The sequence below is a fragment of the Lathamus discolor genome, chromosome Z, assembly GCF_037157495.1.
Source record: "Lathamus discolor isolate bLatDis1 chromosome Z, bLatDis1.hap1, whole genome shotgun sequence".
NCBI classification, from domain to species: domain Eukaryota; kingdom Metazoa; phylum Chordata; class Aves; order Psittaciformes; family Psittacidae; genus Lathamus; species Lathamus discolor.
In genome coordinates, this window is record NC_088909.1 from 35076153 (window position 1) to 35218126 (window position 141974).

The 141974-nt window shown below is 43.9% G+C and overlaps 6 protein-coding genes across 11 annotated transcripts; 4 read left to right on the top strand and 2 right to left on the bottom strand.

Annotated features, from left to right (window-relative positions):
* Window positions 1-22638: 22638 nt before the first annotated feature.
* Window positions 22639-24438, top strand: ANKRD34B (ankyrin repeat domain 34B). The gene is given in 3 exon segments (XM_065663520.1): window positions 22639-23143; window positions 23146-23350; window positions 23352-24438. Coding segments are annotated over 3 exon segments (1548 nt in total). The 5' UTR covers window positions 22639-22677; the 3' UTR covers window positions 24229-24438.
* A 1010-nt stretch (window positions 24439-25448) lies between these two features.
* FAM151B (family with sequence similarity 151 member B) lies at window positions 25449-36487 on the bottom strand. The gene is made up of 6 exons (XM_065663521.1): window positions 36337-36487; window positions 36090-36215; window positions 34096-34261; window positions 30999-31216; window positions 30476-30611; window positions 25449-30041 (listed from the first exon to the last, which is right to left on the bottom strand). Exons 1-6 carry the CDS (start codon window positions 36353-36355, stop codon window positions 29894-29896), a joined length of 813 nt encoding a protein of 270 aa, XP_065519593.1. The 5' UTR covers window positions 36356-36487; the 3' UTR covers window positions 25449-29893.
* Window positions 36488-42134: 5647 nt separating this feature from the next.
* On the bottom strand, window positions 42135-58463 carry RAD17 (RAD17 checkpoint clamp loader component). 3 transcript variants are annotated; one of them, XM_065663523.1, is made up of 16 exons: window positions 58035-58462; window positions 55526-55804; window positions 54316-54399; window positions 53453-53609; window positions 52813-52949; window positions 51462-51514; window positions 51247-51372; window positions 51097-51166; window positions 50348-50459; window positions 49317-49514; window positions 48232-48311; window positions 47510-47656; window positions 46913-47059; window positions 46005-46125; window positions 44635-44692; window positions 42135-42522 (listed from the first exon to the last, which is right to left on the bottom strand). In XM_065663523.1, the coding sequence occupies exons 1-16, from the start codon at window positions 58074-58076 to the stop codon at window positions 42255-42257; spliced, it is 2079 nt and encodes a 692-aa protein (XP_065519595.1). In that variant the 5' UTR covers window positions 58077-58462; the 3' UTR covers window positions 42135-42254. The 3 variants fall into 3 exon arrangements, with proteins under 3 accessions (XP_065519595.1, XP_065519596.1, XP_065519597.1); XM_065663524.1 differs by lacking the exon at window positions 47510-47656 and having other exon boundaries at window positions 58035-58463; XM_065663525.1 differs by lacking the exons at window positions 54316-54399; window positions 55526-55804; window positions 58035-58462 and having other exon boundaries at window positions 52813-52962; window positions 53453-53540.
* On the top strand, window positions 58346-61465 carry AK6 (adenylate kinase 6). Its single transcript, XM_065663526.1, has 5 exons — window positions 58346-58449; window positions 59505-59597; window positions 59907-59965; window positions 60052-60197; window positions 60339-61465. Exons 1-5 carry the CDS (start codon window positions 58422-58424, stop codon window positions 60526-60528), a joined length of 516 nt encoding a protein of 171 aa, XP_065519598.1. The 5' UTR covers window positions 58346-58421; the 3' UTR covers window positions 60529-61465.
* Window positions 61466-63041: 1576 nt separating this feature from the next.
* CCDC125 (coiled-coil domain containing 125) lies at window positions 63042-76445 on the top strand. Its single transcript, XM_065662845.1, has 11 exons — window positions 63042-63638; window positions 65400-65458; window positions 66834-66920; window positions 67816-67893; window positions 68624-68709; window positions 71161-71243; window positions 71676-71791; window positions 72357-72464; window positions 73475-73640; window positions 75830-75963; window positions 76075-76445. Exons 1-11 carry the CDS (start codon window positions 63368-63370, stop codon window positions 76408-76410), a joined length of 1524 nt encoding a protein of 507 aa, XP_065518917.1. The 5' UTR covers window positions 63042-63367; the 3' UTR covers window positions 76411-76445.
* Window positions 76446-77153: 708 nt separating this feature from the next.
* ZFYVE16 (zinc finger FYVE-type containing 16) lies at window positions 77154-111223 on the top strand. Of its 4 annotated transcripts, none has more exons than XM_065662199.1 (18): window positions 77154-77216; window positions 87549-87657; window positions 87846-90031; window positions 94427-94523; window positions 95600-95773; window positions 96652-96803; window positions 98860-99235; window positions 99728-99850; window positions 99938-100093; window positions 100711-100935; window positions 102715-102797; window positions 104292-104396; window positions 105266-105416; window positions 106089-106169; window positions 106878-107040; window positions 107874-107979; window positions 108427-108591; window positions 109479-111223. In XM_065662199.1, the coding sequence occupies exons 2-18, from the start codon at window positions 87588-87590 to the stop codon at window positions 109638-109640; spliced, it is 4575 nt and encodes a 1524-aa protein (XP_065518271.1). In that variant the 5' UTR covers window positions 77154-77216; window positions 87549-87587; the 3' UTR covers window positions 109641-111223. The 4 variants fall into 4 exon arrangements, with proteins under 4 accessions (XP_065518271.1, XP_065518272.1, XP_065518274.1 ...); XM_065662200.1 differs by lacking the exon at window positions 77154-77216 and adding an exon at window positions 77282-77437; XM_065662202.1 differs by lacking the exon at window positions 77154-77216 and adding an exon at window positions 77428-77437 and having other exon boundaries at window positions 87559-87657.
* Window positions 111224-141974: the final 30751 nt, after the last annotated feature.

The following is a 141974-nucleotide window of genomic DNA, read 5'->3' on the forward strand; positions in this document are numbered from 1 at the left end:
TCTGAAAAGCTAGCTCCCAGAACAGAAGAGTGAAAACGGGGAAAGAGAGGTGAGAAGAGGAAACTGATGTTTCCTAGAAGGATCACACAGTTCTCTGTTAGTTTGCCCTGTAACTATAACCAAGGAAACACTTTCAAACTGCTGCATGGTGTAGCACTTGTAAGATGCCATGGCAAAGAAGTTCATTAGTGGAAGATTTTCAGGATTTGGGTGTCTGTGTGTCTGCCTTTATCAGCTACAGGAAATCCTCAGCTACACTTGCTATCCTGAAGTACCTGCACTGCATCTGAAAGCAAGAGTCCCCTCCCAGAGGATACAGGAGTCCAAGGGTCAGCATTGTGCCTCGGCTGATGACCTCCTGCATCCCATGGTGGACAGCATATGCTTCTGGGACTGCATATGGGAAATACAGAAACATGGAAAAGGGAAAACGTCACCTCCATTTTTAAAAAGGGAATGAGCTTCTGAAACACTAAACAGGGAAACGAGGAAGATCCAGGGAACTACAGTCCAGACAGCTTCACCTCTGCGCCCTGCAAGATCACGGATCAGATCCTCCTGTAAACTACGCTAAGGTACATGGACAATAAGAGGGTGATTGGTCACAGCCAAGACAGCTTCACTAAGGGCAAATTATGCCTGACAAATTTGGTGGCCTTCTAGGATGAGGCCACAGCATTGATGCATAAGGAAGGGGCAACTGACATCATTTACCTGGAACTGTGCAAGTCATTTGGCATTGTCTCACCTAACATCCTTGTCTCTAAATTGGAGAGACATGGATGGATTTGACAGATGGACCACTTGGTGGATAACGAACTGGCTGGACAGTTGCACTTAGAGAGTTGTGGCTCAGTGTCCAACTGGAGATGGGTAACATGTGGTGTCCCTCAGGGGTCGGTGTTAGAACCAATCCTGTTCAACATCTTTGTCAGTGACATGGACAGTAGGATTGATGCACCCTCAGCAAATTTGCTGACAACACTAAGCTGTCTCGTTCAGTTGATGGCCTGGAAGGAAGGGATGCCGTTCAAAGGGACCTTGACACACTTGAGAGGTGGGACTGTGTGAACCTCATGGAGTTCAACAAGGCCTAGTGCAAGGTCCTGCCCCTGGACTGTGGTTACAGCACTTGTGTATCACATTATAGTCCTCAAGCTGTATCACCCTCAGTTCTGTCCCTTGTCTTTTTAGCTGTCCTGCTGGATTGAAAACATACAGAAATTCAGAAGATTGTTCTGATGAAGAAAAGCAGGTATTTTAAATAGCAAGCTCTTCCACTATATGCTCATGTCTGAATAAGCCATAGTAAGTATTTTTCCTGAAATTGGGCCATATATTTGACTGATTAAGGAAAGCTTTAGGTATAAACTTAAATATTTTGCCAAATGCCTGCTATGAAACAAACAAACAAAAAACAGAGAAAAAAAATATACTTTAGCAGTTCAGTTTAATGAGCTTCTACAGAATCATTTTCAATAAACAAGCCATTATACAGAAGTCACTTTGGCTATAAATTGCGTCATTGATTTAATTGAGACGGACACTTGCACAAGTTTACTTCTTAGGAGTAACATGCTTTTAATGTGTATCTTTCCAATGAGCTCACAGTTTTCCACACAAACTCCTGCTGGGAAACACTCAAGCTGGTTTCAGACAGCTGTACCAGTTAATGAATTGCCAATCGTTTGCTGGACGGAGATGCTGATTCTATCTCTCAGCTGGCTGGAGGGATTATGCCTAATGCATTTCCAGCAGAGCCAGATGGGTTGTTTTAAATGTCTTGTGAAAAGTTATTTCAGCTGAACAAAGTGGATTTGCCTGAAAAGGAGAAATTCAGGTGATCCTTTCCTCTTATACAGCAGTGGGTCTAGTCACTTCTAGTGATGGACAGTGATGAGGAAGCATCAGAAATAACGTCACTCGCTTCAGATAGATTTAGGTGAGCAGCTTTAAAACCCAGAATTATTTCACATGAGCTGTCTGAGGATACACTCCATGGAGGAGCAGGCCCAGAACATGTGCTTGGAGGATGCTCACGTGAAATCATGAGGAGAACTTCTCACTGGGATGCTACATCCCATTCCCATTCTTGCAGTAATTATAAACAGAAAAGGGAAAAATATTGAATCATAGAATCATAGAATAGTTAGGGTTGGAAAGGACCTTAAGATCATTTAGTTTAATTCACTGCCACGGATGAAGCATTCACAACTTCCTTGGGCAACCTGTTCCAGTGCCTCACCACCCTCACGGTAAAGAACTCCTTCCTCCTATCTAACCTGAACTTCCTCTGTTTAAGTTTAAACCCGTCACCCTTTGTCCTATCACTACAGTACCTAATGAAGATTTCCTCTCCAGCACCCTTGTAGGCCCCCTTCAGATACTGGAAGGCTGCTCTGAGGTCTCCACACAGCCTTCTCTTCTCCAGGCTGAACAGCCCCAACTTCCTCAGCCTGTCTTTATACGGCAGGTGCTCCATCCCCCTCATTATCCTTGTGGCCCTCCTCTGGACTTGCTCCAACAGCTCCTTGCCCTTCTTATGTTGAGAACACCAGAACTGTATACAGTACTTCAAGAGAGGTCTCGTGAGAGCAAAGGAGAGGGGCAGGATCACATCTTTCAACCTGCTGGTCACGCTCCTTTTGATGCAGCCCAGCATATGGTTGGTTTCTGGGCTGCAAGTGCGCACTGAAGCCAGCTCATGTTCAGGTTCTCATCTGTCAAAAACCGCACATCCTTCTCCGTGGGGCTGCTCTGAATCACTCCTCTGCCAACCTGTAGCGTGAATACACTTCTCATGGTGAGAGTAAATAAAATAAGTTAGGCCACTGAATTCTGCTGAAGCCTGTGCATTTGCACTAAGGAGCACTTCAAAAGCTTTTGACCTTTTCACTGCTGTATCAGTATGTTACTAAACATTCTAGAAAGTTCCTGAAAACTATCCCTTAGGCAATCAGCTTGAAAGAGAGCTTTGTCTACACAGTGCTCAAGGGGGTTTTGATTGCTATACCTCATCTTGTTAGGTTTCGTTCTGAGAGGTTAACACTGAGATCTGTTCCCATCAAGAATCCCATTTGGAAAACCTTATCCATTTAACATACCTAAGTTTAAAAAGACTTAATTTTCTTAATTAATTTTAAATCATAATTTCCTCATGTTTATTCGGTCGTTAGTCACATACCAAGACAATCCATTCTTCTTTACTCACTAAGTACTTCTGCACATGCTCCTAGTTTAGTCAAAATTTATTTCTTCAGAGTATTGAGGTTCAGTGTCCACCACATTATGGTTATTTTTCAGAGGGAATCATACAGATTCTCTTCCTTTTGTCACACACCCGTTAACACCATTGTTTACTGCACAGTTCACTATATATTTTTTTTCCTAGCGTGTAATTCAGATTCCTTTAGAAATCACTACAGTACACAAAGGCACCCAACGTGGGGCACGAGAGGTTGAGATAATGACAGATCTGACCGGAGTGTGTCTAATCGTGTTTGTGATAAGCATTCATTGTTTTAGATTAATAGTCACTTGTCACAATGCCGATTTATTGGCTCTCAAAGTTGTTGCTGTTGATCTCACAGTCTCAGTATATCGTAGCTTACCTAGAGCTGGTATTTGCTGTGGTAATGTTTTTCAAGTGTGGGGCTTGGGCTAAGGTTCTTGTCTCATTGTACTTTATAGTAATGACTTGTAACACAATAGAATCAGTGATCATGAAACTGATCTGGCTTATGTTCCCAGTGTGGTCACCACCTTTATACTTTGGGGGGTATATAATAAAAGTGCTTAGCAATTACACATCTTTTTTCTCCTTCTTGGGTGGTCAACCTGTGAAGGAGACATTCTGAGACATTACCCTCCCAGCCCCCCTCTCAGACCAGCTACAGCATCATTTGAGAGTTTTGAAGTTCTTGAATGGCCTTTTAATACTGTTGAGACCTGTTTGCTGATTGTGATGGGGATCACCATGTTGGCACGCATACAGAGTGTGTTTTGCCCACGACCATTTCATCTGATTTCAAGAGTTAAGCAGAGTCAGGTTTGGGCCTTGTCTGGGCTTAAACAATGGTATAGGAGGACCAAGAGATTTCCCCGAGGCTGAACAGCCATGAGTGGTAGGGTGTGTGGGATGGGATGGGCAAGTATCTAGGCCAGTGGGCCCCTCCAATACTTTGGAATTCCACCACCAAACAAGTGCAAAATCTGAAGAATTAGTAAAACACTTAAATGAGGTGTGAGGTCAGTCTGGCCATACCAGAGACAGGCAAATCATGGCAACGTGCTGGGGCTTGGCCTATGCTTACAGGGCCTTGTTCAACATTATCCAGCACCTTCAAAAGGAAAAAAATGCCCCTGCATCTGAGGACAAAGCAACAGTCAGCGCAGCTACTCCAGCTCCAAGCACAGCAGCTACACTGCCCCCAGCGACAAGTACAGTCGCTACCCAAACTTTGGCTGTAATGGACAGCGCAGCTACCCCAGCAACAAGTACAGCAGCTACTCAAACTTCGACTGCAACAGACAGCACGGCTACCCCAGCTCCAAGCACAGCAGCTACACCACCCCCAGTGACAAGCATAGTCACTACTCAAACCACAGTGATAAACACTGCAGCTAAACCAGAGGACCAACTCGCACCAATATCGGTTGCCCTGTACGCAAGAGAAAAAGCAAAAAAGAGGCAAGAAGGGTGAAGCAAGATCAAGAAACAATGTACTCACCACCCGGTCCAGCATCTGATCAGGAGTCATCATCACATGACAAAGAAGAAGAAGAAGAAGAAGTGACTTCTCGACCTCGGACCTCAACCGAGCTATGGAATATGCGAAAAGATTTTACCCATCAATCAGGGGAGCACATCATCACCTGGTTGCTCTGATGCTGGGACAATGAGGCCGATGGTCATGAACTGGAAGGTAGGGAAGCCAAGCAGCTGGGATCACTTGCTAGGGAAGGGGGAATTGACAAAAAAATTGCAAGAGAGAAAAAGTCCCTCAGTCTTTGGAGGCGACTCTTGGCAGCTGTGAAAGAAAGGTTTCCATACAAGGACGATGTTATGAGTCGTTCGGCCAAGTGGACTACTTTAGACAAAGGCATCCAGTCTCTGAGGGAATCACACATTGTAGAGATGATCTATCACATCAAGCCAAATAACGGGGATATACCCATAGACCCAGATGAAATCAAATGTACACGACCCATGTGGCAAAAAAAACTTACACGGAATGCACCGTCATCATATGCCCATTCATTGGCAACAGTAACCTGGAATGACATAGTACCACTAACAGTGGATGAAATGATTCATAAACTCTGAGAGTTTGAAGACAACCTCACCCCTTCCATCATCTCAGCTGTGGAAAAATTGTCCCATGATCTCAAACAATTGAGGGACGATCTATCTGATTTATCCAGCTCCTCACGTGTACCAACACACGTCTCAGCTATTAACAAAAGGCGTCCTGTTGTTCAAGAGAGAAGATACAGGAGGTATATGCCACGGGCCACCCTATGGTTTTACCTGCGGGATCACGGAGAAGACATGATGAAGTGGGATGCAAAACCTACTTCAGCTTTGGAGGAACGGGTGAGCGAATTGAAGAGAGGAGCAAGGGTCAAGACTGATCATCCCATGAGAGCTGCAGCTTCAGCCTCTGGTGAGCAGGTTCCCAGATGGAGTGGAAGAGCTGATTTTACTCCAGCTCCTGTGATAACGAAGAATAATCCCTTTCCACATGACTTAAGTGTCCAGCATTGTGATGACTATTAGAGGGGCCCTGCCTCCAGCCAGGTGGAGGTAGGGGACAATCACATTTACTGGACTGTGTGGATCAGATGGCCTGGCACATCAGTCCCACAGAAGTATAAGGCTCTAGTAGATACCGGTGCACAGTGTACCCTGATGCCATCAGGATGTCAAGGGGTGGAACCCATCTGTATTTCTGGAGTGACAGGAGGATCCCAAGAGTTGACTGTACTGGAGGCTGAAATCAGCCTGACTGGGAGGAAATGGCAAAAGCACCCCATTGTGACTGGTCCAGAGGCTCCATGCATCCTCGGCATAGACTACCTCAGGAGAGGGTACTTCAAAGACCCAAAAGGGTACCGATGGGCTTTTGGTATTGCCGCTTTGGAGAGAGAGGAAATTGAGCAGCTGTCCACCTTGCCTGGTCTCTCAGAGGATCCTTCTGTTGTGGGATTGCTGAAAGTCGAAGAACAACAAGTGCCAATCGTGACCACAACAGTGCACCGGCGGCAATATCGCACCAACCAAGACTCCCTAATTCCTATCCACCAGCTGATCCGTAGACTGGAGAGTCAGGGAGTGATAAGCAGGACCTGCTCACCCTTTAATAGCCCCATATATCCAGTGCGAAAGTCTAACGGAGAGTGGAGACTAGCAGTAGACTATCATGGCCTGAATGAAGTCACACCGCCATTGAGTGCTGCTGTACCGGACATGCTAGAACTTCAGTATGAATTAGAGTCAAAGGCAGCCAAGTGGTATGCCACAATTGATATTGTCAATGCATTTTTCTCAATTCCTTTGGCAGCAGAGTGCAGGCCACAGTTTGCTTTTACTTGGAGGGGTGTCCAGTTCACTTGGAACCGACTGCCCCAGGGGTGGAAACACAGCCCTACCATCTGCCATGGACTGATCCAGACTGCACTGGAACATGGGCAAGCTCCAGAACACCTGCAATACATTGATGACATTATTGTGTGGGGTGATACAGCGGAAGAAGACTTTGAGAAAGGGAGGAAAATAATCCAAATCCTGCTGAAAGCCGGTTTTGCCATAAAACGGAGTAAGGTCAAGGGACCTGCACGGGAGATTCAATTTTTGGGAATAAAGTGCAAGATGGACGTAGACAGATCCCCACAGATGTGATCAACAAGATAACAGCAATGTCTCCATCAACTAATAAGAAAGAAACACAAGCTTTCTTGGGTGCAGTGGGGTTCTGGAGAATGCACATCCCAAATTTCAGTTCAATTGTAAGCCCTCTCAATCATCTGACCCGGAAGGGCACGGGCTGTCTTCGGGGGGTCGAACTCATTTCCGGTGGTATTGTATTCTCTTCCCTTGCTATTTCCTCTTATTATCATTGGTGGTATCAGTAGTGGTTTGTGTTATACCTTAGTTACTGGGCTGTTCTTATCTCAACCCGTGGGAGTTACATTCTCTCGATTATCCCCCCCATCCCTCTGGGAGTGGGGAGGGCTGGGGAAGGAAAGAAAGAAAAAGAAAAGGGGGGCAGAGTGAGTGAATGAGCTGTGTGGATCAGTTTAAACCACGACAAGGATGCAGACAACTTTCTGCTGTACTCTGAATAAGGACTGCTTTCATTCAGTGTACTGCTTATCCTCATAAGAACGAAATGCATATCCTTTAAGTTACAGCAGAATAAAGGCTTGGCCTGCTCAATAAATAAAAATACCTGTCAGAGCAGGAGGAGAGAGCTTTGTAACAAAACTGTGTGTGATTTTCTTCTAAGAAGCAAGAAAGATTCATCTGCTATTGACAATCACTAGTATATGAATTTCAAACAAGCAGAGAATGTAGCAGTTGATGTCTTGAACTATTATGTGATTTTTCATCCTAATTAGAAAACAAGTGCTGGGATCAGGAATCACTGTATTGATGTAAGTCCTTGTTGTATGGCAGGGAGCATGTTTTGCTACCCTCTTATCAATAACTCTATATTGTCTATTGTCATATACTAATGTGACTATATATACTACACATTTACATTAGCAATTATTAATTAAAATAATTTTAAAATAACTCCTTTCACAATCCACTTTCAATTTTTCTGAACACATTTATGAGAAAGAGTTGATTCTAAGGGTGTTCACATTCTGTGTTAGTAATACCTGATTTACACGACAGGAAATAAGAATTCTGGCAACAGAGTTATCCCATGAGCCTGCTGATTTACACCACTTAAGAAGCTAGCACTGGTGTTTTGAAGCACTGCAAATGCTTGTGTCCTTGGAAAGAGACATTTCAGGGCAATATATTTTCTAAAATTGTTTGAAGAACTCCTGTTCCTTCATCAATCATGACTGTTACTGCAAGTATCACAAGAGCAGTTCCTATGCACAATTGTTTAATTGAAGTAATTAGCAAAAAATACACCAAACACTTCAGAGAGCATGTTGTTCCAGAAAGAAGACTCCGTGTTATAACTACTTAGTTAAAACACGCTTGACAGAAAGCAGGAGAAAACTTGGCTTTGCCATTACTTTGCCAAAGCCAAACTGAACGTCAAATGAACCAGTCTCAATGTTCTCACCTGATGTGACTGACATTTATCAGTAAAGTTATCAGATATACCTCAACATAAAAATTATCTAAGTAATCAAACCAATAAAGTGTTGTTCTAGATTCTATACTGCATGCAGAGCTGTCACTCTTAATGGAGTCCTAATTTCTTCTATTTAGTTTTGTTGACAACTTTTTAAACAAAACATAGTGCTTCTCTGTACTCTGCCTGTGTCTCCTCTCTCTTAGACCTCTCTGGCGATGTCTCCAGATCACTAACATAATCTCACTTCATTATCTGAAACAAGCAAGCAGCTGTGCCTGTTACATTTAATAAAAATACTTTTCAGAAACAGTTGTTTGCTATGTGTTATTGCATTCCTCCCAACAAATGGCTCTAGCACAGTAAACACCTACCTCTGTACATAATGTTTTAAAACTTATTTTTAAGGTACCAATTTAATATATAATAACATTAATTTCAGGGTGTTTTTTCAGTCACAACAACTAAACCACGTTAACTATGCTTTTGCATTTTTCCATTTATTCACAGTTTTGAAAAAAATTCTGTGCACCAATACATAATCAAGTAATAGAATGTCTAGAACAACTTAAACAATGTTATGGCATGTTCAACAATTTACACACTAATGCATTAATATATAAATAACTATATATATTAAGCAATCATGGCTCGTTCTGCATTTGAATCAGTCTTTGCTAGGGTAGGCTAAGGCTGGTCAGTACAAAACAGACATGACAACAATAGTGTTTATGATTTCCCATAGAAAGCAAAATCCAAAACCAGCTTCATTTCAGATCAAATCAAAGTACCTCCATTCTTCTCTTTTCTACCTGTCCCCTTCCCTCTTCCCGCCCCCCTAAAAAAAAACAGAGCAGCTATAACTTGGTGGATTCCCAAGATCCCCAGGGGCCCAGGAAAGTCCCTTGCTTTCCAAACACTATCAGCTATGGCACTAACAGTTGGACTTGATGGACTTGGTTGATTAATGGTTGGACTTCATGATATTGATGGTCTTTTCCAACCTGCTTGATTCTATGATAGTGCTTGGAAACGCCAGCAGCACCAGGAAAGTCAGGGTTCCCAAGTATACCCAGACTCCCAGCTGCCAAGCCTGGAGTTTAAGCCCTGAAACCACCTTCCCAAAACAAGGCTCCTAGGATTGGGTTCTGCAGTCCAAGCTCTGGGCTTCCAGCAACTCCTTATGCTTTCTTTAATTTCTTTGTCTGCCTGCCTATATTTGGACAAAAGTTTATCGAGAATCAGTGCAATGAACATTTTAGTCAGTTAAAATGAACGCTAGTGTTCTGTGAACATAAAACTTTCCCCTTGTAGATATCTAGCTGGGCCAACCGTCAGGAAAATACAGAAGAGGACCATGTTGACCAAGATCCTAAGAGGGATACCAGGAAATATGATGAACCAATGTGTACACGTGCAGACATCTTCAGTGTTTCAGAATAAACTTTGCACCGCATTGATGTATTCCCTCTGGTTTTCCATCCTCCTTCACGCTCAACATCAACTTCTTGATACCAACAGTTGTTTTGCTATCAAAAGCAGCCAAAAGGGAAGATATTATGATATCTACAGAGATATAAAAAGAGCTAATTATCTTCATAGAAGTGCTCTTGTAAGAACTGGTGCAATACACAAAAATATTTATTTTGGCTATCATAAACACAACAGCACGATGCAGGCAGGCAAGGATGGAAGGCAGAATAAGAAATCATACATGAGAGCTGCAGAAACTGTAGAAGTAACAGAACTGATGAACCATATACAAGCATATGCCACCTCCATGTCTTTTGTAATTCACACAAGAACAGGTCTGAGAAGAGCAGTAACCTTCCTGAAGAGTGGATGTTCAATATACATGCCTTTCTGAGGCTATTTGGCAAAGACCAAGTATTAACACTGTGGGTGAGATGCACAAAGTAAAACAAACAGAAATAATTAGAATCACTCCTCAGGAAAAAAAAAAAAAAAAGAAAGAAAGAAAACTCAACCAAACAAAACAAAGAAGTCCGCAGACGTTCTCCTAACAAGGTTAAAGAGGAACTGAAGAACCTGCCCTTTGGATGTTTTTTGTCTTAGTGTCTTATTCACACAATTCGTTTGGCTCTTAGTCATGCCAGTTTCTAAAGGATCCTGTCACACACTTTTTAAAAGTAGAATGGCACAAGCCTCCTGCACATTCCTCCTGGAAACTTGTCTCCTAGGATGCCTAAAAAAGCCTTTCACAGCATCAAGGATGCTGGTGCCCTGTAACTGACAGTTATTATACCAAGCACGGTAGATTGGCTGGTTGTTACTTTGCCCTTACCTCCCCTATTTGTTTGTTTCATTCACCCTGTTGTCTTTTATTACATGCTGAAACAACAATGTCTTTAAGGCAAGAGATGCCTTTTTAAATAGATAAGTACGCGACTTTGCACATAGCAGCACTACAGCCCCTCAATTAGTGAGGGAGAGAGTTGCTGCAGGTCCCGTGTTTCTCTATTATATTGTCTGAGCGCCTTCACCACCACAAGTGAGCATGACAAAGGCAGTCAAAACTTGTGTAAAATATTTTGTAGAACTGTCTTCATGAGAATCAGCACTCCAAAAAAGTATCTTTGAAGTACTGGGAATGTCAGCAGGAAGTGCCGTCAGCCACAGGTGTGTTCAAGGGTGATCCATTAGCATTGTCAGAGGTACCAAGCAGCTAAACAAGACTACAGCGCAGAAAGGTCATCTTGGCTTCACCAAGGGGAAGTGGTGCTTGAGCAGCCTGGCAATCTTCTACAAAGAGATGACAGGCCTGCGAGGTGAGTGGAATGCTATGGGTATCGTCTGCCTGGACTTCAGCAGAACCTCAGAAGCTGTCTCCCAGAAAATCCTCATAGAGGAGCTGTTGACATATGGGCTGGAATATGGATTGAAAACTGGCTGTTTTCAGTCACTGGCTGTTTACAATCACCGATCACTGGCTAGTGATCAGTGGCACAAAGCCTAGCTAGTGGTCAGTAATGAGTGGTATACCCCAGAGGCCAATACAGGGTCCAGTCGTTTTTAACATCTCCATTAAGATCTTCATTTAACATCTTCATCTCTCAGGGGAGACCTTGTAACAGCCTTCCAGTACCTAAAGGGACCAACAAGAAACCTGGAAAGGGGATCTTGACAAGGGACAGGACAAGGAGGAACGGCTTTAACCAGACAGGAGAGACTGAGATCAGCCCTCAGGCAAAACTTCATCCCTGTGATGGGGGAGCGGCTGTGGTGCCTGCCGCCCAGACCCGCCAGCGGGGGGGCCCCGCCTCGGCTCAGCCTCAGGTAAGCTCCGTGAGGAGGCCGCTACTCACCACCCTTCAGCGCCGCTTGGGGCGGGCCGGAGCAGCCGAGGCGGACCGGCCGGCCTGCGCTGCGCCGTGCTAGGGGTCCTGAAGCGCCGTGTGTGCGGCGGGGCAGCCACAGCAGCCTCTTCCAGCCCGGCAGCCGAGACGCGGCGGAAGGAGACGTTGCTGGCGGCCTCAGGTAAAAGCGCTGCCTCGCCGCCCCCCGGCACCTCTGAGGTGGGACCCCGCGGGTCACTGTGGCGGTGTGTAGCACGTTTGGGTGGCCAGAGCGCTGAAGAAGGGTTCACGTCGGTTACTGGAGGTCTGTCTGCATGTGGGGTGTGTTTCATGTCGGTTGTCTCAGTTCAGACACTGCTCTCCTCCATCCTGTGGATTTTAAAGCGGGAAACCTGACTCTTCTGGCCTGAGTTTTACGTTTTTCATGTGTTTCCTCTGTAGAGAAGTTGCTGTCCCTGTTCTTTTTCCAGATCTCCCACAGGAGATCTCCCACCCTCACGTTGTAAGTCAGGATGCTGTGAAACAGGAGTGAGGGGGAACACTGGCACAAAGTAGAGCCTCAGAGAAAACTTTGCTCTGCCAGTGCTCTCCACCATGCTCCGCGCTGTTTCTGGCAGTAATTACTACCGAAAGAAACACCTCAAAGGAGAAAGAGTACTCAGAAAGAGGATGAATGCTGTGACAGGGGCTAAAGTACTTAAGGAGCTGGCTGGACCTCTCCAGACTTTGTTCAGAAGTACAAAACAAGATCCTAAGTGAGAAGGTGGTGCAAATCCTGACCATCCACCTTGGAAAACAGCAAGGCTGAACAGACAGATGCTTCACTATGGCAAGTTGTGCTTTACAGGCTAGGTTTCCAAAACTGGACTTAATTCTAGCAGCTTTAGCAAGAGGGGGAGTTCTGGCTGTGTGAGAGTGATGATTTTTTTTAACCAAAGTTACTTGCATGGTAAATTTCAGTGTGTTTATGACAGTGTAGGAAATCAGAGTTCTTCTTGTACTGACTAAGAGAATTTACAGGCTTAACATGGATATAAAGAATCACAAAAGTATTTGAAAGCTGATTCTCTGTAAGTGTATAAGCATGTCTGTTCTTTAGGGATGAGAATCAGCGAGTTAATTTTACTGGAGTGATTCTAAACACGGCTGTGAAAGCTTTCTTGTGTAACTCCCAAGAGTGCTGAGGCACAGAGGGCAGAAAATTTTTCACATTGAAAAAGCGGGGATTGCTTTGCAAATTCATAGCACTCCTTTACTTAGTGAAAATGTTGTGATTATGTTTGTTTATATAACATTGATGAACTTTTTCACCTACCATTTTGTGACTATGCAATTAGATGTGACAAAATACTGAGACTTCTTCCTAGGAATTAAATGGAATTGACAAAACAGGAAGCAAGGGTTGAAGGAAGAAGTACTTAAGCTTTTTAAGCTTAAGTGACTGTCTCACTATGGTGGTAGCAGGACCTGTATCAGAATCTGTGTTGCCACTCTGCATTTGCCACCTGACTTTAGGACCCAGGACAGGACAGGACCCAGCATAAACCAACAACAGCAGCTATGGGCTGCTGCTTGGAAACAAGTAATTGTTGGCTTCAGAAATTTTTTTTCATACTATGAGGTACGTTGTGCTACTTCATCTCAGAACACTCTCCAGAGCAATATTGCTTTTGAAAATAAAACAAAGCTGTGCCTAGACAGAGCATTCCAGAAGTATTATTTGCACCAGAAACTTGTGGGTGATCTGAAAGACCATTTCACAGTTCAGCTAGGTTGCATAGCTCCTCCTTCCTTAAACTTTTTGAACAAGTTCGCCTCTGCACCTGAAAAGTCAGTCCTGACATCTCACTACACTTTGGTGCTCTTGACATTGCAGTTAATAAGATTAAGGAATGTTTTACAATCCCAGTCTGTGGATTAGCAAATAAATTACTCTTGTAGGAAATCTGCCCGACCTATGGTCTTTCACTTCAAAATAGCTAGCTGTGTGGTTTTTAGGTGCAGATTTTACCCAGTCTGGGAGTGGCATGCGTGTCTTACCTGAGCCAGAGTTGGTATGGGTCTTACTGAAGCCCAGCTGCTTTGTTTTCACACTGGCAGTTTTAGATGAGGCAGCCCTAAGTGCATTCTCCTGTCATTAACAGATTCTTCAGATGAAATCATAGAATCATAGAATAGTTAAGGTTGGAAAGGACCTTAAAATCATCAAGTTCCAAACCCTGCCATGGGCAGGGACACCTCACACTAAACCATGTCACCAAAGATTCCAGCCAACCTGGCCCTTAACACTGCCAGGGAGGAAGAATTCACAACTTCCTTGGGCAACCCATTCCAGTGCCTCACCACCCTCACAGTAAAGAATTTCTTCCTTATATCCAATCTAAACTTTCCCTGTTTAAGTTTGAACCCATTACCCCTTGTCCTATCACTACAGTCCCTAATGAAGAGTCCCTCTCCCGCACCCTTGTTGGTCCCCTTCTGATACTGGAAGGCTGCTATGAGGTCTCCATGCAGCCTTCTCTTCTCCAGGCTGAACAGCCCCAACTTCCTCAGCCTGTCTTCATACGGGAGGTGCTCCAGTGCCCTGACCACCCTCATGGCCCTCTTCTGGACTTGCTCCAACAGCTCCATATCCTTCTTACGTTGAGGACACGTACGTTGGCAGTGACGAAATTATTACGAGGAACATAAGGGCAATGAAGAGAGACTTCAGGGCCCTGGGACGGCTGGTTAAAGGGTCTGGAGCGCAAGTGGTGTTTGCCTCCATACCTGTTGCAAGCGAGGGTGAAGGGATATATAAGAAGACTCTGCAGGTTAATGTATGGCTACGTGACTGGTGCCAAAGGCAGGGGTTTGGGTTTTTCAGTCACGGGCTGCTGTATGGGACACCTGGTTTGCTGGTGACAGGCGGGATACACCAGTCCCAGAGAAGAAAAAGGGTTTTGGGGCAGGAGTTAGCAGGGCTTATTGACAGGGCTTTAAACTAGTTATGAAGGGGGGAGGGGATTTAACTGGGCCTGTTGGGGACAAGCCCAAGAGGAACATGCTAGGGATTGAAGGATGGCGGGCTAAGGAGGACTATCAATCTCTTGTTTCACTTGTGGGAAAGGATAGCTTTTTAGACCCTGTCCCGCAGGGGAAAAAGGGTACTAGGAATGGCTCCCTGAAATGCCTGTACACCAATGCACGCAGCATGGGGAATAAACAGGAGGAGTTAGAAGTCTGTGTGCAGGCTAAAGGTTATGATCTAGTGGCGATTACAGAGACATGGTGGGACAGTTCACATGACTGGAATGTGGTCATGGATGGCTATGTCCTTTTTAGGAAAGATAGGTCAGCGAAGCGAGGTGGTAGAGTTGCTCTTTACGTGAGAGAGCAACTAGAATGTATTGAGTTCTGTCCGGGGTCGGATGAGGAGCAAGTGGAATGTCTGTGGGTACGAATCAAGGGGCAGACTGGCACGGGTGATGCAGTTGTGGGGGTCTATTACAGACCTCCTGATCAGGACGAAGGAGTTGATGAGGCTTTCTACAGGCAACTGGAAGTAGCCTCGCGACTACATGCCTTAGTCGTCGTGGGGGACTTTAACTACCCCGATATTTGCTGGAAGACTCACACAGCCAGTCATTCACAGTCTAGGAGGTTCCTCGAGTGCATTGATGATAATTTCTTAATGCAAATGGTGGACGTACCAACTAGGGGAGCAGCGCTGCTAGATTTAGTACTCGCCAACAAGGAGGGTTTGGTCGAAGTGGTGACGGTCAATGGCAGCCTTGGCTGCAATGACCATGAGATGGTGGAGTTTAGGATCCTGTGTGGGAGGAATAGAATACCTAGCAAAGCCACAGTTCTGGATTTCCGAAGGGCCAACTTTGGCCTCTTCAGTCAACTGCTAAGGGAAGTCTCATGGGAAAGTGTACTAGGCGGTAAAGGGGCTCAAGATAGTTGGTTAGCATTCAAGGACCGCTTCTTCCAAGCTCAGGATCGGAGCGTCCCAATGAGTAGGAAATCAAGTAAGGGATCTAGGAGACCGGCGTGGTTAAACAAGGAGCTGCTGGGCAAACTCAAGTGGAAAAGGAGAATCTATGGATTATGTAAGGAGGGGCTGGCCGCTTGGGAGGAATATAGGACAGTTGTTAGAGGATGTAGGGAGGCAATTAGGACAGCTAAGGCCTCCTTGGAACTCAATCTTGCTAGTCAGGTTAAAGACAATAGAAAGGGCTTCTTCAAATACATAGCAAATAAAACTAACACAAGAGGCAATATAGGCCCACTGCTGAACGAAGTGGGTGCCCTGGAGACAGAGGATATAAAGAAGGCAGAGGTGCTGAATGCCTTCTTTGCCTCTGTCTTTACTCCTGCAGACTCTCCCCGAGGGCCCCGGATTTCTATAGCCCCAGAAGGAGTCAGGACAAAGGAGGAGTTTGCTTTGGTAGATGAGGATTGGGTTAGGGATCAGCTATGCAATCTGGACATCTGTAAATCAATGGGTCCGGATGGAATGCACCCACGGGTGCTGAGGGAGCTGGCGGAGGTCATTGCTAGGCCACTTCCCATCATCTTTGGTAAGTCGTGGGAAACGGGCGAGGTGCCTGAGGATTGGCGGATGGCAAAGGTCACACCAATCTATAAGAAGGGCAAGAAGGAGGACCCGGGTAATTATAGACCGGTCAGCCTTACCTCCATCCCTGGAAAGGTGATGGAACAACTTATTCTTGACTCCATCACTAGGCATATCAAGGACGAGGGGGTCATTAAGAACAGCCAACATGGTTTTATGAGGGGGAAGTCATGTATGACCAACCTTATAGCCTTCTATGAGGAAGTGACTAGGTGGAGGGATGATGGTAGAGCGGTAGATGTAGTTTTTCTTGATTTCAGTAAGGCATTTGATACTGTCTCCCACAGCATCCTCATAGATAAGCTAAAGAAGTGTGGGCTTGACGATCAAGTAGTGAGGTGGATCGAGAACTGGTTGAAAGGAAGAAGGCAGAGAGTTGTGGTCAATGGCGCAGAATCTAGCTGGAGGTCTGTGACTAGTGGAGTTCCTCAGGGGTCGGTGCTGGGACCGGTGCTGTTTAATATTTTCATCAATGACCTGGATGAGGGAACTGAGTGCACCCTCAGCAAGTTTGCTGATGACACAAAACTGGGAGGAGTGGCTGACACACCAGAGGACTGTGCTGCCATTCAGCGAGACCTGGACAGGCTGGAGAGTTGGGTGGGGAGAAACTTGATGAAATTTAACAAGGGCAAGTGTAGAGTCTTGCATCTGGGGAAGAACAACCCCATGTACCAGTACAGGTTGGGGGTTGACCTGCTGGAAAGTAGTGAAGGGGAAAGGGACCTGGGGGTCCTGGTGGATAGGAGGATGACCATGAGCCAGCAATGTGCTCTTGTGGCCAAGAAGGCAAATGGCATCTTAGGGTGCATTAGAAAGGGAGTGATTAGTAGGTCAAGAGAGGTTCTCCTCCCCCTCTACTCAGCCTTGGTGAGGCCGCATCTGGAATATTGTATCCAGTTCTGGGCCCCTCTGTTCAAGAAGGACAGGGAATTGCTTGAAGGAGTCCAGCGCAGAGCCACAAAGATGATTAAGGGAGTGGAACATCTCCCTTATGAGGAGAGGCTGAGGGAGCTGGGTCTCTTTAGCTTGGAGAAGAGGAGACTGAGGGGTGACCTCATCAATGTTTACAAATATGTAAAGGGTAGGTGTCAGGATGATGGAGCTAGGCTTTTTTCAGTGATATCCAGTGATAGGACAAGGGGCAATGGGTGTAAACTGGAGCATAGGAAGTTCCACGTTAACATCAGGAAGAACTTCTTTACTGTAAGAGTGACAGAGCACTGGAACAGGTTGCCCAGGGGGGTTGTGGAGTCTTCTACACTGGAGATATTCAATGCCCGCCTGGACAAGTTCCTGTGTGATGTACTGTAGCTTACCCTGCTCTTGCAGGTGGGTTGGACTAGATGATCTTTTGAGGTCCCTTCCAACCCTTGGGATTCTGTGATTCTGTGATTCTGTGACACCAGAACTGTACACAATACTTCAAGAGAAGTCTCATGAGAGCAGAGTAGAGGGGCAGGATCACCTCCTTTGCCCTGCTGGTCACGCTCCTTTTGATGCAGCCCAGGATACGGTTGGCTTTCTGGGCTGCGAGTGTGCACTGAAGCCAGCTCATGTTCAGTTTCTCATCTATCAACACCCCTCAGTCCTCAGCAGGGCTGCTCTGAATCTCTTTCTCAACCAACCCATAGCTGTGCCTGGAATTGCCCCAACCCAGGTGTAGGACCTTGTACTTGGCCTTGTTGAACTTCATGAGGTTGGCATTGTCCCACCTGTCAAGCATGTCAGGGTCCCTCTGGATGGCATCCCTTCCCTCCAGAGGGACCTTGACGTGCTTGAAAAGCGGGCCAATGACAACCTCATGGAGTCATGGTTATATTCATTTACTATTCAGCAATCTATTCTGCATTGTATTTTACAGTTGCAAGTCTGTAACACTTCCCTTTAAAATTGTGCAGTATCTGATCCTGAAACATTTGTGGGATTTTATTCCTCATTCTGTGTTTCTTGCTCCACTTTCCTTTGCAGTGCCAAGTGTAGATCAATCTATAAATAATGTGGCTGGACCTTAGCAGCATTGGTGCCTGCGCTTCTTTCAGGGATGAGCAAGTTTGCAGACCTGACAGTCCCAGCCTGTGTGTATAATGATTAGTTGGGACTATGAAATGCAGTTTACTAGTACCAAGAAGCCCCTGTCAGATCTGAGGCACACTGGAACTGCTGACCTGCCTGCACGGAAAGATCTTGGGCTTTCTGAAGGCCAGGTTCACAGAACATCCTGGTAACAGTCTACTCCAAACTTTTAATTACTGGCTTTAGGCTTGCCTTCCTCTACCCTCACTCACCTTAACCATCCTGGTAAAATGTACATAGATGGTGAATTTAGCAAATTCTGAGGCATTAGATTGGATGTCAGAAAATGTCTTATTTTTAGCATTGACCTGCTGCATGACTTCAAGTAGCATTATTCTCTTTCTGTGCATGTTTAATATTCTTTTGGCCACAAAAGGTATTTCTACAGGTGAAAAGACCTGTGTCAGAAGTGCTGTCATCATTTAAGTAAAGCAAGCAGTTAAGCATCAGAAAAGCTTCAGGTAAAAACATGAAAGAAATGTGAAATTACTTTTATGACAGAGTTGATAATAATCTTGAATGTATTCACTAAGGGGAAATCCTGCCTGACCAGTTTGGTGGCCTTCTATGATGGGGCTACAGAACTGATGGACAGGGGTAGAGCAGTTGTCATCTATCTGGACTTGTGCAAAGCCTTCGACACTGTCCCAAATGATATATTTGTCTCTAAATTGGAGAGACATCTGTTTGATGGGTGGACCACTTGGTGGATGAAGAACTGGCTGGATGGCCGCAGGCAGTGTTGTGGTCAATGGCTCAATGTCTGGCTGGAGACCAGTAATGAGTGGTGTTCCGCAGGGATTGGTGTTGGCACCAGTCTTGTTCAACATCTTTGTTGCTGACATGGACAGTGGGATTGAGTGCGCCCTCAGCAAGTTTGCCGATGACACCAATCTGTGTGGTTCAGTTGATACGCTGGAGGGAAGGGATGCCATCCACGGGGACCTTGACACACTTGTAAGGTGGGCTGATGCCAGCCTCATGTTGTTCAACAAAGTGAAGTGCAGGGTCCTACACCTGGGTTGGAGCAATCCCAGGCACAGCTACAGGTTGGGCAGAGAAGAGATTCAGAGCAGCCCTGCAGAGAAGGACTTGGAGGTGTTGGTTGATGAGAAACTGAAGATGAGCTGGCTTCAGTGTACACTCGCAGCCCAGAAAGCCAACCGTATCCTGGGCTGCATCAAAAGGTGTGACCAGCAGGGCAAAGGAGATGATCCTGCCCCTCTGCTCTCGTGAGACCTCACTTGCAGTATTGTGTGCAATTCAGGTGTCCTCAACATCAGAAGGACATGGAACTGTTGGAACAAGTCCCGAGGAAGGCCATGAGGATGATCAGGGCACTGGAGCACCTCCTGTATGAAGACAGGCTGAGAAAGTGGGGCTGTTCAGCCTGGAGAAGAGAAGACTGCGTGGAGACCTCATAGCACCCTTCCAGATTCTGAAGGGGGCCTATAGGGATGCTGGGAATGCACTCTTCATTAGGGACTGTAGTGACAGGACAAGGGGTAACAGGTTAAAACTTAGACAGGGTAAGTTTAGATTGGATATAAGGAAGAAATTCTTTACTGTGAGGGTGGTGAGGCACTGGAATGGGTTGCCCAAGGAAGTTGTGAATTCTTCCTCCCTGGCAGTGTTAAGGGCCAGGTTGGCTGGAATCTTTGGTGACATGGTTTAGTGTGAGGTGTCCCTGCCCATGGCAGGGGGTTGGAACTTGATGATCTTAAGGTCCTTTGCCACCCTAAACTATTCTATGATTTTACGATTCTATGATTCCTTGTCCAAAATATGCATGTGATTTGCACATCAATGAAAACTGAGATAGACACCACTGAATCATGTACTTCAAGTATAATGGAATTAATCCTTCAAGTAACTTCAACACTATTACTTTTCAGAAAATTTTATCAAGAAAGAGTGGATAAAAAAACAGCGGGTCAGAAGAAGATGATAGTACCACAGTGGTGCCCCTCTTCTCAGCACTAATCAGTGGTGAGATGTTTACTGGCATGAGGATGGGCATAGGTTCTTCCACCATCCTTCATTGCTTCGAACAGGACTGTGGTCACTTGTACACAATAAACAGTCTCTGAGGGCCATAAGCACATACATAAATGTTACCAAAGGGGAACTGGTTCATCTCATGAGTTTGTCTCCTGGTTGGTTTTTTTTTTTTTTTTTGTTTGGTTTGGGTTTTTTTTTTTTTTTTGATCCTGGCATATCAAATATTGTTAGGCATCTTACTCAAACACATGCAAATTGTGATCATTATTACACCATGTCACCAAACAAAAACTATGTTGCGTTAACTTAGACATTACGAATTTCTTCCTTGTGAGGGTGGTAAGATCCTGACAGAGGTTGCCCAGAGAAGCTGTGGCTGCTCCATCCCTGGCAGCGCTCAAGGCCAGCTTGGATGGGACTTGGAGCAACCTGGTCTAGTGAAGGTGTCCCTGCCTGTGGCAGGGGGTTGGAACTGGATGAGCTTTAAGGTCACTTCCAACCCAAACCAGGCTGTGATTCTATTATTCTATAATTTAATTAACACAGTCCGAGTACAAAGCCTCCCCGGCTTTCTCGTGTCCCATAAGCCAGCAAACATGTCTGCTTAGCAAAAGCAGCTCTAGCTGCAGAGCATGATTCTATGGAGTGAAATGGCAGAAGGAAACCTGTAATAAAAATGTCATGTGTATTTTAGCTGACTTTGTTTGCTGGACTTCTGGAACAGACTACATTGATGCCATCCTTTGATTCTGGAATTCAGAGCAAAACCACAGTATCAAAGAAAATCAGAACTCAATTATTGTACTTCAGTTACTCACCAGAGCATTACTGGTGCTTTAAATGGCAAATAAAAATGAACTTCTGTTAATTTCCTTTGCAGTTAAGCTAATTAAACATTTTTATTTCTCTAGGAACATACAGTAAATAAACAAATGTAATTTACATATCCATGTCTAATCTTGTCTTGGAATTGTATCTCTGCCAACTGTTAAACATTTTTTTTTTTTTTTTACCTAAAGATTTTCCCTGCACATGGGTAAGCAAGCACAGAAAAGACAAATAAAAGTAGTCTAATTTTTTTAGTTGCAAGTATACATCCATACAAGACCTTTCATTATTTATACCACATTAATCTCTTGATTTTTTTTCTGTGTGTTTTTCTTTGATGGTATCCCATGTCTCTTCTGTTTTAGAGCTGGTGCTCTGTGCCCAGCCAGGTACAGGACTCCTCACAGCCCTCTGATCCCCATGATGAGTGGCACAGGCTGCACATCACCTCGTTGATGCTGTGTCACTCAGCCCAGCATGTTAGCACAGGAGCATAAGGAAGGGAGTGTACTTTCACAAATGTAATTACTTTTATAAAATACATCAGTATTTATTTTCCAGCCATTTAACTGTTTCTTTTTAAATAAAAAGTATTTTATTATGCTTGCTTTTCTTGTTTATTTGGACCTATGAACTTTATTTTTCTCAATCATTTCTCGATGTTTAGCATTGTCATTTTATGAGAAAGAATAAGTGAATGTGACACATCACTGAAAAATGCTGCAGAATGCTCCATCCCTGGTGGTGTTCAAGGCCAGGCTGGACAGAGCCTTGGGTGACATGGTTTAGTGGAAGTGTCCCTGCCCATGGCAGGGGGTTGGAACTTGATCTTAAGGTCCTTTCCAACCCTAACTATTCTATGATTCTATGAATTCAGTTCTTGCATCTTGCACTGGTGAGGATCAGCAGTGGTAGAGCTGTCCCACAGCCACTTGGGTGTGCTCAGTATAAAGTCATGGAAGTTTGGAGAATTTAACTTTTTTTTGCAGCTAATTTGGCAGAGTGTGACAAAAAGGAGCAAAATAACAACAACAACAACAACAAAGCATCTATAAATGTTACAGTTATATCCAAATTCTATTTAAGTTTTTAATGCATTTATTGAAGTCCAGGAGGTGGGAATACATTTGCTTTCTTGATACTTTTTTCAAAAAGTACAGGTGTGTTTACAGGCACAATTTGTACAGGTAAATCCTTTTTTTCTTGTCTTTTTTCATTCATTTTTTCCCTTTCTTTTCCTCTTTTCTTATTTTCCACTTTCCCCTTTGTTTTCTGATTTCTCATTTTTTCTTTTTTCCCTTTTTAATGCTTTCACCCTTTTATTCTTCTTTTTCCTCTCTCTTTTCCCCCCTCCTTACCCTCTCCCTTCTCTTTCCTTCTTTTTTCTCTCTTTTCTCCTTTTTTCTCTTTATGTCTTTTTTCCTCATTGTTGCTTTTTCTCTTTTCATTTTCTGGGGGCTGTTTTCCCAGTGCTCTTTCCAGGCATTAGGAAGTTGTGAGTGAGACAAGTGCCATGACTGAACTGGTGGACTTGCCAGTGGAGGGGAACTCCCTGATAAGAGCTGTCTACCAAAGACACCTCCGTCTCACCAGGCTGCTATTAGAGGGTGGTGCCTACATCAATGAGAGCAATGACAGAGGAGAAACCCCACTCATGATTGCTTGTAGGACAAAACATGTGGACAGCTAGAGCATTAGCAAGGCAAGGATGGTTAAATACCTGCTGGAAAACAAGGCTGATCCAAACATACAGGATAAATCTGGGAAGACAGCCTTGATGCACACTTGTTTGGAAACAGCAGGCCCTGAAGTGGTGTCTCTGCTACTGAAAAGTGGGGCTGACCCCAGCCTGCAAGATCACTCCAACTGCTCTGCGCTTGTGTATGTAATAAACTCTGAAGACAGAGAGACCCTGAAAGTTCTTCTTAATGCTTGCAGGGTGCAAGGAAAAGAAGTCATCATCATCACAATGGACAATCTGCATCAGGAAGGCAGAAAACAAAGCAGTACCTAAACATGCCTCCTGCACCCCTCGAGGAATGCCATTCCCCAGCTGCCTGCATTTCCCCATCAGAAATAGAACTGAAAACATTCCGGTCCTCGCTTTCAAGCTCAGATAAAACTGAAAAGGCGTTCTTTAGCTTTAAAGAGCTGGATCATCCACGAAGCATGGATAACTCAGATAGTTTCACTTATGAGAAAATCCAGCTTGACAAAAGCCAGGTCCAAGCTCTCACAAATGCAGCGGCTGCAGTCTGAGCCTTGGGTAAAGAGCTCTCCGTCACTGTTCCACCAGAATAAAATCACCTCTTTACACGAAAGACTTCAGGATATTACTCCACGAGGAGAGCTCTCTTCTAAAACCACTGGCCTTGCCCCATCAAACAGATTCATCACCAGGCACCAAAGTATTGACATAAAAGACACTTCTCATGTACTGAAAACCTTTGAACATAGTGGATCAAGGAAATTATTGTATGAAAAGATAAACTCTCAGATTCCTTGTGTGCAAGACAAATATAACCCCAGTGGGATTCCTGTGGGTAAGGATGCCAGTTTGGGACAAATCAGCTTTACTTCAAACCTTAACAGTGTTATCCAGAAAAGAAACTTGGGAGCAAATCACTGCAGCTCTGATTCTCAGTTAACTACAAGTATGAGGCCTTCTGCTGCAGAATACAGTAAGTCAGTGATAGGAAAGAAAAAGATCCTTTCTCCCTCTCACTCTTCGTTACAAAATCCTAGAGAAGTACTGCAGAACATGCGTCCTTTTACTCTGACAGGGAAAAACCAAGTTTCTCTAGAAAAGCAGGAATCGGGAGCCTTACTGTTGGATCACATTGCTCAGACAAGTCCAGGCTTTCTTCCACCACTGAATGTGAGTCCTCACTCCCCAGTTCCAGATATTACTTTGATAAACAGGGTTTCTGGGATGATTTGTTGTGGACAAAAGCATTTAGTTCCGGCAGCACCTGCCTTTCCTAGGAAGACCAACAACATGAAAATACTCCTAAGGAGGCAGTCACTACAGACTGAGCAGATCAAGCAATTAGTGAATTATTAACAGGGGTATTAATGGGTTAAAAATTCTTTACGATATGTAGATAGTCACTGCACTACCTGATTGTAATGGTATACATCACAGAATGTCTGTGATGTAAAGCCTTCTGCCTTGGAGTGAGTTAAATAGCCCAGAGACTACATGAAAAAATACACTTAACTGATCATACTGCTCTCTGCAAACTGAGGAATATCTATTACACTGTTTTCATAATGTTTTCAACTTAAGCACTGAAATCTCACCCATGACAGGCTGAACCTGCTATGGGTTGTAGTAGGCGCTATCATTCTCATTTTAGATTGGAAGTACTCTCTCTTCTGTTCCCCCAAATTCATACTTTCTCCACCCAGAAAGGTGGCATATGTGGGGTTTGGGAACCTGAAACACTGAACTGTGACTCTGGACACCAGACTGATGCTGTCCAAGTTGTGTAATATTCAGAAATCCCAGGCAGAACCAGTGTGTATCAAGGGTGGGCAGCAGCCAGCAGATATAGGCAGTATCTTCTGTGTTCAGTGGCTTTGCTGCACACGAACAGATGTCAATGAAATTTGACATTAAAAGTGTCAATTTCACTTGTCAATGAAATTCGTGTTGCAGAGCTGTGTTGCATGTAGAACTGGGAATTCCAGCTACAGCTCAGTTAAGCACACAATGCTTGGGAGCCAAGTCAAGAACCCAGTACCATGAGCCACAAATCCTGAATCATCATCTGGTGTGAAATGACCAAACCCTGCCTGCACTGTTAATCAGCCATGTAGTGTGTTCACTACATTTAAAAAACAAACTGCTGAGTTTGCACACTGAAGATCCAAAAATAAGAAGTCTTAAAATCCGCACTTTAAGGTATTTTAAAGTACATCTTAAAATATTTAATTTAAAAATATTTCCTAGCCACACATTTTCACCTTCAAGCATTACTGGCACTGCAAGGCTTTTGAGGAGATCAGGATACATCTTAAGAAAACTCAATTGTTCAAAATATACATTTTAAGAGCTGTTCAGTGGTGGTGGGAATATGGTGAAGGTGATGGAGCATTTGGTTCCACTCAGGTTCTGCGTCTTCAGGAGATACTGCTGGATCACCATCTGCATATACCAGGCAGAAACAAGAACTACATAGAAATCTTTTTATGGCAGAGAAATAATGTGGAAGAACATATGTATTATTATATTAATTGGGTATAAACTGGTCCGTGTAAACACCATGTACAGGCACAACAGATTTTTCAAATGTTTTTATGATACTATAGAAGGAAAGAGAAATTTGTCATCTGTTCATCTCATAATGAAGTTAAGTATTTGAAGTTAAAGACGTATCTTTAAAAAAACCCAAATTCTTTTTTAGAAAAAAAAATCATCTCACAGATCAAATGTTACCTGTGTCTTTGCTGGAGGTATGAAGCCAAATATCTGTTCTATTATTACATAGGATCTGCTCCCTCAACTGAAAAAGCATTTTTCTTACAAAATGCTCAGAAAATGGAGGAAAATGCAAATGTCTTGAAGAAGTGAAGCTCCTCTGTGGTGTTGCCAATATTCTACACTTCATTTTGATGCAGAAATAATGTGAAACTTTAATGTTACCGTTTACTGTTGCATTTCCTTCAGAGGAAAACCGATTCAGTTTTGCTCTCTTGATGTTGTTACGATGCATAAATAAAAGTTTTTTCCCTATTCAGGGGGCATGCAAATAGATACATCCGTTTATACACCACTTAGGAGACGCGGAGTCACTACCAAAGATACTTGCTCCTAAGTGTTTCTCAGGCTGTCTCTATACAAGAATATTGAAACAGTTGGTAAGATTTGTTCCAACATGCCTAAATTTGTACAAAGTATTGTGAGAGAGGCTCTTTCCCTCTCTCGGAGGCTGACTGTGCTTCCACTTCAGTGGAAATATACCCCTGTCATGTCTGAATTTGTAATCTTTGTCATTTTCCAGTTGTCTGAGCAAAGAATCAGAATCGACTAGGTTGGAAAAGACCTTTAAGATCATAAAGTCTAACCGTTCCCCAGCACTGCCAAGGCCACCAGTGAACCATGTCACCGGTCACCATGAACATGTCACCTTTTACACAGTTTGTGAACGCTTCTGGGGACAGTGATTCCACCACTGCCCTGGCCAGCCTGTTCCAATGCCTTTCAGGGAAGAAATTGTTCCTAATATCCAGTCTAAACCTCCCCTGGTGCAGCTTGAGGCTGTTTCCTCTTGTCCTGTCATTTGTTCCTTGGGAGCAGCGACCAGCCATCTCCTGGCTCCATCTTCCTTTCAGGTAGTTGTAGAGAGCAGTAAGGTCCAATCTATGCCTTCTCTTCTCCAGACTAAACACCCCAGTTCCCTCGCTGCTCCTCATGAGAGCTGCGCTCTAGTGGCAAGTAACACCTGAATTTCTAATGTTAAATACCTCCCTGAAACTTGCAAGTTTACAAACAAAACCAGGCGTTCTTTACGCATCTTGGTAAAAAAGTCGCAAGCTGAAACCTTTTCTCTTAAGAGGTGCTCTTAAGAACCTGGGCTTGTTCTCACACTTTACAGTGAAAAATTAAGTGTTAGTCATCCACTCTATCTCATAGAAAGATTGATACCATAAAGCCCTTAAACACTTAAAAACTATATGAAACAGCAGTGACATGTCTGTGAGCAAGCATTCCTGCCAAACCAGGTTACAGCTTTCAGTAAAACACACCACTGATGAGATGACTGATTTGGAATCAAAGTTTTAAAAGGTGAAAAACATTATGATTTTTTTTTACGTTTGGTTTTAATTTTCTCTACAAAATGCCATGTGAAACCATACAATGAAAGTAATTGCTACACAAGCAGTGGTTCCCTCACAAAAGGCAGTGATCATCTAAAAATCCTTCATATTTTGGTTTAAGAACTGTAAGGACAGCAAGTCACTACACAGGAATGCCGTAAAAAAGCAGTTTCCAGGGTTTAAGTAAGTTTCAATTGAACCCTCACTGCACTTTTTGTCTGTTTTTTACTTTAAGGAGAAAGGCATTTGGAGTTGCTCTGTTTTGATTTTTGTCTTTGACAATTATGCAGTGCTTCCAAAAGAATACTGCTGTATTTTTATGCAGCTATATAAGAATAGCAAATAAACCAGTCATTAAATCCCTGTTTTTTTTCTCCATCATGAATCCTTATTAAGACCCTTCATCTTTCTGCATCTATTATGCAGTACAAGTATTTAATTTTTCAGCTATAAGTAGGTATTTATACATAACTGGATTCTTACATTAGTGAACTATTATTCCACTGGCTGGCTATTTGGTTCATGTCACAAGAGCACGGATTGCTACAGAAAGGCCAACATTAGTCACAAATAACCATCCTAATAAGGACATTCACACTGTATTATTATTATTCTTCTAATTAACACTGAAATCCAGAATTAGAGGGAGGAATGCCTGTTGGAAAATATTTCCCAGCCACACATTTTCACCTGGCACTGTAATACCTTCAAGGAGACCAGGTTTGGCAAGGATAAATCTTAAGAAATCAGTTCTGCTTTTTTTTCAGAGTGAAAGGGATAAAATTTGAATACTAATGACTAATTGTTCTGATAAAATACCCAGCTACTAAAGCTTTTTAAAAGAGGCTCTATGCTCCTTTACATCAGTGAACCTTATTTTAAAAAAAAATAAAAATATATATATGCAAAATAAATCTTCTCTAAAGGACACCTATTAGTTGAGTCACCTCTCTCTGGCCAACAGTGCGTGTTGAAAGATGGCACAGACCTCATAGGAATGTCCTTGGCTTTGTCATTTTACACAGTTTAAACAAGCTTCTTTTTGCTGGCACAGAATGGGCAAAAGAACCCAGGGACTTCGATTAGGTTCTGAGGCTCCCTGGCGACAGCAGCCATCATGTTACACAAATTCTTTACTTAAACTCCTTGCAAGCATCTGCTAAAGCTCAACAAAGATGAAAGTAAGCTTATAGTAATCAAACAGAATTAAAGAATTACTTAAAACTCCTTCTGCATCTGAATGAATCCTCTATGGCAGTATGCCCTATGTAAGAGGTGAAATCTGTCATTAAATCATAACAAAAATAACCTCTGGAGGCCTTGTATAGCCTCCAGGTCAAAGCATGGCTCACCTCAGCCACCCTGCTCATCTGAACTGGGGTTCAGGAAGCCAATGTACCAACAGTTCAACTCCTGAGGCAGCACCAGTGGACTGAGACTTACCAACATGAAGTCAAACCCACTTATTTTAAACTTAAGCATAAAGATGGCACCTCCTGTGCACTGCAGATCTAATTCAGAGGTTGTGTCCCAAGCAAAAAAGAGTGAATTTATGTTCAGCCACTCAAAAACCATGCTAAGATTTTAAATTGAACAGTGAAGATATTGATTTAGAGTCATATAGTCCGGTTTATTCCCAAAATCCATGCATAGGCGCACACTGATGAACTCTAATTAATTCCTGTATGTTTGCCCTGAAGGCATCAGTAGTTTTGAACACTTCCATAAGCTGCCCCCCATAGCATGAGTTACAGTCTTCTCTTCCAAAAGCCAGCCCATTTTAAAATACAAACCTGACCTCAACAAACATTTTAAAAACACAGTAATGAGAACACCTTTTTAAAACACATTTTAATTCTGCTTCGACATATCCCCACTGAGACTATAAATTTGCATATGTAGTACTTTTTTCCTGCTACAGCAATGAGAGGACTCAAAACTGGTTAGTGAAAGCAGCAGTTATAATGACAGAAGGATCACGGAAAAATTCAAGGGAGCTAAGCCATAAGGATACAAAAAACAACATAAAACTGCCCCAAAAAAGTAAGATGTTCAAAATTCAGAACATGATAGGGTACGATACTTTGAATTACACTGGAAGCATAATCAATGCTGCTTTATTTGGGGTTTTAATGAATAAGCTCTGCTGTGGCAGTCTGAGACACTACTCCCAGCTGCTTATTGCACCCATTTGCCGGAGTTACCGCTCCTGAGTAAGGAACACAGACCTCAACACCTCATCTGGAGTAACTGATGTGTGGAGTGAGTATTTCCTGAGGGTCACCATACAATAATTACAGTAATTTGCAGCAGAGATGTCAGAAGTAATTGTAGCTAGAAGAAAGTACTAACACGCTACTTCACTGCAAACACAGGAGTGAGAACATTAATAAATTGCAATGGCATTAAAAATGCAGTGTATCATGATGAGCTACAAAATAACCCCTTTGGGAACAGCATAGTTCTGTAACTAACACAGCCCTGATTCTTGCCCTCCCCCATAAAAAGCAGAAACAGGCTTTAGTAGAGATTGAGGGTCCCAAAGACTTTGGCTTACATAAAAGCAGTTAGCAGCAAATCACCTTGGTCCACAAGTACAAGCCATTCTCCCCTTTATATGCTTCTAGGGAAGAAGTGATATTCAGGTAACGTGAGTAGCCTTTACTACATGCCACTGGATAAATGAGAAGGGACACGCAGACGATGAGTAAAGAACTATTAAGAAGGCACAGAATTTCTATTTGAGAAGCCTTTCCGTTGCGTGTTATGCAAAAACTCCTCCAATATGCAGAATGGTGTTCTATACAGTTCTTTTAGTAAGGAAAACACATTTCTTTGACCAAGAAATCTTCATGTTTAAAGAGACTAAGTATTATAAGGTCATTCATTGCCTCCTTCCCTGTTTACTATGCTACTATGGCTTTTCTGAATTCAGAATTTTGTGGCTCTAAAATGTCATAATAAACCCTACTTTTATCAAAGTTTTCTCGGATGTAAAGCAAATCTTCCACAGAGTACACATCTTGCTTTCCTGTCCAAACAGTGAGACTGTACCTATATTAAAAAAGAAAACAACACAGGGAAAAAAACAGAAAGAGAAAAAAGAATATATTAACATAAAAGCGTGTAAGTCAGAATCATTGCACAAAACATTTTAAGAACTGAAGGAATTAAAGAACTGAAAGATAAACTAAATGAAAAAAAATATTTTCAATGTAATTGGGATATGAATCACAGAATCCCAGACTGCTTTGGGTTGGAAGGGACCTTAAAGCTCATCCAGTTCCAACCCTCTTCCATGGGCAGGAACACCTTCCACCAGACCAGGTTGCTCCAAGCCCCATTCAGCCTGGCCCTGAACACTACCAGGGATCAGGCAGCCACAGCTTCTCTGGGCTACATATGTACACATAACTGAGCTGTATTTATATAAACAAATCTATGCCTGTATAATAAAGACATCTGAAAACAAAGGCCTTCAAACTTACCTATCTGACTGCTGGATTAACCAGCACAGCTCAGATACTGACTGTCGTACCAGTGCTGCTCTTACAGCGAAAGTTACAGGCTGGGGAAGTGTGTTGCATATCTGAGCCATTTCCTTCACCATCACCCAGTCATAGCCTGCAGTAAACACCATCTCATTAAAAAGAATTCTTCACAAATACAGTTTGTATCAAAATAAGGACACAAAATGGTTTGGTTGGAAGACAAAATAAAAGCAAATGAGGATTTTGTGAAAAATCACATAATTCTAAAATGAAATGGCTCAATGATTATGAGTAAGAACTGTCATTGTCTCAGTGAAGAACATCAGTACTGAAGTGGAAAACTAAACTTATTTGAAAATCTTTATTTCAAGAATACAGAATGTATAGAATGTGGGATCTTTTATAAGATACAATCTTATCATCTTTTATGACATGGCATATAGCTTATTTTGAATCACTTATGAAATTAATTTGGAGAAAACAGACTATGCAGTGTCAGCATTAAATTTGCTACCTTTACCTTTATTGTGCTTGTCAGGGTGCCAGCCAGTTGTCCACCCTAGTGATAAGGTCACATTTGGGAAATAGGAGGTGACGGTGCCAAGGAACCCTTTTGCATCCACTACAGAGCTACTGCCATTAGGTCCGGGTAGGATGTCTGCATTGATCCAAATGGGTCGCCTCAAGCGGTGTTTCACATGTTCAAGAAGTTCCAAGGAAGGACGTACGGCTTCTAGGCTGAACCAGTAACACATGGGTGAGACGAGACATTTCACTTGGACTGAGGATGGGAAATGTACAGCGTATACACCAGATGGACATGTCAATGAAGCTGTACCTGTCAGTCTGAGGGCTCTTTCTACCATCAGGTGACCACCACTGCTGGTAAAACGTACCGGAAGTTTCTCATCTCCCTGCCTCCCAGTATGAACTTTTACCTCATGGCTCTTCTAACTTGTTAATACTTAGATGATACTGAATGCTTGCAAAGGATTTAATCCAGGGAGCCACTGGATTTGTTTAGATGAGAGCACTCGGCTGAAGATAGTATTCGTAGTATTATGTGAAAACTAACATTTGTGGCTTTCTAAGCTGGAAAAATTAGAAATTAATGAATTTAAAGATATTTATTCTATTTATTATATATATATCAATGATGTTTATATGCTGTTCAAAGGGTAAACGTAATCGCTCCCAACCCTAACAGCACTTTAAGCGTTAAAGCTTTTATCAGTATTTCAAATCCAGTCAACAGACTGAAAGTTACCTTCACATGTGCACAAGATGACGCACCTATACCAGGAGAATAAAAGGTCAAAACCTCAACATTTTCTGATAATTTTATTATCAGGGCACTCACCTGAACATTTTGTCCCTGGCAGGGCTTGTTCCCACAGCTCAAAAGCCTGGCATATAATAGCTGCAGCATGAACAAGTCTGCCCATTAGCTGTTCATCCTAGAGGTAGTTACTAAGTATGAGATGTAGTCACTTGATCAACCAATACAGCACCACTCGGAAGCATTTAATAAGGTAACTTAAGTCATCTATTCTCACTCATCTCTCAAATCAAAAGAAAAAGCATAACTACAGGGCAAACAATAACCTTTCTCTGTCCTACTAAAACTTTCGAAACCAGCAGTACTGGGGAAGGAAAGGAAAAGTGGGAAAATGGGGAAAGGGTATGAATGCAAATAAAATACATATTTTTATCTCACAGCAAATTAATTAATGCTCTATATAACATTCATGAATTTAAAACCATTATGGCCAGAGTTTTGATTTCCTTACTAAAAGCTAAGACCTGTGTTTTCTCCCAAGAGCTGTGCAAACTCTGAATGAGCCATCTTCCAGCTTTTTCCTCAAGATCTTGCAGACCTGACAGAGAGCTGAGCCAACAGAAAGTTCTTCATCTTGCTCTGCAGAGTTAGTTAGTTCCACATCCTAAACTGGTCCCCCTGAGTGTCACAGGAGCACCAGGAAAAGGAAGGGGATGAGAAGGCACTGTGAAGAATGCCTGTTTGGACAACACAGATGATGGTTAACTGCTTCCCTATATTCCCAATTTCAAAGAAATGCCATCCAAAAGAACATCACTCATTTGGCTACGACTGCAGCGTGTACTTACATTTTTATATGCTTTTATATAATAGACTTCTATAATGCAACAGAATTTTAAAAGCTCTTTTAAAATCACTGCACTTGGCTGGAAATTCCTTGTGAAAAGAGGTAGGTAAGTTTAAAATCAATTTAAACAATAAGTAAAATGAAAAAAAAAACCCCAAAACAACAAAACCCCAACAAAAACCAACCGAACCCTAACAAATACTCCCAAATAAATGCCTACTTCTCCTGTCCTTTCTCTTCTCTGTCCTGGCAGATATTTACAGATTCTGTAACAATAAAAGGATTTAATCTGCCCACATCTTTTGGATTTTCTTGAACTTTTACGTGAAAACTGTAATTGCATTTTACAGAACAACAGGTAAAAATCACATTTTACAACTGTCTAGCATTTTGGTTTGCATTTCTATAACATACATAGGTACTGATGAAGCTGTTTTTAATGTGGAGGTTCTCCATCTGCTGCAAAAATGTATGTTGCACATGCCAATTCAGAGAAAGCTAAAGTCAGGGCTTTCAGGTGTCTGAAAATCTCAGCTCATTTTGAACCCCATTTCAAGCTTTTCAAGGAAGTATATGGGGTTTTTATGTGTATTTTCTGTTACATGCAATGAGACAGCTAATGGTTATAATTTTTAAATGAACCCCTGAAAATTTTAATTCATAAGTTAGGCCAAAGAAAGTGAATTTACTTCAATATACAGGCACCCTACCACACAAAAAAGCAAGAACAATTTTCTGTATTAGAAACCATGCCGAAGAAATCTAATACCATATTTTTATGTGTTACAAGATCAGATATTAAAAGGAGCATACCTAATTCTAGAATTGAAATTATTAGTATTGGAGTTAATCAGAAAACAGAATTCCTCTCCTTTGGGGAGGGAAAAATAAACAGCGCTGGGAAAATACAGATATTCATGCTAGTACGGGATGATGTTTCTAAATTATGATGGACTTGAGCACACCTGGAACAGATACGGCTTTTCAGCAAGCTTTTCAGAAGCTCCTTGAAAAACCTTGACACTTTCATTCCCCTTCCATGGCAGAGAATGGAAACCAATGAAAACACCAAGAAAGCAGAAGACATTTGCGTGCTGCCAAGCAGAGACACCATCTCAGCCCCATCCGCAGTCTGGGAGATGCTGCTGGACTTCCCGGTCAGAAGGCTGTCTCTCCCAGTTTCTTACCACAAGCTTTCCAGATAGGTACCATGATGGGAAAACTCGGCTCATTAGCAACTAAATAACTAATTCACTGAATATGAAATCATTGTTTATAGTTCAAAACACTTCTAAAGCTTTTATTTTTCTGATGCATTTAGTAATTCTAACTCTGTTTGATAATTTTCTGTTCAGGAAAAAAGTGCATTACACTAAACTTCACCGAAGAAAAACTCTGGTCTAACATCACCAAAAAGACAGCTAGCTCTGCTTGTAAAATTTTTATTAGCAAGAACATAAACAATAAAAACATCTTTTTCTCCTGAGATACCTCTTAAAATCCAGCTTGATGCCTTTATCCGTGTTGACAATCTCTTTCAGCCATTCCTGCAACGTGTTGTCACTGTCTGTTTCAGGTGGATGAGCCATGATAGGGTCTCCATTTCCTCCCTGGCCACCACGAAGAACAACATCTGCTTCTATCATGTGAACATCACCTGTTGATATAAAAAATGAATGATCTAGCAGAGGCAGAAACAGTAATTCCAACTTCTGCTTCAGAGTAACAACTAATTACAGGGCAAGTCTTTCTACACTGGGCTGTGTACCTAACTCCACAAAGGTCACCCAGTATAAGTTGCTGCCCGTGAAGCTACTTGCTCCTAAGTGTTTCTCAGGCTGTCTCTATACAAGAATATTGAAACAGTTGGTAAGATTTGTTCCATTTTTCTAGGTACTTCAGGCTTCTCTAGGTACTTTAGTCATTTAACTCTTCAGAAGTCTAGAATTACGTGAAAAATTATTTTTGTAGATATATTTGCCCAAGTAATCACCTTTCCCCCCCCCCCAGAGGAACACCAAAATGAGTATCCAATATGTGAATCCACTCTTGCTAATTTTCAATCTTTTCCTCTTAAAACAGGGCTCCAGAGAAAAGGTGACCAGAAGTTTTTAACACTTTCCTCACTTCATTCTCAAAATTGACCATCTCGGCCAAAACTTCTTAAAAAGGGTCAGCCAGGAAACAGCACCTACCAGGAAAATGGTAATTGAAACACAACTGAGTGGAAATCTTAGGAATGCTGCAAGCTCTTGAAAAAGGCTTTATATAATGATAAGTTTCTGAGAGTCTGGGAAGAGCCACTGGCTTTGTAAAGAATTCAAGATATGCAGTTACTTAGACTGAAATAGTAAGAATAAAAAAGATAATTAAGCGGTCAACAGAAAGCAAATTATGTATAAAATTACATAAATAACACATATTTTCCCAATATTCAGAGAGATTAAATTAAAATTCACTCAATTAAACTGCTTACATGAAACCTGGAATACATTATAATAATCGCAAACAAAATGGGGGGCGGGAGCAGTAATAAAAGTGTCCTGTTTGAACAACAGTGTATTACAACATCACACAATTTCAAACCATCCTAAAAAGCCCTAGAAGATAGATCCCTCTACACAGGGTCAAAACTACCTGGGAATGACAGGCTGGTTTGGAGCACTCAGCTCTTCACAGATGAATTAAACAGCATCCTGACCCTGTGTATGAGATTGGCTTGTTGCACACTAGTGGAACTAGCCCGCACGTAGAACAGGACTTTCAATCTCCTCATTTACATCTTCCCTCTGCCAGAGCAGATCCACAGAGTGTCACTGCAGTGGAGAGGGTGACCTACCATTGAGATCAAACTGGAAAGAATGAAGACACCATGAGCACTGCTGCCAAGGCTGCAGTGCTGAGGTGCTGTGCTCTAACCTCAGTATTAGAAAAACCAGCCCCACCTGCAGAAGCAGATTTTGTATTCCCTTATGCAAAAACATACTCTGAACACCTGATAGATTGAGATGAGCTCTCAGGCAGAAGTTCTTCCCTGCGAGGGTTGTGAGGCCCTGGCACAGGGTGCCCAGAGAAGCTGTGGCTGCCCCATCCCTGGCAGTGCTCAAGGCCAGGCTGGACAGGGCTTGGAGCAACCTGGTCTAGTGGAAGGTGTCCTTGGCCGTGGCAGGGCGTTGGAACTGGATGAGCCTTAAGGTCCCTTCCAACCCAAACCAGTCTGTGATTCTATGGACACCGCGGGTAAGTTTAGCACAAGTGAATGAAACCGGAAGGCTGTGCAGCCACGGCTTTGCTCGTTCAGATGAAGGTCTGACCCAAGAGAGGGGCTGCAAATCGCCACTCTCTTCACGACTAACGGAGTCTGTCTGACGGAGGGACCACCTCCGACCCCTGCCCTGCAGCCCAAACGGGCAGACAGCGACGCTGCAAGGGGCCTCGCAGGGCGCCGCGGGCCGGGGCGGGGCAGGAAAGCCCGTTGCACTTACTTCTCGCGGCCTCCCTGGCTCGGGCCTTGCTGTTGGCGGCGTGGAACCAGCGGACGGCGGCAGCGTCTCGGGCTTCGATGCGCTGCGACCTCAGGAAGTGATCCACCGCCTGTTCGCCCCAGGCACCTGCGGCACCGCCGAAGGCCGGAGAATTCCCTCAGCACCACCGGGGGAGCGAGACACCGGCCCCTCAGTACCGCCGATCGGGCAGCCCCCGCCGCGGCACCCCCGGCAACGCAGCTCTTACCCTGCGCCTCGTCCGCCATGGCCCCGCCGGGCCCACTCTGCGCGGGGGGACCGGCGCTGGCTGCGGACCGGGAGAACGCTTCCTCCGGAAACACGGGACCGGCGGAGCAGAGCGGGGCAGCGCCGTCTGGGAGGCACCACACAGGAGGGACGTGGAGCTGTTGGAGCGAGGCCAGAGGAAGCCGCGGAGATGCTGCGAGGGCTGGAGCAGCTCTGCTCTGGAGACAGGCTGAGAGAGCTGGGCTGGGTCAGCCTGGGGAAGAGAAGGCTCCTTAAGGGGAGACCTTAGAGCAGCTCCAGTGCCTGAAGGGGCTACAAGAAACCTGGAGAGGGGCTTTTGACAAGGGCCTGTAGGGACAGGACAAGGGGAATGGCTTTAACCTGGCAGAGGGGAGACTGAGATGAGCTCTTAGGCAGAAGTTCCCTGTGAGGGTGGTGAGGCCCTGGCACAGGGTGCCCAGAGAAGCTGTGGCTGCACCATGCTTGGAAGAGACTTTAACACTTTTCACACCCCCTGCCATGCGCATGGACAACTTAACTGGATCAGCCACAGCACCGCTGCCCTGTCTGTGCCCATGCCAGACCTGCCCTACCCCTGCTGCCTGGGGAATGCCCTTTTCCAGAGGGTGTGAACTGTTGAAGTATAAAATGCTTTTACTTCAACCAAGGGATGCTGGAGCCCTGCTACTGCTGCTGACAGCCTGGCCTCTTGCAGGGTGGGGGAAAGTCAGGTAGGCTGGAGGCCTTCGTCTTTCGGAGTGGCCAGCCAGAAGTTTAGGGGCGGTGGGTGCTGGCCTGCTGCTCCCACCTGCGCCAGCTCCTCCTGGGTCTGCTCCTGTCTCTCAGGGACAGGCGTAAGGGGTGGCAGCCAGGACCCCTGCGCAGGGCAGCCTCCGACGTGCAGAGTTCCTCCTCCTGGTCAGAGTCTGCAGGGCTGCTGGGGGAGGCTGGATTGGGGTCAGGAATCACCAGCCTGGAACGGTGGAGCTGGAACTGTTGCCGGGGTCACTGCTGGAGTCTGAGCTGGCTGCAAAGCTGTCGTTGGTCTGTGTTACTGCGCTAGAGTGCAGCAGCCTCCAGGCCTCCTCACTGAATCGGCACTCGATGATTCCGAGGACACCATTGACCAGAAGTGCTGTGTGCTCCCCAAGGACAGGCTGCAGCATCTGCACTAGTCTCCCGCTCTGGCCCATAGACACTCGGGGCGTGCAGGATGGTGCTCTCAGCTGTCTTTTCTATCCACCACTGTGCCCCGTGTACTGCGTGGAGCTGCTGGCACAGCCAGGGCAGCACAGGATCAAGGAGATGTTCCTCCCTTTGGAATAGCTCTGCCCACACTGCAGGCAGGAGGCCACCCACAGCCTGCTACCTCGCAGCCTCCTGCTCAGCTGAGGACAGTGTCCCTTGAACAAAGGACAGCAGAGATACCAGAGGGTAATGGGGGCAGTTTTCAGCCTGGTGGTGAGGTTCTCTTCCTTCCTGGCTGCTGGCATGTGGCAACTCTCTGGCGGACACTAGCACAGAAACATAGAATAGTTAGGGTTGGAAAAGACCTTAAGATCATGTAGTTCCAACCCCCCTGCCATGGGCAGGGACACCTCACACTAAACCATCCCACCCAAGGCTCTGTCCAACCTGACCTTGAACACTGCCAAGGATGCAGTGTTCACAGCTTCATTGGGCAACCCATTCCAGTGCCTCACCACCCTCATAGTAAAGAATTTCCCCCTTATATTCAATCTAAATTTCCTGGTTGAGTTTTAACCCGTTACCCCTTGTCCTATCACTACAGTCCCTAATCAAGAGTTCATCCCCAGTATTCATATAAGGCCCTCTTCAGATACTGGAAGGCTGCTATGAGGTCTCCACGCAGCCTTCTCTTCTCCAGCCTGAACAGCCCTAACCCTCTCAGCCTGTCTTCATACGAGAGGTGTTCCAGTCCCCTGATCATCCTCGTGGCCCTCCTCTGGACTTCTTCCAACAGTTCCATGTCCTTTTTATGTTGAGGACACCAGAAATGTACACAATACTTCCAGTGAAGTCTCATAAGAACAGAGTAGAGGGGCAGGATCACCTCCTTTCACCTGCTGGTCACGCTCCTTTTCATGCAGCCCAGGATACGGTTGGCTTTCTAGGATGTGAGTGCGCACTGAAGCCAGCTCATCTAAAATGGTCCCCTCTGCCAAAGAGCCGCCCTCTGCATCGTCCTGCTGACCCCAAAGAGAAGGCTCCAGCCCCCAGGGCTCTCCCAGCCCTACAACAGGCCGCATGCTAGAAGCACCAGCACTGCTCCATCGACTCTGGTGTGAAGGAGATGGACAAATTCCTCTTTCACTGACACAAAGTCTCCGGCTGCTGCTGGGGTAGAATCGGAGAAAGACAACAGCTTGAAGATCACGTAGGGTTCATTTCGTCAGGATAGGGGGACAAAAAGACCTACGCCTTAATGTAGAATTGAGTGTTCCTAAGAGGGGTAGGAGGAAAGGGAAAGGTACAGCACATCAGGGACAGGAAGAGGAGGTAATACCAGTAGAATCGATGATATGAACACTAATAATGGATCTTTCAGGGACATTTAAAATGAAGGAAGAAACAACAAACCAAATCAAAAGCAACCACTCAGACACCACCCGCCCCCAAATCCCAGAAAAAAGCAGGTATGTGGTGTTCTTCTGTAAAGTGTTTTCAGCCACATCCAGCCTGTTCTTGGGATGATCCTTTTGAGGAGCAGGAAGCAATTACTAAAGGCAGTCCAAGAAGGAAGGAGAAAGTAAAACCTTTTAGACATCACCTTTTTGTTTCTGATCTTCTCTGAAGTCCCTAGCACAGGATATTCCAAACAGGGAGAAGGCTGGGGCATGCATGCTCTGGGAAAGTTGTAGTTTTGTGAGCTGTTTGTAGCAGGCAGCAAGCACAGGAACTGAACAGGTTGGCACCGTCCACAATGTGCTCCTGGCACCTGGCGCTGTGTTGGCTTGTGTCGTTCGTGAGGGACAGCTGATGCTTCCACATGGCCTTACGGTGGCTCTTGCAGATGCAGTCGCTTCTGTCACCCCGAAGTTACTTAGTTCAGTACTTTTCAAAAAAGTTGTTAGAAATTATTCATTTTGAGATGAACATGCAATATTATTGTCGAAACCTTACAGAGATGCTATATAAACCATTCCAAATTTCTTAGGCTTCTGCTGCTTCTTCTGCTTCTATTTCTTCTGCTTCTTACTCTGTTTCTCCTGCTGCTGTGCTGATGCTTTTGCTGCTGCTTTTCCTGGTTTTCTCCCACTTCTGCTGCAACTTCTGTTTCTGCTTTACTTCTGTTCATTCTCCTTCTTCTCCTTCACCACCTCCTTTTGCTCCTCCTCCCACAACCGCCCCAGGTCCTGGTGGGGAAAGGGCCGGGATGCAAGATAACCCGTGAGCAAAGAGCCCTGCTGCCTTTCCCCTTCCCTATTTCCTTTTCCCTTACCTTTCCAGCTCCTCTCCCATTTTCTTGGGCAGCCTCACACAGGCGTTGGACTGCTCCTTCGCCCAGGAGTGGCCCCGGCCCCAGGCCCAGACCCGCCTTCCCACTCCCCACACACTCTCCTCACAACGCCCCCAGCAGTGGCATCCACAGCCTCCTGCAGGGCCAGGAGCAACGATTCCCTCAGGAAACCCCTCACCACCAGTCCCTGCGCTGGGTGCTCCCACAGCCTCCTGGAAACCTGGGAGGTGCATTTCCCTCAGGAACACACCTCGCCCCAACCCCTCTCTCTTCCCAGGACAGCCTTTCCCTTCTTCCAGCCTTCTTTCTGCACCTCAGCCCTGGGGCAGCCCTTCAGACCATTCCAGGGGTCAGAAAAATCATCTTGCCTTCAACTTTTTACATCTTGCTTAGGAGGCTCACTGCCTTCACGTTGCCCTTGAGTTTTGCTCTGGCTGGAACGAGACCACCTGTAAGTGGCCATAAAGTTGTCAGCGGGCTAGGACCAGCACCCCTCTGGCAACAAGACTGCCCTCCCTTTGGAGAGGCGTCCCCCTAGATATACCAGGGCCCGGGGCTGATGAGCACACAGCTGGTGGCAAGACATGATCTGCACTGAACACACCCCACATGACAATTACATGTAGAGACAGTGTGCTGGATGGGTTCAAATGTGAACCGTGGGTGTTTCGCAGCGGCCATCACTGAAATTCTTCCACTACACTACAAAAACCCACATCTCTTTCCTTCTTCAGGGTCTCCTAAACTGCAGGTGTTTGAAGGGCCATTTTTAATCCTGCCTTGGAATTCTGTTAACATTGCTGAGGGAGCCAAAATGGACCCAGAAGGAGGCATAGTGCTGACATTCATTCTTGTGCCTGCCTGCAGCTACACAAGGTTAACAGCTGCCAGCACTTCGCTGTAATAGGTTATTCTCCAGTCCTTCAACAGTCCGGGACTTTCATCCTGTTCACATATTGCATGCCACTGCAATTCAGAGGCAAGAGCATATACATTTAAACACAAAAGATTATTAAAGAGAATAATGCTTAATGTTGTTTTCCCATGAAAAGAGGCTTTACACAAATTACTCTGAACATGTAGCTGATAGTGACAAATCTCTACTACTACAATTTATAGCGAACCAGGTGAGTATTGAACATTGGCTTAGCAAAGGGAAGGCCAATAGCAGTGCAAAGTAGTTGATGTGAAAGTAGGTCTAGTTACTACTACTGCTACCCAGTCCTACTGTAAGAAAAGCTGAACAGATACAAAGAACCTTAGAGTTTTGATTGCAAATTAAAAACCAGTATTTTATACCTTACTGCTGTTTGCACTAGAGCGCTCCCTGCCCAGAGCACCCCACCTAAGGGCACCCTGGAGAGGTGGAAAGGTGCTGAGAGGCACCAACAGCCAAAACCATTTTACCTTAGCTGTAGTGAGAATAGCTGTAACAGAAGAATAAGGGGTAAATTCCCCTCCTCAAAATTAAACAGCTACAGATGGAAAGACTACAACTGTCCCTCAAGAGGGTACAAAGCTGGACTTTTTCTTAGCAGCATTAATTCAAACGTCATGGTGGATAAGTACATATTTTTTTCTGCTCAACTTTAAGCAATACAGAAACTCAAATCTACATTACACATTCAGAGATGGTCACTTTGATTATTTTTTCTTACTCCTGTGGTATCATTAACCACCACAACATATTAGATTGTCCTGCACAGAGCAATCCCAGTTACAGATAAATGTTGACATGTTGAACAGTCTACCACAATGGGATTCTTCTTTTCCCTGACACAATGGCAATTTCAGGACAAAAACTGCACACTGCACCATTAACTTCCAACAGAATACAAAGGATGAGAAGGACTTATGCTTGACTGTTATACTTTCCCCTCCACAAGTTATGAAAATGTCTTTCAAAAAGGAATCTAGAATAATCTGGTGACTGTACACTTCAGTCTCTTTTTCTGAAGGGCCGAACTTCCAAACCACAATTTTTTTTTTTTTTTTTTTGTTTTGAAGGTATGAATTTTAATAAAACCTTCAAATGCTGACAAATTTTCAAACATGTACTCAGGAAACACACTGTACAATTGCAAAGCAAACTAAAAACATGTAAAAAATAAAAATAATTTCAGTGTGACACTGCTTATCTACAGTCTCAAAGTAATTTCAGTCATCAATCATTATTCTCTTTTTCAGTATAGGTTATTTCATGGCTCAGTAGAGGCAATGAGTAGCCTGTAATTCAGTACTCAGCTCAGGACTGATACTGCAAGGTTAAGAGGACACTGAAGAGAGCTGTCTCGATGCCGACACAGCACATTCAGGTAGGCTGGGAGGCCAAGCCTAGGTACCTAAAGCAGTATTGGGCAGACCATACTCTCTTTAGCAAAAGCCTCTCCAGCGTAGGAATTCATTCAAGGAAGTTAGTGGTCAGTACGGTGTTGTACTCAGTCACTATCGTATTCCTCTATTTGTAATTCGTCTTCCTCCATGACTGCTTGAGCTGCAACAGGCTGGGGCTGACTGCAAGGTAGTTCACTTCCACTGCACTGGCTAGAAGAGAGAGGGAATCCACCTGATTCATTCTCATCTATCGTGGTTTTCTCCACCTCTGCAGCCGCTTCCACAGCATGAGCATCAGCACCATCCCCCTCGGAGCTAACAAATAAGTCTGGTATCCCAGGATCTTTATCAGTAAGTGTTTCAAGCTTTAACCTGTAAAATTATCATTGCAATAGTCAGTTACCATGAGACAAAATGCCTGCACCTTCACACAGAAACTGCAAGAGAAAAGAGTGCCTGTGTACCACATGGGCCACCCCTTCTTCACTGGTGCTTAATAGCTTTCTCATTTTTCACCAGTAACACCCTCCATCAGTAATGTTAATTCTGCCCTACATAGCGACAGCAAAACACCAGATCCTGTTTGTGCTCCTTGGCTTCCCTAATACGTGTTGTTCCTTGAAACTGAACTTTTTGGTGACAGTGGTCTTCCTCAGCTTTCTTCACGAACCATGACCAATTAAGTTCCTGACAACAGCCCACAGTGTGTTAGACCCTTTCCAAGCAGAACTGAAATACTTCAGGACAGAATGCAACTTAACATGGAACAGGCAAATCAAAAATAAATATTAATAGAACAGAAAGGAAATCTCTTTGACTTCTCAATCTTTCTACCATCTCTGTATCAGCATGTTACCAATGTTCCTTTATTGTCTTTTCCACTCTACCCTGGAATAACAAAAACTTACACAGTTACTGACAAAAACTCATCCTGACACCAATCCCAGCTGATCAAACACTGTGCTCTCTCCTCAGTGCCAGCTTTCTCATTACAGTACCATTCCCAGTCCTACGAATGGGTATATAAATAATATTGCTAAATATAATAATATAGTAATATTATTACCATAGCATGATTACAGTGATATATAACTGTATTATAATATTAATAAATGAAAGATTCTTATTTCCATTGAAACAGCTGCACACAAGCTATTTTAATGACTGCTTAATAACACAAAAGAAATTATTTTCAATGAGGATTCCTGAAGGAAGCAAATGCTTACTAAAATACCTACATCTCTCTGTATTTCATTTCCAAAATAGTGGAGAGGTAAAAAAGGATCACCATGTTTTCAGGAGAAAATTACCTGTCAGATAAAACCTTAAGTGACACAAATCCAACTTATTAATACAGATACGAAGCACTGATCAATATTTAAAGGTGTGCTGCAGACAAAATGAATGGCAATTAATACAATTAATTTCTAAAGTTACAAACATTCTGGCTCAGACAAGGGAGACTGCAAATAGATACACCTGTTAGGGACACTGCTTTCTTCCCACCTAGCAACCAAAAGGCCTTTTAACACAACAGGGTGGTTCTTGGGTAATACAGCCTTCAGTTTACACACCAGTATTCCTTAGTTAAACTCAGACAGCCATTCCACAGTGACCAATATGGGATGTTTTGTCAGATGCTCTAACAAACTCCCATGATTCAGGGATGAAAGAGTTACTCTCATCCCAGCTGTGATCTCGATCCTTTACTAGAAACAGGCCAACACAACTAAAAGTGTTGATGAAGTGCAAAGATATCAAAGTGATAGAAATGTAACTCAGTTATTTAACATCTGGGACAGAGGAACTTCAGTGGCTAGTTTTATTAAAAATATGCATTCTAAAAGAAGGTTTAATCTTAATTAAGTCGTCCAGTAGGCAACATGAAAACCAGTGCTGCTATCTCAGAGGAAGCACTCATTAAAATATTTTGTAGTTCCATAGATATACAACAGTAAATATTCTCAAAGAAGTAAGAGTGACTCCCCGTTACGCTTTTCTTCTCATACCCCTAACACACATGTGAACACAGGATTTTCTGTGAAACGTCCAGATTAATGATTTATGTCACAATAAACAATAGGCAGAGCACCCTATACTCTGCATTAATTCAGTTTTATTCTCACATGAATGTTTTTGATTATTAAAATATATTTATTCAGATAATGCACTAGATTTGTCTAGACAGAGCTAGTATCTCATGCAACAGCAAAGAAAGCTAATGAAGGATTACAAGCAAGACTATAGTGAAAATGTGGCTATCAACACTGTAAGGATAAATAGATTTGAAGTGAAAAGGAGTTTAAACAAGCAAAATAAATTACCATCCTGCCAGTGAGGGATAATATCACATCACAGATGTGCATGGAAGATGTTTCTCTATGAAAGGGTTCTTTCCCTCAATATAGAGGGAAGGTGAGGAGAAAGGAAAAGGAGGAGGAGACAGTCTTACTTTCTTTAAGAAAAGACAGAGCTTCAGTTTACCTCCCAAGATGTCTTTTCAGTGGTAGCCTCCCAACATCCTGGATAAAAGCAATCTGAGCTAAAAAATAAAGAATCACCAGTATCACATTGGGTAGATAATAACACACATACAATCAAAACTACCAGAAAGTAAATAATGTGTAACTTCAATCCAGTATTCCGTATATACTTGCATTATTTTTGATACCAAAACACTGCACATGTGTTTATTTCTTGTCTCCAAATTCCTTATTCCCATAAAATAAAAACAAAATCCATTATGTTAATCAACTGTATTTATGATGCAGAGTTATTATTCCACAGGCCACAAAATTAATTCATCTCAGTGTTAAGGCCTTACCTAAGGTATGAAGCCTTTTAGTAGAAGTAATTAACATAGCATAAGCAACCCAGATGTCTAAACAGCAATTTTATGATTGTGTACCACAGAAAGTACATTTTTCCACATGAACTGTCTGCTACTGGATTACCTCAGGTTATACATTGTTTTAATGCACTGCAAACTTGGATTTTGTTCACTTTTTCTAGGAAAGGCTTTTGAAAGCCTTTTAAGTCTGCTGATGACACAGGAAAAGGATCAGTAAGCAGTGCAGATCTAGTTAAAATTGCCTACTAGGTTTCCAAAAGTCTTCTCACCAAATCTTCTATTGGATTTAAAAGAAGCCTTAAGCCTAAGAGAACCCCTTCATTAATAAAGTTTGAGAAGCAATTAATTAATACAAAGTGGGGAGAGGGTACAGGGTTAACACTTAACGCCTGCAATGGAAAAAAAGTGCCAATACAGTTCCGCAAAGATCTGTACTAGGACCTTGGCTATTCAATACATTCTTAAATAGAACCCTGTGAAAAAAAAGGATGAAGAGCAAGATTAGCAGTCTTCTGATTTCACCCAAGTTAGACAAGCTAGTAAGCATCTGGGCAGACAGAAAAGCTGTGCAACAATCTGAAGAGACTGAGTGAGAAGGCAACAGCGTGAAATTCAAAACTACAAATACCAGAAATCCATGCAGAAAAAGTGAAAAATTGTTTCAAATACTGCAACATGAGGACCTCATCTTACACATTTAAAAAGCCTCATACAGGTCTCACTTCTGCCAAGAGAGATACTTATTTGAATTATTTCGGTTACATTAAGCTTTTACAATGTTCTTCATACTGTTTCAAACCCAGCAGGGTAGCTTGAATTTTGGCTGTGCTACCGGAAACCTTTTGGGGTATCACTTACACGCATTTACCATAAGTATTTTCTTAACTGAGGCAAAAGCACAGATAGTATTGACATATGGAGTTACAAAATTGCACCATATGCTTCAGTTACCAAAAAGAAGTAAAAAAGAAGAGTCCAAGATTAAAAGTTACACTCAATTTACCTTGATTTCTCATTGGATTTGCTAACATAGCAAGATAAGGCAATAGCTCAGTCTGAAGACACTCGGGTGGTAAACAGAAGCTTGAAAAGAGAGATTTTGCAGCAAGGCAATTTTCGTGATACTGTAAGAATTAGGAGGAAAAGAAACACAAGTAAAAAACTGGTACATAATCATTAATGTAAATATTCTCTACCACAAAAGGCAGACTTGCTCCTTGCCTGCTGGATGACTACACACAGGCTACTGAAAAATAAGATGACAGAAAAAGGATAAGCCATTAGAGTTAACATACACAGATCCTAAAAAATGGTGACATCCTTCACTGTTGCCTTTTAAAATTAAATTCTGGAAATTAAAATTTCCAGAAAATATTTCTCTTTTGATTAGAGAATCCTCCACCCACCCAGGCCAATATTTCTTGCCAGATACAGCAAGCATCACTTGAAATGTAAAAAATTGTCAAGAGCTTTGGCATCTCATGAACAGTCTATTTCTGATAAACGCGAGCCAGCAGCAATTTCTGAAACTTACACAACAGTTTAATACGATTTAAACTGCACAAAACCTTTAAACCAACTTCTAGGAATATTTAGGATTAAGATTAGTAATTAAGATTAGTAACTAAGATTAATAATTAATTTAGGATTAAGACTCTCCCAGCAGTGAGCCAACTTGGACACTTGAATCAGACTTTGTCAGAGGCGTCCAACTGATTTATCCATTAAAGGAGTAATAAAAATGTAACTCTTCAACCAAGAGCTTTTTAGAAGTGGCTCATCTCAAAACAGCATTTTTGAGCAAATACCATCAACATCACTCAACTGTCATCCCCTTCAAAAAATAAAACTAAACAATAATTAAAAACACCCCCACCCCCCCCCGAAAAAACCAAAAAACTAATAATTTACCTTTTTATTGATAAGGAACCACTGGGGTTTATGTAAAGGCCGGAACCCCATCCCTCCTTGGTGATGGGCAAAGGCTCTGGACATATTTGAATGTATCACCCCTCGGGTGGCCACAGATGCACTGTATTTTTCCATCACAAGCCGTGTCTATGACGGAAATCAGGCATAATGTGAACAGTGTTTCTCATGTGAATCACAACACACTCTGTAATTGCAGGGACACAACAGGCACAGAATTTGTTGAGATTACTGTGAAATTTTACTCAAAGCAGCTGACCGAAAAAGCAGTTCAGTTCCATCAAGGAAAAGACATATATGCTGCAGAACATTTTTACAGCAAATATATTCTAATAAAAATACTTTGTGGAGTATTTTGCAAACACTGTAGCCTGCCATAATAAAATACTGACAGATGCTGGACAAAAAGTTGGACCTGCATCTCTTCTATAGTTGATTTACTTCAGCATTCATTAACAACTCACTGTAATCTATGCTGCAAGCGGGAAACAAACATTCATAAACACTTAGAGAAAAGTCTAGGAAATCAATGTTAAGAGTATTAAAAAAAACATGTGTGTATAAAAAGGTGACACTTACACTCCAGTTACTACAAAGGACATCAGCGGTGCTTAAGTATTCACTGGCTCTCACTACATCATCTATATCAGAAAAAAAGTCTACATAGTTCTGGTGAAGGTATAAATTAAACATGCTTCCTGACATGTGTGATTTTTCCACAATATCCTATTAGGAAACAAAAAACAAAAGAAAAAGTTCCAAGTTTTACGTGCGCATCCAGTAAGAGATACAACGCATTCGGATGGTTCAGGAGCTGGCATACATGGTCTACAAAGTGATGCTTATATAGAAAAGGAAGGCTGGCTTGCTCCCAGAGAGAACTAAAGGAGGGACACAGGGGCAGAAGCCATTACTGTGTTCAACTCTCTTAATGGGTGGTAATAGAAAGGTGCACTCCTATTGACAAAGCACGGTGAAAAAATGCGAGCTAAATCACAGGCTGCAGCAAGCACAAGTCCACTTTCCACCTCAAGTTCATCAGTGAAGTGAGAGTCTCCATTCTTAGAGATCCTCAAAACTCAACAATCCAAGTTCCTGGGAATCTACTCTTTATTTGAATTTAGCCTCCAGAGGTCTCTTCCACATTAATTATTCTGTAACTTGGACAGACTGAATACACATATACTGAAATCAGTGACAAAACCCCTGCGCTTAAGAATTTGCATCAACTGCTTAAGAGTTTATTTTGTTTGGGTTTTTTTTCAAACCAAAGCGGAATCAAGTAGCTATTACAGACGTACCTCAGGCTGAATAAGCAAGGTGTCCCGACGGTATTCTGATAAGTGAGAAGGCAGCTGAGGGAATTCTGACACCGGTTCTCCTGCAAAGGATTTTACAATCTTTTTAGTCTTTCAGTATCAGAAATGTTGCTACATTTCCGCACATAATCAAAAAAGCCAGAAGACACACATTTCAAGTTAAATATTCAAAGTTAGAATAAAAGTTAAACAGGAGCAAGAACAGACTACTGAACAGCAGTTTTCACATAAATGAGCATCACTTTCAGCTACTGTCAATTCTACCAGCTGATTTTAGAACTAACACTGTGAATCATCACTGAAATGTGGAGAACCAGTGGTTTTAGGGATCCTGATTTAGCCAAGTGCAGATAGTACTAGTTTAATACATAGCAAATACTTATGATTTATAGTTTTAATGTTAAAAAACCAGTACTGAACCACGCAGAGGGAGCAGGTTGTTTCTGTAAATTTACAGAACCTGGTGTAGAAAAAGTAGAACTTTCAGTAGTAGTAAGGTGGAATGTAGTTTGGAGAGGTGGAAAGGGAGATACAGTACCACAAGGTGGAAGAGGTTTTCAGGTCAGAATGCACAGAGCATGAATGTCTGTTAACGGGAAATAAAGAGCCAAGATAAAAAGTACGGAGAACAAGAGAGCAGATGCACAAATAGTGGAGGCAGTAGCCATGAGACTGCAGGGCTGATCTGTGTTTAGGAATACAGACAAGTACAGAATGTAGCAGTACATGTATTTCTGCACAAAGGCAAAAACTGCTTTTGTACAAAGCAACAAATGTACTGGCTATGTATCCGGCTTTGCATGCATGACAGCACATGGAACTAATGCGACTAGAGCTATGCAATTTTATTACACACGTCATACAACTTAATGAAACATTCATTTACCTAATAAATACAGACAGGTGCAATCTCAGTGACCACAAACTGTTATTCCTGGTGGTATACTGTTATTAATGACCAAAGACAGAAACTGGAGGTCACTGTAAGCCTTACTTTAGCAAAGGTAGTTCCTAGCACCCGACATGCTTTGCCCAAGGAAAGGAAGAGCAAGTCAAAGTTTTCTTACTTTTGCAGTAAATTATCTTCCCCAGAGCATGGAAAAGAAAAATAGAAGCATCTTTGCCACCAATAGCTTGTATCTCCTGGTCTTCTGAAGTATCAGCTTTACTTTTCTTTCTTACTTTAGATACCGCTGGCGCTGCTTCACATTTTACCATGGAGCTCCTTTCCTTCTTCAACCAAAACTCTTTCTCCAGTGAGTAGTCTACCAATAAAAACAAAAATACAATCAGGATAAAGTATACAATCCAAACATAATTCCTATTCTTAAACTACATCAATACACACGTAGCTGTTGTGGTTTAGCCCCAGATGGCAACTAAGCACCATAGAGCACCTCACTCACTCCCCCACCAGTTTCATAATTGAAATAACATAGTAACAATACTATAAGAAATTGTAATTAAAAAAATAACGAAAGAGAGAGAAATAAAACCTGAGAAAAACAAGAGATGCAAATTAAAAGCAACTGCTCACCACCAACTCACTTATGCTCAGCCTGCTCCTGAGCAGCAGCCCCCAGCCAGCTTTCCTCCTGAGTTTTATGCTGAGCATGAGCATGCTATTGTCTAGAATATCCCTTGGGCCACTTGGGGTCAACTGTCCTGACTGTGTCCAGCTTCTTGTGCCCTTACTGGCAGGGCAGCATGAGAAGCTGAAAAGCCCTTGACTTAGTGTAAGCCCTGCTCAGCATCATTGTGTTATCAGCATTGTTCTCAGACTAAAGCCAAAACACAGCACTGCACCAGCTACTAGGAAGACAATTAACTACATCCCAGCCAAAACCAGGACAGCAGCAGATGGCCCTCAGCTTTTAGACAACATGCAACAGTCATGATACGGAATGCTTTCAGCTTAATAAAATAACCCTCTCCCACACACACACAGAAGTACAAAACCTTTGTGTATTTTATTCCTGCTCCACAGCAGCATATAAAAAATATTTTACATAGCTCACCTAGCTGTGCTGCAACAGTGAACAGAATGCCTTTACAGCAGAAGTGGTCAGAATGTCTTAAGAAAATCACAGGCATTTACCTTTCATAGAAGAAAACTGAAGACTGTTTATTGCACTTCTTATATCACCTGAACAACCTCTGCAAAGCAACTCCAGAGAAGTTCTGTCAAGAGCAAAATTCTTTTCTCTCTTCTACAAATAAGAAGCAACATTCAAAGTAGTAAGATAAAGTAGGACAAGGAGCATTTGAATATTACCCTGGCTGTGGGGATCTAGCTCTGATAGACACCATAAATAGACTACATGAGCATCCACCATGTGCTCAAAACACATACTACTGTTAACTTTAAAACTTTCAGTCCGTTTAAGCACATCTCCACATTTTATACAGCATACTGCAGAGAATAAAGCACACAATTCTTTGCAAGGTGTCACTCAATATTAGACTTGGTTGCAATGACAACAGGTCGGGAATAATACAGGACTTGTGCTCATGACCTCTTCTCGCCTTGCTGGATACAATAAAATTACTTCTGCTCCTATTATTTGTTTCATATATATACAGCTTCTGTAAAAGACAGGAGACTCTTCAGCAGTAACTTCGAAGACTTAGACCACAGATCAAGTGGAACTGATCTCAAAACCAAGACATCTTTCAGTTTGTTCCCTGTTTTCTGTTGGGGAGACTGGTGAGGGTTTTTTGGGGGTGTGGGGCTCTGCTATCAAAGATCAAACAAATATACCAACAAAGATAAATAACATTTCAGATGTAAAAGCCTGAAATCTTCTAGCGCAAGCACTGCACAAGTTATCAGTTTTGATGACTTACCAAGCTGGCTTCTGTTGCAGCAATTCGATTAAGAACTTTCATCATATTTGTTGTTGCAACAGGCTTGAAACTGTTGGATTTCATTAAAAAAACTTAGTTTCTGACTTCTCATTAATTTCAATCAAGTTTTAATGAGAAAAAAGATCTTACCTAATAGTGGATATACACAACTCCTCTAGAATGTCCACTGGGAATAGTAACCTCTGCTTGCTGTCTCCACTGAAGTTGTCTGATATAATAAATATGAGTGGACATCTACTCATACGAACAAATCTCCTAAAATGAGAGATAAGTATGGTTAGAATCAAACTCCAGTTTACTGTGAGTGGGTGAAGCTAATCCTTAAAACCTCATTTGCAACTGACCTGAGAATTTCATGTAGGCTGCTAGGCTCTCGATAGAATTGGTTAGGTAGGTCCTATTCAAAACAAAAGAACTGCTGTCATTACATTAGATGTAAATATTCTCTCCCATAGACTGTTACGGCACGTCACTTGCTACATGTATTTTATTCCTAGTTAGCTACTTCACAACTAAATTTGCATGTGACTAACACTGAAGATAACCAGGTAAAAAAATAAGGAAAAAAAAACCCTATAGTATAGCATTTCCTTCTTTTGTTATGGAAAAGAATTATTTAAAGAATCATATCACAGACCAGTTTGGCCTGGAAGCTCATACAGTTCCAATCCCCTGCCACAGGCAGGGACATCTTCTACTAGACCAGGTTGCTCCAAGCCCCATACAACCTGGCCTTGAGCACTGCCAGGGATGAGGCAGCCACAGCTTCTCTGGGCAAGCTGTGCCAGGGCCTCACCGCCCTCACAGGAAAAACAAACGAAACAAAAAACCCCACCAAACTATAAAAAGGTAAACATTTTCTTTCTGTCCTTGTTTCTTAAGAAACAGCCTTGGGTGTCTATGTAGCCTGCTAGACTGAGTTTTACACAGAAAATAAACATCCAGGTTAGCATGTCCACCAATGAAGAGTGCAGGATATGATATTGATACATGAAAGTGACTTTATGCTGTCACAGAAAAACATGCCTCCTAAATTCTACAGTGTGTCACATCACTCAGCTAGAATTTTTTCCTCCTCTATTCTTTCTCTTGAAATTTTACAGACTTGGCTATCATAAAATTCCTTTATCAAAAAAAAAAAAAAAAAAAAGCCATTGAAACACACTTGTGAACAAGTAAAAGTCACATCTTCTCCTTTATCTCGCATTATGGCTTACGAACCCCCAGACTTCATATCTCTGCCCTAAATAATGTCCCCTATACAAGGCCAGGAAGGCTGAATTTAAAATGCTTTCTATTGTGTTAATTCTTGCACATCTTCTGTACTCTCCTGGATCCTTAAATAACAGGAATAGTGAGAGGTTTTTTCCCCTTCTTCCTGTCTATACACATACATATTCCTAGAAGGCTAATCATACAGAAACATGGGTATGACTTCTGAAAATTGTTTTGGTCTACGTTTTGATATAATCTTATTTCTGTGTAGAAACTAGTCTCCAGTTTCTGCCTATTAGTTTATACTTAGGCTTGGTTCTAGACTGCTGTAGAAACTTAAGAAGTAATAAAAAAGCTCATCTGCAGTAACAGCAGACTAACTTCTGACAACCCCAACCCACCAACTGAAGCTAGTTAGCATGTCAATGTTACAATAAAAGCTACTGTTTTCAAAATAAGATTTCACAAGTTTTCACTTACTTCAATGAGAATAAGCTTTTTATCATTTTCTGAGGACTCCCCAAGCATCTGCAGTTTGTTATACTTATTTGCTCTTAATAGAAAATCTTGAAAGACATCTGCCTGTGCCTGACTCGGAAACGTATGAAAATTTGAGTCTGAAAAAGAAAACTAATTAAAAATATGTATTCTGTATTATACCAAGTAGAATATAAATACCCACAAGAACTGATACCACTCATGGTATTTTCTGACAGCAGCCACTGAATACCAGCAGGCAAGCCCTTTGGCAAACACATGGCAAAACCAGAAGTTTTAAAGAGTAGAATTCAGTTGAGGGCACGCATGAAGCCAGACTTAGCTGTTGTGGCTCAAATGATATCCAGGCTACTACATAGCTCTCTATACTGATCTGAACTGCAAACTGTTTTGGAGTAAACATTGTAAAAAAAAACCAAAACAACTAAATCGCTTTTCAGCTAAGAGCAGAAAAAAGATTCTTATTAAACATTAAGGATATGGCTCACATGGCTGTGACCTTATTGGTGACAGACACAAAAGAATAAAAAAAAAAAAAAACAAAAACAAAAAAACCCACACAATACAAAAATAACTGGAAGGGCAAAGAAAAAAAGGGCAAAGAAAAAAGCAAAATACATACCATGGCCGAACATATTTCTTAAGTCTTCTTTTGTGAAGTCTGAAGATATTGGATTGATCCATTCTTGCACCTGAACACCAAGATCTTTTGCTAATATTTGTATTGTTGCAGTCTTTCCACAACCAGGAGGACCAGTCAGCAGTAAAACAGAGCCACCCTGTCACGGGGAGGGGGAAGGAGTGGGGAAAAAAAATCCAAAACACGATATATAAAGACTGAAAATTGGCTGAAGATAAATATTAGTTGGATTTCTTCTTTAATTTCTGTAGTAACGATTCTCTTTTCCCAATAAAAACAGAGCTAAATATTTTGTATTATTAATTTACCTGTTGGGTTTTCAGAGCTAGACTCAAACTCTGAAAGCCTTGCTCTTAGTTTTTAATGCATCTGTTTAGTTAACTGCACACCATGTAGACTAAAAACATTATACACCAAACTGCAGAATCAGGTCTGAAACACACTAGGCAAGACTGGCAAATTATGCTTGTGTATAGGAATGCCTCTTATCAATCACAAGGTTAAAAACTTTCTATTATATCATGTCTGTGCAACTGGGAATTTCTCAAGATACTTAAAATTAATCTGTGGAAGACAAAACACAATTACAAGCACAAACAGCAAAGGTGTGAACTGACTTGATCCTAGAAAACTATTTCTGAGCAAAACCAGAATCCACCTGTTGGCAGCATAAGCCCAAAACAAATCTACAAGCTCTAATCTATGTCCTTACCAGATTTCTTACAGGTAGTGATTATGTACGTATTGCATTGTAAGGTGAGTTTTTCCTCTGAAATTAAAATAAAATTGAATCCAGCTCATTTGTATGGGTTTATAACCCTAGATGCTAGTTTCAGCAGTATTACCTGCTTTGGCTGCCTCTGTAATACGTGTATTTTCAACCAGGCTTCAACTTCTTCAATCTTCTTTTTTTGCACAGCAAGGTCATTCTAAAACAAGATTAAAATATACTGAGTGCATATACACACCTGCTGGTTTCCAAGACTGTAAAAATGAGGTTCAAAAACAGAATATATGCTGACTGGAATATTAACAGACATGCATAAGCATAAGCATATGAAACTGGAACATACTACATAGAAATAAGTGGAACAGTTAAGAATAATCATTTCAGCCTGTTTCATCCAACAACCAATTTTCTATCTGTTGGGAAATAATTAATTATTTATTATTCCTAAAGTAACATTACGATCTTGGCTGTTTGTGCCAGTATGCCTTATACCTATTTGCTGGAAGTGGTACTTTTTAGGTTCTACCGACTCCAATACTACATAGCTTTTCTGAACTTCTGCAGATCTCATGCAACTTACTCATCTTCTAGCCTTGCAACTCAATTCCTCTCCAGAAATGAGATATTAAATATCTAAATATACAATAGAAGTACTATACTAACTTATTTACATCAACCAGAACTCAAAACTAAGACACATTTATCTTACATGCTAACATCTTCGAAACACACTGTGAAAAAGCTGTTTCAAGAGCAGAACCAGTGAAGACAGGTTTACTACAGGTTTGAGTCTTTTCTCCTTGAAGTCCTAAGGTACCACAGTGCCCACACCCTCTAAGTTATGTACAAGATGCATCAAGCAAACAGTAGATAGCAGAAACTACAGTCAGTCAAGTACTCTGAACATACTAATGGACTGGCTACCTGCTGCCCAGTAACACTCAAGATGATTTCTGTTATCTCTCCCATAATGAGTGCACTGACTCAGTTATCTCCTCTTTCTTTAGCTGCTGATTTCCCTAGTACTTGGAGCTGTGACATTCAGCTGAAATTCAGAAACAGGTTCAGAAGTTCAAGAACAGATTGACAGGAAACACCTCATCAGTAGCTTTATATCCTCAGGAAGCCTGAGAAAAATGCATTTCCTATAGCTAAATACCTCACTAAAATCTTACCTACAGGCAGTAAATAAATCAAACTAGTACTTCGCTGCTCTAGTAAAACAGGATATACCTAGCACCTGCCCAACACAGATGATGAGCAGAAGCACAACAGGTCACACTGTAATGTTACTACTACATCAGCATTTAGATTAACTCTCACACCTGAGTTTCAGGTTTGTATCTATCTACCCATGGTTCATCTTGAGATTGGCTCCGGTTTTGTCTGGACTTGTTACGATGTAGATCTACTGAAGATGACTTTGCTCTTTTTCTGGGCAGAACTTTGCTTCTTCTGCTTTCTGTCACAGAAGACACGTCTTTCTGCTGTGGCTGCTGGTTTCTACTGGAGTTGTCTTCTAGTGGCTTCACAGGAACGGTACTGGGGGAAATACTTGTGTTTCCTAAGAAGTCACCAAATGAATGCGCCAACCAATCTGACACCTGGTAAAATACAAATGTTTTGCTTCAATGTAGCACTCTCCTTAATTTGGTACAGCTGTCTCTACAAAATTGGAGATTTTTATCAAGCATATATAAGAATACGTCATACATGTAAAGAACTTCATTAAAATTGGAGGCTGGAACTGGATGACCTTTAAGGTCCCTTCCAACCCAAACCATTCTATGATTCTATGGCTAACTCCTAGTTAGCCACAAACCTGGGCAGTTAAGCTTTTTGAATGTGCCAATTACACACTTCTTTAATATTAAAAACCTTACACACTGGTATTTTGCAGCAAATCAACAAATCTGAACAAGCTGAAAATTCTGAAAACACGAGTTCAAACTAAACAATTAAAACTCTCATAAGAATGAAAAAGTAGTATAGGCTTATTTATATCCTTTTTATATTAAGGTCATATTCACGTTGTATATCCTCTGCCCCTCATGCTTTTGCATGTGGCATTTACTTTTTTCTTTTTATAACATTGACAATGCAGACATTAGTGTTTAGATGTTAGAAATAGACAGCAGAAAGCCATTAGCTGGGCAGCGCAGTAAAATCAAACATTTCATTTGCTTATGAGGAAATGGTATGAGGAATCCCGAATCAGACTGCCACTCAGAAGTCTGTCTGATGGTGACAAGAAACAAAACTGCTAGCAGCACCAATGTTTAATTTAAGATTTAGAAATACCCTGTCAGGATGGGTGTACAAACTTAAACCCAGAGCTACTTTTCAGCCTATCTATGGTCCCAAAAATATTATCACAATGATCACAGGCTCTCTGCTGCTAACAACCATTTAGCATAGAACCTGTAAAAGATGACATGCCAAAACCAAGCTCTGTGAAAACAAGAGCAAGAGAACAGAGATGCTGTCTCCAAAAACGTCTATGAATGTTCTGCAATTTACATGTAAGAATTAATCAAACAGTCCATTACCAGACAATGGAGTATTTGAGGGCAAGAATCACAAAATCAGCTACGTTGGAAAATACCTTTAAGATCATCAAGTCCAACTATTGCCTCAACACTACCAAGGCCACCACTAAACCATGCTCTTAAGGGCCTCATCTACAGAGTTTTTGAACACTTCCACTACTGCCCTAGGCAGCCTGTTTCAATGCCTGACCCCTTCTGGGGAAGAAACTAAACCTAATATCCTGTCTAAAAATCCCCTGGGGCAGCTTGAGCCCGTTTCCTCTTGTCCTATCCCTTGTTCCTTGGGAGAAGAAACCAGCAACCTCCTGGCTCCATCCGCCTTTCAGGCGGTTGTAGAGAGCAATAAGGTCCCCCCTGAGCCTTCTTTTCTCCAGACTAAACCCAAGTTCCTTCAGCCATTCCCCATCACACTTGTGCTCCAGGCCCCTCACCAGCTCCATTGCCCTTCTCTGGACCCACTCCAGCACCTCAATGTCTCTCTCATAGTGAGGAGCTCAGAACTGACCACAGGATTCAAGGTGCAGCCTCACCAGTACCCAGTACCGGGTGATGATCACTGCCCTGCGTCCTGCTGACCACACTATTGCTGATACAGGCCAGGATGCGTTGGTCTTCTTGGCTACCTGGGCACAAGCTGGCTCATGTTCAACTCCATCAATTGGTACACCCAAGTCCTTTTCTACGGAGCAGCTTCCCAGCCTCTCTTCCCCAAGCCTGGAGCATTGCATGGGGTTGTTGTGGCTCAAGAGCAGGACCTGGCACTGAGCCTTGTTGAATCTCACAGCACTGGTCACAGCCCATCGATCCAGCCTGTCCAGATCTCTCTGCAGAGCCTTCCTACTCTCTAGATCAATACTCCTGGCTCTAACCCTAGCAGTGTTCAAAGCCAGGCTGGATGGGGCTTGAAGCAACGTGGTCTAGTGGAAGGTGTTCCTGCCTGTGGAAGGGGTTTGGAACTGGATGAGCTTTAAAGTCCCTTCCAACCCAAACTAGTCTGTAATTCTATGATTCTACAAAGAGCACCAACAACTGAGCCCGCTTGCTCTTAACATTATTCAGACAAAACCTATTTTTAGTTGAATTTGCATATTTACAAGGAGGCTGGTAACCTCCTGTGAGGGAGTTACCTTTTCATGCATGGCAGTAGTAAAAAAATAACACCTTATACATTAAAATAAACCAAAAAACTCACACAGCTGAAAAGGAACTGCCCAAAGAAAGACTATGGGATAATTACCGGGCCTAAAATCACCGCTACTCCCCACCTCTCTCCCCCTAGGCCTACCTCAGCCGGCACCGTCTGTTTTCCCGAGGAGCTTCCAGACATCCTCAGCCCGACCGGCGCCGATCAGCCTAGTCGGAAGCCCTGCGACCAGCCGGGCCTGAGGGGACAAGCCCACCCAGGGGCGGCCTCAAAGGAAAACCCCCCTCCGGAGCAGCCTGAGACCGACGCCGACAGCCGACCAGAATACAACACACCACCCACAGGCCTCCCAGGGGCCCTTCTGCACAGGCGGCCTTTAGCTGTTCTCGCTGCGCCTGCCTGCCTGTCCAAGCCGCCCAACCCCTCGGGCAGAGCGAGTGACGCCATCAGGGGGCGGCGGCTCAGTGAAGGCCCCCGTTCACGTGTCTCCTAGGCGACCAGTGCCTGCCGCAGGTGTGGAGCGCTAGCATGAGGAGACCTAACTTGCTGTTGACAGGTGCGCGGCACCGGCACCGGCACCGGCACCGGCGGTGGGGTGGGGAGGGGAGGGGTGGGGTGGGGAGGGGAGGGGTGGGGTGGGGTGGGGAGGGGTGGGGTGGGGAAGGGAAGGGGAAGGAAGGGGTGGGGAGGGGTGGGGAAGGGAGGGGAGGGGTGGGGAGGGGAGGGGAGGAGAGGGGAAAAGGAGAGGAGATGAGGGGACGGGAGGGGTGGGGTGGGGAAGAGAGGGGAGGGGTGGGGAAGGGAGGGGTGGGGTGGGGAGGGGAAAGGGGAGGGGAAAGGGGAGGGGAGGGGAAAGGGGAGGGGAGAAGTGGGGCAGGGTGGGGTGAGGAAGGGAGGGGAGGGGAGGGGAGGGGAGGGGAGGGCTGGGCTGGGCTGGGCTGGGCTGGGCTGGGCTGGGCTGGGCTGGGCTGGGCTGGGCTGGGCTGGGCTGGCGCTGAGACGCCCCATCAGTCTCTACCCATGATCTGGAGTGTGAGGTCCCTGCGGAGCAGCAGCTGAGCTGCGCTGAGTGGCAACTTAAGGTTTCCCGTGTTGGGTCAGGCTTTAAATGAAACAAGGTTTACTGACAGAGGGGATGTTGAGATGAGATCTGAGGAAGAAGTTCCTCCCTGTGAGGGTGGTGAGGCCCTGGCGCAGGGTGCCCAGAGAAGCTGTGGCTGCCCCATCCCTGGCAGTGTTCAAGGTCAGGCTGGATGGGGCTTGGAGCAACGTGGTCTAGTGGAAGGTGTCCCTGCCTGTGGCCGGGGTTGGAGCTGAGTGAGCTTTAAGGTCCTTTCCAACCCAAACCAGTCTGGGATTCTGTGATCATCCTGATTAGAATAAAACTTTTGCACAAATTGAGACTTTTCTTCATAGTTCTGTCCTTTTTATTTTCATCTCCGGACATTGCTCATATTTGCATTTCCTCATCGTGCAGGGTTTTGCCCCCTTTTTCTTATACAAACTTACCAGCATTGACTGAAAAAGCTTCCTTTTAGATGCCATAGAAGGTTATCTGAAGAGGACTTACATGCTTTTCTCCTACTGTTTTACATGGGGTTGTGTCTTTAGGTACTCCAGGTGTTGGGAAAACCACACTCGGAAAAGAGCTGGCGTCAAGAACAGGGATGACCTATGTTAATGTGGGTGACATGGCAAAAGATGGTAGGCCATATTACCAATATAATTCATCAAAGGACTTAAGATATTTTTGCTTTGTACAGTTTGCAGTGCATGCATTATGTATTAAGTGAAATGGAAATGAATTTGCTTTAACAGAAATGCTTTTGGTGGCATAGGGTAAAAAGCATTTATGTGACTGTGGCACACTTTGTATTAAGTAACAACAAACTTCTCCTTTTATGGATTTGCTCTGAACACTGTCCATTGTTTGCATCCTCCTGAAATAAACATAACTACAAAAATAATAACTGCTGTTACTTCACAAACTTCCACAAATTCTTTTTGCTGCAGGAGAACTGTATGAAGGTTTTGATGAGGAGTATGACTGTCCGATTTTGGATGAAGACAGAGTAAGCCCAACTTCTAAAACTGTCATGCTTGTACTTTGACTTTCTGTAATTTCAGGTAAACTTGCCTGTGTTTGTTTCTTTTGCAGGTAATAGATGAGCTAGAAGATAAAATGAGTGAGGGTGGAGTTATTGTTGATTATCATGGCTGTGATTTCTTCCCTGAACGCTGGTTTCATATGGTGTTTGTACTTCGTACAGAAAATTCATTTCTCTATGACAGACTTGAAAGCAGGTATGTCAGTGGATAAATAAGGACAAAGAACTGTTGTGTGACCTCATAAAAGATTTTTTTAGGGTATAAATTACTGATTCTCTATGGAATACTTTATAGTTATCAATATGTCTAACACTGTCTCTTGGTGTTGTTTTTAAGGGGGTATAAAGGGAAAAAGCTGCAAGACAACCTTCAGTGTGAAATTTTTCAGACGCTTTATGAGGAAGCTCTGTTGTCATATAGAAAGGAAATTGTACACCAGTTACACAGCAATACTCCCGAAGACCTGGAGAGAAATTTGGATCAGATTATGCAATGGATTGACCAATGGATGAAAGACAACAATTGACATTTGGTGCAAAAGAACTCTGCTGGATCTCTTCTGGGGGTGAGGGGTGTTAATATTTGACAATCGTAATTCTTGTATGATACATTAAAATTAACTTTATTGTTATTTTGCATGGTTGGGGACCAGATAAAAGCTCGGAAGGCTGAAGGCTTTGAACAGCCTCTGGGGGAGGCATACAGGAAAACTGACAAAGTGAAAATTCTGCAGTCAAAGTCACAGTTGCCTTAGTAGCAGGAACTAGGTTCAATAATTAAGAATTTCTTTGAGCTTGCAAATAAAACCAGGCCTCCTCCCCCAGGATCCCCAAGAAAACTGTAGTCCTGATAACTGATGGCAGTTGAGGAGCTTTATACCAAATTTTGATTTCTGAAACAGTATCCTGAAAAGGGGTTAGTATGTTTCTGAACTGTTAGACTAAAACCTGCTGTACTCTACTGCATTCATGAATATGTGGAGGCTAACATGGAGTGAGGTCTGTATGATAAAGTTTAAGGAGGGTGCTTTTGTTTGGAGGGAAGAGACATGACTTGGTAAGGGTGATACTTTAAAGTCATTACACAAAACTTCGGGAATTACTTACACTGTAAGGAATCATCAGCTATATCTGCACTGGAGTGGTGTATTAAACAATAAGTTTTATTTCTCTGTTTCCTCTCTGTATCACCCGCCCCTATCATATTTATCATTGTAAGTTTATCACGGAAATACTTGGTGGGAATAACAAACCTCCTGCAATCCAAAACATGGTTACACTTAAGATACTTGCAGCTATCTGTTCTCAGTGCTTGTAAAGCCTGGGTCCTGGAAGAGCATGAAATAACCTTTCTTACTGATAATGTGGATTGTAAAGCCTCATGAAAGATTCTGTAGAAAGTGCTTGCTAATTAACTTTTTATATGCATGAGTCTGGATAATAAAACTCTTACTACCTTGAAAATTTCTATGGTAAAGGGTACTGTGGTTACGTGTTCTATTTTGATTCCAAATTTGGTAGAGGTTTTTTTGGGGTGGTTTTGTTTTGGTTTTTTGGGTTGTTGGGTTTTTTTTTTTTTTTTTTGGTGAGACTTAACAGAGGAATACCACATCAGCAATTTGACATTCATGTAAACTGAAATGCTGAAATGGTGAAAAATGTGGATTTCCTTGCAGAATTGAGACCAAATGTTGTAAAGATGCAAACATGCATGTGCTGCTTTCAGGGGTACTGTGAGACCAGGTGAAGGGTGATCTAAGGCATGGAGGTGTACTGGGCAACATTGACTTCTAAATGTGCTTCGAATGGCCACATCCTGCGCAGCAAAGTCATGTACCTAAACGCTATTGGGTTGGAGGGGAAGCTGTTGGTGAAGTACAGACCTTCTACACCATAACCACCACTCCCTCTGTTGTGAAAATGTGGGCTTGTTCACCTGGAGTGCAACAAGCAAATCTCAAACACAGAGTCAAGATATTTTTTAACTCATATTTGCACAGAGATGGGTGCTGGGGGACGGGTACACAAAGTCAGCACACCATCAGTCTGCCAGCTGTCCCTTGTAAGACATTTCAAAAGGTGGTAATTGGTATTTTCTGTATAGGTAACACCCTGTATCTCCAGCCATTTGCTCTTGCATTCTCTCCTTTCTGTTGAAAGACACAGCACATGCATGTTATTTGAGTGACCGTCTCTATGGCCAAGGGTGTCTTAGCTTACAGGGTGTGATTTCTAGGATTATAATCATAGAATCCCAGACTGGTTTGGGTTGGAAGGGACTTTAAAGCTCATCCAGTTCCAACCCCTGCCATGGACAGGGACACCTTCCACTAGACCAGGCTGCTCCAAGCCCCTGTGTCCAGCCTGGCCTTGAACACTGCCAGGGATGGGGCAGCCACAGCTTCTCTGGGCCACTTCCACCTCACAGGGAGGAACTTCTTCCTCAGATCTCACCTCAGTCTCCCCTCTGTCAGGTTAAAGCCATTCCCCCTTTTCTTGTCCCTGCAGGCCCTTGTCAGAAGCCCCTCTTAAGCTTTCTTGTCAGCCAGCCCTTTAGGCACTGAAAACTGCTCTAAGGTCTCCCTGCAGCCTTCTCCATGCTAAACAAGTCCAGCTCTCTCAGCCTGTCTCCATGCTCCAGCCCCCCATAATGAACCAAGTCCCTTTAAGGACAGTGTTAACTTCCGTCTTGCTGCACTTTTCAAAACTGCTTCTCTGTTTTCGACCCTGGGTTTCTTTCTAATCTTTCTCAAGTTAGCTTTTCCTCTTCCTCTGATCCAGAGGGCTCATGCATCAGTCTTCTTACCTCTTCTCAACGCCTGTGAGCTGCTAAGGGAACATGATCTTTCCAAGCTCAAGATTTTCAGACTTCCACACACACAATCCTTTACAACCGACTTACTCATTGACTTGCACCAAGCCCGCTCGCCGCCACGCAAGCTGCCCAACCTGCTTCCGAGGCTTCGGCCCGCCCCAGGGCGGTACCGGCAGCGCCAGGGCAGGAAGGCTGGCCGGCGGCCGGCTTGGCAAGTGGGTTGGGAGCTCCGGTACCCGGGGCGGGGGGGGATGAAGAGGGAAACACCCCGAAGAGATTCCACCCTCACCAGGGCCGTCCCCGGGCTTTAAAGCTTCACCGCACGGCCGGAACCGTGTTTTCCGACAGCGCCAGGCCGCCTTGGGAGTGGCTGCGCACCACCACGTTCAGATTCTTTCATTTTAGTGTTGTTCTGCTGCTTTAATGACGGAGTTTTCCTGGTTTTTTCTAGACAGAATCCGTGTTTTGCTGGAGGTGCTGTTCACATCGGCGGTAAGTGAAGTGCTCTACGTCAGAAAACAAGACGCCCAACCGAAACTCAGGAGGAGAAGATGGAGGAAGCAGAAGAGGATGACATGGCGTGTGGAGACTTGGGAAACGGCCTCGGGAGAAGACCTGGAGGTGTTTATGAAGGGGAAAATATACAGAGCTGCTATTCATTCAAATCTAGGAAGGGATCTGGAAAGGCTTGTCATTCTCTCTTGTCAGTAAAGAGAGTGGAAGAAAGTGATGCTGCAGCCCCTCCTGGCTCAAAGCAAAGCAGTTTTTACAATGGATCATTAAAAAAGCCTGTTACTAGTTCCACACGACAGCGTGGCTGTGGTAAGAGTGATTTGAGTGTTTATTATTTGCCGTGAGAAAAACCCCTGTTAGAAAAACCAAGCAGTTCATTTGCTTCACAAGGTGTCCACAAGTTCAAGTCAAAGCGTATGCTAAAACACTTGGCAATCCCTGGAGGATCCCAAGGCACATGACTGCTAGGATCCAGTGTAGCCTCACAGGGTGGTTGGTGCAGCCCCTAAGGCTGCTGTTAGTGTCACAGTAGGACAGGCAGAGTAGTCTCTGTGCCTACACCTTCCAAAACATTTGACAGCAAAATTGCTTTTCAGTGAGTGAGGCTGTGGCCCTTCTAGTGTGAACTGACCATTTTTAAAGGGCTTAGTTTTGCTTTTGAAAGTGACATTTAGAAAAGAGCATCCGGTGGTGGGGGACAGCATTGGTTTTCTCTAAATACAGATATGAAATTGAATGGACTTCCTTGGACTCCTGGTTTAAGTGTATTTTTCTAGAGGTTCTATCATTGGAATAGGCTGCCCAGAAAAGCTGTGGCTGCCCCATCACTGGTAGTGCTTAAGGCCAGGTTGGACAGGGCTTGCAGCAACCTGTTCCAGTGTCCCTTATCATGGCAAGGGGTTGGAACTGAATGAGCTGTGAAGTACCTTCCAGTCTAAACCGGTCTGTGATTCTATGATTCTGTGAAAGCTTATGGCTAAATATTCAAAATCCCATTTGCTGTTGGCATATTTTTGAGGTTAAGAAGTTGGTTTTGGAATCTGCACATCTCAGCTCTCTGGTGGTGTCTTTTTTTTTTGTTTGGTTTTTTTTTTCCCCCCTCTTTTTTGGGTGAAGATAACACTGCTGTAGATAAAATCAAATATAGGCAGTGCTGTTCATTACACATCAGTTGCTTTCTCTAACAGTTTTAGTCGTTTTTAGTATTTTGACCTAGGTATTTCTGTGTAACTTATTCTTCTCCTTCAGAACAAGTCCCCGCTATCCTCTCCACACACAGCTATAAGCTAAGACATGTAATTATTCTTTATTGGTTTCAGCATCTTCAGTGCAAAGACATCAGGGAAACAGGCATAATTCCTGTTGGTTTCACTGCCCTTAACGCTGGTCTTTTTGTGTGATCTTTCGTCATCTTTGTGTGATGCTTGTCTTAGATCTAGGTCTATCACACCGCAGCGTCCATGAAAGCATGACTAAAGTCCACATGCATCATGACTTGGATTTAGCAGAAGGCTGCATCTTAACCTGCTTAGTTTAAGAGAAGTAGTAACTTCTTTTGTAGAGGAATACTGGATCTTGTGGGATGCTCCACTAACATACTTCATCTTCCAATCTTGAAAATTGGCATTAATTCTAAATAGCGCTAGATGCTGTTTTGTTGACTGTGGTTGTTTAAAAGTTACAATCTGAAAGGAAGCTAAAAAAAAAAAGTTTGGTTTGTTGTTTTTTTTTTTTTTAAATCAAGATGGCAGTTTTGTGTTTTTGTTTGGTAGTTTTTCTTTTGCGGGTGTGGGTTTTGTTTTGGTTTCTTTTATGAAATTCTAAAATAATTGTCCTTATTTTAGGTCTCTTTATAACTGACCTTTTTTTTTTTTCCCCATTTCACTTCTTTAACTGTGAAACAATGTGTTTGATTTTAGTATTTATGTATTTCCTAAGTCTTTTAATTGGCTCCTGAAGAAAAAATATACCTCTGAATGTTACCAGTTTTCAGGGTAAAGCGAATTCTCATGCTTTCCTTTGTAAATATTACAGTTTCTCAGCATTTAGTATCTGCTATCAATCTTACAGAATCTAATGCTGAAGTGCCAAGTGAAGAACTAAAGCAACAACTTCGGGAGGCTCTAGAGGTAAGTGAGTGTGCCAAGTGTGCTGTTTTTGAAATCTGCATTTCCTTTTAACATAACAAAGTGTTGGTTTAGCTGAAGATCTTGGCATGTCCAGAATCAGGGGTGGATTCAGGTTTTTGTAACCAGTGCAGTAGTTGGAAGCATCATTCAATTTTATGACAAATTTTTTTATTTTCTTTTTTTTTTTTTTTTTTTTTTGTGATGGGGAGAATGGAGAGGAAGTATTTTGAAAGGTGTAGAGATGTAGGTAATATTGAAAGGATCATACTACTTTTCTACCAGGTTTTCTTTATTTAAGCTTCAGGGCCTGAAAATCTTCAGTGTAAACGGAGTAGTCTTTGGGGTTTTAATCTGGATTTTTACTGAAAGTTAGTTAACTCCTACATTTTAATTTTACTGTGGTTGTAAATGTTGTAAATGTTGATGTTGATGTGTTGGCATCAGTCTGGGCAGAAAGAGCATGGTGACTTCAGTTGTAAGGGTTTCAACTTCATCCGTACTGTGTTCTTTAACCCCAGGATATCCTGTAGTAGGTCACTGTCATATTTTCTTAACATGAAGAACCTTCCATGCACAGCAAGTTAAAATGTCAAGGAACCTTACTCATTTTCAATTAGACAAAACTGAAGAAATGCCACTGCTCCAAGGTACAATTTTAGTATCAATTGCTGCAGTAACAGGCCTGAAAGACCTATGAAGAAAGTTTTGTATGACAACAAGTGAACAACTGAGTGACCTACATAGGGGTTAAGGCAAAATAAGTACACAAAGCAGTAAATTTCATTTTAACTATTGGACACTGAAAAAACGTGCTTTCTTCCAAAGGGGGTATGTTGCATAAAGGTATGTTTGGCAGGGATCTGTGTGGACAGTGGTTTTGTTGTGGACAAGTAGTGGTTTTAATCAAACAGTTGTAACACAATATTCACACTATAGAGTATAGATGTTTTGTATGATATATTTAGGGTATGTCATATTAATAGAGCATTTATATTTTAGTATATATTTGTAGTATTTGATACTGCATATATAGGAAAACTGTACTCTGTTCTGTTTCCTTATTTTAAACCTCAGGACCTATGTTGATACATACAGCTTTTTTAGCAAGGCAAAACTGCAGTGGTTTTATTTTCCAAATATCCTGGAAGAGAACAGAAAGAATAATAATTACAAGTATTCTTCAAGGATTTGGTGCTAGCATGCGCTGTTAACATTTCTTCATTGTAACCAAGCTACTTATCAGGAAAGGATCATATAGCGTAGAAGCAGAACACTGTTTTTTTGAAGAGGGCAAATTTACATTGCCCTCTACGTTTATGAGGTTTAACATGACTACCTTGGGTTTTATCAGTGTACCTGTTTTGTTTTGCTTCAGGAAGTTGACATTTTGAAAGTTGAGCTTGAAGCATCTCAGAGGCTACTTGAAGGAAAAGATGAAGCCCTAAGAATTCTGCAGAGCATGGTAGGAGTTTTTCAGAAATCATTAATGGTAAAGGAAGGAAAACAGAAGAAATCTTCCTGCCGTTCCTCATTAAAACTCCCTGAACCTGTATTTACCAGGACTTTAAAGCACTGAATCTGCAAGTGTCTTACACACTTGGCTTCTATGACTTTTACTTCATGGAGCTACTGTGGTTATTGAAGAAGATTTTACTGTTGCAGCAATTCTCTATTTTTATCTTTGAGGTTCTTTGAGGATTTATTTAAGTTAAAAGAACAAGGCTTTCTCTCCAGCCCTTTAAATTGTATGTTTTGCCAGTGCTTGAACTTCTGCTGCAAAGCACAGATATTTTCAGTTGACTGCTCCATCCGTTGTCTTAGAGGGCTTTATACATTAAATGTTAGGTCAGTCTTTTGTCCACAGATTGTGATACTTTTATTCATTATCACAATGGATTATGTTGAAATCAGTTCCTGTTTTTTAGCCTGCTTGCTTAACCCATTTATAGCCTGCAGTTTCTGCCCTCAGGCATTCATAGTAAGTTACACCTGGCTCAGAGTCTAGGTATGTTGTAACCAAGATTAAGAGTTGATTTTGTGGATGAGCCCTAAAGAAGACACAGTGATGTCATCTTAAATGAATGTTACATTTTCCAACAGAAAAGATTCTGTGATTGAAACACAAGTTTGTTAATGCAACATAGCATTAGGTGACTTGAAATTAGAACCCACTGGGAGTTACAAGTTAGTTGCCAGTGTTTTGTAATTCTTCACACTCCTTTTTAACTGAGTTTGAACTTCTCATGAGGTAACACTAAAAATTTGTCTAGAGCCAAATTAACTAAACTTAATTACAGTATTTTAAGGACTTGAGCTTTTTCTGTTTGTTTGTTGTTGATTTTGTTTTTGTTTTGCAGGCAGTATTTAATAAAGCCACTAGTCACACAAAAGAAATGCTTCAAAAGACTGAGGAAGAAAAGAGAACTTTAGAAAAGGTAAGAGTGCATTTTTCCTTCACACCTCTCTAAGAACACAGAGTTCATTGCTATTAATACTGGGTTATCAGACTGTTTATTTAGATTAGAACAAATCTGCCATTAGTTCAAGGTTTTTTTGAAACTGTTATTCCTTTTTAGTAGAAAGGGAAAATGTTAATGTATCACTTTTTTGATTTAGATGCCTTGATGCTGTATATAGTGTGTAGAAATAGTACCTGAAGATTACTAGAGCTCTTTTCTTTCTGTTGGTCTTTGTTGGGAGTTTCACAATCATTCATAGGGAGTTGCACTATTTCTTAGTTACGAAGCTGGAACTTCCCACTAAGTTTAAGAAATGGGTGCCCAGTTTTCATAGGGAAGATGGGGAGGAAGAGGAGGACGGTGGCAGTGAGCTACCTTGTTAAACTGATTTCTGTGCTTTGTTTCTCTTCCTGTGTGACCTTGCCACAGAATGGTAAGTAGGCAGGGAAACGTGGGAGTGTGGATTTGTTTTTCTCATAAGCCACTACAGGCATCATTTCATGCAACACTGTCTGGAATCCACAGATCAGTGATGCAGAAGTTTTTGGTGTCTGGCATCAAATGTATTTTTAGCAGTATCATAGATTGTCATCATCATTGGTCACCTACATTTCTGCCAGTGCTAATCTCAGCACCGGCAGTTCCTCTTCTTCCTTTCAATAGGAGGCTTGTAATAAACTGCTGCAGATTTGTTTTGTTTCCACAGGAAATAAATATTTTGCAATGGGAAATTGAATTTGATCAGGATCGATTTAAAAACATAGAAGACACGTGGACAGAAAAATATGACAGGTACTTGACTTACACTGTGTATTTTTGTGAGTTCTTTTAATTGCATTGAATGCTATATGTCTTTCCTGTGTTCCAAGTTTACTTCACTGGATTTTCAGGGCTTTTCATATTTTCCTAATTTCCTTCCAGATTTGGGAATATTTATTTAATTTTCATGCTAGTCACATTTGTATATTTCAGTTGAAACTTCTAGCTTTGCTAGGCTGTATTTTCAGTTAATCCTGTTACACTATTAATGCTAGCCAGCTGGAGCCAGACTGTTCTTTACTTTCAATGTAAATGAGGTATGTGCATGCATGTGGAAATACCATTTGCTGGTTAATCATTGTTTTATTTTCTTGCATTGAAGGTGTGAGCACACATACAGGTAAAATGGAATGCTTTTGAGAGAGGATAATCAACTGGTTCTTTGTTTAAATAAGACTTGCTGTGGATAGGCAGCAGGTGTGGTTAAGGCAATCAGAAGATACCAGAAGCACTGAACTAACAGTGCAGCAAAAGGCCTTGAAAAAAGTGATCAGCAGGCTCCCTTAATTAAATGTAGGAATGATACCTCTGAAGTCTACTCATGAGAATTACTTTTTTTCTTTAAACTTTGAATTGAACAATAAGCCAAAAGTTTACAAGCTATTTGTTTGAAAGAGGAGTTTTGTTAAGATATTTGATCTTGTTCACCTGTTAACTTAATTAACTTGAGGGATACTTCATGAAAAACCCCTTGGTTTTCCTGACTTATGAGATTGGAAGTGTACCCAGGTAGTCTGGAGCAATAAAACTAGCATTAACTGTTGAAAACTACAGCTGTGGCTTCAGCAAACTGCAAGCCAAAAGTTCAGTCTGCTTCACAAAAAGGCTTTCTGGTACAGATGTCAGAAAACAGGACAGCAGGATGAGAAGAATGCGTATTCCTGTTGTTTATCCAAGTGAAATAATTCAGGCTACTATTTAAAAAAAAAAAAAAAACATGAATTCACAGCATTCTGCATTACTGACATCTGAAGAGATGCACCAGATAAATCACAGAATCATAGAATGGTTTGGGTTGGAAAGGATCTTAAGATCATTTAGATCTAAGCCCCTGCCATGGGCCGGGACATCTCACGCTCTAGACCATGTCACCCATGTCTCTGTTAAGCCTGGCTTTGAACACTGCCAGGGATGGAGCATTCACAACTTCTTTGGGCAACCCATTCCAGTGCCTCACCACCCTCACAGTAAAGAATTTCCCCCTTATATCCAATCTAAATTTCCCGTTTCAGTTTTAACCCGTTACCCCTTGTCCTATCGCTACAGTCCCTAATCAAGAGTTCAACCCCAGCATTCTTATAAAGCCCTCTTCAGATACTGGAAGGCTGCTATGAGGTCTCCACACAGCCTTCTCTTCTCCAGGCTGAACAGCCCCAACTTTCTCAGCCTGTCTTCCTATAGGAGGTGCTCCAGTCCCCTGATCATCCTTGTGGCCTCCTCTGGACTTTCTCCAACAGCTCCATGTCCTTTTATGTTGAGGCACCAGAACCACTCACAGTACTGCAAATGGGGTCTCACAAGGACAGAGTGGATTGCCAGTTTTCTATTCAATAAGGAAATACTAAGACACCTCAAGGAAAAACATGGTATAAATGCATATTGTATTCTCTAAGATTGCAATACTTGGCAGAGCAGCTGTTCCAGAGAACAGTGTTCAGCCTACAGGAAGTTTATTTTATAAAATTCAGACCAAAGGCCAGTTGTCACATGGCCAGTACCAATTCTGTTCTTTCAAGGAAGTAAAGAGATTTCTCTCAAATGTTTCAAAGCTTCATTATTACAAATTTCTTTGAGATTCTAATGGTACTGGTACTTAAATTCACTTCCTGTTGAAATCTGAAGTTGCTTGAATGATATTTTTTTTTTTTGTTTTCTTTTTTAGACATTCACTCAAATGTACTTGGACACATTTAAATTGCTTGTCTAAGGGTGTGGTTTCATGAACAAGGCTAGCCAGTTTGAACAGTCCATGCTATCTGGGTTGCAAGAGAAACCTCTGTATGAGCACAGAGGTTCCTGGTTTTGCTCTCTGCAGAGCCACATGCAGCCCTGGACAACAAGAAGCTATACTGGCAAAGCATGGTTCGTTAGCCTTGGGTCAGAGCCACTCAGACCAAGCCTACACAGAGCCTGCACAGGTTGGTTAGTAGTGTCAGGTTGGATACTGGCCCCTGGCTAGCAAGATTAGGATCTAACAACATACTATGTATTATTGGTACAGGTATTGTTATGGGAAAATTTTACTATTTTTCTCAATAAAAAATACTAAAAGTGAGAAAACAACTTGTGTACTGCAGCATGGATAATATCTTGTCAAACTGGCAACTCAGCTGTTTCCAGTTTTGACTTTTTAATTCAGGCTTCCCAGTAATCCTAATCTAAAATATTTTAAAAGGTAATACATCCTTTTTCTAACTTCTGCAGGATATATTGTGAAAATGCAGCTCTTAAGGAAGCATTGAAAATGAGAACAGAAGAAGTTAAAACTTCTAAAGCTGAAAATGCAAGTAAGCTGCCAACAGCTATTCCTCTTCATGTGTTGTTTCTCAGGAATAATGCAGTATTTAGCTATGAAGGAAGCTTTCTGTTGGTAAAAGTCTCTTTGTTACTGGCAGATGATCTTAGTGGCTATACAGAAGCTCTTTTTCAGTGGAAAAGTTGTGTTTGATTTGGGGTTTTCTTCCTCTTAATAAATAAATGACAGGAGAAGTTAGGCATGCATAGCTTAAAAAGTAGATCAGGTGTGAAGAAAGTGTATCTATCTTATCTCACTGGCTTGGGAAAACACAACTGCGATCTGAGTTGCTACATCTGCATAGTCTTATCATATTCCCAAACTGATGCTTTATAGAACTGTTTAATTTCTGTGTAGATAAACTCAGAAGCTAAGAAATCAGAGCAGCAGACTTTGTAATCACTTTCCTTGTTTTATTTCATAGTGCTGAATCAGCAGTGCTTGGAATTTCTTGCCATGCTAGATGTGAAACAACAGAAGGTTGTTCAGAAAAACATGTCCTTGAATAAAAGTGACATTACAGATTTTACAGGTTCTGAAGTAAGTGTAACTTAGATAGTTTTCAAAATGGCTGGTTCAGATATATGTTTATATTCAAAATACATACATATTTTTTTACCTACTGATTATTTATCTGTTTCTTTGGACCAATTTTTAGCTAATAAGAATATACTCTTGCCTGTTAGTCAACATTCTAATTTGTGGGTTATCTTGCAAAGAAAGAGTAGACAGAAGGAGCATCAGCCTATTTTTCACAAGCTAGCATGCTTAATTTTTATTTCCTGACTCCTTAAATCTTTATCCCTTTGCTTAGTGATTTACTTTATTGGAAAAAAAATAAATCTAAGTCTTCAGGGAGCAACATACAGAGGCTGATAGGTTTTGCCTTTAGCTTATCTTGCTGAAAAAAGCACACTTCGTGTGTGACTCAGACTTTGTGTGGGTCAAAAGCAATCACACCTAAATCTCTTGCAGCTTGCTTCACGTGACCCTTACACTCCCTTTGTAGTTTCAGGATTGTTTTTTTGCTAGTCATCTGGAATCTCTTGGATTGTGTTGTGTGCGCACTTAGATATTTAACTGGTAGTTTGGTTTGGATTTTCAGCTGGCAGTTCTTGGAGCCTGCACCTGCAGTGCTTCTGGGGGACAGCCTTGTCCCTGTGCTAAAATGGCAGCCATAACACGAAAGCAACTTCTTCATCTCAAGCAAGAGGTAACACTGCTTGGCTTAAATGTGAACTTGCAGAGTCATGCTTATGCTCAAAACTAAGTAAAGCAGAGATGCTCTGTTACAGCTTACACAAACTAATGTGTTCTAAACCAAGAATGCATCTCAGAATTAATCTAGAATTTGTCTGTAAGGTTTGTAATGCTTTAACTTTTGCTGATACGAAGTTGTAATTACAGTATCAATCAGTTTTACCAGAAACAAACAAACAAAAATCTTTCTCATTTTTTTCCCTTCCACCCATATTTTTTAAATCTTTAAAAAAAGTAAAGAACACTCTAAATGTATGCACTCCATAAGCGTATGCCCAGCATGAGTGTGGACTACCACTGACCCTTTCCTGTCCTTCCTGGCAGTGCATTCTACCCCTCCACTGCACTGACATCAGCACTCACCAGCCTGCTCACCCAGCTAGGTCAGGAAGCTGATCTGGCTGAAAACTGTATATTTGCATCACTCTTCAATCAGTAACATAATTTTCAAGCTCTTAAGGCTTTTAATTCAGTGGAATTCTATAGTTTCAGAATTCTTCTTCTAATTCATATTTTACTCTATAGATGTGGAAACCATCCTAGTGGTCCCACTGCAGCAGTTCCAGTGACTGACTTGTTTTGAAAATAAGTACTGTCATGTCCCTTTTGTACCAAGGTTACTACCCCTGACATAGAATTTGCAATTGGCATGGGACATTAATACCCTCCTCAAGCTCTTCTGCACGTCCAGAGATAAATAGTTATTGCTGGCAGCTTGTCTGTGTAGATGGGTGGTGATGTATGCATGTATAGAAGAGGAAGAGTAAGGACTTCAATACACATTTCGATATCTATTTCTTAACATGATGAGGAAGCATTTGGGTTTCTGCTACTTCTTTGATTATACTTATGTAAAAGTTGTCTGTGTTGATGGTTCCAGTCTGTCTCTTCATATAAAATACAGATCTGCTCTTGCTTCCAAATTGCTCAATACACCTAAAATTTTAACTGAATTAAAAACAGGGTGAAAATCTGAAGAAGAGTAAAGATGAAGCTTATATAATGGCAGATGCTTTCAGGACTGCATTTGAGCAGCAGCTAATGCAGAGGAAGGACCAAGCCCTGAGGCTTGCAGAAGCGATAAAGAAGGAAACAAGATTTATAAACTGGAGACGTCTGAAAGACAATGGTAACTGGACATGCTATGTATCTGTAACGGTCGGCTGCAGAAGTTAGGTGACAAGTGGCACAATCGGACTTTCTTACTATACTAGATGTATGTCTGTGGTTTAATTGCTGACTGAGGTTTATGAAGTCGAGGAAAGAAAGGAACAAAGGTATATCAAAACTGTAAATACGTTAAATAGTTTGTCATGTCGTTGAGGAATTTCTACCGTAAGTTTTGCATGTATAATGTAGAGTATCTGCGTATAAGTGGAATATATGACTACTACATTGAAGCTATCAGTCTAGGCTTTTAATGTAACTTTTTTTTATTACACTTTTCATGAACTGTATTACCTGATTAAAAACATGCTGGAATAAATAAACTGTAGTATAGATAGACAATAACATTCTGGGTATTAGATGCTTATTGTCAGAACAACACAAAAAAGAGAACATCTGGCAAGTTTAGCCTGACCATTTTAGATGCTGTAAACAACTCAGTAGTTGGACTTCTTGATGATCTTAAAGGCCTTTTCCAAACTAGTTGATTTTGTGATTCTATAATTTACCTTGATAGGTTTTTTTTCAAGTGAGAGGAGAAATTATATATATATATGTATATGTATGTGTGTGTATATATGTATATGTGTATATATATATACACACACTGAGGTTTCAGTGACATACTAAATAGTTGGTGTTGGTTTTTTTTCTGTTTTTTGAGACATACCTAGGTTTTTATTATGCCTGTACTTGGAGTACACTTCTGGTGTCCAGAACATAAGAAGGACATGGAGCTGTTGGAGAAAGTCCAGAGGAGGGCCACAAGGATGATCAGGGGCTGGAGCACCTCCCATATAAAGACAGGCTGAGAAAGTCGGGGCTGTTCAGCCTGGAGAAGAGAAGGCTGCGTGGAGACCTCATAGCAGCCTTCCAGTATTTGAAGGGGGCCTACAAGGATGTTGGAGAGGGGACTCTTCATTAGGGACTGTAGTGATAGGACAAGGGGTAAAGGGTTTAAACTTTAACAGGAAAAGTTCAGGTTACATATAAGGAAGAAGCTCTTTACTGTGACGGTGGTGAGACACTGGAACAGGTTGCCCAAAGGAGTGGTGAATGCTCCATCCCTGGTAGTGTTCAGGGCCAGGTTGGACAGAGTCTTGGGTGACATGGTCTAGTGTGAGGTGTCCTTGCCCATTGCAGGAGGGTTGGAATTAGATGACCAAAGGTCCTTTCCAACCCTGACTATTCCATGATTCTATGTGTATCTGAGTTATTTTGTTATTCTTACACTTTATGTGTAATGAAACGAGTTACAGAGCCCTTTGTAAAAGAGGAAGAATTCCAATGATCCTTCTTTAAGATAAAGAATAAAGATAATTACTTAAGTGCTTTCGTCATGGTCAAAACCATAGCAGAATTTAGGTATGGCACTTTAAGATATAGTTATGTTAGCCATTGACCTAGACATGCCTTGCTTTGAGGTGGGTCTTAGAATCAAAGAATCACAAAATCAACCAGGTTTGGAAAAGACCTTCAAGATCATCAAGTCCAACTGTTCCCAGTACTGCCAATGTCACCTTTGCACCATGTCAATGAGGGCCTCATCTACACAGTTTCTGAACACCTCCAGGAACGGTGATTCCACCGCTGCCCTGGGCAGTCTGTTGCAATGCCTGACCACCCTTTTGGGGAAGAAATTATCCTTAAAAGCCAGTCTAAACCTCCCCTGGTGCAGCTTGAGACTGTTTCCTCTTGTCGTATTGTTTGTTCCTTGGGAGCAGAGACCAGCCACCTCCTGGCTTCATCCTCCTTTCAGGTAGTTGTAGAGAACAATAAGGTCCCCCCTGAACCTTCTTTTCTTCAGACTAAGCACCTCACTTTCCCCAGTCTAGATTCCTTGAGCACCCTTGGCATGAAATACTAAAACAGCACACATCTTGAGTACCGACATCGTTTCCAAACTCTATATACCCATATATTAAATTTGTGAAATGTGTGTATTTTAACCTTTTTAGAAATCTTAGAATCTCTTGAGCAGCTTATGTCAAAGAGTATATATGTGTATATAATTTTTTTTTTTCTTAGAATAAGAGAAGCTGTAGACTGCATTGCCCTTTAAGAGGAAATTAGTCAGGGTCCAGTTTTACACAGTTCCTTAGGAAGTTTTTCTCAGTATTGCCACAGTTCGTGTGCTTCTGTTTTCCTTAGGGCACGTCAAGTTACAAGGGAACAAGAGCAGTCTGGGACAAAAACTGTCCAGCCTGCTCTCATCAGACGTGGATGGCAAGAAAGTTAAAGAGCTGGACAATCCTAATGAAATCCTGAAGGTGTTAATAGATCTGGTTAGTGTTCTGTTAGACTATCGTCATGAGTCCAAATCTGTCGTTTTACACAAAATGCTTTTTCTTAGCTTAAACGACTTTCTTTTCTTCCTCTTTTAAATAAATACTCAGGTAAATGACAAAGAGGAGGCTCTGGCTCATCAAAGAAACGTTAACTACATGCTAGCTCGAGCAATTGAAGCAAGAGAAGATGATTCGGAACAGGATACAGGAAATGGGATACTGTGTAATCGTCAGTACAAAGTACGGGAGTCATTGGGTCCCGAATGCGCGTGCTGCCGAAGCCTTTGTTCTCAAAGTAGTGTTTCCCCAGTTTCCAGTGCAAAAACATGTGAAAATACGGTAAAAATGCTTCAAAAATCACACTCCTGGCCCTCTGAGACTCTGCACTGTGAAGAAAATGATTCATGTGGAAAAGCAGATGGAACTGTGGTGATCTCTATATAGCCATCTGTGGCAATAAATTTTTGTTTTTTTAAAAAGGATGTTGTGGAAGGATTTTGTTCAGCCTGGAGAAGACTCTGGGGAGACCTTAAAGCAGCTGCCAGAGCCTAAAGGGGTGACAAGAAACATGGAGAGGGGCTTTGGACACGGGCCTGTAGGGACAGGACAAGGGAATGGCTTTAACCTGACAGAGGGGAGACTGAGATGAGCTCTCAGGCAGAAGTTCTTCCCTGTGAGGGTGCTGAGGCCCTGGCACAGGTTGCCCAGAGAAGCTGTGGCTGCCCCATCCCTGGCAGTGTTCAAGGCCAGGTTGGAGGGAGCTTGGAGTAACCTGGTCTAGTGGAAGGTGTCCCTGCCCATGGCAGGGCTTTGGAAGTGGATGAGTTTTAAGGTCCAAAACAAACCAGCCTGGGATTCTATGAAATACGTAAAAATGTCCTGTGATGAAATCCCTGAGCACCAGCCTTCGCCAGAGCGTTTGCTGCTGCCATCTGCAGTGCTGCAGAAGCAGCACGGTGCCTGTCGCCTTGGCGAAACAACCGGACATAATGAACGTCACACTAATGCCTAGACGAGGTGGCGCTGCCGTGACGTCACGTGGGTGACGTCAAGAGAAGTGTCCCAGCTTGGGTTGCGCCCCCTGCGGGCCGGTTCTGGTTCCGCGCGTGTCGGGGACACGTCAATCACAGGCTGGCTCCGCTCCTTTCCGCCTCACCTGCTCCCGCTGCCCGCACCGCGACTGCGCAGGCGTGTGGGGGCGTGGCCGTGCGAGCGGTGGCTGGGCGCGCAGAGGAGGGGCGGCCCCTGAGGTAGGGGTGGTGGTGGGGGCGGTGCTCAGATTGTGCGCCGGCCCCCCCCGGGTGAGGTTGTGGGTGCGGGGCCGGTACAGCCGTGGTGGGGCCGAGGGCGGGGGGTGCAAGGCCCGGTGCAGTCGTCGGTATCGTACCGCCGGGCGGCTTTCCCGCCCCACAACCTGCTCCAGCTGCGGCCTTCCCTGTCCGCTTTCCCTGGCATCGGCGCTGGCACTCGGGTACGGCCTCCTCCCGGGGCTCCCGGCCGGGGTGGGGGGGACGGGAACTGGGCCTAGTCCTGGTGCGTCCTGTGTCGCGGTTGCTCCCGCGGGTGATGGCCTGTTAGTGTTCCTTTTGCCGCGGTCGGCCCCGTCTTGTAGGTGTCAGGGACCTTTGTCTTGCGTGGTGTGGCATAGATGTGTTATCTCAGTTGAGGAAAACATACTAAGTATTCAGCCCTGAATTTTATTCCGGGCCTGAAGAGGGGCTTGTTTACTTCAGAACCGATAAGCTGTCATGAGTGAGAGAAACTGTGCAGGGAAGATTATACAGCCTCAGCAGCATGAGCAGATACACTCTCTGGAAATGGAAGATGGTAATGAAAGAAAATAATTCCCTTGTACTGGGCACTGGTGAGGCCACACCTCGAATCCTGTGTTCAGTTCTGGGCCCCTCACTGTAAGAGAGACATTGAGGTGCTGGAGCCGGTCCAGAGAAGGGCAGTGGAGCTGGTGAAGGGCCTCAGAGCAAGTGTGATGGGGAACGGCTGAGGGAACTGGGGTGTTTTTCTGGAGAACAGAAAGTTCAGGGGGGGACCTTATTGCTCTCTACAGCTACCTGAAAGGAGAATGGAGCCAGGAGGTGACTGGTCTCCCAAGGAGCAAGGGATAGGACAAGAGGAGACAGCCTCAAGCTGCACCAGTGGATAGGTTTAGATTGAGTATTAGGGACGGTTTCTTCCCCAGAAGGGTGGTCAGGCATTGGAACAGGCTGCCCAGGGCAGCACTGAAATCACCATCCCTGGGAGTGTTCACAAATTCTGTAGACAGGCCCTCAGTGACATGATTTAATGATGGCTTTGGCAGTACTGGGGAACAGTTGGCCTTTTGGTGGCCATGAAGGTCTTTTCCAAACCTGGTTCATTCTGTGACTCAATGAAAAACAAATCCTTGTGGTGTTTTAGGATGCAGTCTGCCACTGACTGTTCTTACAGCAGTTCTTGTTTTGTACTGCATGTTAGGTTGCTTAGATGATTTGGTTGGTCCTAGAGGGTTACTTACTTGTTTTGCTTACTCCTTCTTCCGTTGGTTTTGATAGGGGATACAAAGTATAATGTACCTGCTTGCACCATACACTTACAGGCATTAAATATTTTAAGACATGCTTCTGGATAAACTATGAAACATTCTCGGTCTGTGTTTAAATATAAGCTATAATGGCAGAGAACTGGTTTATTGGTGCATCCTGTAGAAAGAAAGATATCTCAGAGAAGTTGCCTGCCAGTACTATAGGCTGTTAGTATCTATTGCTGAGGTTGTCTAAGACAAATATCTATTAGTAATGCAGATCAGAGAAGTTGAGGCTATTAAGGGAACATTGGTTCCCATTGGGTAGTGATCTTTCAGACCTGGTACAAGAATTGTATTATCATTACTCTTTTTCTAATGCTGAGTAATAAATGCTGATACAACTAATGATGATGGCACTGTGGGCAGTCTGAGAGAGATATGTTTGTTTGGTTGAGCAAGTGGATTCTTCAGCTGTGGGCCTGGCTGGTCATGGCACTGCTTATGTGTTAGAGCACTGCTGAACATTTGTAGTTGTTAATGGATTTTTGGAGAAATCTGGTTGAATAAACAGCATGTTGCTCTTTCTAAGCAAGGAAGTTTAGTTTTTTGCAGTGTGCCATGTAAGCTTTTCCTTGTGTGTCTGAAAACTTTATCTTCACCGCCTGATTCAGCTGGTAAGTTTGCAGTGGCAGCTGCTGGTGCAGGTTTGGGGTTGGATAGTATGTTGTCTTGCTTAGCAGGAATTGTTTTAGTTTTTATTTGACAACATTCAAGTTTTAACAAAGGATTTGCTGAGTTGTAATGAAGTTCCCTGGTAAGTGAATTGCTGATGAACATCAAGGGCAGTCATTTGTACCCGTGTTTTGTTCGGTTGTTGTGGTTTTTTGTCTGTGGGGCCTGGAATTGGTGGGTAGGTGTATGGTGTAGTGGTATGGGAGGGGAGGAGAGGAAGAGAAAGCTAGTACCTAAATAATTAAGTACCCTTAAGGTGGGAGAAGAAGCATACTGGGTTTGCTGCAGCACTTCATTTCTACAGCACTGTGAGTTCTTAATGGTTGTGTTTGTCAGAGTCTTTGTTCTAACTATGGTAGCTGATGGGTGGTAAGCTAGAAAAAAACTACTTGAATCCTGTTGCGAGGATAAAAGCTTCAGTATAGCTTGCTGCACAGGCTAAGTATGATTAAACACAATCATGGAGCTGAAATGATGTAACTTTGCAGTGAACAAAAAGACTTTCCTGGTAATCTAAAATTAGGATGGGCTGAAGACCTGTGCGCGTATGTGTTTTTCTTAATCTCTAAACCTGATCTTTTCTTGTTTTAGCATGCTCCAGATAAAAGCAGGGCTGATTCTGCAGTGACAATTAGCTGTGACTAGCTGGAGACCTGGTAATGCCTATACTTGTCAACACTACGGAGAGTGTTTTTCAAGGATTCTTAAACATCAAAAGGCAGCTTGTCATCAGATGTTAAACTGGTTAGCTGGTAATAATTAACTTATTGTTTTATTTTACAAGTTATCACCACTGAAAACTACTACGTACCTCCATGTAGAGAGACTGTATTTGAAAATAAGTTGTCAGTCCATCCAGTAACTTGGACATTCTCTACCGTGGCAAATAGGTGTTATCTCCTCCTTTAAGTGCTGAGAAGTCCCTCGTAGAATGTTGGGTTTGAACTCTGGCAAATATGCCTGTTATGTTAAAAGTGATTCATAAAGTTTATAAAAGAAGTGGCCTGTGAAGTGCACTGAGGCACTTGCACTCATTGCAGTTCATCCAGATCGCAGTATTTGCTTTCTTTAGGTAACAGGTAGGTAGCAGAGTTTTTGCCTCTGTTTCTTAAGATACTGTCTTTGTGCAATTTAAGTTGCAGTATTAGGAGTTTGCCAGAGACCAAGCCTAATCTGACTGAGAAGATAACATAAGCAAACCTTTGTTATACTCTTTTCTTCAATTTAAGCTTGTGTTTTGGAGGCCTCAGAAGGTAGAGAAGGGTGTCTGATCAGCTGTTGATGTGACCCAAATACTAACTGTTCAGAATTCTTCCTGGGATTGGCACAGAATAGCTCACTTCAGTGCAGTTCACATTTTCTGTTGGAAGTACTGACTTCCTGGGTTCTCATTGGTGACTGCTGCCTGGCAGAGCAATGAACTGTTGTTAGTTTTCCAGTTAAACACTTCGGTAAGATAATGATGAATGCTGGTCAGGACACAAGTAAAAGTTTTGAAAGATAAGAACTTAAGGTGAGTTTGCTAAGAAACACATCAAATGCTTACCTAGAGTACTCTCAGTGTGCTTTTGGTAATACATCAATAAAAAGTACTACTCTGTCCTCAAGCAGAAGTTAGCAGAGCTGACTGTTGATTAGGAAAAGAAAAAAAGTGGATTTTTGCTAACCTGTGTACTTAGAAGCCCTTGTGATCAGTGTGTTCTGTTCTTCAAATGAGATGAGATGCTGCTTAAGGGAGCAAGATGCACATAAGGACAGATTGTGTGATCAGAAATTATGACCTGTAATGGTATAAAATATTCACAGCATGACTTCTTTCTGTTCCTTAATGTTTTGTTTTCAGTCTGTTTCTGGCTGAAGAAGTAGTAAGTGAGCACGCCAGTATTCTTTTGACATCCGGCTGCATAGTTTACTCATACAGTAGGCAGTCATCTGGTCATAAGGAAATAACAGACCTAATTAGCTCAGTTCGGTGCAGTAATCCATGAAACTGAATCTCTAGAACTAGACTGCCTTACATCATTTAACCGTAACTGCATCCCCCTATCTACACTTGACTTTCTGAAGTAAATCTTTCTTGGATCTTGCTCTTTAAACTGAGTTTTACAATATTAGATAGTAGATGTAGTAGCTGTTATTGTTGTCTTATGGTAATTTTGAGCTTTGATTATATTCACCCTTTTTGAGAATGATCTGTATTTTATTTTCAAGTCTCCTCACACATAAATATTGAATTTAACCTTAAAGCATATCACAGACAGTGATTTAAACATTGTTTAAAACTTAAACCTTTCTACTTTGAAAAAAATCTATACAATGGAGCTGTTAAGAGCCTCAGATTGTATGTCTCACTGCACTGTTGCCTCAGATACAGTTATGAACATTGCAATTTAATAGCTTATTAAAAAATAAAAAATATGTGAACCGATTTTGAGAGAGTTCAGTGTATTCAGAACTCAAAAAACCATGTTCGGAAGTCAACACATAATGCTATTTAGTCAGCAGAAGGTCCATGCCTTTAAACGCGTAGGAGGTGACAGCAGCAAGGAGAATATTGGCTTAAGTCATGCCAGGTGGCTGTTGCACATGCAGGTTAAGCTTCCCTGTGCTTTTCAGTACTGATTTCTTCCTGCTCATGCATTGCCCCTTGTGGTGTGCTGGCATGCTTTTTTATATGTCTACATGAGGAACTCATCTGGATGAAAAATAACTAAGGAAAAGCTCTATTAAACCCAGGTCAGTTCTTGCTCTGTGCAGAGTCGCTGAGCAGATGTTAACTCTTGTGATGTAAGGAACAGTAGAGGGACAAGCTGTTTACAAAACAGTTTATCTAAAACCTTCAGTGGAGACATCTGCAGCTTTAATCTCCTTTTCCACCCCCAGCATTGTTCCTTTTTCCCATACAGAACAATAATCTCCCTCTCCCATCTCAGTCCTTTGCTTTTTTTTTTTTATGATTTCGTAGAATTGAGGGTGGGGGGAATGGTGGGTGTTTCTTCCACTGAAATTTCTACCTGCTTAAACACAGTGATGGTGCTGCTGGTTTCAGATTGTTAGAAGTATAATTCTTAATATATTCAGAACAAATGTAGTTTTCTAAAACAAATGGTTTCTACAGACTTCTTTTGGTCAGGGAAACAAGCAGCCATTTAGTAAAAACATATCACTAGAGCTTTTTCACAGCTCTAACCTGTTCCTTGTTTAATGTAAATATTTGGATTGGCTGTAGGCAAATCTAGGGAGCAAAAAATAAAACTTGGTCTTGCTGCTGAAAGAGGATTTGAAGCCACATAAGAAACCAGGAAGCTTTTACAGTTCTTTGGTGATGCAGATACATGGGTTCTGGACAGAGAGTTTCAAGAGAGGTAGGGAGCTTCTGCTTATCCCCCACTGGGGATGAAGGTGATTTTGTTGTGTTTTGGGGTGTTTGTTGGGTTTTTTGTTTCACTTTGTTTTTCTTGAAAAAGCTGAAGACCTGTAAAACACTTCATGAAAAGAGTAATGAAATTATAGGAATAATATCATAGTTGTTCAAAGTGATGTTAGCTGCTCAAGATGCTTTACTAACTCAAATGGAACTATTTTAGTTCAAAACTGTAGATTGTCACAACATTATTGGCTCAATAGACTGAGGTATTGCGATAGTTTTCTGAGCTGTCTGTAGAAATGATTGAATCTGTATTAAATATGTAAATATTTGCATATGATTTCAGTTCTACAGTTCATTGAGTTCTTTCATTTTCAGAGAAGACAATGAGCCAACAGTGTACAGTGGGTATTCATCCTTCTAATCTATCTGTTCAGCATTACAATGTAATAATGCATACATGTTTAATTCAAAATTTGTCTTGTGCCACTTAAGAGTGCAAAATAGTGGATAATCTCTAGGTTTTCTTAAGTGCAAGATAAATGAAATAGTTACTTTCCTCAGTATATTTTCTGAAATGATTTTTTTTAATTTTATTTTTTTAATTAAAGCTTCTGATATCATTGAGAAACCTGAATGAAAGTTGTTTCAGAGACATCTTTAATTTCTTAGTGATTATGTTCGATTCCTTCAGTAACAATTAAGGGTTTCCTTAAAAAAATAAATAAATTGCTGATCTTAAAAATGCTCAAAATTCTGATTGCAGTAAATTGGGAGCTTAACTTGCAGATCTGTAACTCTTTCAGTGTTTTGTGTAGGTAATTACGAGTGCAGCAGATGGAGTCACAGATTTTTGCCAGGACCTTGTTGTGGGTTGATGCTTGTTTTGCTTTGGAGACCTGTTTTGGTGAAGAAACAAGCAGAAAGCTAACTTAGTTCTCTCTCTAAAGTATATGACTTTATCATTCTAGCTCTTGGCTTCCTGTAGGATGAGAATGTGTGCCAGTACAAAAGCCTGGGGAATGTGTGCCTGAAGAGTCATGAGGGGCCTGTGATGACCACCCCTTTTGGTCTGCACATTAGTTGTAGCTTAGGTTGTACCTGAGTGGTACAACCTGTGTAATAAATTATAGAATTAGAGACTGGTTTGGGCTGGAAGGGACCTTAAAGCTCCTCCAGTTCCAATCCCCTGCCACAGGCAGGGACACCTTCCACCTAGACCAGGTTGCTCCAAGTCCCATCCAGCCTGGCCTTGAACACTACCAGGGATGGGGCAGCTACAGCTTCTCTGGGCAACCTGTGCCATGGCCTTACCACCCTCACAGTGAAGAACTTCTGCCTAAGATCTCATCTCAATCTCCCCTCTGTCAGGTTAAAGTCATTCCCCCTTGTCCTGTCCCTGTAGGCCCTTGTCCAAAGCCCCTCTAAAGCTTTCTTATAGCCCCTTTAGGTACTGGAAGCTGCTGGAAGGTCTCCTGGAACCTTCTTTTATCCAGGCCATACAAGCCCAGCTCTCTCAGCCTATCTCCATAGGGGGATAGCTATGAAGAATAAAAATCAGCCTTATGTATTTCTTGATACCTAGGTTTCTCATAATCCTTAAGTATTTCAAGGTTTTTGTGTCTGTTTGACTTTTTACTGTCAGTTTTGTTGCTGTTCATAAATAAACGCATAAGGATAGGATCTGTTCTGTAATGTCTCTTAATGGATCACCAGAAGCTGTTAACCTTGTAGACTTTTAATTGGAATAACTTCTGTTTCGAATTATAATTTCTCACTTGCAGGAGGTCATGAAATGAGATTATTTTATGAGCAAGAACCATATTCAAGTGAGTGTAAGAGAAATGGCATTAAGTACATACTTGCGGCTGTTTGCTCATTAGGTAGCTGTGTAAGATGATTTATGGTGCAGCATGCTGAACACCTTTGGCGTGACTAACTCATGGCCATGGAGATAATACAGTAGTATATTCAGACTTTATTTTTTGCTTATATAAGGTCACATAATACTGCATCATGTGGTGATGAATGCTAGTTGTTTCATCATTCTTACCCTTTGATAGTCTCTATTTGAACTATGGTTCTATGTTAGCTTAAAGTACTCCTATTACATGTGTATTAATGGGGTGGTAAGTGAATGGACCTGATCTGAACCATTGAGTGAGAGGAGACCTTACACCTCATCGGAGGAAGTAATCTGGATCTTCAGCTACAGGGTGGCATAAGAGGCATGAGAGAATTTAAGTATTTGTTTGGGCTCTAAGCTTTGAGAAGAAACAGTACTAGGTGGTGAGAGTACAGTGAATGGGGTGGAGTGTGAAGTCAGCCAATGCAGAGACTAAGTGCACTGATTAGAAGGAAAACTAGACAGACCTTCAGAGCAGAAAATAAAGGGATCTAAGTCCCTTGAGTTTACTTAAGGGAAGTGTAAATGACATCTTGATTATAAGTTATAGGTAATTGCAAATTGCACAATATGAGTGTTAAGTTGTGAAAAAGAGAAGGAATTAGAAAAACAATTCAGAGTGACCAAAAAGGCATACCCTTAGGTTACTGGAAGTCTTCATTAAACAAATTAAATGGGATGTTTTGCAGTAGCAAATGTGATTAATAAATAGCTTTCTGATGAGTTGGTATGTCTTTTAAAAGAGGGCTTTTAAATTATTATTATTTTATGACTCGTAATGGGCTTTGTGTAGAATAGAGATGATGACTATCATACTGGGTATCTTTTTCTTTCCCTGGCCTTGGAGGAAGGTATAAGAAGATTTAAAGGCAGCTCACTGATCATTGTGGGTGAGGAGTACTGACCTCTGCCCACTTAAACACACTGCAGCTCTGTGTAAGACAACTTCCTCATATTTCAGTTCATTTTCTGCTTTATAGTTGTTGATGTGTTTTAAATTTTAGCCTGCATTTCATCTTATCTGAAACATTTGGCCATAGCTGACAGTAAATTGAGGTTGTTTGCATAGCTTGGGAACTAAGAGAACTTCTTCAAGTGTCACGTTCATATGCTCAATGTTGAGCTGGTTGTCAGAAAGAAAGATGTGTTTTGTGCTTCCTATTGCAGCTTAAAGCATGAAATTGTAGAATCATAGAATATTTAGGGTTGGAAAGGACCTTAAGATCATCTGATTCCAACACCTCTGCCATAGGCAGGAACGCCTCACACTAGACCATATTGCCCAAGGCTCCTTCCAATCTAGCCTTGAACACTGACAGGGATGGAGCCTTCACAGCTTCCCTGGGCAACCCATTCCAGTGCCTCACCACCCTTACAGTAAAGAAATTCTTCCTTATATCTAATGTAAACTTCCCCTGTTTAACTTTAAACCCATTACCTCTTGTCCTATCACTACAGACCCTAATGAAGAGTCCATTCCCAGCATCCCTACAGGCCCCCTTCAGATACTGGAAGGCTGCTATGAGGTCTCCACGCAGCCTTCTCTTCTCCAGGCTGAACAGCCCCAACTTTCTCAGCCTGTTTTCATACAGGAGGTGCTCCAGTCCCCTGATCATCCTCATGGCCCTCCTCTGGACTTGCTCCAACAGTTCCATGTCCTTTTTATGTTGAGGACACCAGAACTGCACACAATACTCCAAGTGAGGCTTCACAAGAGCAGAGTAGAGGGGCAGGATCACCTCCTTTGAGCTGCTGGTCACGCTCCTTTTGGTGCAGCCCAGGATACGGTTGGCTTTCTGGGCTGCAAGTACACACTGAAGCTGGCTTATGTTCTGTTTCTCGTCTGTCAACACCCCCAAGTCCTTCTTCTCAGGGCTGCTCTGAATCTCTTCTTTGCCCAACCTGTAGCTGTGCCTGAGGGTGCCCTGACCCAGGTGTAGGACCTTGCACTTGGCCTTGCAGAACTTTGGGAGGCTGGCATTGGCCCACCTCACAAGCATGTCAGGGTTCCTCTGGATGGCATCCCTTCCCTTCAGCATATCAATCGAACCACACAGCTTGGTGTCATTGCTGACTTGCTGGAGGCACACTCAATCCCACTGTCCAGGTCACCAACAAAGATGCTGAGCAGTATTGGTCCCAACACTGATCCCTGAGGGACATCACTTGTTATCCATCTCCAGTTGTACATTGAGCCGTTGACCACAACTGTTTGCGTGAGGCCAGCCAGCTAGTTCTTTATCTGCCAAGTGGCCCATCTATCAAATTCGTGTCTCTCCAATTTAGAGACAAGGATGTCGTGTGGGAAAGCGTCGAGAACGCTTTGCACAAGTCCAAGTAGATGAGGTTAACTGCTCTGCCCCTGTCCATCAGTTCCATAGCCCCATCGTAGAAGGCCACCAAATTGGTCAGGCAGTATTTCCCCTTAGTGAAGCCATGCTGGCTGTCACCAGCCACCTTGTTGTTCTTCATGTGCCTTAGCATGCCTTCCAGGAGAGTCTGCTCCAAGATTTTGCCAGGTACAGAGGTGAGACTGACTGGTCTCTAATTCCCTGGGTTTTCCATTTTCCCCTTCTTGAAAATGGGGTTCTATTTACCTTTTTCCAGTTGTCAGGAATTTCACCTGACTGCCATGATTTTAAGATTATGATGGACAGTGGCTTAGCAACTTCATTTGCCAGCTTAATTAAAAAATGTCTAAGATTATATGGGCATCATTTATTTAAACAGTTCACTTGTGCTTCAAGGGCAATAATGCCCTTTTTGGGGAGCTTTGCATGTGAACTGTATGGCATAAAACATGGGGAGTCAAACTAGCAAATCCTAGCAAATCCTAGCAAATCCTTCTGGTATTGACCTTTTTGACATCGTAATGCCATAGTATCTGCATTCGGCTGCATTTTGTACTTGCATTTTGTTCGCATGGAGCTAGGTGAAAGTGTTATTAAAAAGGGAAAAGAATACTTCATATAAGTTGTCTTCCAATAATAATACTTCGTAAACAGCAAAGTGGTGTGGATGAAAGACCACAACAGTCTCTCTGTTTCTCTTTTTAGGTTTAAGAAGGCTAAGACTTCACTAGAACTGTGTCTAGAATGGACAGTTACTTTAAAGCTGCCGTTTGTGACTTGGACAAACTACTCGATGAATTTGAACAGAATACAGGTTAGTTCCTGCACTGCCTTGTTCTCCAGTAGAGTGTTTTTGGTCAGATGACTGTTACCATGGAATTTGAAAGTAGCCTATGCCAAGTGAAAGCTTGTATTCGTCAAAAGATGGGATTTAGAGAGAATACACTTTGAGAGACAGGAGTTTTACACACTTCGTTTTTTATTTCTTTTTGCTTTAAACAGGTGAATATGACTGCTACAGAACACCCCAAAATGCGTATGACTCAAAACACCATTCGCTGTCTTCAGTTTCTTCAGTTCTGGATTGCTTACAACATGTATACCCAACACCAAAACTGCAAGAGAATGCTAACAGTTGTACTGCATCAGAAGAGGTCTCTCTAGCTAGCCACCTTGGACCACCTGAAGTGCTTCCAAGTTACTCACCACAAAACAAGCAACAGAGTGTTTCTGGACCTGATCTTTTGTCCACTGTGGACAGCAGTTCCTTAAATGAAATTCAGGCTTCAAACCTGGGAAGTTGCAGCGTATCTGTGTGTGATCTGGTTAATGACACAGGTAACTTAATCCACTCAGTGGCTGCTCAGGAAGATACTCAAAAGTTGCAGCCAGATGACTTCCAGTACCGTGAAAGCTTGATTGGCTTTGGTGTATCTTGCATACCTGTTCCTACTTGTGTGTCATCAGCTGGTGGCAGCAGTGTTTCAGGTACAGAGCAGAGTGATGGGAGCTCAACACTACAGGAATTGGGATGTCTTAAAACAGAGGAGGTTAATAATTTAGCTTTAAAATCAGACAGTTATGCTGCAGCAAAGATCTCAATTCCATGTGATGGGCAACACAGGACAGAATCTGTAAAGTGCAATGAAGTATCTGAGCAGCTTGAACAAACTGCTTGCCTTGATCCAGCACGTGTAACATTACAGGGTTCAAATGTGTACAGTCCTGAAGATGAGAAAGCATATGAAAAATTGATCTGTGAACCACAAGATGAAAGCGCAGGTTCTGCAGCAAGCAAAGAGACGTATGGAGGAGATGCTACAGAAAAGGTAGACTCAAAGGATGAGACCAGTATTGAATCCATGCCTTCAGATCTGCCAGGGAGCCCTCAGTTGCACAAAAGCCATGCAGCATTACCTGTAAATGGTGTTTTACGAGGCTCCTCGTTTGAAACAGGAGCTAAAGTAGAACTGGAGAAGAAAATCATAGAAGAGAATGTAGGTACTAAAGAACTTAATAGCAATGAAATACTAAAGAGTGTTTCAACTCCATGTATTTCAGTTGAGGATATCCAGACCCCGCTGTTGTGTTTTCCACTTCCGGTATCTATATGTGGTTCTTTAGTTGTAACAGATGAAAAAGTTACTCCCTTACCTCAAAATGTGGCTGAGGTTATTAGTGATACTTTAGCTGTTCATGCTGGAATGTCTAAAACTGATCTCTGTGGTAGGGAATCCTGTGAAAATGCTGACTTGAGTGAACCAGAAGTGTATGTAGATAAAATCCATGAAAGCATTGTGAAAAAAAGTACAGATGAAGAGAGGTGTAATAATGAAAATGTAATTGATGACAGTGATTCTCAGCAAATTGAAGCTTTTGCTTCTGCCTTCCTAGACTATGAAGCTGAGCTATGTGGTGTTGGTGTAGACTCTTATTACAGTGAAAGTCTGAGCCCAGTTATGTCTGACTTTACTGTGGAGGAGAAAGTTATTAAAAGCGATACTCTAATAAGTGATGCTGAGCTTGATGATTTCTTGTACGGACAAAGTCTTCAATCCAGTGTGTTGAAGTCTTCAGATGATGATAGTAACTTAATGGAAGCTGATGCAGATGAAGGGAATATAATAAATGTGAACAACCTGGATTTCACAGAGCTCACTGAAGAACACATGCAAGCAAAACTGGAAGAGAAAACAAGCATTAGTGATAATCTTGAAATATCTCTTACTGCCAGCGAATCGGAATCTGCAACAGAAGAGAATATGTCTGGTAGTCAGGAAATGACTGAGAGCAGTGGTGAAGCACTAGTTCCTAGTGTTCATACTGAAGGTGCAAGACCAAAGCAGTTGCTTGGCCTTTCCCACAAAGCTGTTGGTCAAAGACAACAGAAAATAACAGATGTACTTGAGAGGGAGAATCAGGAAGCCAGTTCTGTTATCCCAGAAGCTCCCCTCTCAGGCACCAGCCAGCAGGTTGGTAAAAATCCTTACCCTGAGCGCTCTGGGGAAGGCTGCTCTGAAGCTGGAGGAAACCCAACATCTGAAAATGTGAAATCACTTAAAATACCTGCAGTTTTGTCCTGGAAACAGCCATTGTGGGTTCCTGATTCAGAGGCACCCAACTGCATGAACTGCCAAGTGAAGTTCACCTTTACAAAAAGACGGCACCACTGTCGTGCATGTGGAAAGGTGAGTTACTGGAGAGGGGCCCTGTGATACTGAAAGTAAATTAATCCTGATTTAGGAATAACCAAAGTACAGAAGGGGAAGAGTATTGACAGATCTTTTTCTAGACTTAAAGTATTTAAAAATAATATGTATATATGTATATGTCTCTATATATCTTCACAGAAACTTAAAGACTGTTGGAAAAGACTGATATAGTAAATGCATGACTTTACATAAAACATAATTAAGTTCTTATTGTATCTTCTATTCCTGACTGGATTGATATCTTTTGTATGGAATAAGGAAGGTGAGACAGTGGACTACTTCTTAGTACTCATAGTGAATTAGCTTTTTACACAGCTTTTAAGTTTAGCTTAAGTCTTAAAGCTTAAAAAAAATGAGGTGGTGATGATGACAATTTGAATTTGGGTAAGTGGTTATACCAGCTGTAAAACATTGTCCATGAATCTGGAAAGATTGCATTCTTTCAGGAGCTGTAACAGCAGTACCAAGACAAAGGATTTATAGCCTAAATCTGTCCTCCCATGTGTTTAGATGTATAATTTTCTAGGGGAGTCATCTCGGGAGGGAAAAGTGTGCTACTTTGACAGCATGAATGGTACTCACCAACTCGGCAAGTAATCTGTAGAACTTTTTTCAGCCTGTGGTCTTCTGCAGTAAGTGGGTAACACCAAAGCTTATTTTTAATCCAGAATTCTGTTGTGAGCTGCTGTGGTTTATGCTTGTGCTAGTGCATAAATGGAAATACTAAAAATACTAGTGAACTTATTTTTTAGTCATCCGCTATCCATAAAGTAAGCTTTATGGATAAGGATGTAAAGTAGAGACTAATGTCAGTACTCACTAACATTTTGTATCCCCAGTGTTGAGAAAGTTGGCTGGTTTTCCCCAGGATGCCTCTTCTAGCCATGTCTATTCAAAGCTTAGTGAACTAAAATATAGGTCTGAATTTGGCTGCTAAGAAAATGAAGAACTTCACATTGTGACAGCCTAATAGTCATTGAAGTTAGCCATTTGGCAGAATATCCTGTTGAAGCTTGGTAACAGTTTAAAGCACAGTTCTTCAGTGTGTTTCATTTTACTCATAAGACTGTCTTGAAGTTCCTTTTTTCATTTGCTTTGAAATTCTTGCACCTTGTTTAGAGAAAGGGATAAAAGTACCCCATTGCACAGTTCTATTTACAGCCATCAGCTGTTAGTGGTGTTGATCTTGTGTGTTAACAGAGGGGGTTTTGGCAGAAGAACAGACTAGGAGGGGCATCACCATGCATGTTCATTGGGAGAATGAGTGAAGGCAATATGGGTTATCTGAACTTTACAGATACTGGGTGCTATGCAGTTGTAATTGCCATAGGTTTTCTGAATGCGCAGTAGCTTCACTTTCTGTCTTGTAAGACTCTGTGTCTCTTTAATGGTAGCTTTTTGTCTTAAAACAACAAAAACCTGAAACCTAAAACACTTCCTTGTGGACCTGTTGTGGGTTGTGGTGTTTTCAGCCACTTGGAAATAAGGAGAAACAGATAAGAATTCACTGTCATCCTTTGTGGACTGTTCTGGAAGACAACTTTGTACTTTTCACATGATCCTACAGCTTTTTCTATCAATGAAAATGGCAACACTTGTGAATTGTGGCTTCTGTGCTGGAGGGAGGTGTCAGGTTAGTGGTCTCTGCTTTTCTTCCCATCTGCAGCATTTGTGAGCCGAGACAACTTCACAGTTTCTTTGTTGAGTTGTTCTTTCTGTGGCACCCTTGCTTTTCCTAGCTCAACCAGGATCAATTTCTTTGCTCAGCAGCCTCAACTTCATCTTATTTTCCCCTGTTGCATTACCTGTCCCTTTAGTTTGTCTTCACTTCTTGTTTCCTCTGCATTAAAATTAAGCTGTGGGTTCCAGAGGCATGGAATTTAAGAGGATACCTATTTTGAAGGATTGTACGACTTAGCATTTGAAGCCCTAAAGTGGATTATAACTCATTAGCAATTAATCTTCACAAGTTACATTCTTGAGATCTTTACTGAGCATGTGCATTTTCAGTTGGGTAACACTGTAACACTAATGCAGAAGCAATTGGAATAGTTTCTTTCTTGTGCTACCCTGATCACATATTACTGTCCTTACAGTGACTTTCCCTACCTGAAGGAGTTCTCTTGTAATAATATTATTTCAACCATCACTACTGTTTGGTTGGTTTTGATTTTGGGTTTGTTTTTTTTTTTTTTTTTTTTTTTTTTTGTTTCCTTTAATCCACTTCGTTCTCCTGAAGATAATTAAGAGTAGCATGAGACTAAGTGTTCTTTCCACCTGATTAACTCTGTCAGTGGTAGAAGGCTTCTGTCAGAGCAGGGTTTTAGAAGATACCTTTTGTAAAGGCTAAATCTGACTCTAGAGTCTGCATATAGCTAAAAATGGCAGGACTCTTTAAAAATCTGCAAATCACCCTGAAAGAACATAAAGGAAAAGTGAGAAAAGCATCAGATATTTATGGGAACTCTTGCAGAAAGCAGTTTTACTAAATTCTTTGAACAGCATTGTGCAGATGTAGTCCAGGCTAAAGAGATGCATTTTTTTTCCCCATTCCTAGTTAAAAACAGGATATATATCCTGTTGGTGTAGAGGAGCATATTCTGTTCTTTCAAATCAGTTTTCAACAAGCTTTTAAAATACTTTGAAGGGAGTGACTAACATAAAGGCAACTATGCTTATTCTTTCTGACAAAACTGGGGAGCCTACTTAGCCATCATAGTTCCTGAACCAGAGTTGGTAAATATGTTGGGATACAGTGAGCTCTGGATTAGACAGTTGTCTGTGACGTAGAAGGCTTTCCTGGCAAACTGGTAATGCTTATTATGGGGAGACTGCAAGATCAATGGTTAAGGAATGGATCTTCGCAGGTATGAGACTGGATTGTTTTAACCATTATCTGAACCCTAATGAGAGATTTCAACAGCTATCTTCAGAGATAATACTAAAGCAGTAAAACAAATCTGACCCAATTCTGGGGTTGAGTCTGTTTTGTGTAAAATAGTTACAGGATTAACAGAAGTATGTGTGAATTTCAGAATAGGTGGTGCACCCTGGAATCCTTTTCATCATTCTTGATAAGAATATACATTCAATATCACTTATGTCATCCTTGTTGCTGCTCTTTGCTGTGGGTTTTAGTTTGGATATTTTAATTTTTTTTAAAGTTTCTGCATGAGAAATTAAGATAGAAGCTGCAATATTAGGCTGCAGAAGGTTCAGAATCAAACAAGCGTATATTTTTGGAAGTATTCTGGTTGCTGTACAGTTGTATACTAGCTGCTTCCATCTATGATCTTAAAAAAAATAATTAAAAATACAGTTTTAGCTGTTTTGTGGGCACACAGCCTTATGTGTTTAGATCCACTCACACCAACAAACTTTAGATTCTGCTTCATTTCACAGCCGAGAGAGTGTTGCCAAGAGCTGGGTGCTTGGCTGTGTAATGTGGGTGTGATTGGTTTGAAGGAAGGTTGGTTTGTAGTCATCTAAGGATTGCTTTGGTCCAAAAGAAGTAATGGGCAAATTCCAGCAGTGATGATACGGATAGCTTGTGGTGCAGTTCGGGGGAATGGGACTGGAAGAACCCTTGACAGAAGCAGAGTTAGCAGACTTTGTGATTTGGCCCAAAATGTGGAGCTTTTCTGATTCTTAATCACAGAGTCACAGACTGGTTTGGGCTGGAAAGGACCTTAAACTTCATCCAGTTCAGTCCCCTGCCATGGGCTGGGACACCTCTCACTTGACATGTCCAGCCTGGCCTTGAGCACTGCAAGGGCTGGGGAAGCCACAGCTTCTGTGGGCAACCTGTGCTAGCGCCTCACCATTCTCTGTGAGAATGGGGGGGAACCTTTTCCTAAAATCTCATCTCAGTCTCCCCTCTGTCAGGTTAAAGCCATTCCCCTTTGTCCTGTCCATACAGGCCCTTGTCAAAAGCCCCTCTCCAGCTTTCTTGTAACCCCTTTAGTCACTGGAAGCTCTAAGGTCTCCTTGGAGCCTTCTCTTCTCCAGGCTGAACAAGCCCAGCTCTCTCAGCCTGTCTCCGCAGCAGAGCTGCTCTAGCTCTCAGAGCATCTCTGTGGCCTCCTCTGGACTCGCTCCAGCAGCTCCACATCCCTCTTGTGTTGTGGGCCCCAGAGCTGAATGTGCTGAAAGACTTTTTAAGCTAGTACTTTCCCTTATCCTCAAACAGAAATGTATTGTAAGGTACACATGATAAAGCTCTTTTTATGCTGCCATGCTTCAAAAAACGTGTGTGCATGCTTATGTAATGCAGTCCTTCTTAGTAAAAGGAGTAAATAACAACAGGAACTTAATTAAGGAGATACTGTGATTTTTGTCTGTAATATTTAATTCAGTCTTTTTCTGGTTTAGGTTTTTTGTGGTGCCTGTTGCAAACGAAAATGCAAATTACAGTACATGGAAAAGGAAGCAAGAGTGTGTACTGGCTGCTATAATGACATTAATAAAGGTAAAAAGGTTTTTTGAGTAATTGCAGTAATCATTAAAGAAGAATAGGTACAGCTAGCATCACTTTAACCTTCATTCTTTTTTAAGAGCTTCAGTTACTTTAATTGGTGCATGTTTTTCTGAGATGGATGGAGGAAGACCATAGTTGTACGTCTTAATTGGATTTCAGTTCTTACGTTAAAGTTTGAGTAGCAATCCGGTTATTTTCTATTTAAAACCAACAAAACAACAACAACAACAAAAAAAAACAAACAAAAAACACACACAAAAAAACCCCCACAAACAAAAAAACAAACAAAAAACCCAACCAACAACAACAAAAAAACCCAAACCCAACAACAACAACCAAAAAAAACCAACAAACGAACAAACAAAAAAGCCACAACAGGTTCCAGAAGCCTAAACATAAAGTTATGCTGTTGGGTCATCCGTGGCAGGAGTCTAGCAAAAAGTCATCCTCCCACCACAGTAGCCTTCTGTGTGTTTAAAGTCCGTACCCCTGCTTGTTCTCACATGTCATTTGCCCATTTTATGTAGCTTTCTGACCTGATATTTTCACAAGTCATAACAGTAGTACAGGCATTGAATCTTAAGGTGACCTTTTCTTAACTGAAAGCTAAGCAGGGATGCTTGTGAAAACATGAGGAAAAATGGAGGTCTGGATCATTAATACTTAAACAAGTTGAAAGCATACCAGATTTTTTTATATGACACGTGAATAGTTTAACTTGGTAAATGTGATATATGTATTTGCACCAAGGTACAGGGATCGCATGGTTCAATGTTGCCACTGCAGCAGCAGCAACATGTGCAAGGAGGTCTGTTTGTGTGTTACAAATTAATTAGGCAAATGTGCAAGTAGAAAATCAAGAATTTCCTTCTGTACAATAGCTTGAGTGTTCATTTTCTGTAATTAGCTCTCAAATTGTGCACTGCTTTTGCAAAAAAGAAACCACCCAAAACAAACTAAAAACCAAACAAAACAAAAAATAAAAAAACAAACCCCACCCATAATACTGCATTGCATACAAAATTGCATTGACTGTGAGATCTTAAAAACTAACCACATCCTTTTAGCACAGGCATTTGAAAGGATGATGAGTCCAACTGGTCCTGGCCCAAATTCCGGTGTTTCCGTTGAGTGTTCTACTGTTCCACCTTTGGAGGAAGCTCAGATACCGGGTAGTGCTAGCTGTCCTTCACCTTCTCCATCATTACCTACGCCAGTACTTAAGCAGCCTGGTATTGAAGGTATGGTAAATATAGTGTAATAGATCTAATACTTTCAGGTTGTCTTTGGAAAGAGTTGTTTATTACCTCATGGATTCATACTTGGTATACTTGGTATTGTGCTTCTTTTTTTTGGGGGGGGGGGGGTGGGGTGGGTGAAGGAACTCAGCTGGTGCACTGGAAAGTTACTGGGAATTTCCCAGTATTTCTTATATCCCAGAATTTCATACTCATGCTATGTATGAGTTTGATCAAGCCTGTCTTAAGTCTCCATTTGTCTAACACGGATGTTACTTTTTTAATCACCCTCCTTTTGTGTTGTAATATTTGTGTGTGTGTTGATACTACTTTAATAACCTCTATATAGTGTAAAAGATCTCTGGCTTGCATTGATTGTCTTGCAGTAAAAGCAAAAATCAGTTGCTAAGGGAAGACTTGCTAGGGAGCAGTAGGGATTCTTTTCTGTGTAAATATGAAGGATTAGTGGCCAAGTAGTGTCTTTGTTCCACTTCTATTAAACATCTGACCTTCAATAAAAATAAATGTTTTAAACACAGTGATAAAGTTATTTTTAGAGAGTATTTAATCTCTTAGTTGTGAAATGCACTTCATTCTCACCTTATTACAGAGGGGTGATTGAGGAAGTTGACTTCCTTATATAGGAATTGGTAGATTTAAGTACAGCATGGCAGCTTCCTCTCCCAAGTATGAGGGTTTTTTGCATGAGATTTTTTTTCGCATGACTGAAGCCTGGCTGATGTCAAACCGTCTACCTGTGCTGGTGCCAGTAAACTGATTCTCTGTATATTTGGGTGGAAAAGTGGCTTAATTTTTATCCTTTCAGCTTTCAGAACAGTGCAATAATATGAAGCCAGTGTTGTTTTCTCAACCTGTCCTAGGGCTGTGCCCCAAAGAACAGAGGAGAGTTTGGTTTGCAGATGGGATTTTACCAAATGGTGAAGTGGCAGATACAACAAAACTTTCATCTGGAGCAAGGAGGTCATCAGAGGACTTAAGTCCAGTAAACCCTGAGTTGCCAGAGATGCATATGGTATGAATTAAGAAGCATGTGTAGGTGCATGAATTGCCTCTTGAAATAGCTTTGCTTGCTATTGATGGGGTCCCTTATGTATCATAATATGACTTCTGTTTTACAGCTTTTGGGAATCTGAACTAATACTTGATTATTTTTTGGGGGGTGGCTGTGAAATCCTTGGGCTGAAATCATATATAGACCATACTTAAAGAAGACCATGTTTGGTTAGTAATATATGTGAGCTTTAGAAATGGTATGGCAGACAATTTCCCAAAATAAGTTTGGGGTGTTTTTTCTACGTGCCCTTGATTAACTACCTCTGTGAGGGTAACCTCAAGTCATAGTTCTTAAACCTTTCATTAACAACATGATTATAGTAGAGATTTGTGGGGTTTGTTTTTTTTTTTTTTTTCAGTGGCTTGCTATAGTTTGCCTGTTGGGTTGGATTAACTGTAAGTTGCTTAATGCCCTGGAGTACTACGCTATAGGGTAGCAATATCTGTGTATTGCTTCTAATGTTAACTGAACTGACAGGGGGATTGACTTTTTTATAGTAGATCGTATTTGTGGTGTTGAAGTAGTTGCACTTGGCAAGAAAAGTCCAAAGAAGTACGAGTTTGTTCTGGAAAGATTTGGAGGGATGCTTCAGTTGGAGCCTCTTTAAAATAAAACAACTCTGAAACACTGTTTCAGGCAGTAACATAAATTCTGTGATTCTGACAGCACTGAATAGTTTTTGAAACAAATTAGTAAAGCTATTAACTAGACCAGATCATTACTGTTTGAGGATCTGAGCAGTTTCCGCATGTATAGCATGTAAATCAGCCTGAAGTCATGAAGAATAGTAAATGTGACTTCATTTGAACAAGGAAGGTCTGCAGTAAGTTGCAGTAATCAAAAGGTAAAGCCTGACTTCCATTCTGAGGAAAGAGTAAGGCATTTTCTCTTGCAAAAGATGGGCAATGTCTAAAATTAAGAGCAGCATGGACAAGGTGAGTGGGAAGCAATTTGTTGATGGTTCTTACATGCAGCTTCAGAAGCTCAAATCAAAACCACCGTGCTGCAGCTCTAGAACAAAGGTTGTACTCCACTAGGTAACGCGTTATCCTGAACATGCTGGCAGAGGGTGCTATGAGGGTCAAAAGTATAAAGTGATATGAAACACCAGCAAGCGAATTCCTGGGGAAGAAGTCGTATTAGAGGCCAGGTGACTCATGGTTTTGTGTGTGGGGTGTTAATTTTGGGGTTGGTGTATTTTTATGTTTTTTAATATACTCATTTTATTTTTCTGGCATGTGTACCATCTAAACAGAGAACCTATTGGAAGCTAACAGGATACCAGGAGAACTATTACAGGGCAAGCGTAGGGTTGTTAGGTTTTTTTTCTTGTTGCAATGCAAAGTCTTCCCTATTGAGGTAGGATGCAGGTCTAACATACTTGAAAGTTGCTAGTGCACATCCTGATTTTTTTGTTTGTTTTGTTTGGGGTTTTTTTGTGACAGCTCATATCCTAATGTGCCTATGCTCATACCTTGTTCACTTTGGTGGGGGAGCACCATAGTTTTGACTCCAAACTATAAATTAATCAGACTTGTAAAATCCTAGAGTCAGCTATTAGCACATGGTAGAGAACTAGAAATACATTTGCAGTACTGAAATGCTGATCCAAGTGCTGGCACATTAGTGATGACAGTGTTCAGTAGCTGAGTGGGGAAACAATAATACTAAACAGATTCCTGGAGGGGTACTTGGTTTACTGTTGTTTGTCTTGCATTTGACTGTTGTATGCAAAAATTACCAGTCTGCAGCATTCTGATAGGAATTTTGTGTTGCCAAACAAATACATTAATGATGCAGCTTCACCTTAGGTAGCTCCTAAAGATGGGGAAAAAAGAAAAAAGGAAGATCCAGGAGAGATTTGGTGGGTTGCTTATTGTTTAGAGGAGATGCATTTTCAGAATTTCTGATAAATTTAACTCTGTTTTTCCTTCTCAGAATGCTAGTAATGAAAGTTTAGCTTCTTCTGGGACATGAGTGTATATATTTTTATTCACCAATTTATTCTTCACAGGCTGCAAACCCAGAGGAAGATGACATACTACCTGACGTATATCCAAAACAGAAGGAAGAAAATGATAATATTGCAAAAATGGAGGAATTATGTCCTTCTGTTTCTTCAGATGATGCACAGCAGGCTGTTCTAGGCCAGAGTGAGGTGGTACATAGTTACACATCTGTAATTCTAGAAACTGGAGAGTGTTCTGCTGCAGAAGCTGAGAAGACTAGTACCAGTTCAGTTGATCAGACTACTAGTGATGTGCCTGTTAGTCCTTTAAGTTACAGGGCACTGTGTGGTGTTGAGAACTGTGTTCGCAAGGAGATCAGCCTTGTTCCTGATGATGATAAACTGCCACCACTTCTGCTTGCAGTGGGTGAAAAAGGAAAAGGTAAACTTTGAGAAAATTTAGCAAGATGTCTAAATACAAATTTGTGTGTATATCGTTTATATTTTAATGCAATTCTAGTAATTCATTTATTTGCTGCATGTTGGATTGCTGGATAATTGAGCATGCATTCTTAACAAGATCAGCGTATTATCAAAAGAATGCTTGATCACTTAAATGCATTATAATAGTGACTGCTCATTGATGGTAACTAACAGTACTGGAGTATGGGTAAGGAGACTGCATGCACAATTAGTCAGTAATTGCTAAATGAATGATAGCCCTAGTTTCTACCTTTATTATAAGTTACTGGTTTATTTTTATATGTTGCTGGAATCTCAGGCTAAACTGTTCATTGGTTAATCTGTAGCTATTATAAATTTGAGAATAATTACCACCCTCTTAAGATAGGAGGATGGGACAGTCTTTTTCATATGCTGTGATCTGGGGTGAGTGGTTGACATGTTGAACTAAATTGGGTGTTAATTCATTTAGATCCTCTAGTGGACGAACATCCATCTCGCCAAAAGATCACCTTGCTTCTTGTGGAAGGAGGTCCTAATCCGTTAACTTTTATCCTAAATGCAAACTTGCTTCTGAATGTCAAGCTAATAACTTGTAAGTAGTGCACTATTCCATTGAATCCAGATTTCTTTTTCTGGCTGTAAGATAGCTTTACTGTGGTACCTATCTTTTCAATTAAAGATTCGTCAGAAAAGTGCTGGTACTTCTCAACAAATGGACTGCATGGTTTGGGTCAGGCAGAAATTGTCATTCTGTTGCAGTGTTTGCCAGATGAAGAGATTTTCCCTTGTGAAATACTCAAATTATTTATTGACATCTACAAGGATGCAATGAAAGGTATGTAATTTTAATGCCTATCTTTTAGTAACTTCTTGCTGATCTCTAAAGCAGAATATTCTCTTTTTCTTGAAGAATTTTAAGTATCTAATGATTATGAAAAAACTTGAGTGTTAGCCTTGGGTTCCAAATCAACAACAGGAAGGAAAGAATCTTAAGTTTCTCTGTTTCACATATTTCTGTAAATATCCTGCTTGTAGAAGGGTTTTTTTTGTTATTACTTAGTCATACTGTGTTGGATGAAAGTCTGTGTTCTGGGTGAAAGTCCTCAAGTCTGTGATTTAGGGCACTTAATTTCTATAAGTCCCAAACTCTTACGTATGTAAATATTTGAGGTCTGTTAATGAAATTCACACTGGTGTGTGCCAGAACATTGTACACTTTCTGATTTTTGGCATTTGTCTGGAGAAGCCTAGTTTGATAGTCAACTTAATTTAGTTAGTAAACACAGAGTACTGAGTCTGTGGGTTTAGATGTCTGTCAAGACTTTCAGGAAGATGGGAGATACACCCTATGGCTTGCAAGTCTGTGGGGAGACCACTGTGTGTCAGAATAGTTTTCTGAACACTAATGTATTATTCTCCATATGTGCAAAGACTCTGTCCCTCTTTCTACAGGAAGGTTAATAAGAAATATGGAAAACATTACTTTTACTGAAAACTTTTTCAGTAACAAAGAGCATGGAGGATTCCTGTTTTTTTCGCCAACTTTTCAGAAACTTAATGATCAGATTCTACCAGATCACCCTTTTCTTTTTGGTGTTCTCATCCATAAGCTGGAAATACCCTGGGCTAAAGTTTTTCCTATCCGTTTAATGTTGAGACTGGGAGCAGAATATGGGGGTAAGTTTCTTAACACTTTAAAATACCTGTATAAATATAAAATTCCCTTTGGGAAATACATGGGTTTTAGACAAGTAAAATATTTAAAATCCTCTTTGCAGTATTTTATATTACACTTGTATAAGACTTATGTTTTATACATGGGAGCCACCTGCTGAGACACTTGAGAATTTACATTGCCCTGCTAGACTCCCTTGATTTAATTTTGTTTCTTCAGCTGATAAGAAAGCTAAAAAACCAAAACTGACAGTAGTGAAGTACCAAAATCTATGACTTTTGTTGTTGTGGGAGAAAGGTTTGAAGGAAAGTTCACAGGCCCAGTTTATGGTTCTGGCAAATTAATTTCTTTGAATTAAATTACTGAAATTGACCATGTTGGCAAAACATTACTGCTTCATACAATGAATGCAGGAGTTCATTACTTAAAAGGCTAACTTACTAATTAATACATTTAAAATCTCTAGGCCTGTGAAAATGCAGGAGGCATTCTTTCCAAGTGAGGTGGATGGAGAGCATGTAAATGTGCACCACCGGATGTTGTGTAGTGACACAGCCTCCATATGGGGATTACGTTCCACACTCTGTTGCAGGCTGATGTGAGCGCTTTCTGCTTTTTTGTGAATCAGCAAGATTCACACTGACCCTGCTTCAGGCTCACCAAAGGAAAGTGTTGATGTAGTTTCCCATGACCTTGAAGAATTCATAAAGCTAGTTTGAGCAAGACCTGAATGGAGATACTGTCTTAAACGCCTTCTAAAGTAGCTTGTGTGCCTGCTTGAATAATGCAGGCAGATAATTTAGCAACGTAAGTGCTGTTTCATATCCTGTGGCACTTGTGGTGCTTATGATTTAGAGAACAAGAGTTCAGAAAAGGTGCAGTCAGCAGCAGTTGCTTGAGTGCAGTGAATGTCAAAAATGTATCGTATACAACCTTCCTGACCTGAATGTATTTTTGATAAATAAGCTTGCCATTCTAGAAGCTATGAGTCCATAAATATGTATCACTTGCTTGTTTGTAGATTTCTTGAGTCAATAGTATATTTCTGCTGGGCTGGTTTCTGTCTCCACATTGGCAAGGGTGGTAGCTTCTCTGTTGGTATTCTTTCTCTTAAGAAACTAGTTGTCCTTTTTTTTTTTTTTTTTTTTTTTTTTTACCGATTTTGCATTGTGATCTCACAGTTTTGACTTTGCTATGCCACTTGTTTTGGTTTCATACTGCGGTCTGTGATTTTTTGCGTTTTGTTGCCTTCCCTAGGTTCCTTCTCCATGTGTTTCACATTGCAGCCATGGGACTTCAAAGCATGTTACTTTGTATGAACTTCCTCACTCACTCTATTCTTGATTATCAATACTAAGTGGTACCTCACTTTGTATTACAGCATTAACACAAAAGCAGATGCTAACCCGTATGGTATTCTTATTCAAGCAACTACAAACCCTTTGCAATCTCTCCAGAAGCTGGTGACCCAAAGACTGAACCTGGGATGTTTCCACCCAGATCATCAATTGCAAGAAACATAGATGACAAAATATGAAAGCAGCAACAAGTCTCTGCCACAAAATTACTGCCACTAGGAGAGTGGTTCCATGCAGTGACAGCTGCAGTAGGATTTAACCTTGGGTAGGGAACAGGGAAGCAGGGGCTCTGGGTCCTTTGGCTGATCAGGTACTGAGATTAAGAGACATGGGCTATAGCTGAAAATAAATATTTGGATTTGCAAATTTTACAGTTGTTGATGGGTAAACGTGACCTGTTCTTTTTTTCTGCCCTGGCTGTAGCATATCCTACTCCTGTAGTAAGTTTCAGGCACCGGAAGCCACTCTTTGGTGAGGTTGGACACACAATTATGAATCTACTTGTTGTGAGTAAATGTTTTGTTCTCTTCCCTTTCCGTTGTAATTTAGATTACGTAAGTTATTGTCAAAATTCTGTTCTTGAAAGCAGAATTACTTTTGCCAAAGTAAAGGGGCTGGTATTTTTCTTCTCCATACCTGACTTGAAACTTCCCAGGTTAGGTAAGAAAGTGAGTTAGAAAAGCCGCATCTCTCATGTTCTGTTGCTGTGTATTAGTTCTGGTAGTAAAAATGGCTTTAAATGAATTAGAAAAATGTTGACATTGACACTGAAGTGTAGTGATTATTGTTCATTTGCATTTTTGTCTTACAAACATTGGTTTTGTGCAGTAAGTCTAGTCTTAATTCTGACTTCTTTCTTCACATTTTAAAAACATTTGAGAGGTACGTGCTGTGGTCTAACTGTAATAGTAATTACTTTGTCACACAAACTTAATCTTACCACAGTTAAGCAGTCTGACGGTCTTACGCAAAGAAGTTTTTGGCAAAATCATCAGACAAAACCAAGTCTGGAATTTGTGCCATTCCCTGAGGAGGCTTTTCTTCTTTTACCCAAATAATTGTATTTAAACTTTCAGTAAGCCTGTACTCCTGACCAGAGACCCTCCTCTTCTGATACTTACATGGAATTTATCTTCAGCGCTGTGATGAAAAATCCTGTAAGGCTGTGGGAGGAACTGCATGTATTATTTAGGTGATCACTAAATCCTCTTCTAAGAGTGGAGACCATTAGAACAGAGCTGAAACTGCAGTCTTCGGTTCCTCTTTCCTGTTTGCCACTGTTGTTATGTCATTACATTAAGGTATCAGAGGAGTTGCACTGTCTGAAAAAGTGTGTTTCAATGGCGGAATCTTACACTTTCATTCCATGAGCCAATCTTACACTTTCATTCCATGAGCCAGCTCCCTGCCTGACTGGTGAAGTGCCAGTACCAGTGTGGCATCTTCAGACTTTAACGAATCTTAGAATTATGGAATGGCTTGGGTTGGAAGGGACCTCTGAGATCATCTAGTTGCAGTCCCCCTGACATGGGCAGGGACACCTTCCACAGGTTGCTTCCGGCAGAGACAGGAATAAAAATCAGTGCATATTCAACATGTAATCAACAAATTAAAGTTGTAGAGGACAGAGTATGGAAACTAATGTAGATGGTGGCTTCTATGCTTTGCTTTTCTGTCAGAGAAGGAAGGTGTTGAGGAGTTGTTATCTAAAACACTGTGAGATCCTAATATGTATGAAGTAGCTATAGTCTAAATAACCCATTCATAAATAGAGTTACCTTGTCAGTGGTATTGATTTGTTAATATAGTCACTAAGATACCCTTCCCATGCATTACAGTAGGAAAAAAATGATCACTAAGTCTTTAGTCACCCTTAACATCATTATTCTGAAGAGTCTTAGAGATGTGTGAAAAGTACTTTTATCTAGGTGGTATTTGTAATAAAAGGTGAGGAAATGATACCTAATTGTCAGCTAACATAAAAACTTTGTCTGTTACAGGACTTTAGAAATTACCAGTATACTTTGCATACCATAGACAACCTGTTTGTTCATGTGGAAATGGGTAGAAGCTGTGTTAAAATACCGCTAAGGAAGTACAATGAGGTGAGTAAAACCATCTTGATTAGCTTTCTGATTCTAACTGCTTTCGTCATTATTTTTCATATAAAATCAGTCAGATCTTTAACATGAGCTTTCTTTTCTTTTAGAAGGGGGCCTGTTCTTAGAGGCTGTAATGCTGGTTTTATTCTGTAATCAGTTTCTAGGCAGTTCTGCAGGTGAATTCTCCATTTGATAGCTGCTCTTTAGATTACTTTGCTATTTGCTGTGCAATAAACTCTTTGAACTTTAACCTGGTGTAAACATGTGACGGGAGAGAGAGAGAGCATGAAATGATCTGAGCACACATTTCCTTCTTCCTGGGTATGTTGAAAAGTGGATGGTGATGAGTGAAAAGTTGAGCCTTAGGGTAACTTAAATGCTGAAAATGCAACAGTACAAAATCTTTTAGTATATATTTTCATTCTTTCTTACACATTTCCTGATGGTGTTTTGCTTAAAATTTAAATTAAAAAAAAAACCAAACCAAAAACCACACAAAACCCGTAAATTTTTCTTGCCACTCTACTTTTTTCAATTTGCTTACTTTTGCTTTAACAAAAAAGCAAACCCTGAACAGTAAACTGCATAAGGTTTGATGCATATTTTAGCCTTAAGACCAACAAAATCCCTACAGCTGATACTCTGCCCAGCAGTACTCAAGACTTACTGTCTTTCTCAACTGAAGTAGTATTTTTGATCATGCTTAGTGTTTTTCCAGTTAGTCATGGCAAACTGTGTTGTTCACATGCTCTGGAATTAAGTGAATAATTCTTTGGATTTGCTTTGAGAGCTGGGTTTTTCCTATGTCTTGTAGTTAGATGAGTACTGTAAAGTGAGATTTGTCAGTTTAATGACAGATTTTGTATCAACAGGTAATGAAGGTGATACATTCTTCTAATGAGCATGTAATTAGTATTGGAGCAAGTTTTAATACTGAAGCAGATTCTCACTTGGTGTGTGTGCAGAATAACCATGGTCTCTATCACACACAAGCAATCAGTGCTACTGGACATCCCAGGAAAGGTAAGCTGTCTGGTTTGGCTTCTGAAGAAAAATCGCATTCCTAAAGCAGGAATTGACTGGTAGGGCTATACTCTTACATCTCCAGTGCCAACTTCTGTGCATCCTTGTAAGCATAGTTACTTAGAGTGTTCTTGTTTAAAGCAGACTGTGTAACTAACAATTTATGCAAAGGTTTGTAGCATGGAAATACACTTATATCATCTTTCTTTCCAGTTGCTTTTAGTACTACTGAAATGATCTAAACTTGAGGAATACCTTCTGTAAATAAATCTGAAAGTTGAGTGGCACATCCTTTTTAAAGGACAAAACCCCCTTCCATCCCACTCAAAAAAAAAAAAAAATTAAAACCATCCTACCACATTCTTCAACCATATATACAGAACTTTTATATATATATGGAACTTTTTTTGGCTTGCCTGTGTTGACTGTATGCACTCACAAAATAAGTTAGGAAAGCTGGTCTTTGTTGCCAAGATCTGATTGGAGAAAATTCATCTCTCCTTAGAGAGTTGTATTTCATATCATTCTGTCAGTAAAGGATTTCTATTAACACTGTCAGTATAGTATTACCTTTTTTCCCCACCTTTTTTAAAAAGGAATACAAGTGAAGTGTTAGTGATGACAAACTTGAGTGATACGAAATGGTACTCGCTGTGTTCCTATTTTTTCTAGTTACAGGTGCAAGTTTTGTGGTGTTTAATGGAGCCCTAAAAACATCTTCAGGATTTTTAGCTAAATCCAGTATAGTTGAAGGTAATGATTTTGTTCTATGTGGTTTCTTCTTAAGAGAACTTGAAAATAAATAAATGCGTAAATAAAAAGAGGCAGGAGTTTTGTGCAAGATCTTAAGATCTTTGTTTCTCAGTAAGATAAGCTTTTTATTTTCAGGATTTTTAGCTTTGTAGAAAATGTACTGCAAACAAATGTTGTTTAAAAAAAAAATACATCCTAGTTCACCTACTTGTTTAAAAACATAGAATCACAGACTGGTTTTGGTTGGAAGGAACCTTAAAGCTCGTCCAGTTCCAACCCCCTGCCACGGGCAGGGACACCTTCCACTAGACCAGGTTGCTCCAAGCCCTGTCTAACCTGGCCCTGAGCACTGCCAGGGATGGGGCAGCCACAGCTTTCATTGCCATATCGATGAAATAGACATATTGACACAGGAATGCAAAATCTTTGAAGATTAACCTAAGATTAATCTTCTAGCTTTAGTTATATTGCCAAGAAAGTTTTTCATTACTTCCTCTTCCAGGAGGAAGTAATTACTTCCTCTTTTATGTAATTAGTTCACACCATTTCATTCACACAATTTAGTGTGGTGGTTGTGGGATGCCATCCATTTGATGTGCATTTATTAATGAGGAGAGGGTTGGTCCCACTAGAATTTAAGCCAAGATTCTATTAAAAAGCTGTGCTACTCTTTCTGTAGATAAGTTGAAATCTCAACTGTTTTTCTAGATGGACTAATGGTACAAGTAACACCAGAAACAATGGAAAGCCTACGTCAGGCGTTAAGAGACAAGAAGGACTTTAAAATAACTTGTGGCAAAACGGATACGGGAGACATGAAAGAATATGTAGATATTTGCTGGGTAGAAAATGAAGAAAAAACGAACAAAGGGTAAATGTATTAAACATCTTAGAGAGTTCTTATGCACGGTTTTCAAATACCCACCTTTAATTTTGTGAAAAGATCTAAGGTATTTTTATTGAGAGAAAGTATTGACACTAAAATGTGAAAGGGGATAGAATGGTAAAGTACCTTCAGCCCTCTAGATGTCATTAATGGAACAATTCTGCTTGTGGTTCAGCAAAATTTATTACTGTTTTCTGTGTTTGGGAAGTTGATGGGAAAAGTGTGTGAGCCCTCAGTTTCCTTTGTAAGTCCTCTATCAGTAATCAGTTTGTGTGAGAATGCAGTTAATCCCTTTAAACTTCCTTACTAGTGGGGCGTTGGAAGCGCATAGTACTGTCCCTGGCCATTCACTGCTTGGAATGCTAGCATTCAACAAATCAAAATGAGGTATAAGGCATCTTTACTGCATGTGATTTGAATGCTTGTAGCTTTATGTAGCTTCAAACTTCAGTTATACATCACTAACTCAAAACTTGTCTCAAGTTTTTTTGCAGGCCACGAGCTTGATTTGGCATGCCTTTTTCTGTGGCTTCTCTGACCAATTGGAACAAACAGTGGCTTTACCAAAGATGTTTATAGCTTCTTAAACCTGTGAGATTAGGTCTTCATGAAGTGTTGCATCCAATTATGATAGGGTTTTTGAGGCATCTGTGTTTCCATGATGCAAGTCCTGCATTACATTTGGTTGTAAAGCCATTTAAATAGTCTTCAAGAACTATTGCTAATATGCGAAATAATAAGAATTATGTCGTATGGGTTATTAAATATAAATCATATAATGTTGTTTTAATTACTAACCATGCTGTTATCTTCCATAGAATTTTAAGCCCAGTTGATGGAAAATCAATGGAAGGAACTCAGAGTGAGAAAGTACCGCAAGGCAGAGACTTTCAAAGAGAGGGAAAAGTCATGAAGTGTACTGAAGTTAGTAAATTATGTTGTTCTTGAGCCTTTTTGCTATGTCTTTGAATAGTTTGAGTGGTAAAGTGATCACACTAAGTGATACTATAAAGAAACAAAGTTATAAGCTGTATAGTCATACTGATAGCCAGAATGCACCCCGTAGCTTTTTGATAAGGGCATCTAAAACATCTACCTAATTTTTCTCCTTTGAGAAAGATTAAAAGCATGGATAACATTATAAATAGATAATCCAGATGTTCCCCTGGTTGCGCAAGTGTTTTGAGTCAATAGATGAAATACTGGAATATTTTGCCAGCAAACAAGCATTACAGCTTGCTCTGTTCTGCATTATATGTAAATGTAATTATTCTCTTACATTTACAGATTTACATATTTTTATGTATATGTTTATATTACTTTGTAATATAACTAGGCTGCTGACTGTTCTTTTCCTTTCTGTAATTTCAGGTACACTATTTTCTAAAAAACAATAGTATCTCCAGTCCTGTTCCTCACCAGTTTACTAAGGAGATTGCTACTGCCTGCAGTACTGCTCTTTGCCCACACCTTAAAACTTTAAAAAACAACGGGATTAGTAAAATAGGCCTAAGAGTTTCTGTTGACTTGGATATGGTAATCTTTCAATTTCTATTGCAGACACTCCATTTCAATTACGTATCTTTCTTGTAAAAATACTGGGTCTCTCTCTGAATGCTTTTAGTTTTTTGCCCTTCCCCAGAACCAGACTGAGGATGAAATCTGATGATGAAATTTTGTGAGAAGCTGTCTTGATGACTAAGTTTTTTTAGGTTTTTTGAAAGGAATAATCCTGTTTCCTTATTCTGCTGAAATTCCCTTATAGCTGCTTGCAGTAAGCTGTCAGTCCTTCCCTAGTTCTAACTTTCTCTGGCACTTAACCCGCCTCCAAGGTGAGTTGAGGGAATCACAGCTAATTTTCTGGTGCTTTTCTTGAAGTATGTAGCATTTTGCCGACTTTGCTGCCTAAAATAGTTCAGTAAGGGTATCTGCACCAGGATCTATACTGCAGAAAAGGATGGGTCTGCCTGGCTGAAGGTGGTGGAGAGAGCAGGCAAGGCTACACAGTGTGGGATGCCCCTCAGAAGTAGTTCAGATCCTTTTCTTTGTCATACCTTATCTTTTTTGAGAGAGGCTGGAAATACAGCCCTGAAAATGTAGTTTTCGGTGGTATATGCTGAAATTAATCTACTGGTAACTGTGATACTAGGATATAATCAGATTGCTTTTGGACTTCAGAATGAAGCAGCATGGGACACACAACACCCTGTAGACCCTGTAGACCCTGTGGAGATGTTGCTCGTCTTTCTCTTCAAGAATTACTGGTCATGACTGACCTCAAAACCCATTCACCTGCTGGTCTTCAAATGTTATTTTGTTACTTCATGCTAGCCAAAATACTCTTTTACCAAGAAACTGCACTTTTTGTTTGTCTTATTAATACAGAAAGTGTTAATATCAACACTAATATGTTTTCCCCATAGGTTGAGTACTTAGCTGGATGCGGAGGTCACCTTCTTCCACAGAAGTATCTGAATGAATTGGACAGTGCTCTGATCCCTGTGATTCATGGTGGAATGTCAGATCCTACAAGTCTACCATTGAAAATGGAGTTAATATTTTTCATTATAGAGCATCTGGTTTGATTAGGTTGATTACAAGCAATACTCTGATTTGCTAGATCTGAACACCAAAGTTACAATGCTACAAACGCTAAAAATGTTAAAGTTCTAAACCTGTTATGTCTTAATAGATTTTCAAATTGTTTTTTAAACCCTCAAATCCTCTCTGGTTACTTTACCACAAAAGACAACTTGTTTGTAATGTTTCCTGAAGTTCTGAAAGTTTACACTTAATACATGTACAAAAGAGGGCAGGTTTTATTACCTCTTTACACAGCTGTAGCATTTACTGTGTGTAGTGTAACTTTAAGCCATACTGTCTTGCCCCTCAAGCTGAGATAAATGTATTACAGGAAATTGCTGTGGCTACACCTTATCTCTGCAGCATCTGCTTTTCCATGTGCAAGTGAGCGAAAATACTGAAGTAAAAGCTGGCACAAAGTTCTTTTCTTGCCATTTGAGATTTAAATGTGAGATGCTCTGCAGCTGACTGCAGACGTCATATGTGGGCGCCCTCTTGACAGTGGTTTGTGGCCTGCATGAGGAGGAATTTCACAGGTATGTTTATGAAGACTTCGTAGTTGAAGTCATTCACATCAGGATGTTATGCTGGTGCTTCAGGAACATACGCGCTGAATTAATATTTTTTTTTTAATAGATCAACTGATTTCTTTCTTGCATTTATAAGGATTTGCCTAACTTGAATGGATGCTATTTTTATAAATACTATTTTTTTCTTTACTCTGTGTTCAGAACTCCTGATACAATTTGACCTTTCAAGGATTACGAAAAAGAACAGATTACCCTTGAGTAATCTATATGTAGCAATAAATCAGACAAGAATTCTGCAATGTGTTTTCTGCTCGATCTACTGCGTTGCCACCTATCAGTAGCCACCTTTACTTTCAGGGAGAATAGATTTATTAAGTGTGGATTTTCATTAACGGATTGATTTTTAGTATACCTGAGGTTCTTGCATAGGATGTATTTTTGATACTGGGTCATTAAGATCTATTTACGTAGTTGTGATACTTACGTGACTTGTCCTGAGGTTCAGAGAACCGTAATGGGGTTTGGTAACTGTCACACAACTGTTCATTAAGAACAGAAACAAAAGTAAATATAAACAAGATCTATATTGTTTTCAGTAAAAATGCTGGTACAGTTTTCTAAGGAGAGTATTGAAACTTTGATGCCTTCTTGATGCTAATAAGGGGATATTTTATGTTTTTGTATCAAAAACAATTTATAACTTAACATAATCTGCTCTGCTGTTACCCGTGCTTTAAAATACTGGTTTTAGAAAGGTTCAGGGTTCACAATCTTACCCTGGAGGAAGCTGAGGCTGCAGTCAAGCTGATTAATGCAACCTCTGCAGAGAAACTGCAGCTCTGGGGAAGAGCTGAAGACCACACCAGGAACAAAACCTGTCCCAGCATGAAAAGAAGCAGCAACCAGGCAGTTGAGGAGAGGCCGGGGGTGGCCAGGCCAGGGGGACCATGTCCATCCTGAGGGGATACATAAGGCAGCTGCCTCTTGCTGCTTGCTCTGTACTAACTTCTTTCAAGTAGTGATCAATAAAGTTCGCTAAAATGCTTGATACTTTACACGTTAGTTTTGTTGTGTTGGGTTTGTTTTTAAATAATAAAGATCACTTTTGGGGGGCAGTATCCTGTCTTTGAAAGCTTTTTTCCCCAGAAGGCTACATAGAATCATAGACTGGTTTGGGTTGGAAGGGATATTGAAGCTCATTCAGTTCCAATCCCCTGCCAAAGGCTGGGACACCTTCCACTAGACCAGGTTGCTCCAAGCCCTGTCCAACCTGGCCTTAACACTGCCAGGGGTGGAGCAGCCACAGCTTCTCTGGGCAACCTGTGTGAGGCCCTCACCACTGTCATTCTATTTCTGGGCACTTTTAGGCATTCAATTTCTAGGATACACCTGCAGCATGGCTCAGTGGCCTCATTGAGCCAGCATCGCCTGGTTATCAAAGGATTGACTTATTTACAGGTGGACAGCCTGCCCAGAGAGCTTCACATAGACCTTCTTGAAAGGCACTGGCACTGAGGATGCAGCTGAAAACACTCCAGGGGCTGTGCCAGCTGCCTCTGTTTGGGGCTTGCAAATGAAAATTCAAGAGCAATTAGTCTGTTGTCTTCAGGTGTTCTGGGTTAGTTACCATTGCTTGTCAGGGAAGGGCTGGGCAGGAGCGGAAAAAGACAAATTGAATCTGGCCATGGATATCAAAGACTAGAAGACGGGCCTCTATAGTACATGGGTGACAAAAGGAAGATGGGAAAATGGGGGCCCATTCCTGAGCAGGGCAGGGGACCTGGTTACACAGGACATGAAAAAGGCTGATGTACTGAATACCTTCTGTGGTGGTGAAAATGGATCAGACGCTTACGGTATGAACAAATTCTCCAAAGCAGAAAACAGCCCGAGGCATTCACAAGATCCCTGTGTTTTTTCCTTTTTTCATTGAGCAGAGGGAGTTCCAGGTTACTCTACAGTTACAGCAGGTAGGAAACATCTTTGCAGACAATACTGTGATGTTGTAGAAAGTCCACATTTCCTACCTATTAAAGCACCTTGCAAAGATACCTCTAAGTTTCACTTTTTTGTTCCTTCTGACTCAAATTTGACATACCCTACTGAAATGGACAGGAATTATCAAGGAAAACAAGAACTATGCACATGGATTCACAAAGAAATATTGCTCTGGTTTCCTTTTTCTTTTCTCCATTTTCTTCCATCTGTTCATCTGCAACATACAAAACTTACTCGAAGGCTTCTTGCCTCGCACAACAGCCCATGAAGCTGCTCACTAAAACAAATGCTGAGGAATGTCACAACCAAGCCGATTTGTATCCAATTCTTCAGAAAAAGTGTGGGGTCCAAGACTTTTCCAAGGAAATGCAGAGGCACATTAATTTGATGCCAAGCCATCTTTCTCTCTGCTTTCTTGACAGCCTTTGTGGGAATTTTACCTGCTCCTGGCTTCAGGACAGTATGGACAATCACCATGGGACCATTTTTCCATTGCAGTGAGATTTTTTCATTCTTTTTTATGACAGGGAAACATTCAAGGTGACTGCAGAAGGCCACATTAAATCCAATGCAGATATAGACCTCGCTGCTCAGAGTAACCTGTTGCCCATTCAGGAGGAGGAAACCCAACGCAGGGACTTCACCTGACTTTTTTGTCAGTCCTTCAGAATATGGAAGAATTAATTCTACTCACCCAAATGACTGAAAGAGCTTTACACTTTTTTAAGATGGGAATGCAAATAGGGACAGTTTGATCCAGCTGGAGGCCAGGCCTCCTGAGTACAAAGCCAACAGCCTTATTAACCAGACTATACTGCTTACTTTAAAGTTGGCAGATAACAAGTAAACCAAGCCACCCGCTCTGGGATCATCCTCAAGTGTCCCTCTGCGTTCTAGCTCCAAGCACAACCTGCAGTGCTCCAGACTCTGCAGCACAATTCAGACAGTGAATCTACATCCAAGGGAGCTATCCTGGCACAATGAATGCTAGTCATAGACACATTCCCTACAACTGAGCCTTCACCATCTATTCCAGCCTGTAAATGCAATAAAAATGAACATAATCCACAAGTCAATTATATCATAAGAAGTAAAATAAAAGTGATTTAACTGTAGATCTTTTACTCAGTACAGGGGCTGTGCTTTCATTTACAAATGTTTCAAACAAATCATGCAAGTACTCTTCTTCTTCAATAGTTATGGAAGAAACCTAAACTCCCTTTTTTTGTATCTCTTTTTATCCTTAATGGAAAATTCAAGAATTTGCTCTTGAAAGAATCTGTCCTCCTGCTGCCCGAGTGTCCCGTGCCGCAATACAAGATGTGTTACCAACTGTGCTGAGTCAACCTGTGTTACTAACTCATGGCTGAGTCAAGACCTGCTGGTCAGACTAAAGGGCAAGAAGGAAATGCACAGGCAGTGGAAGCAGGGACAGGTATATCCTGGGAAGAGTGTAAGGACACTGCCCAGTTGTGCAGAGATGGGGTCAGGAAGGCAGGCCCAGGTGGATCTGGAGCTGAACTTGAAAAGGGATACAAAGAATAACTAAAAGGGCTTCTACAGGTATGTCAGTCAGAAAAGGAAGGTCAGAGAAAGTGTGCCCCCCCATTATTAGCAAGACTGGTAAACTGGTAACAGAGGACAAGAAGAAGGTTGAGGTACTCAACAACTTTTTTTGCCTCAGTCTTCACTGCCGGGCTCTGTCCCTACACCTCTTGAGTGGGTGAACTGCAAGGCAGGAACTATGGAAGCAAGGTTCCACCCACTGTAAGTGAAGGTCAGGTTTGTGACCATTTGAGGAACCTGAACATGCACAGATCTGTGGGACCTGATGAGATCTTGAGGGAATTGGCTGACGTAGCTGCCAAACAACTCTCCATGTTATCTGAGAAGTCACAGTGGTCAAGCAAGGTCCCTGGTGGCTGAAAAAAGGGCAATAGCACACCCATTTTTAAAAATTGTAGAAAGGAGGACCCTGGCAACTATCAACCTGCCAGCTCACCTCTGTAACTGGGAAAATCATGGAACAGATCCTTCTAGGAGCCATGCTAAGGCACATGGAGGGCAGAGAGGTGCCTCATGACAGCCAGCCCGGTTCCACTAAGGCAAGTCCTGCCTGACAAACCTAGCGGCCTTCTGTGATGGAGTTACTACGCCAGTGGACAAAGGAAGGACTATGGATGGCATCTATCTGGACTGGTGTAAAGCCTTGTCAGGATCCGACTGGAGAAAACCCCATTGCTGGACCCATTTCATTCATGATCCCAAGAGTGAAATTAAGAATCAAGTGAGGTCAAGTACCGTAATTGATCAGCTGGTTTATTACAGAAGACAATTATTATAAAAAAGGAAATTATTATAAAAAAGAGATAGCGATAGGAGAGATTGGGGGAAAAAAAAAGAAAAGATAGAAATGAAGAATTCAAAGTGCAGAGAGATAGTCAGCACTGCGGATCCAGCAGTGTCCCGGAGGTCTGTAGTCATCGTCCTTGGTGGTGTGAGTCCTCCAGGGTCTCTAGTTGGTATCAGAGCAGAGTGTCCCCAAGATTCCGTAGCAGTCATCGAAAATGGGTGTCCTCATGGAGGGTGTCCTTGCGGAGGTGTCCTCCCTGGCAATTAACTTTTCCTCCTTTTATTATGTGTTGGGGGGAGTACCTCTGTTCTTAATGTCACGTGAACACGCAGGCCGTATGAAAGGCAATGTGGAAGCATCAGCTCTCCCCAACGAGCAACACAAGCCAACACAGCGCCAGGTGCCAGGAGCACATTGTGGACGGTGCCAACCTGTTCAGTTCCTGTGCTTGCTGCCTGCTACAAACAGCTCACAAAGCTACAACTTTCCCAGAGCATGCATGCCCCAGCCTTCTCCCTGTTTGGAATATCCTGTGCTAGGGACTTCAGAGAAGATCAGAAACAAAAAGGTGATGTCTAAAAGGTTTTACTTTCTCCTTCTTTCTTGGACTGCCTTTAGTAATTGCTTCCTGCTCCTCAAAAGGATCATCCCAAGAACAGGCTGGATGTGTCTGAAAACACTTTACAGAAGAACACCACATACCTGCTTTTTTCTGGGATTTGGGGGCGGGTGGTGTCTGAGTGGTTGCTTTTGATTTGGTTTGTTGTTTCTTCCTTCATTTTAAATGTCCCTGAAAGATCCATTATTAGTGTTCATATCATCGATTCTACTGGTATTACCTCCTCTTCCTGTCCCTGATGTGCTGTACCTTTCCCTTTCCTCCTACCCCTCTTAGGAACACTCAATTTTACATTAAGGCTTAGGTCTTTTTGTCCCCCTACCCTGACAAAATGAACCCTACGTGATCTTCAAGCTGTTGTCTTTCTCTGATTCTACCCCAGCAGCAGCCGGAGACTTAGTGTCAGTGAAAGAGGAATTTGTTCATCTCCTTCACACCAGAGTCAATGGAGCAGTGCTGGTGCTTCTAGCATGTGGCCTGTTGTAGGGGTGGGAGAGTCTTGGGGGCTGGAGCCTTCTCTTTGGGGTCAGCAGGACGATGCAGAGGGCGGCTCTTTGGCGGATAGTGGCATGTACGTCAGGGGGTCGCCTTCTCCAGTCACAGACAATGTGACGGTATCACTACAGCCTAGGGGTGTTGGTCTTAGAATCATAGAATGGTTAGGGTTGGAAAGGACCTTAAGATCATCTAGTTGCAACCCCCCTGCCAGGGGGAAGGACACCTCCCACTAAACCATGTCACCCAAGGCTCTGACCAACCTGGCCTTGAACACCACCAGGGATGGAGCATTCACAGCTTCCCTGGGTAACCCATGCCAGTGCCTCACCACCCTCACAGCAAAAAATTTCTTCCTTATATCCAATCTAAACTTCCCCTGTTTAAGTTTTATTCCATTACCCATTGTCCTATCACTATAGTCCCTAATGAAGAGTCCCTCCCCAGCGTCCTCGCAGGCCCCCTTCTGATACTGGAAGGCTGCTATGAGGTCTGCACCATATGGTCTCCATGTCAGATACTGTCCCACACACCCTGCCACTCATGACTGTCCAGCCTTGGGGAAGATCTCTTGGTCCTCCCATATTGTCGTCTAACCCCAGACAAGAAGCAAACCTGACTCTGCTTCACTTCTGACATCAGACAAAATGGCCGCGGGTAGAACACCCTCTGTGTGTGTGCCAACATGCTGATCCCCATCACAACCAGCAGGCAGGTCCCAAGGGTACCCACAGGCCATTCAAACCCTTCAGAACTCTCAGATGACGCTGCTGTACTTGTCCCTGGGGCTGGTGCAGCTGCTGTGCCTGCCGGCTCTCCCACCACCAGCTTCTCTTTTCCTGGGTGCGGCTCCTCCTCCTCTGCCTTGCACGGAAATGCCGCGTGGGCTCCTGGGGTTCGGCGGGCGGCTGCCGGGGGACGCTCTCGGCCGCTGCGGGGCTGGGCTCGGCTCCTCCGCGGGGCTCGGCTCCTCCGCGGGGCTCGGCTCCTCCGCGGGGCTCGGCTCCTCGGCCGCCTCCTCCCGCTGCTCAGCAGCCGCCTTCCTCCCGGCCTCCGGCCCCGCTCCCGCCGCCGCCCGGTCCCCGGGGCCGCTCTCCCGGGCCGCTTCGGCCGCCGCCGGCTCCCGGGGCCGCTCCCCCTCGGCTCCCCGCAGCCTCACGAGGACGGAGGCGAGGACAAGGGCCAGGGCGATGAAGAGCAGCGGGACGGCCAGGGACAAGGCCACGGCCACGTCCGTCTCGCCCTGCTGCCGGAACCCGCCCGTATTTGCCATGAAGTACAGTGAAAAAAGAACCTTAGCCCAGGCCCCCCATCTGATAAACACTGACACTGCAAACACCAGCCCTAAGTACTGTGCTGCATTCTGAAACTCTGAGATAAAAAGAAACAACTCCGAGAGCCAATAAATCAGAACTGTGACGACTATTAATCTGATCATCTCTGTCGTTACCTCAACTCTTCGTGCCCCACATTGGGCGCCAGAAAGAACTGTCCTGGTTTAAACCCAAACCACAAAGCTCGTTCACTCACTCCCTCCCCTTCTTGCCCTCCCCCTGCTCCTGGAGGGATGGAGAGGAGAATCGAAAAGAATGAAACTCCCACGGGTTGAGATAAGAACAGTCCAATAACACAAGTCACTGCTGCTACCACCAGTAATAATAATGATAAAGGAAAAAACAAGAAGAAAGAATACAACACCTCAACACCAGCCGACCAATAACTCGCCCCACTCTGCCCAGCTGAGCACCGACTGATACCTCCTCCAACCCTGCAGTCCCCCAGCCCTTCCGGGTCACTCTCAGTTACATCCTGGGCATGACGTCTGTGGTATGGAATACCTCTTTGGCTAGTTTGGGTCAGGTGTCCTGTCTCTGCTTCCTCCCGGCCTCCCCTCTGCCCTGGCAGAGCATGAGGCTCGCAAAGTCCTTGGCCAGACCAAACATTCGAGCAGCAACTAAAAACATCAGTGTTATCAGCGCTGCTACCAGGCCAAAAAAAGCAAAACACAGCACTGGACTACCTACTAAGAAGGAGAAAAATAACTGCTATTGCTGAACCCAGGACACCTGGTCATTGCCCTCTAGGGCCTGAGAAACCCCCCATGTTCTCTCCATAGCCCGACAAGCATACTAGTAACTTTCCTCCCTTAAAGCGTTCCCTGGAGGAGAGAGAATTCTGCATTCCCTTGCCCAAGCTCCCTCCTTCTGCAGGGCAGGTGATGTTAAGTGTCTTAAGCACACTAGGTTTGCGCTGGAGGGAGATCCCCACCAGCTGTCCCAAATGCCTCTGCCGAGGAGGAAGCCTCGGCCATGGGGCAGCAGTTCCGAAGGTGATGATGCAGAGAGAATGTCACTGTCAGCTCATTGTGATGTGTGCGGAGAGCTGACAGGGAACCAAAGACCTACTGAGGAGGTCACTGCCAGTGACTGTGACCACCCTGTGGGCAGAGGGACAGTTGCCCCATGTGCAGGCAACTCACATGGCGCAATGGGGTCCTATCTCTTTTCCCAGCTGGGCACAGCAGATCCTGAGGCACCCCAGGAACCAGCGGGTGCAGATGGAGTCTTCCTCCTGGGAGAGGAAACGTTGCAGCTCAGAGCTGGACAAAGCAGCAGCTTTTCTCCCCAGCCTTATTTCTAGCAACTACCTCGGGACCAGCTTTCAGGCAGTCCAGGGAGTGCTGCTCTTTGCAGATATTTCAGGTAGGGTGAGCAGGGAGGAGCAACTGTGACATTGAGGGCCGTGAGCCATTCTGGGACACACCAGGCCCTTTGGAGCCCTGCCCCTGCTGCTGATAGCGAGTGGCCATAGTGAATGCTGAGGTCTTCTGCTGGGATTCCCCGAAAGGATGGGCTATCATGGGTGGTTAAGCACTGATGCAACCCACACTGAGTTGGGGCATGGGAAGGTGCTGGGCTGGGCCCCCCCGGCTGGGCAATGTGGAACTGGCTGCCAGGTCCTTTGGTCCCCAGGGCATTTCCTGATTTCTGGGTGTCTCTGTTACAGATTTCACCTCTTTGACGGAGGACTATGTCTGGAAGGCTGGTTCACAGAGAGGCACTGATGAGTTGGTGGAAGACCTCAATCACTGCCTGTGTGACATTCTGGAGGGTAAGAGCCATGCTGCAGGACTGCCTGGCAGCAGGCCATAGGGCTGCTTATGGAGTGGGGAGGCTGGTATCCTGGGCAGCCTAGTCCTGCTTCCGGGGAAGGGCTGGGACTTTCTGTGGCCTGGAGGAACAGTGAGAACAGCCAGGCTCTCCAGGCAAGTCAGGACCAGTGCAGGTCCTTTCTGCTCCCCACTGTGGCCAAGGAGGCACCCGCTTTCTCAGCAGCCACCACTGTGCTTCTGATGTGAACACCCGGCTCTGTGGTGCCTGGGGGCCTAGAGCAGGCTGAGAGCACCAAGCAAGTGCCAGCGCACAAGTGACCTGGGGATACTGGCACTGGAGTGTGTGAAAGACAGGGAGAGACAGAGACCCTTCCAAGCCCATTGTCTCAGGGGATGTCTTGACCCTTCTGAGCTGATTGTGAGCACATTCTGGACACCCCTTTGGCAGCATTTGTAAAGAAAAGCAAAAACAGTCCTCGAAGAGGATGAGGGGTCTAGAGCATCTCTCCTACAAGGAAAGGCTGGGGGAACTGGGCCTGTTTAGCCTACGGAAGATCCAGGGGATCTTATAGTAATGTGTCTAAAACTTCAAGGGAGGGAGCGGATTGGACAGAACTAGGCTCTTTCCAGTGGTGCCCATTGTCAGGACCAGAGGCCATGCCATGGGCACGCAGTGAAGCACAGGAGTTTCCCTCTGTAAGCTGGGAAACACTTTTTGGCTGTGAGGAGTGACTGACTGATTGCCGGGGAGCTTGAGAAATCTTCCTCCTTTGGCTCTTCCAAAGCCATCTAGCCAGCGTCCTGGGCAGCTGGCTCTGCCCCGCTTGAGAGCAGGCTTGGACCAGATGGACCCCAGAGGTCCCTTCCAGCCTCCACCATTCTGAAACTAGGTGGCAGCTCGCGGCCGTGCCTCTGTGCCGTCTGTGCAGGTAGCAGGGCTGCAGCCCCTGGGAGCCTGGGAGGCAGGCCAGGGTGGTGCTTTCCTAAGCTGTGCCGGATAGTGCACCGTCGCCTGGGTGCTCTGCTCTGAGCACGGGGCTTCCTTTGTGGCTTATGGAAGAAGGTGTCCACATGACTCTTCCCTTCCTTCCCTCTGTCCACAGACATGCTGACTCTTGGAGGTGACATCTTGAAGTTTGCTGGTATGTACTTAGGATAATGATGTCCATGGGTGTGAATTTGCAGCACGGGACTGTTGTGGCAGCTCTGCTGTTGTCCTTCAGAGGCGGCTCTGTGCAGCACCTCGAGCCATCTTCCTGGCCACTCTCATACCCCTTTGCAGCGCCCTTTCTCTAGGCTTCTCTTCCCACCCTGGGCCTGCAGTTTGGCTTTGGCAAGGGTGGTGGCTCCCCTCCCTCTGCCTCAGCTTGCAGGGCTCTGTGCTGGGGGTGAGGGCAGAGGCAGCACTGAGAGGAGGAGACCTACTAGAAGGTGAAGCCAAAGGCATTTATTGGAGGGCTGGTGAGGGACAGGGGGGCCCTGGTGACAGCACAGCTCAGGCTGCCAGGCCACAAGAGGAGGAGGAGTCCCAGTGAGTCCAGAGGTCCTCCAGGCCTATGGCCTCCCACAAGTCCATCTTTTTCAGCACGTCATCTGGTTTCTGCTGTCCCTGCCATGGAGCATAGGTCAGGGAGAGTCAGGTCTCAGCAGAGCCTTGACATTCCCTTGCTTTCCACAGGGGATGCTGTGCTGCTGCTGTGGAGAGCAAGACCCAGTGAGATGGCCAAGACCATCAGCCTTGTGGTGCACTGTAGCTGGCAGATCCAGAAGAAGTACCGGAGGCGTGACACGCTCGTGGGTCAGAAATTGCGACTTAAGATAGGTACAAGTGCTGTGCCAGGCGCAGATCTGTGGCACTCTCCTGTGCCACAGGGTGCTTCACACTGGCAGGGAATTCGGGGATCCCTGCTGGGACTAGTGCCCAAAGAAAGCATCTCATGCAAGCATTCAAGGGGGCCACCTGTAGTTGAAGACCGGGACCACTGGGTTTGTGTGCGTTCACAGTTAGAATTAAATCTGGCAAGGGATCTGAAAGACAAGAGGAAGAGCTTCTATAGGTACGGAGCAAATAAAAAGACAGACTAGGGCAACATGGGCCCTCTCCAGAAGCTGTCAGGAGAACTGGCTACCCTGGATTTGGAGAAGGCTGAGGTTCTTAATGACTTCTTTGCCTCAGCTGTCACTGGCAAATGCTCTGAGCACACCACCCAAGTCTTGGACAGCAGATGCAGGGACTGTGAGGATGAAGACCTTAGGCCCACTGTAGGAGAGGATCTGGTTCAAGATCATCCTAAGAACCCAAACGTGCACAAGTCCATGGGACCTGATGAAATCCATCCGTGGGTCCTGAAGGAGCTGGCGAATGAAGTTGCTAAGCCACTGTCCATCATATTTGAAAAATCATGGCAGTCAGGTGAAGTTTCCGACAACTGGAAAAAGGGAAATATAACCCCCATTTTCAAGAAGGGGAAAATGGATGACCCAGGGAACTACGTATCAGTCAGTCTCACCTCTGTGCCTGGCAGAATCTTGGAGCACATTCTCCTGGACAGCATGCTAAGGCACATGAAAAACAACAAGGTGCTTGGTGACAGCCAGCATGGCTTCACTAAGGGGAAATCCTGCCTGACCAAGTTGGTGGCCTTCTATGATGGGGCTACAGAACTGATGGACAGGGGTAGAGCAGTTGACGTCATCTACCTGGACTTGGGCAAAGCGTTCGACACTGTCCCGCATTACATCCTTGCCTGCAGAGAAGGACTTGGGGGTGTTGGTTGATGAGAAACTGAACATGAGCTGGCTTCAGTGAGGCACTGGAGTGGGTTGCCCAAGGAAGTTGTGAATGCTCCATCCCTGTCAGTGTTCAAGGCCAGGCTGGACGGAGTCTTGGGTGACACGGTCTAGTGCGAGATGTCCCTGCCTGTGGCAGGGGTGCTGGAACTAAGTGATCTTAAGGTCCTTTCCAGCCCTCGCTGTTCTATGGTTTTATGATTCGATGAAGCTCAACGGAAGAGCAGGTGTCAGGTTGAATATTGGGGTCTTTGAGCATCTGCTTTCTTCCAGACGCCTGCAGGAGGAAGTTATCCCTTCATTTTTCAGGTGGGGGCAGCTTTGGATCCTTTTCCTTGCTGGATTCTCCCCTGCCTTTCACAAAGAGCAAAGGGGAGCTGCATTGCTTAAGGCTGTGAGAAGGGCTTCTGCAGGCTGTAGTTTTTCTTAGAGCAGACAGCTACAACCCGTCTGCATGTCAAGGGGGTGGGCGGTGATCGGGGGCTTGGTTTGATGGGTTTCTGGGGCAGGTAACACATCCAGCACTCTCAACACAGTGTCACTGTCCACTTGGTTTGTCTATTTCTTAACACCCATTAAGGGTCCTGTGTCAGTATCCCCTTGAGAAGGATGGAGGATGCCCTCCCCCTCCATAATGAGCATCTCCCCACTGGGGTTCAGATTGGCTTCTGAACAGCTGAAATGCTGGGGGCTGTAGAGCTCTGCTTCTCCCTCTCTCTCTCCCAGGGATCTCTGCAGGGAATATGCACCACCTGAGGTTTGGAGACGAGAGGCAGCAGTACTTCTGTGTCATTGGCGAGGCCCTGGAGGACGTCTGTGAGGCTGAAAAGCTTGCGAAAGCAGGTGAAATTGTCCTCTCAGCCTCCTGCTGGGAGCTTTGTGAGAAGCACAGGCTCAGGACCAGCCATATTGCGGGCAAAACGGCTGTGAAGGTAGGTGGATGGGACAGCATCTCGAACCTTTCTGAGGACCTGGACCTGAAGGAGGGAGGTGTCAGAAGGCTGAAGAGCTGAATGTGGACAGAGTTGTAGCTGTGAAAGTGGAGAGCACCTGATGCTCTTGTCCTTCCATGTTAGGAGTAACTCTGGGCTGGGCTTGCTTGGTTCGAGGGGTCAGGAGTCACTGGAAGAGTTTTGGCCCCACCAGCAGTGTCGTCTGTGGGTCACGGAGCTGTTGACAGCTGGGGGATGCTTGGCTGCAGTCTGCTCCGCCCCAGTGTTTCTGAGGCAAGCACTGCTGTCGTGTCCAGCCAGATAGACTTCTTCTCCCCTTTTCTGGGCAGTGACAATGGAGGGCAGGATCTGTCCCCTGGGACTCCTGGAGAAGCCAGTGTCAGTGCTTTCCTTCTGTGTACCTTCAGGTTACGGGCATGAACCACATGTCTCGGTCAGAACGCCAAGCTGTTTTAGACAAGCTTCCACAGAAGGAGAAGTTCTTCTTCATGGAAAACGAATGTGAGTGCCAGATTCTCCTTGTTTTGGTTTTGCTTGGAAACATGGGGCCTGGCTGCTGCAGGGGTCAGGGATGAAGTACCGCTCCCCTCTTCCCTTCTCAGTTAGCAGCCACGCTTTTGGCCCTCTTGTGCATCAGCTGGGGCAGTTGCTGCTGCTGCCATCCCTTCCAGGGGACAGCTCTGCCCTAAGCACCTGCAGGTGGCAACACAAGCAAACGCAGGAGTCTCTCCCCTGTTGCCAGTGCTAGCCCCTGCTTTCCAACAGCTGGTAGTCCCGTCCTCCCAGCAACCATGTGTGTTTCCTCTCCGCAGATGCTCTCAGGCCTACTCTTTTCTTGAACCCTGATACTGATGTGGGAGACATCCTGAGTTACATACCAAAAGCTGCTCTCGGGAAGGTACGGCTGGGCCATTGCTGCTGGGGCTGCTTTTTCTGCAGGGCACAAGAAGTGGTGCGTTCAGAGATGGAGTTTCCATGAGAGCAAGCAAAACAAAGAAAATGCATCCTGAGATGACCATGTGGGCAAATTGGGCCAAGGAGCAGCGGTGCTGCACCACTGTATGAGTTGTCCTTCAGAGAGATGGGTGGTGGGGCAGACATTTGCACCTCTGTCTTTTCTGTGGGTATGGCTCTTCATGTTCTGTGGACGTGATGGCAGGATAAAGGGGAGATCCCAGTGAAGTCCCTAGAGCATTGCTGAGGGTCACCACTCATGTCCATAAGTGTCCCAAGATGGGGTGTTACAGGAGCACCTTTCTCACCTTTGTCATTTGTGTTCTGATTTGGTATCTGACTGCTGCAGGCTGGGCAGCCTGCTGACCATTTAAACCGAGAGGAGGATCTTCTCTTCCCCCGCTAGTACCTGCTATTGCCAAGACTCCAGCTCTCCCTTTGTACCTGGTGCGGGCAGCCCCCGGGAGAGCAAGCTTGTGACGCTGTCATGCTCTTGTCTTCCAGCTTGAAGACAGAGTGCCGCAGGACTTCCTCTCTGAGCTACGGCCAGTCACCATCCTCTTCCTCCACATGAATTTTGATACAAAGGACATAGTATCTTTCCGCAGTGTCCTCAATGAAGTCAGCAGCCTGATGCAGGAAATCATCTGTCCTCACAAGGGTGAAGTGAACAAAGTCTTCCTGTTTGACAAAGTGAGTGTGGGGTGGAATCATCTCCCCCCAACCCAAGAGGGTGGACACTGAGCAAGAGGGGAAGATTCCATCTTAGGCGTTGTGGCAAGACGTGCTGCATCTGTCCTTGGCAGGGCTGCACGTTCCTCTGTGTGTTTGGACTCCCTGGAGTAAAGCTGCCCCATGAGAGCATTCACGCCTTGCAGAGTGCTTTTCAGATCTTCAGGTCGTGCTCCAAGATCATTGGAAAAACAGGGTGAGTGTCTGGTGGGGCTGAGGGAGTGCGTGCTGCCTGGGCCAGCGTAAAGCAGAGGAAGAGTGTTGCTTCTAGCTTCCCCTCCCTTGTCCTCCCTTCCTTGTCCGGAAGGAAACAGTGCCCTGAGAGGTGGCAGGCAACGCCTGGGCTTAACCATGGGCAGCCAGGCAGAGAGTCTCCAAGCACACCCTGCTAGCCACCATGCTGGAATGAGCCCTGGTGAAGGCGAGAGCCTCCTTGGTTCTGGAAGCAGCACCTTCTGGGTGACTGGCCTATGAACAGTGATGGGGCCTAGACGCCTGATCTTACATAGCTGTCACCACAGGCAGTGACACTGTGGCACCTTCTTCCCTCCCTCTTTTCCCACTGGTCTCAGGAATGTGGTCTCAGGAGAAGTGCGCAAAAGTTCTTGGCTGTGCTCTAAGCCCTGTTCCTTGTCCCTGCTGCCTGGGTCCGTTACACCCCTGAGCGCTCTGTACCCCAAACCCCAGGCTGGCAGGGCAGGATGGCCAGTGGCCCAGGCTAGTGCTGAGGGGAGATACGGGAAGAGATGAAGCTGGGTGGGCAGGACTGCACCTGGAGCACTGCTGAAGCCCTGTTGTTTCCCTGTGTGCCAGGACTGTGTCTGTGTCTGTTACCAGCGGGATGGCGTTCTGTGGCCTCCTTGGCCACCCTGTGAGGCACGAGTACACAGGTACAAGCATGTGTGTGCAGTGGGAAACTGGCGTGAGCTGTTGGGAAGAGGAAGACAGGCTGGGGGAGTGCTTGCCCAACAGCCATCCAGGAATGGCCCAGGCAGCACCAGTCCTGGGCTGGGGTGGGACACTGGGCTCCAGAGCTGGTTGTTCCCGTGGGATCCGCTTAATCCACTGTGGGGCTGCGGGTGTCACATGTAGGGCAGCCGTTGGCCTGGAAGGGCACTCTAGAGCTGGTGGCACAGGTACATCACTGTGTGCTCTTTCTTCATCTCTCTGGCAGTCATTGGCCAGAAGGTGAACTTGGCAGCCCGGATGATGGTGAGCTACTCCGGGCTGGTGACCTGTGATACCACAACCTATGCCAGCTCTGGGCTGCCCTCTTGCTACTTCAAGGAGCTGCCGGAGAGAAAGATGAAAGGCTTCAAACATCCTGTCACTGTCTATCAATATGTGGGTATCACCACCAAGAGGTGAGTGTCCTCTGAGAAGTCGGGATGAGGGGATGGTGGCATCAAGGGTCCAGCTTGGCCAGCATAGAGGAGTTCTGCAGAGAGAGCAGAAGCCGCTCTCCATTCACTGTGGATGAGACGGTTGCAAGCCCTGGTGTGGGAGGCTTTTTACCTCTCTTCCCTGCTGTCTCCTCTTGCTGGGAGAGTGGGAGTGAAACCACAGGGATGGGGAAGGTTTTGTTTTGGTAGACACAACCTGGTTTTCAGGCTCTGTTCAAACGGCTTTCAGTTGTGCTTTCCATGCTGTGCCTGCTCTACCACATGCCCTGGTAATGCTGACCCAAGAAGGTTTTGTCCTAGCTGCTCTTGAGTGGGAAGCTTTGGGCCAGTGTAGTTCCCGTGGATAAAGGTGGACCCTCAGGACCTTCTTCGTCATGCCTTCCTCCTCAAACCTGAGCTCTTCCTCTGGGCCAGGGTTTGACCTTCTTTTTGTATGATGGTTTGACTGTTAGTCTCTGAAAATACAGGAAGTCTTCAGCCAAAAGTGCGAGGTGCTTGGAATCCCAACCCATTAGGTGACACAAGTCCTTGTTTCCAAGACTCTTGGTTTTTTTCTTGGCCAACGCAGTAAAGCTAGCTGCTGCCCAGCAGCTCACCCTTGCTTCTTTCACATGTCTCTGGGTCTGGCCTCTGTTGATTGACTCTCAATATATTCTCTTGTGCTGGTGTGGCTGTTGGGTTTCTTTATGCTTAAAGCTCTTTCAGCATGCCAGCTTGAACTTTGGTGGGGGGGGAGCATGCAGGGGATAACACGCTGCTCGAAAGAAAAACAGGCACCTGAGGAGCACACCCAGCCCCTCCATGCCAGGCTGCTTCTCGATGTCGCTTGGCTTCTAACCAGCTAACTGACTTGAGTTTTCTTTTTCCCCTGCTTCTAGCATATTTGGCATGGGTCTTGCCATGAAGATGCCAGATGACGCCCCCTTGCTCGGTATGTGGAGAATGCCTTGCTCTTCGGAACCCCAGTTTCTTCCCCTCACTAACTTGTATTGGGAAGGGAAAAGCTTTTGCTGGGGATAATGTTGCCTGCAGAGGCCCTAAGGAAGTTCTGTCTGTCTCAGTGCCTACTTAGCTGATATCTTTGGGGGGAAAGCAGGGTGAGGCGCTCGGTGATCCCAGCCGTGCTCCAGACCTCATAGGAAGGTTCGTTTCAACTACAGAGCTGCTCACACCCTGGGGGCTAAACCAGTCCTTGCCCTTGGGATCAGGAAAGAGATTTCCTTCTGCTAGACTGATGGAGAATTTTGATGGTTGGTTCTCTCCCTTGTACTCCTCAAAGGTCCTTTCTTGGCAGCATCTGCTTGTAAATATGGAAAAGTCAGGCGACACGGACGCCTTTAATCACTCAGTGTCTTGCTGGATGTTTCGGGCTCTGCCACGGGTTAACCCCAGTAGGGAACTCAGCCCCACACGGCTACTCACTCCCCACAGCGGGATGGGGAAGAGAAATGGAAGGGTAAAAGTGAGCACACTGTATACAGACGGCTTAATAGGTAAAGCAAATGCTGTGCATGCATGACAGGCACAGTCAGGCATTCTTTCACTGCCCCCTGGTGGCAAGGCAGGTGTGCAGTCATTCCAAGGAAAGCAGAGCTTCAACACGCGCACCAAGGACTTTGGAAGACAAACACTGGAACTCCTAATGTGCCCCTTTCCTCCTCCTTTTCCCCAGCTTTTCTTGCTAAGCACAGCATCGTATGCAATGAAATAAGCCAGTTGGGGTCTGCTGTTGCAGCTGTGCCCCATCCCAACTTCTTGTGCACCCCCAGCCTGCTTTTGCTGGCAGGGTGGCATGGGAAATAGGAAGTGCCTTGATGCTGCGCAAGCCCTCTTTAGCAAGAACTAAAACATGGTTGTGTATCAACGCTGAAGTGCTTTGTGGCTAGTCGTACAGCCAGGAGAAGATGCTCCATTTGGGACACAGCTGCCTGTAGCAACTCAAATCATCCCTTCCAGCCTTGTACTGGATCCCTGAGGGGATTTGCGTGGGGCTGTCTGAATCTCTGTGGGATAGGGTGTCCGCTACCACTCTGAGGAAGGCAGAGGTGCAAAAGCTGGGACAAGAGGGTCGGAAGGCAGCAGGGGTATCACAGGCTGCCAGATGTGGTAGTGGGAGGGAAGCTGTGGTGGAGTGTGCCAGCAAAAGGGATGTCTCTTTGCTTTCTAGCACGCCCCAGCAGCTCATTTTCTTGTTTGTCTTCACAGGTCGGGAGAAGGAGATTGACCTCTTTGTCAGCTGCTTGGAAGCCTCTAACCGTTTTGGACAAAGACGCATACTGGCATTTGAGGGCCCAAGGGGCTCTGGGAAGAGCCAATTACTTAATCACCTGGCCAAGTTAGGCCAGTCTGCTGGCTTCAGGTACAGGGTTTTGTCCTGTAGCTTTGGGACACTGCTTCTTCCCATCCCTGACAGCCATGGAACACTCCGGCCCCTTGGCCAGTGTGCCTTGGCCTTGGGCTGAAGCCTCCTCGAAAAGCCTCATGGAGGCATTCCATAGTTATCTCCTGTGTTCTCTGCTCCTGCCCCTGTCTCTTTGGGGTGTTGGAGGTGCTTCTTGATCTGTGGTGTTTCCTCCTTCACAAATAGAAGGAAAAAGCCCAAACTTAGTGCTTTTCATTGGATTCCAGATGCAACATATAGCAGGGTGGCCTGCCTCAGAAACCCTGCTTGCCCCCTTCCTGTTACCCAGAAGGAATACTGGGGCAGAAAAGCCTTTCTGTGGCTGAGAGGCAGACCACTAAGGTCTGGAGCCCAAAGGCAAACTCCACTTGCTCCATGATCACCTCTTAGCCCTGCAAGTCCCTCTGCAGTAGGGAGGCAGGGAGACATGGGCCAGCATTGCAGAGACCAGAAGAGGTCTGGACCTGGCTCTCCCAGTGGCTTGGCAGCAACTGCCCCTCTGTGCCCTTTCTCATACAAGGAGTGAAACTCTGGGTACCACTTTGAGGTGGGAGGCTGAAGAGTTCCCCTTAAAGGCAACTCCAGCTCTTTTGTCTTCGAAGGCTTGGGCCGCTGGGGATCTCAGTGCCTTTTGCTTTTGCACGGCAGGGTATTTGGCATGGAACTGCTAGAGATCAACGTGAGGCAGTCCTTCTCTGCCATGCGTATTCTGATGGCCAGGGTGATGGGCCTCCACGAGTGTGAATCATGCAGTGCCAGGGAGCACGTGCTACAGACAAATCTCAACGGGATAATTGAAGAGAGCAACTACTGCCTCCTCAATGGCATTTTCCTTGTCAAGGTGAGAGCCAGAGGCCTCTCTGACCCTGGAGAAGGCTTTCTCCTGAGCCCTTCTGGGTCTTCAGCAGTCTTCTAAGGCTGCTGGAGTGCCTTAGCTCAGGGGGAGGGATTGCAGGGGTCACAGCACATGTTTCCCATTCCTGGCCCTGGGGGCTGCCTGTATGTGGTGACTCAATGGCCCGCGCTGCATCTGGCTGTGCCTGGTGCCTTGTTCAGCATTCTGGAAGCAGCACTGGAATGAGGCTGGGTCTGACCTTGTGCTGAGGTCATTGCTGTGTGAGTGGTCTGCTCCAGCCAGCCCAAGATCCCACAGCCAGAGAACCAGCTCTTCAGCCCATCCCCAAGATGCAGCTCTGCCCGAGCCTCTGCTTTGGGCTCTAGTTGAAGTCCCACTGTGGCCTCTTGCACCCATGCTGGGGAGAGGGAAGGTGCTGGGGCAGAGAGGGTTCGCTCTGCCATCTTGCTTGGTGGGTAGGTGTAGCGAGCCCTGGAGCCATGTTTCTCCCTGACTTTGCTTTTCTGTCTAGTTTCCCATTTCAGACAAGGTTCGTCAAATGCATGAAGTGCAAAGGAAAGAGGAATTGCATGCAACTTGGGCAAAAGTGCTACAGAAGGTGAGCATTTCTCCTTTCCTCCTTCTGGGTCAGAGGAGGAAAACAACCCTGCTGGCTATGGGCTCTGTGCCACAGCAGTGTGAGTGGGTGGGAGGACATGGCCATTGCCCTCTAGGGCCTGAGAACCCCCCCATGTTCTCTCCATAGCCCGACAAGCATACTAGTAACTTTCCTCCCTTAAAGCGTTCCGTGGAGGAGAGAGAATTCTGCATTCCCTTGCCCAAGCTCCCTCCTTCTGCAGGGCAGGTGATGTTAAGTGTGACCTGAAAATCTCAGAGAAATTAGGAGTTGGGAAGCTTCCAAGCAGGGAGTTGGTTGGGGTGAGACTTGAGAGCATCCTCTCAAGAGGCAGAGGCTAAATCTCCTTCCCCGTAAGACACTTGAGAATCCACTGGATTCCCCTCAGAACAACCTTTTTTTTCCAGACCATTGATAGAAATGCCATATTTGTCATCGACAATGCCCATTTCATTGACCCCGCCTCCTGGAGTATCATGGCACCCCTGCTCTGGAACATCCCTGTCTTCATGGTCATCAGCTTATGTCCCGGCTTTGCAAGAACCGAGAGCTTTCACAAAGCCACAGCAAACAGCCTGATGTCCCAGAAAATCAGCTACTTTCAACTGGAGAAGCTGAAGCCTCCAGCTGTGGTGCAGAAGCTCTGCCAGGACCTTGGAGTGGTCAGCATCCCTAGGGCTTTACTGAGGTAAGTTGGAGCAGTGGAGCTCCCTGGACGCGAAGCATAGGAGCTGCCAACCCTTTGCTGTTTCACAAGGAGGAAGGGAGGAAGACTCCCAAGGCCAAGCATATCTGGGGTGTGAAAAGGGCTTGGCCTAAGTGGCCAGGCTGTGTGGCAGATTCCCTGGGGCAGAGGCCTGCCCTGCTGCCAGAGAGCACCTAAGCTCCTGAGGAGAAGAAAGGCAGGGCTTGCTGCTCTGTGCTTTGGGCACTGTCTGCCAGTCTATTCCCAGGGACTTCAGCAAAGGCTGGGGGTTCAGGGGGGCCAAAACCCACAAGCCAGCAGGAGGACCTCCCTTTCACAAGTGAGGGGTAGCTGTGCCGGAGATGCCGGCTCCCCTGCTATGCCTGAGTGGCTTGCTGCCCACCTCAACTGTTTTTTCCTTTTAGGGTGCTGAGTCACTGGAACATGTTGTCCAAAGATGTGGTGAATGCTTCACCCCCGGGAGCGTTCAAGGCCTGGTTGAGACAGAGCCTTGGGCAACATGGCCTAGTGTGAGGTGTCCTTGCCCATGGCAGGGGGTTGGAACCGGATGATCCTAATGTCCTTTCCAAACCAACCCATTCTATGATTCTACTTTTCTTGTGCTGATCACTGCTGGATCTGTTCCTGCCCAGGTTCCTGGTCCAAAGAAGCTTGGGCATCCCATATTACTTCGAGGAGATAGTGCACTTCCTTCGTTGCAACGACATGCTCTTGTTCCGCACCAAGAAATGGGGTGAAAAAGCAGAGGACAACTGGGAGAACCTGAAAAGTAAGAACCTTTGCCACTGACTACTGAGTTGCTCTGCTGCATTCCCTGCAGCACAAACGTGCCCCTTCATTGCGCCATGGATCGGGGCAGAGTCAGATCTTGCAGCAGATCATACAGAACTTGGCCTGGCAGAGGCACAGGCTTCTGTGTGCCTTGTTGTCAGGACAGCCAAAGCAGTGGCTCACAAGCTGTGGCTTGGAGGGGCCTCAGCTGTTGGGGCTAAACCGCAGGGGAAACGGTTCTGGACCACCTGCGTTCCTGAGACGCTCTAATGAGCACAGAACTTACGTTGGCCAAACGCTAGCTTAACTGAGAACAAACTCCAACTCGAGGTGAGGGCCAGGCCTGGGAAACTTCCAGTGAAAACTGTTTGGCTCGGCTTAGGGAGCATGTTCAGCACCCGCAGGTCAGTGCACCTGCACTGTGCTGTGAGGGGGCCTTGGACTATTTCAGGTGAGCTTGGAAACATGTGCAGGCTGCAGGTCACTTTGCAAATTGCCTCATTCCTTCTCTCTTGCTCCACATAGCTTTTGCAGTCCTGGAGTCATCCCTCACAGCAAGCTCAAGGTCCAGCGTAGGGTCTGCGGCCAGGATCTGCATTGTAAGGCCTGACGTGAACCTGGACAGCACCGTGCTGCCCGGTAACTTGAAAGGTGAGGGGTAGAGAGCCACTCTGCTGGCGCTTGGCTGTGCTGCGGCGGCTGGGGGGAGGCTGGGCATCACTGTGCTGCAGAGCCGCCCTCTCGGCTTTGGGGCTGTCCTGGGAAGGGGGCTCCGCCCCGACCAGCAACAGTCCTGCCGTTGTGGGCGGCCATTTTCCCTTCCTGTGTGTGGCGCAGCTCAAGCCTGCTGCTTGCTTTCCAGCAGCAGGTACGAGAGGCAAAGTTGTTGGTGCAACACTAAAATGACTCCGTTTTCTCACAGAAGCAAACCTCCTGCTGGGACAAAAACTTTGTTTTGTTGGGGGCTTTTTCTGGTTCGTTTGTGGTTGTTTTGTTTTGTTTTGTTTGCTTGTTTGTCTATGTTGTTGTTTCCTGCGGATTTTCATGGAAAGTCACCTGTAGCCAGGGGAACTGTCAATGATTGTTGTGTGTCCCTCCTGTCTATCAGTAGCCATTTGTATAAATGTTGAAGAAACATCATGCTAAAGCATTCCTGCTCTCAAGTTGTTTTGTCCAAAGAAACCCAAGAAGAAAACTCAAAGAAAAGAATAGGTCTAACCGAGTTGAGACAACCTTTCTGAGGAGCTCTGAGTTCACCTGTGAGGTGGTGAAAGTTGTCTGTTCCCTGCTTGCACTGCTGGCAAAAACCTAGCCCGGGTTTGGCTGGGCACACTGTGGGACGTATGTACCTGCTGGATCCTGCCCTATCCCAGTGGGGGAGTGTGTCTGCTGAGTATCTCACTTTTTCCCAGGCCCTGTGAACTGCAAATCCAGTAGGAGCGGAGCCATTGTGCAGACACCTACCCTGGGTTGCAGTTGCCCTGAAGTGCCCAGTGTAGGGCCAAAGCCTATCCTGTTCATGTGTCGAATCTCTGCAGTACCTCCAGCCTCAGCGTGGGGAAGAGGTAGGGTTGAGATGTGTGGCTTCTCTTTGACAGAGATTGTGCTGGCTCAGCTGGACGAGATCAAGCCATTGGAGCAGACTGTTTTGAAGTTTGCAGCCGTCATTGGGCCGGTGTTCACTACCCAGCTGCTGTCATACCTTCTTCCGGTTAGAATCAAGCACAAGATGACTACCTTGTTGGAGAGTCTGGTGAGTGACAACATCCTCAAGTGGGTGGAGAGCACTGAGGAGCCAGAAGACATCCAAGATCCTAGCAAGGAGCCAGCCAGCCCTCCGCAGGCAGAGATTGGTAAGTGGTAGCAGTGTGGTGGACAAGGAGCTCCCAGGTGTGTCCTGGATGGGCTCCTAAGGGCACGACGTGATTCCCTCCCTGCGAGGGCTGGCATGGCTGTTGGGGATGGGTTTGTCAAAGCTGTTACAAGTCAGTCTGAAAGCACACTAGGTTTGCGCTGGAGGGAAGTCCCCACCAGCTGTCCCAAATGCCTCTGCTCCCCTGAATCCAAGTGCTGCTCGTAGCACAGGCGTGGGATGAGTGGAATCCCTGACATCCTCTCCCAGCCCACCTGCAGCATCCAGATAAAAGGTGCCCTCCAGAACGGCCCAGGGCCTTCAGCAAGCTTCTGTTGGGCTTTGATTACCCTGTGGTGCAGGGTTCCTGCTCAGGAGGCAGGTGGCTGCCTTGCCAAGAGTGGGGAGAAAGTGCTGGCTGGGGCTTGCTTTGGCTGGCAACAACATCCCCAGCTCCTGCCTGGACCAGCGCAGCTGAGAACTGCATCCCCAAGGCTGTGCTAGCATCGGCCCTTTCACCCCGTGCTGCAGGGCTTGGTGTGCAGCAGCACTGTTCTGCTATTCAGGATGTGCACCAAGGCATGACTGGCTCTCCATCTGGCCCCAGCTTGGGCTCATACGAAGGCCCTTTGCCTTGCAGGTGTGCGGACCTCCCCCCCAGGCAAGCAGAGTGTGGGGTGTCCATTTGGTGTGCTGATGTTCTATAAGCCGCTGCTGCGGGAGGCTGCCTACGAGCTGTGGGTCCGGAAACAGCAGGTCACCCTGCACTACAAGTGTGCTGCCTTCCTGGAGCGGTATGCACACAAATGCCAGAGCTGCGGCCAAGGGGACTTTATTGCCTTCCACCGCTTCGCTGTCACCAGCACCCAGGACAAAGGGAGCTGTGAGGACCTTGATGATGCGGATGACTCACACACCTGGAAGGCCTTGGTGCTGGCTGGAAAACAGCTGAAGAAGGAGAGGGTCTCCTCCTCTGCAGGTATGCTGTGCACCATGCTCTGTAATCTGGGCCCTCGGGGAGCCCAGGGATTGGTGCTGGGGGTCGGGTGGGAGTAGATGGGCTAGGAACGAGCCCAGCAGGAGCGAACACCCACTGTAGACTTTCCTCAGTGTGTTAGCACCTTGCAAGGATCCTTGCAGGCCTACTGGGAGAGAGAGAGAGCAACTCTTATCCCAGGATACATGTGGGAGGTGTCCCTGATTTTCTTTCCAGGTGTTGCAGGTACTCAGGAGGAGCAGCAGCAGCAGAAGGCTTTTGTGGAAGAGGATTTTGGGTGAGCAGACAAGGTTTTGATTCTTTTTGAAGCCAGTGAATTCAAGGTGTCCAGAGGAGGCAAAGAATATGCTGGCTTTTGGCTGTCAGTTGTGACTCTAGCTTAGCGAAGAGGCTTTCTGTGGGGTGGGAGCTGAGAGGATATGGCTGTGGAGATGAGAGAGTGCTTAAGGAAGCCCGTGGCTCAGTGTCAGAGTAATGCTGCACTGAAGCAGCCCCTGCTTTCCGGTTCCTGCAGAGAAGTACTGCAAAGCCTACAGGAAAAAAGCCACCACAAGGGCTCAGGTGGTTTGCCTGTGGGAGGTGACAGAAAGCCTAGCTTCCTTACTGCCTGCTCCCAAAGGACTTGTATGAGTAGTACCTGCCTGTGGCTTCCTGCTCTGCTTTGCACAAAGGGCTTTTGGTGTCGTCTCTGGGAAGGAAGACCACTCTAGATGATGCCCTTGTATTCTTTGCTCTCTTCTTCCCCTGGCCACTGTCCTCTGGGTAGTGCGACTGACAGAGGGGACAACAATGCGCTCTCCTGTGACTGCAAAGGCATCGTGGAGTCAGTGCTTGTGACTTTGGTTCACCACTACACAACACTGGGTGATGCTGCCAGAGCCTTTTACTATCTTCTGGAGACTGCAGCTGCCTACCTGCATGTCTCCAACTACTACATGGTGAGTTGCCCTGCTTGCAGTGTGTCCTGCCTGGCTCTGGGCAAGACATGTTTGCATTGCACTAGGCCATGACTTTGTGGGGTCTTGGAAGGAAGATGTTGAGCTCTGAGCCTCGCTTTTTCATTTGGTTTGCCTCTTGTGTGGGATAGAGACGCTGGGTGCTGTGTGCCCTTAGCATGAGGGGCATTAGCAGGGAGGAGGCCTGAAGGACCAGTGGTGCCTGTGCTCTGAGGCACACAGTCGAAAACATGACTGTGTTTGCGTGGGTATCACCAGGGGAAGAAACAGACCCTCTTAAGACAGATGCCAGAGGCAATGGGGGAGGACAAGGGCAGCCATGGGCTCTGCACTAGTCTCACCTGCTCTCCGTGTGCTTGCACAAAGGCCCTCAGGAAGCTGAGTGAAGCTGATATCGTGAGGAACTCTCTAAAGCATAAAGCGAATGCGATATCCCGCTTTGAAGATGCCACCTTCTTCAGCCTCAAAGGGGAGGTAAAACGGAGGTCTGGAGGCATCTCCCGAGTGATGGAGCTGGATGCCTTCCCCAGATACGGTGGCTAGGAGAGCTCTGGCATCTCTGGCCACTGGCAGATCCCTGCAGTCTCTTGGGCATCTAGTCCACATCGGGATGTTTCCCTTTTCCTGTGCAGGTCTGCTGTGGTGTGGGACGCATGGAGCTGGCAAAGAAAATGATCAGAAAGGCTTTGAGCCTGCTTGGAAGGCCATTTCCCCGGAACCGCGCTGAAGACTTTGTCAGGTCTCAGGTGGAAAAATTGCCGTGTGCCACTTACGTTGCCAGAAGAGCATCCTCCCTTCCACAGAAAGCCCAGTAAGAAACAGGACCAAGAATCTAGGGGAGAAAGAGTTATTTCCCACCTGGTCACAGGCATATGGGCACAGACCTGACGAGGCTTGAGGCCACACAGAGCGATGTGGGGGTAGAACAGGGAATGACAGAGTTCCTCCCTCCCTGCCTCTGTCCCTCCCTGCCTCCCTCTCTCCCTCCCTCCCTCCCTGTGAGGCCCTGGGAGCAAAGCATGCCTTAGGGTATCAAAGCAGCTTGCAGCCAGGGATGTGTCTGCTGGCACGAGCTGTGGCAGTGGATTGGTGCTGGCTAGGAACAGAGAGCTGTACTGAAAAGGGGTGGGGGGCTGGAGGCAGGACCAGGGCATAGAGAAGGAGCGGCAAGGAACTGAGGTGTGAGAATCATAGAATCATAGAACGGTTTGGGTTGGAAGGGACCTTCGAAGGTCATCTTGTCCAACCCCACTGCAATGAGCAGGAACGTCTTTGACTACGTCAGGTTGCCCAGAACCACATCCAGCCTGGCCTTGCGTGTCTCCAGGGATGGTGCATCTACCACTTCTCTGTGAGGGTGGTGAAACACTGTGTCAAGTCTTTTACCACCCTCATTATAAAGAGGTTTTTTCCTCACATCCAGCCTGAATCTCCCTCTTTTAGTTTAAAACCATCACCCCTCAACCTGTTGCAATAGGCCCTGCTAAAAAGTCTTTCCCTATCTTTCTGATAGGCCCCTTTTAAGAACTGAGAGGCTTCAGTAAGGTATCCCCAGTCTTGTCCAGGTTGAACAACCCCAACTCTCTCAGCCTTTTCTCACAGGAGAGGTGCTCCATCCCTCTGATCATTTTTGTGGCCCTTCTCGGGACCCTTTCCAACATGTCCATGTCTTTCCCGTGCTGAGGACTCCAGAGCTGGACACAGGACTACGGGGAGAGACTCACCAGAGCAGGGGGGCTCCCTTGACCTGCTGGCCACGCTCCTTTGAATGCAGCCTGAGATGCACTTGGTCTTCTGGGCTGCAAGTGCATACTGCTGGGTCATAGCCAATCTTTCATGCACCAGTACCCCCAAATCGTTCTCCTCAGGGGTACTCTCAATCCCTTCATCTCCCAGCCTATATTGATACCGGGGGTAGTGAGGAGGCTCAGAGGGTGATGCCGCTTTTCCTGCTGGTTCCCAGCTTTGCTTGGCCCCCCTGGTGCTGTCAGGCCAACACCCTGTTGAGCGGTCGGCTTCCCCCTGTGGTACTTGTTGTTTGTCCCTTTCCCTTCTGGCAGCTCCCCCTCCATCAGCTCTTATTTCCTCCAAGGAAGTGTAACGGTCTTGTCTGGCACCCGTTTTCCCCCCTGGCCCTGTCTGACCCAGCCCATAGGCTCTAGCCAGTACAGCTAGAGCCTCTGGGCCTAGCAATTTCTCTTGCTTGGCAGGAAGAAGAAGCTCGCCTGGCTGCTGCGGCAGAGCCGCTGTCTTTCCTTACTGGAGCACCTCTTCAGGCTGGAGGGCACTTCTGTTGGATGGAGGCTGTCCTGCCTGGCAGCACGCATGAGGGCCAGCACAGACAGGGCAGTAGACTTCTATCTAGCAGCAGCCTGCAGGAGCTATGATGCTGGCTTGGAAATGACCATATAGTTCTACCACCATCTATCTTCCATTTGGAGAAAGACGATATTCTCCAAATATTTGTAGTACCGTAAGAAGCAATACATGCAAATTATTAAATATTCGTGTGTCCCTTCACATTCAAATATTTTTCAGCCGGCAGCTGACGGTTGCCTGCCTTAGAGAGACACTGCATGATTGTGTGAGATTTCACAGTAATATCTGCGTAAATTAACTGTTGGCCCTAGAAACCATTCAGTTTAGATGCCTGCAGTGCACTCAGCTATGGAAAGCCAGCAACAAACCCCGGATATTTCGTAGTTACGCATTTTAGTTAAATGTATGGAGGAGTATCTGAAGTGATAAGAAGATAGGAGAAGGGTGTAAAATTCAGAAGGCTAAATGTGGGGTTCTTAAAGAACCAAGGCCACATGGTGAGCGATCCCGATACCCTAAACCTTGTCACTATAAAATAAGAAGACCTATGATCTTTTGTATTTTTGGCAGGCATAAGCAAGGCCAATTGTCTCGTTATGTCTCTGTAATCTTCTGCTGAGGAGGTACAGAAGTTGATCTCTGACAAGGTTATAGTTTTCCACTGTATCTTTAGAACCAGATGTTTAACCACAATTGTAACATGTTGTAAACATTAGCTTAGCTTTGTAAACCTCTAGATTAGCCAATCGAAGCCCAGTATCTAAGGCTATGACATAAGAAACCGAAGAGTGTGTAGGTATAAAAGGAGCACTGTATTCAAATAAAATTTGACAATCGCTTGATCACATTGATCGTCTCCGTGTTGTCCGTGACTCCTGCGTCAACAAGTGACACCCGAACAGGGACCCTGAGATCGGTAACTCGCAGAGCCGAGTTTGCAAGTCTGACGGGAAAAGAGGGGGCAGGAGCCGGCCAACATCGGCGCTGCCCCGGCGCTGGAGGAAGTCAGAGCGCTCTGCAAACTTCGGGAATCTCACCCTGATCAGGCGAGCGGCCGGGGAGGAGATGGGGCACTCGCTATCCAAGGAGGAACAGGCGGTGGTGAAGCTCCTCCAACATGTTCTCTCTAAGAGAGGACTAGAATATGATAGCGCCGCCTTCCAAAGGCTGTTGAAATGGTCCCGCGATCGTGGTTTTCTGCCCACTGCGCAGGCAGCGTTTAAGGTTTCCGAATGGGAACGTATATGGCAGGCGCTGTGGGACGAGATCAGTAAAGGGTCCAAAGAGGCCCCCAAACATTCTACTCTGTGGTGGTTGGTAAGAGAGACCTTGATCGAGATGAAGTCAGAACGGACAGCGGTGGCTTCGGTTTTGGTGGCCACCGCTCCAAGTGGGCAGCCGTCCGGGACCGGGGTCGATAACGCATCAGTGATGGTTTTTTCGCTTCCGGTTGTCCTAAAATTGGCGCCGACAAGGATCTCTGGAGGTCAGAAAGGGAAGGAGAAACCGGCTAAGAAGGACCGTGCCTCCCTTCCTCTGCCATTACCACCGCCAATGAAGGCGACGGGCGACCAGTCATCTGACATTGATGATCCTGAAGGGGAACTGGACCCAGGACCAATCGATCCGGAACAGGAACCAGGTCTTCACCCTCCGCTACCTGACTCTGACTCTGATTCTGAATCAAACCATTCCGGTTGTGCTGAACGTCGACAGTTAGATATGAAGAAGAAATACAAGTAGATGGTGGACAAATTTAGGACACTGGGGGAGGGGGAGTGTTAAAGTAGCGGGCTCTTCTGCCCCTCCGCCGCTTTCTTACAATTCTTTTTGGAAAGGGAGGTCGGGTGGTGTTGATTTGGTCAAAGGGGAGGCCGGGGGGAAAGATCCAGCATATCGATGGCACAGTTTTATCAGGGATGCTGTAGTGGATAGGGAACTTATGACCATGGAACTATCTGCGTTCCCCGTGCTTACTACCCTTCAGGGGACGCACGAGTGGGAGGCACTGGATATAAAAATAGTGAAAGAAGCTAGGCAAGCCGTAACTACATATGGGGTGAAATCATCATATACCCAGGCAATTATTGACCATATATTCTCGGCGTATACACTTGCCCTATATGACACAAAACTGATAGCGCAGACGCTACTTACCCCGCACCTACAGCTGTTCTTTTTTAATAGATGGGAATCTGCTTGTCAGCGAGTGGCTTATCAACCACGACAGCAGGGTGATCCCTTGTTTGGGGTAACAACAGATGCTTTGCTGGGAAGAGGGCCATTTGATGATCCCCAAAGGCAAGCCCAGTTGCCGATGGCCGTCTTAACTGCTTCACAAGAGCAGGCGGTCAAGGCATGGTTTGCCTTGCCAGATGGTAAGGCAACCCCGGGATGTTAATCGATAAAGCAAGGGCCAACAGAATCGTACCAGCAATTTATAGATAGGCTGTAAGATGCCCTAAACAGACATCCTGATTTAAATAATGACATGAAATGGAAGTTAATGGCCATAATGGCCTTTGACAGGGCAAATGACCAGACTAAACAGATATTAAGTATGTTGCCCAGAGGAACTCCAGTGGCCCAGCTATTGGAAACGGTCGAACGTATGGGCCATAAGCAAAAACTGGCCTATATGGCCGAGGCCATTGGTGCAGCTGTCTGACCACTTGTTCGAGGGAAAGAAAAGAAGGGAAAAGGGAAAAGATGTTATAATTGTGGAAAGATGGGACACATTCGGCCGCAACGTCGTTCCGTACCGTCTTTTGGGGGGAATCGTTTTTCCAACGGTCAAGGCAGTGGTCAAGGGAATCGAAAATGGTGTGATCGGTGTAACAAACCTACGCATAATACCTCTGAATGTAAGGTCCCGGGAAACGGGAAGTCGAGCTCTTACCCTCGCGCTCAGACAAAAGTGCAGGTTGCTTGGACAGCCTCATCTCAGCCACAGCCGGCAGTGCCGGAGTGGACGTGGCAACAGCAATAGATATCACATTGCTTGATATGCAAGTGCGACTGGTTGACTCCGCGTTGTGGGGTCCATTGGGTCGAGGGTTAAGCGTGCTGTTAATAGGTCGCTCCTCTGTGTCACGCCGTGGGATTTTTGTTGTACCAGGTTTAATCGATGCAGATTTCTGCGGAAACATCAAAATTATGGTGTACACCCTGTACCCACCGGTATCAATTCCAAAGGGAGAAAAGATTGTGCAACTAATACCATTTGAGGCAAAGGTACCGTGTCAGGGAGAACGAGAACAGGGCTCAGGTGGTTTTGGTTCCACGAGTCAACCAGAAGTTTTGTTAGCCAAGGAGATTTTGAAAGGGAAGCCTATGGAAATTGTTTGCTTGAGTCACTGCAACGGACAGTCGATCAAGCTGACTGCTATATTAGATACTGGGGCTTGATGTAACGGTTATCCTGACACACAATTGGCCCCCCGATTGGCCTTTAACTCAAGCACCCACCTCTATTATGGCGGTTGGTGGTTGTCAGCAGACATCAATTAGTCAGGACCTAATTCGCTGTATTCTCTCTGATGGAGGCACAGCAACTATAAAGCCATATGTTTTGAACCTCCCTGTAGCATTGATAGGACGAGATATTTTGAGCCAATTGCACACAAAATTGATCACATCACCTTTTGAGGTGCAGACACTGAAGAGCAGCCCCCTATCCTGAAGTTAACTTGGCTGACAGAGAGGCCAGTCTGGATAGATCAGTGGCCGCTTAGAGATGAACAGCTGCAGAGGGTACAGGAATTGGTGAACGAGCAATTACAGGCAGGACATATAGTCCACTAGTCCTTGGACCACCCCAGTGTTCACTATTCTTAAAAAATTAGGAAGATGGAGACTGTTACATGATTTGAGGGCGGTTAATGCGGTTATGCAGGATATTGATGTGCTGCAACCAGGGTTGCCCTCACCGAGTATGATCCTGGAGAATTGGGAACTGCTGATAATAGACCTAAAAGACTGCTTTTTCACTATAAAACTTCACCCAGAGGACCGTGAAAAGTTTGCTTTTACAGTGCCTAGTGTCAACAAACAAGCCCCGGCAAAGCGATATCATTGGGTAGTTTTGCCGCAATGTAGGAAAAATTCCCCCACGATTTGTCAGACATATGTGGCATGGGCGCTAACTCCCTTGCGTAGACAGTATCGTGATATTTTAATTTATCACTGTATGGGTGACGTTCGCAGCAAAAAGTTTACCAGATGACATTTTAATAATCATCACCATGGCATTACGAACAAGAGGGTTGACTATTGCCCCTGAAAAAATTCAGCGACAAGCTCCCTGGAACTACCTGGGGTGGCAGATAACCAGCAGTTCAATTAAACCTCAAAAAGTCCTTTTAACCAGTAAGATAGAAACTTTAACAGACGTTCAAAAGTTGATGGGGGATATCCAAGGGGTTCGGCCTGTTTGTGGAATCACCAATGATGACTTCGCAACATTAATGCCATTGTTAGGTCAGGCAACAGATGCCAAAACCCTTCGGCGATTATCTGATTTCCAAAAAGAGGCCTTGCAGAGAATCATAGACAAAATCGGTTCGGCAGTGGTTTCTCGAAGAATCCATGATATACCGGTTTTGTTCTTCATCCTCAATTCCAGCTCTCAGAATACCCACCTGTTTGGAATTATTGGCCAACTGCCTGAGGGTCAGTTGCGTATACTAGAATGGGTTTTCCTTCTGTTTCAACCGAAAAAGACTATTGTGACAAGACCAGAGTTACTTGCTCAATTGATCATGAAAGGTCGTAACTGAGTTGTTGATCTTGCGGGTGAGGAACAAGCTTCTATCACAGTGCCAATAACCCAGGATTATTTAAGCTATCTGTTAGGGAATTCACTTGCTCTTCAGGTAGCTCTTGCAGATTATCCAGGGAAAATTAGTACTTCTTTTCCACAAT

Coding starts and splice junctions, on each gene's coding strand:
- FAM151B (XM_065663521.1), bottom strand. Junction 31,217..34,095: donor ATCAAGCTGGATTTTAAGAG/GTATCTCAGGAG, acceptor TTACTGGTTCAG/CCTAGAAGCCGTACGTCCTT. Junction 30,612..30,998: donor CCCTGACAAGCACAATAAAG/GTAAAGGTAGCA, acceptor TGTTTACTGCAG/GCTATGACTGGGTGATGGTG.
- RAD17 (XM_065663523.1), bottom strand. CDS start 58,076: ATGTCTGGAAGCTCCTCGGGAAAACAGACGGTGCCGGCTGAG. Junction 50,460..51,096: donor CTGCAACAGAAGCCAGCTTG/GTAAGTCATCAA, acceptor TCTTATTTGTAG/AAGAGAGAAAAGAATTTTGC. Junction 47,657..48,231: donor CCTTGCTTATTCAGCCTGAG/GTACGTCTGTAA, acceptor GTTTCCTAATAG/GATATTGTGGAAAAATCACA.
- AK6 (XM_065663526.1), top strand. CDS start 58,422: ATGAGGAGACCTAACTTGCTGTTGACAG. Junction 58,450..59,504: donor ACCTAACTTGCTGTTGACAG/GTGCGCGGCACC, acceptor TTGTGTCTTTAG/GTACTCCAGGTGTTGGGAAA. Junction 60,198..60,338: donor TATGACAGACTTGAAAGCAG/GTATGTCAGTGG, acceptor GTTGTTTTTAAG/GGGGTATAAAGGGAAAAAGC.
- CCDC125 (XM_065662845.1), top strand. CDS start 63,368: ATGGAGGAAGCAGAAGAGGATGACATGGCGTGTGGAGACTTGGGAAAC. Junction 72,465..73,474: donor TTCTTCATCTCAAGCAAGAG/GTAACACTGCTT, acceptor AATTAAAAACAG/GGTGAAAATCTGAAGAAGAG. Junction 73,641..75,829: donor GAGACGTCTGAAAGACAATG/GTAACTGGACAT, acceptor TGTTTTCCTTAG/GGCACGTCAAGTTACAAGGG.
- ZFYVE16 (XM_065662199.1), top strand. CDS start 87,588: ATGGACAGTTACTTTAAAGCTGCCGTTTGTGACTTGGACAAACTACTC. Junction 95,774..96,651: donor TAAGCAGCCTGGTATTGAAG/GTATGGTAAATA, acceptor AACCTGTCCTAG/GGCTGTGCCCCAAAGAACAG. Junction 107,980..108,426: donor AAGTCATGAAGTGTACTGAA/GTTAGTAAATTA, acceptor CTGTAATTTCAG/GTACACTATTTTCTAAAAAA.